This window comes from Dromiciops gliroides, chromosome 1, assembly GCF_019393635.1.
Source record: "Dromiciops gliroides isolate mDroGli1 chromosome 1, mDroGli1.pri, whole genome shotgun sequence".
In the NCBI taxonomy this organism is placed as follows: Eukaryota; Metazoa; Chordata; class Mammalia; order Microbiotheria; family Microbiotheriidae; genus Dromiciops; species Dromiciops gliroides.
Window position 1 is genome coordinate 80,415,760 of NC_057861.1, and position 143,573 is coordinate 80,559,332.

The 143,573-nt window shown below is 42.0% G+C and overlaps 4 protein-coding genes and 1 long non-coding RNA gene across 17 annotated transcripts in view; 4 read left to right on the forward strand and 1 right to left on the reverse strand.

Annotated features, from left to right (window-relative positions):
* Positions 1–737: 737 nt before the first annotated feature.
* Positions 738–68,965, reverse strand: GPIHBP1 (glycosylphosphatidylinositol anchored high density lipoprotein binding protein 1). 3 transcript variants are annotated; one of them, XM_043977868.1, is made up of 8 exons: positions 68,904–68,965; positions 65,062–65,668; positions 30,585–30,644; positions 30,291–30,385; positions 14,988–15,193; positions 14,039–14,164; positions 7,517–7,633; positions 738–2,614 (listed from the first exon to the last, which is right to left on the reverse strand). In XM_043977868.1, exons 5-8 carry the CDS (start codon positions 15,037–15,039, stop codon positions 2,367–2,369), a joined length of 543 nt encoding a protein of 180 aa, XP_043833803.1. In that variant the 5' UTR covers positions 15,040–15,193; positions 30,291–30,385; positions 30,585–30,644; positions 65,062–65,668; positions 68,904–68,965; the 3' UTR covers positions 738–2,366. The 3 variants fall into 3 exon arrangements, with proteins under 3 accessions (XP_043833803.1, XP_043833804.1, XP_043833805.1); XM_043977869.1 differs by lacking the exons at positions 30,291–30,385; positions 30,585–30,644; positions 65,062–65,668; positions 68,904–68,965 and adding an exon at positions 27,948–28,007; XM_043977870.1 differs by lacking the exons at positions 30,291–30,385; positions 30,585–30,644; positions 65,062–65,668; positions 68,904–68,965 and adding an exon at positions 15,759–15,851.
* Positions 68,966–85,821: 16,856 nt separating this feature from the next.
* On the forward strand, positions 85,822–93,105 carry LOC122735958 (lymphocyte antigen 6H-like). 5 transcript variants are annotated; one of them, XM_043977876.1, is made up of 4 exons: positions 85,822–85,846; positions 88,432–88,502; positions 89,279–89,395; positions 92,595–93,105. In XM_043977876.1, the coding sequence occupies exons 2-4, from the start codon at positions 88,451–88,453 to the stop codon at positions 92,810–92,812; spliced, it is 387 nt and encodes a 128-aa protein (XP_043833811.1). In that variant the 5' UTR covers positions 85,822–85,846; positions 88,432–88,450; the 3' UTR covers positions 92,813–93,105. The 5 variants fall into 5 exon arrangements, with proteins under 5 accessions (XP_043833811.1, XP_043833807.1, XP_043833810.1 ...); XM_043977872.1 differs by lacking the exon at positions 85,822–85,846 and adding an exon at positions 87,095–87,126; XM_043977875.1 differs by lacking the exon at positions 85,822–85,846 and adding an exon at positions 88,154–88,191.
* A 633-nt stretch (positions 93,106–93,738) lies between these two features.
* Positions 93,739–97,340, forward strand: LOC122735177. The gene is made up of 2 exons (XR_006354104.1): positions 93,739–93,788; positions 96,739–97,340. It is a non-coding gene; the product is annotated as an uncharacterized LOC122735177 (long non-coding RNA).
* Positions 97,341–106,603: 9,263 nt separating this feature from the next.
* Positions 106,604–114,126, forward strand: LOC122735139 (lymphocyte antigen 6H-like). Of its 7 annotated transcripts, none has more exons than XM_043976476.1 (5): positions 107,958–107,990; positions 109,017–109,057; positions 109,298–109,368; positions 110,145–110,261; positions 113,909–114,126. In XM_043976476.1, exons 3-5 carry the CDS (start codon positions 109,317–109,319, stop codon positions 114,124–114,126), a joined length of 387 nt encoding a protein of 128 aa, XP_043832411.1. In that variant the 5' UTR covers positions 107,958–107,990; positions 109,017–109,057; positions 109,298–109,316. The 7 variants fall into 7 exon arrangements, with proteins under 7 accessions (XP_043832413.1, XP_043832408.1, XP_043832411.1 ...); XM_043976479.1 differs by lacking the exon at positions 107,958–107,990 and adding an exon at positions 108,007–108,208; XM_043976478.1 differs by lacking the exons at positions 107,958–107,990; positions 109,017–109,057 and adding an exon at positions 106,604–106,742.
* Positions 114,127–137,595: 23,469 nt separating this feature from the next.
* The window catches only part of LOC122737092 (lymphocyte antigen 6H-like), a 9,177-nt gene continuing 3,199 nt past the window's right edge, over positions 137,596–143,573 (forward strand). The window contains exons 1-3 of the mRNA XM_043979527.1: positions 137,596–137,732; positions 140,627–140,700; positions 141,098–141,208. Coding sequence (XP_043835462.1) covers positions 140,649–140,700; positions 141,098–141,208 — 163 coding nt within the window. The 5' untranslated portion in view covers positions 137,596–137,732; positions 140,627–140,648. The remainder of the gene's footprint in view (positions 137,733–140,626; positions 140,701–141,097; positions 141,209–143,573) is intronic.

The following is a 143,573-nucleotide window of genomic DNA, read 5'->3' on the forward strand; positions in this document are numbered from 1 at the left end:
AACATATCCATAGCTTCATGGTGGTGTAACGATTGGAATGTTGCCACCTGCTGGAGACTTACTGTAGAAAAGCTCCACCATGAGGAGAAGGCCTCTGAGGGCAAGCCATGTGGTCAAGGTCCTTAGTGTCAGGAAATGATGTTTGTTCGTGGGTACTGTCTATCAAGGCTACCAGCCAATCAACTTGAGGAGCCTCCCATTTCTGGGAGGAAGACATGAAGGAGGAAGGAGACGTTGGTGGGATTATGCTTCCTCTATGGCTAGGAGACATGGGCATGGTGGCAGGGAACTTCAGAAGTGGGAGATTATGAAGGCTAGGATTGCCAGGTTATAAGAAATCTCTTCTCAATCTTTCTCTTTCTTTTACTATCTTTCAATAAACCCTTAAGAATTCTAAACTTGTTTATCAGTGATTTTAGTCAGTTTCCCTCCAAAACTGGGGGGGGGGGAGGACAGATTAGAACCCACATTTAGAATTTTAAATTACACAGTAGCAAGGACCTTGGAAACAAAGTGAGTATCTATTGATAGGGGAATGACAGAATAAAGTGTGGTATATGAATGTAATGGAATATTATTACTCTATAAGAAATGACAAGCATATAGAATTAAGAGAAACAAGGGAAGACATATAAATCAATGTGAAGTGAAAAGAGCAGATGAGCCAATTATATATATATATATATATATATATATATATATATATAATGATCACAATAAACAAGACAACACTAAAAAGCTCCTGAAGTTATAATAATTACACCAACCCGGTCCTAGAGAAACTAGGAGAAAAACATTTTCTTCCTCTGAGCAGAGAGGTGGAGCAGTACAGGGGAGGAGGACTTCAATTTTTCTTTGTTACAAAGGAAAATTCAGTGGGGAGGTGGTATATTGGGAAATAACAATATGTAAATAAAAGTTATTACATGGGGAGAAACAAGTGATAAGCTGTTTTTCAGGGAATACACTTGGGAAGGGGGTTTGTTTGGGTGTTTGCTGGGTAACAGCTGTCATGTTAAAACAAAATAGCTCCTCACATTAGAGGAAAAAAAAGAACGAATAAAACAGGAGTGGGGAAGTTTGGACCTCTCTAAGGTCCCTTCCAGCTCTGAATTCTTTGATTCTTTAGCATCTAATCTGAAGAAACCACAAAGCACTTGTGCACCTCTGACAAATTTGGAAAATTGGGTCCCCATTATGTGCTACTGCCTTTCCAAGTCTTCACTCTAACGTGTAAGTGCTAATTTGTCACAAAATCAATCCCTATAATTTATAGGGAATGAGGTTTGGGGGCATTAAATATATATGCATTTATAAAAAGTGATATGAAAGAAGTGCCCCTTAAGGTGACCCTCCCTCTCTGAGTCTTAGTTCTCATACTTTGCCTATTCCTAGTTCTGGCTGGGCCAACTGGCTGAATAATAGAGCCAGAAGAGACCTTACAAGCCACAGTCCAACTCCCTCACTTTAAAAGTGAGGAAACAGAGGGCCCAGAGAGGAGCAGGGACATGTCAGATGCTGGTGTCATTGAAGAGTTTGAATGCTGCTGCCTATTAAAGAAACCAGAACTTTATTAACAGAAGGCATGATAGGACCACTTGGAGGGACCGCTGGGGATAGAGGAAGTAGGTGGAGGCGTGGTGTGGACAAGAATGTTTTGACTTTCTTGGGATTTCTATCAGAAATGATGGGCCCAGCAGGCTAACATCCCGTGCTCCCATGCCCTTCCAAAACCTCCCTGATTAGACTCTTGTTTCACAATCCTGTTGGGATATATGGCATTAGAAACGAGGAGAGTCCCAGCTCTAGGATACAGGACTTGTCTCCAGATTGTCTCTCGACACCTGCCCTTCTCCTCTTCTGTATAGGAAGACATGATCAGGGAGATGCAATGGAGACTTGAGGATAATCCATATAAGTCTGAACATTTCTGCCCTGTCACCTGGTTTCCCGGGACAGACCGAGCGGGACTGAGGGAAGCCTTTCTCCTTTGTTGGGTCCCCTCCTGTCTGAGAAAGTAATCAAATCAGAATATTAGAGCTAGAAGAGCCTTTGGAACACAAAACATGGAATGTTAGAACTGGGAGGGACCCTGAGAACATACAACATGGACGGTCAGAGTGGGAAAGACCCTTAGAACCTACCATGTCAGAGGCAGACCTCTGACTGTACAACAGAATGTGAGAGCTGAAAACGATTTTGGTAGAACATGGCATTACAGAAACCAAAGGGACCATGGAACACAGGCCTGGGGGAGAAGGGCTAGAGGAGATTGCTTCCTTGGGGTGGGGCAGAATTAGGGTCGGGGCAAAGGAAGTAGGGCCAGGGGGCAGAGGGGAGCCCCTGGGGTGGGGGGATGTTTCTTTTTACAGGTCTCTTCCTAGCCAGCTGCAGAGCAGCATGAACAGGGTGGTCACCCCCACACCTGTAAGGATGCACCCACAATTGGCTACATTTGAATTTGTGTCTGAGGCTCGGCCTTCCACTACCGACAAAGGGTTGCACATGTCATGTTGGCAGCAATTCACGGTCACGTGTGTCCCCTCTATGATCTTGGTGGCTTCTTTGCAGGTATCAGAGCACCATGCTGAGAAGGTGGTGAAGAAGTTGGACTCTGCATAAGAGGGAGAGGGTGGTGAGAAAGTCACAGCCTGAATCTCCTAGGGGAGGCTAACTACTAGCTTTTTTTGGGGGGGGGGTGAGGCAATTGGGGTTAAATGACTTTCCCAGGGTCACACGGCTAGTAAGTGTTAAGTGTCTGAGGCTGGATTTGAACTTGGGTCCTCCTGACTCCAGAGCCCGTGCTCTATCCACTGCGCCACCTAGCTGCCGTCTCATTTTCCCTCTCAATTGGGGATGGGGAGTAGGGCATGGGGCAGTGGGAATCTCAAGGAATTGCTTCTCTGCCTGCCATATTTCTCAGAAAATCAGGTATGATTCTGTTCTGTGGGAAGCAGGGAATCCAGCCCATTTCTGGGCCCCCTAAAATGGGGTGAAATCGAAGTCTTGCTTTTTATGGGACCAAATCCTTGGAAATTTCAGTCCTGGAGAATACGGGTCACACTGGGCTTCCCCCTAACTAGTCTTAATCTCTCCACTCCTCCCATGGAGAAGAGAGCTTGCTGTCCTCAAACAGAAGGGCCCTCCCCCTCCCCATCTCTCATCCCCTCTTCCCAGCCCCCCAACTCATGCTGCTCCAGCTCTCTGTGGCTTTAGAGGAAGGCAGCTATAGAAAGTGTTAGCATGGTGAAAGAAAAAAAACCACCTCCTCCACATGGCAGGTGGGGAAGCCGGTTCTAATTCTGGCTTTGCCTCTAGAACTCATCGTGTGGGTTATTCCCACTCTCCAGGAGGTGTTTCCTTCTCTATAAAAGGAGAAGATTAGATGAAATGTTTACTAGGGCTCCTTCTAGGTCTGACATCCTTTTCTTCCCCTTCAATGGCTGGAGACTGAATGTGACCCCTTTGAGGGGAAAAGTGGTAGGATTTTAAAATAGGATCCTGGGGTGGGTAGTATTGAACCCAAATAAATGAAGCAATAGTGGCAGAATCTCAGGTATCACTGAGGACAAATGGTTTTAGGGTCTGTCTTTAGGCCTTGCTAGTAAAACTATATTGAAAGCAGAAACACTGCTCATCGTATGTAAGGATGTATTCTGGTGAGGAGATCTAGGAACCCCAAAGGGGAAAATATGGTATGGACCTTTCAGGATGAGGATCAATGAGGGGATATTGTTATCAGAATATTGTATAGGCCACCTGGACAGAAAGATGAAATAGAGGAGGACTTTGGTAAATGGATCACAAGGCTGTCAATGATGCATGCTTTTCTATTGAGGGGGACTTCAATTACCCAGATACTTGCTGGAGTCTTCCCCTGGTTGGATGTAGAATAGTCAACAAATTTTTGACCTACCTCAGGGATCATTTCATCTTTCAAAAAGTGGAGGAAGTAAGGAATAGGAACCTCTGTTCTGGACTTGATTCTGACCAAGAAGGAGATATTGGGAGCTGAAGGAGAAATGATGGGTACAATGGTGGAGGGTGGAATGGGAAGAAAAGGCAAGCGACCATTCTGTTATAGAGCTCAGGAGAGAGAAGAAGAAGACTAGCATACTCTGATACACAACCTAGCTTTGGGAAGACCCGACTTCAAAGAGTAGAGATTAGAAGAAAGATTGGATTCACCAACTTCATATTCTGCAGGGGAGGTATCCCAAGAAGGATGGGAAGCTTTTATAAATGAAATCCTGAAGACATAGATGTGATTCTGATAATTCTGGAAGAGGAGCAACTGCCTAGAGGGGCCCCTGGAGTTTTCTGGGCTCATAGTTTTTGAGAGGCCATTGACAAGCTGGAATGTGTCCGGAAGAGGGCGCCCAAGAGATGTGAGAAGCTTAGAAATGCTCTATAAGGCAGGGTTAAAGGAAAAGATGCTTAGCTTGGGGAAAAGGGATTCATCAACCAAGTCAAATTAAAATAAAAAAATAGATGTATAGAAGATGAGCAGGAAATAGGGGGTGAATGGAAAATAGTAGCCTCGTCCTGTAATAACAGAGTGGGGAACACTAAAGGCCAGAAAGAGCCAAGGCTTATAGTCAATGTTATGGCAAGAAGAAGGCTCAGATGTTTCTGGCACCTTATACACCCCCATGTATTCTTTGATTTCCATCTCCCGACTCCAGGCATTTTGAATGACTGTCTTCCATGCATCCTCCTTTCCACCTTCTGGCTTCCTTGTCTTCCTTTAAGTCCCAGTCAAAATCCCACCTTCTACAAGAAGCCTTTCCTGATCCACTTTACTTCTAGTGCTTTCCTTTTATTGATTATTTCCAATGTATCCTGATTATGGGTTGTTTGCGTTGTACATAACTGTTTGCATGTTCTCTCTCCCATTAGACTTTGAGCTCCTCAAGAACAAGGACTGTCTTTGGCTTTTTTTTTTTTTAAATTCCCATCACTTTTTTGTTGTTGTTGTTTGGTAGGGCAATGACGGTTAAGTGACTTGCCCAGGGTCACACAGCTAATGTCAAATGTCTGAGGCTGGATTTGAACTCAGGTCCTCCTGAACCCAAGGCCAGTGCTTTATCCACTGTGCCACCTAGCTGTCCCAACAGTCATATTTTATAAAAAAGAATTGAAAAAAACCTAAAACCTGCCAGCCATCTCCCAAGTCTTGAATGATGTTCCCTCCATCTTCTTCCATGATGGGAAAAGAGGGTTTAAAAAAATTACATCTCCTAGGAGACTGTGTGATTAGTTTCTAGCCCACAGGCTGATAAAAGACAGTCTTTGACTACAAGTCTACATTCTGTTGGAAAAGGGGATGGGAAGGAGCTATAACAGGCACACAGCCAAGTAAGCACAAAACACAAAGTAATTTCAGAGTAGGAAAATACTTAGCCACTGTGGAATCAGGACAGAACTACCAGTCTGTCAATAAATATTTATTAAGCATCTACTGGGTGGTAGCACAGTGTTAAGTGATGAGGATACAGGCCCCCCCCCCCAAAAAAAAAGAACTGGCTGAGAGGGAGCTACATTGGGAAATATAGAAAACAAATATAGAAAACAAAAGATATTCATAAAATATAAGAGGAAGATAAAGAAGGGATAAGACAATTACTTGGGTAGATAGGATGATGATAAAAGATAGAAATGAGAAGGCGAAATTACCCAACTCTCATTTTGCTTCTGCTTTCTTTTTTTCCCAAGACCTTTGGATTGGGAAAGTTAGAACAATGCAGTTTAACTAGGAGCTGAAACGCAAAGATGAGTGAGGAGATGATGGTAAAAGAGCATTGAAATTTCCTTGTGGTGAGTTCAGGTCACTGGACTTAGATGAACTTCATCTTAGGGGAGCTAAGAAAAAGGCATATATGATTGAAAAATTTTTGTTGCCAACCTTTCAAGGATAGAAAGAAGGGAACAAATATTTATTAAGTATCTACCATGTACCAGGTATTGTGCTAAGCGCTTTATAAATATTATCTCATTTGATCCTCACAACAACCCTATTATTATCCTCATTTTACAATTGAAGAAACTGAGCAAAAAGAGATTAAGTAGCTTGCCCTGGGTCACAATAAGTATCTGAGGTAGGATTTGAACCCAAGTCTATATGACTTCAGGGTCCAGTGCTCTATCTACTGGGCTACCCAGCTATCTATAATCTTTGAAAGATGAAGGAGAGGAGTAGAGATACTACTGAAATGTTTTTTTTAAATGGGAGGAGGGGGCAGCTAGGTGGTGCAGTGGATAAAGCACTGGCCCTGGAGTCAGGAGTACCTGAGTTCAAATCTGACCTCAGACACTTAACACTTACTAGCTGTGTGACCCCGGGCAAGTCACTTAACCCCAATTGCCTCACTAAAAAAACAAAAAACAAAACGTAAAAATTAAGCTTTACTAGTTAGTATAGGATGGGGAAGCACGGCTTAGCAATGGATCTTTGTGTGGCAAACGTGGTGGTCTTGGTAAACTTGAAGGTCCATATACGTCCACAGTGTTATATGACAGATAAAAAAGCAAATGGATTTAGGAAACAAGCAACGATCCTCTCTCCTCTGCCCTGTTCAGACCCGTCCTATTCAGTTCTGGGCTCATCATCTTGAGAGAGGCATTGACAGGCTGGAATGTGTCCAGAAGAGGGCGCCCAAGAGATGTTGAGAAGCTTAAGGTGGGGTTAAAGGAAAAGATGCTTAGTTTGGGAAAAAGAGGACGACGAATGGGATCCCCATTGTTGTCTTCAGTAATTTGAAGGATTGTCATAAGAAAGAAAGATGAGATTTGTTCTGCTTGGGACCTGAAGGCAAAACTAGGACCAATGAGTGGGACAAATGAACTAGTATAGGTTTGATGTCAAGACAAATTCCTAAAATTTGGATCATCTGAGAGCAGAATGGGCTGCCTTGGTGTCCCCTCATTGGAACTCTTCAGGTAGAGAGGCTGAGTGACTTCGTATTGTGGATAAAGGGGGGAATTCATGTTAGAATACAGATTGAATTACATGGCTTCCTTACAACTCTGAGATTCTATAAACCCTAAAATGCTAAAGAAATGGGACTTATTATTATAATTATTATCCATTGTGACAATAACCAAGGCAGAACAAGACCTTCCTTGGATTGTTGGGCCATGAGACTATGAAGAAAGAGGTCCTAGAAGACAGATAGAAGGAAAGAAGGAAACATAGAGGAAGAGGGTGTGCTGGTAGTAATTGACCAGGATCATAAAATGACAGGGCTAGAATTGGCCTTAGAACATAGAATGTCAGACCCAGAAGGGCCTCAGGGGTCCTTCTTTTACAGATGGGAAACAAGTTTGGGGAGAGATAATGTGCTCAAGATTATGGACCTAGTCAATGGCAGAGCTGGTACTCAAGCCCAAGTGTCCAAACTTTCAGTCCAGGGCTCTCACCAGGCTGCCTATTTAAGTCCTCCCCCTGAATTCGGACTCTTTTACCTTGGGAACAGTCCCTGTTGTCTAGTGTGGAATCCCCTTCCCCACCACTCACCTGCGTTCCCTCTGGTGATGATGGTTTTGCAGAAGGTCTGAGAGGGTGCGCAGGTTTTGATCTTATTACAGCGATCCTCAATGGACTCCGATTCACAGGTGTAGCATTCCAGAGAGCCTGGAGACATGGGAGAAAGGTGAGAGAAGGGAGGGAGATGCTTTCTCTGAGAATTGGAGGCTAAGATCCAAAGGTGGTCAATAATTTGGCTCCAATCTACCTTTCTAGTAATGTGAAATAATCACACTCTTCCCTTTCACACCCTCTAAATAGTAACCAAAGGGGTCGATTAGTCATTTCCCAATCTCATTTTACATTTTCCTGCCTCTGTTCATTTGCCAAGCCAGTCAGTCCCCTGGGCCTGGCATTCACTCCTTTCCTCATCTTTACCTACTGAAAGTCTTCTTTCTGAACTGATGAATTCTGAGTGAAAAGTGAAGCATACTTTTTTCCACTTTATTTTCCATGGTCTTTTTTGGGCAACATGGCTAATATGGAATTTTGTTTTGCATGACCATACACGAGTAATCGATATCATATCACTTGTCTTCTCAGTGGGTTGGGAGGGAGAGAATTTGGAACTCAAAATTTTAAAAAACAAATCTTAAAAATTAAAAATTTAATTAGGAAATATTTAACAAAATAAATAAAAATGTAATTAAAAAAAAGTCTTCTCTCTCTTCAAAGCTCAGTTCAGTTGCCACTTTTTCTTTGAAGTCTTCCCTGATTCCAACCCCTCACCACTCTTTTATCCCTTTTCTATCTTGTGTTATTGTGTTTATCTGTGTCCATGTCATATCCCTCCTAGGAGAATGTAAGTGCTTTAAGGGACTGTAATTTTTTACTTTTGGATTTCCTATAAACATTTATTGAATTGTTGAAGGAAAACATGAAGTAGGAGGAAGGCTCATTGGTGAGAGGGCAGGGAAATAGGTAAGTTGGACTGGTCTCCTATGTGGTTCGCTCCTCCTTCTACATTTTTGTCCCTGTAGTCAGCTTCTTCTACCCCCATCATCCCATGCTCTTCATCCTCTCCATCTATCCAAACATTAACCATTGTTCAAATGCCATATCCTTCAGGAATCCTTCCTTGATTGCTCCAGCACTCACTGACCTCTCCTTTCTTTGAACTCTGAGGTTCACTGTTTGCACTTGGCATTTGGAATTTAGCATTGTGCTCTGGTCCTGCAACCCTCTGATTGCCAGGGTCCCTTGACTTCTCACACCACAATAATAGTGAAGAGCTCAGAAGGTGTTGTCAAGGTTGTAACTCTGTAACAGTCTTCAGCTCTTCAGTAATTTCTGCCTAAGATCTCAGGCAGCTCATAGCACAGTCCAGGACATAAGAACTCTCTCCCAGGGGTGCAAATGACACAGGACAGACATAGGCTCGAAGGAAGCTACGCTGTTGACAGACTCTCCAGAGTTGCCTGGTTCTATTGCAAAGAAGTCCACTCATATTTCTTTCTTTTTCTGTTGTCAACACATCTAGCTTCAGAGCCACGGTTCAAAGGCTAATTTAGGGAATTCTAGTCCAGAAGCTCGGACTTCACTGGCCCTGGATTCAGGAAGACTTGAGTTCAAATCTGGCCTCAGACACTTGACACTTCCTAGCTGTGTGACCCTGGGTGAGTCACTTGACCCTCATTGCCCCACAAAAAACCCCCCAAAAACCCAGAAAGATAGGGGTGTAAAGATTTAAAAAAATCATAGAGTTATATTAACTAGAGGGCTATCATGTGAGTGAAGAAGGGAATGTGAGAGATTTGACAGAAGCTCAGACTTACTCTGGCTTCATCTGCTACCTGTAGGCAGCCTCTGAGGTGGAAAGGGAGTAGTGACTTTTCTAGGACTACTGGTAGAAAATATTGGTTTCCCACCCACTCAACAGATCAATTCCCCTGCCTTTCTGAAAAGCTAATACATATCCTTCCTGGTTCAATTCCTTGATGAACTTCTATGGAATAGCAATCTTGTTGGTGAGGGGGCTCATTTTACATATGGGAAAACTATCCTAGAGCAGTCAAGTGATTTGCCCAAGGCCACATAGGTAAGTAGGAGTAGCAGGAGGAGGTGCAAACTCAAAACCACATCCTATGAGGATCTCTCTCTTTTTTTTTTTTTGGTAAGGCAATTGGGGTTAAGTGACTTGCCTAGGGTCACACAGCTAGTAAGTGTTAAGTGTCTGAGGCCGGATTTGTACTCAGGTCCTCCTGACTTCAGAGCTGGTGCTCTATCCACTGCGCCACCTAGCTGCCCCTATGAGGATCTCTTGAAGGAAATGTGTAGGCTGGAGGAGAGGAGACTTGGAGGTTGAAAGAGTGATCCTTATGTTTAAAAATAGGAAATGTTATTAATATATAGAAGAGGTATTAGCTTTGTTCCACTTGCCTTGCGGGGGGGTGGGGAAGAACTAGGATGGATAAGTAGAAATTTTTTTTTTTTTTGCGGGGCAATGGGGGTTAAGTGACTTGCCCAAGGTCACACAGCTAGTAAGTGTCAAGTGTCTGAGGCTGGATTTGAACTCAGGTCCTCCTGAGTCCAGGGTCGGTGCTTTACCACTGTGCCACCTAGCTGCCCCCTGGATAAGTAGAATTTGCAGTCAGGCAACTATAGAGCTGGGTCACAAAGGAAATGAGGGGCAAGAATGGGCCGGGCTGGGGAGGAAGAGAGCCTGGGCCCAGGCAGTGTGGTGGTAGTGGGTAGCTTGGGCAACTCCTAAGTATATTCTCTTCTCTCCAGTCCATTCTTCACACAGATGCCTAAGTCATCTCTCTAATGCACCATTCTGAACATGCCCCATTCACTAGGCCTTCGTTGGCTTATCAATACCTGCAGGATCAAGTATTAATCTCTTGTTGTTGACATGAGGTGGTTCCAAGATGCCTGTCCAGCTCTATCTCATGCTATGCCCCTTTTAGGGACAACCTGGACCATTCTCTCTCCCATTCTTATGGGATTTCCCTTTATCCCATCGACCACCATTTTTGTCTCTTTCTTCAAGGTCTAATTCAGATGCCACCTCCTCATGAAGTCTCCCTTGATCCTTCACCACCCCCCCCCACAAACTTTTTAATGCACTTTGCTTGAACCTCTCTTTTACCCTTTCTCTCCTTCCTCTACTGGTATTGTTTATACATCTGTCCTCGCATTAGATTGAAAAAAACAACAACCAAACAACCAGGACCTAAACCATTCCCCAAGCATGTGTACAGAGCACCCCCCACTGCAGGTTCTATGGGGAGCTGCAAAGTTTAGACAAGAAATTGTCCCTCCTTTCACCAGCCTCTCAGTTGAATTGGGGGATAGGATATGCACAAAGATTATGCTAAAACACCTCATTTCTTGATAAATATATTTGAGAAATTCCAAGACTGGCAGAAAGTAAGGTTAGAGGGTAAGATTCAACAGATAATTACAAGGCCTTCCACACAGTATGCACTTACTATGTGTTTCTTTTGTTGAATTCAATTAAACTGAAGAAGGGGCCTGCAGATAACATCAGAACGGAGCCTTGGTGGGCAGAGGGGAAAGGAAGACAATGGGCCCTGGGAATCAGCCAGCTGGGAACTGGCCAAATGCTTAACCCCATTCATCGCCAGAACTTAGGACAGTCCTAGGACAGTGTCCAGTGACTCAGAACCAGGAAGACAGACACTCACTTTTTCTTCCCTCCAGATGAAGTTCAAGTTCCTCTTGCCTTGAAGGATCAAAGGTTTAGAGCTGGGAGGGACCTTAAAGGTCATCCAGGTCAACTTCCCTCATATTACAGTTGAGGAAACTGAGGCCTAGAGAGGCCTGGGGTCACATGGCTAGTGTGATCTGAGGCAGGATTTGAACCCAGATTTTCCTAACTCTACCTATTACACCCTCAGGGCTTTCTCTGCCTGCTCCTCTCCATTTAGGAAAAGATTTCCCTGCCTTTTTTTTTTTGGTGGAGAAGTGGTGTCATTTAGTAGAAAGTACTCTGGAACTGGAGACAGGGGAGTCCCAGCTCTGGCGATTGTGAGCTGTGTGACTCTGGGCAAGTCTTTTAATCTTTCTGAGCCTTAGTTTCCTCCTCCAAAAAATGGGGATCCTAGAGTTTCCCATCGCGGTCTCACATTGCTGTAAGAGAAGGGCTTTGCAAACCTTAAATAGCTCTTGGGGATGTGAGTTCTCTACAGTGGAAAGCTCAGATGGCCCCTCCTGAGGCAAGCCTTCCCCGACCGCTCTGCCCTCTGCTCATTTCTCTCCTGCCTAAGCTCCTCTCGCCCATACGGCGGCTTCCACTCATTTGGACGCTTACTGGACCTTCCTCCTTTCCTCCCTACCCCAGCAGAGTGTACATACCCTGCCTACCTGCTAAAATCCCATGCTCCTTGCAGGCTCAGGCCAAATGCTCTGAGCAGGAAGCCTTCCTGACTCCCCAGCCCACAGTAGGAAGCTGTTTCTCCTTCTTCTGAAGCTCTCCGACTCAGCGTCCAGCTCTCCCTTAGATGCTCCTACCCTCTTCTTGTCTTATAGCTAGCTGTCTTCTCTTCTCGACTGGGTTGTTACCTCCTGAGGGCAGGTGCTGTCTCTTCCTCTTTTCTCCCTCCTCCCAAGGCTCACAGGACTAGGCTCATGTCCCTGCTTTTCTCCACTGACCAAAAAGTTCCCATCCTTTTACCAGGAGTTCTTAATCCTGCTTTTTAATGTCCTGGACCTCTTAGGCAACCTCGTGAAGCCTATGGACCCCTCCTCAGAATAATGTTTTTAAATGCATAAAATAAACATAGAATCACAAAGGCAACCGATGATATTGAAATACAATTATTTAAAACAACAACAACAATACAAATTCATGGACCCCAGGTTAAGAACCTTTGATCTAATCTAACATCCGGAAAGTCTTCTTAAATCTTTCCCTCAGAAAGTGATCTCTTCCTCCTCTAACAGCCCATGTCTAGACCTCCATGTGTGTCCCTTAATAATAATAATGATAGCTGCATTTACATAGAAAGGTAGGTGGCACAGTGGATAGAGCACCCATCCTGGAAGATCTAAATTAAAATCTGGCTTCAGACACTAGATGTATGACCCAGGGCAAGTCACTTAACCCTGTTTTTCTCACTTTCCTCCTCTGTAAAGTGAGCTGGAGAAGGAAATAGCAAACCATTCCAGTATCTGGCCACTAAGAGAACAACAGGACTGAAAACGACTAAGCAATAACAAAAGCATTTACATAATGCTTTAAGGGTTGCAAAGCACTTTATAAATACTATCTCATTTTATCTTCATCACAACCCTGGGAAATAGGTGCTATTATTATCCTCATTTTACAGATGGGGAAACTGAGGTTAAGTGATAGCAGTTTAGTGACTTGCCCAGGATCACACAGCTAGTAAGTGAGGCAGGATTTGAACTCAGATCTTCTTGACTCCAAGTCCAGCTCTGTACCCACCATGCCAACCAGCTGCCTCTCAGTGATCTTTACCACATCCTGCCTTGAGTGTGATATGTATGGGTAGTTAGTTATGCATGTGGTCTCATCTTTCCTACTAGACATGAGGACAAGGAACCTCTCCCAGCATCCTGAACGTGACAGACCCATTAAATGCTTGCTGAATTCCCAGTACGTGCAGTAGCTAGTTCCTTTTCTTCCTTGGCACTCAGCACAGTGCCTGCCACATAGTCAATGCTTAGGAAATGCTAGACCACCCGCTAATTGTATGAAGAGGCCACTGAAACTCCCTAGTCCCCTCTCTTCCTCAGCCAGGAGCCCATGGGACTTTGCACACAGTAGGCACTGATAAACTACCGACTTGGTCCTTAGCATGAACTTTTATGTTCTCTACCATAGGCCCTGTCCTAGCTCTCTAGTCTTGCCTGGATGGGGAGGGAGGCATCTACAGAAGACAGTCCCACCCATCTACCCATCCCATGCAAGGCAGCCCCTGGGTTGGAGTGTCACAGTATTAGGACCCTAGCTTTGCCCTGTGCCTCCGGAGGACTGTGAGTCCAGGTACAGGGACAGTGGCTGCTGTGGCAGGGAAGTATTGATGGGCACCTTTCCAGGGCAGAAGGCCCTCCCCTTCCCCACCTGCTGTCAAAGATGGCATCCTGAGGTAAAACTCCATTCACCTAATGCTTGATTCAGCTCTGCCAATCAGCTCACTGCACTTCACGTACCAGATACTCTTTGCTCCGGACCAATTGAACTAAAAGACACCTGGCACCTTCTTAACTTCATACTTTTGCTAAGTTAGGCTGTTTCCCATATTTAGGAAGTCCCTCCTGGCTTTGCTTGTTGAATTCATACCCATTCCCACTCAAATCCTCGGATAAACAGAGATGGCCTAGGACAAATGGTGAAGGTATTCGATGTCACCTCCTCTGGGAAGCTTTCCCTTCTTCCTCACTTTTCCCCCTCTTCTCTGAGCCCCTCTAATACCTCTCATCATGTCATTTTGCAAGCATCTCATTCCACCTCTAGGCTGTAAGCTCCACCAGGTCCTGGGGGAGTGGGGGACAGGGCAGGGAGGGGTTGGGACGGATCTGTACCTTCATAGGGAATGTGCTTGATTTCAACTTCATCATCATCGTCGTCATCATCGTCGTCATCGTCCTTATAGTCATAATCATCATCTCTGCTTTCATCAACTGACTTCGTCTCCTTCTGTTCACTCCCTGTCCCAAAGTGAGAAATACAAGTCTCAGAGGCCCGGCAGTCCCAGGGAAATGAGGGTCAGGGTCTCTAGGGGGTCCTCCAAAGAGGCTCTACCCACATTGTTCTCTGTCAATTCCCTTTTCCTCTAGTCCATTCAAAGCTCTAGACTGTCTGACTTGCTCCCCATTCCCTGAAGAATCCTCTGCCTGGCATTCAATCAATCTAGCCCTAACACATTAAAGAGGAAAAGGCATTGGATATAGAGTTGTGAAACCAGGATTCAAGGCCTGTCTCTGCTGCTGCTTCACTGCCTTCCTGTAGGCTTTCAAAACTCAGCATCAGACTCATAGGTTTGCAGAGCATCCTGCTATTAAGCTTTCATGACTTAAAACTGCCCTAAGACCTTTGGAACTTCCTGTATTGAGAGACAAAAGGCACCTTAGAGATCATGAAATGCAACCCCCTAATTTTTGCAGAAAAGGAAACTGAGGCCCAGAGAGGTGATCGGTCAAAGGTCAGTGGCAGAACTGGGATTTGAACTCATCTTCTGACTTCCAATCCATCCCTCTTTTTAGCTACACTGTGGTCCCACGGGCTGATCTGCTAGCTCTAAATATGGTTCTCTTATAACCACTTCAGCTCTCTTGCTCCTCCTGAAGTTCTCCAGCTCGAAGCCATAGCCCCTTGTCCCAGGCCACCTTTCCATACCTCTGCCTCCTGACTGGGGTGCCAGGGAGAAGTGGGGTCCCTTTCCCCTCTAATGACTTCCTATTCTTCCCCTCAAATGAGGGTAGGCTTCTTCATCCCCATCCCCCCTCCTCCAGCAGCAGACCCCTCACTCACCTTGATCAAGGCATAGCAGAACAGCCAACAGGATGGTAATGAAGACCCTCATCCCAACAGGACAGCGCTTGCAGCCCAGCTTTATGCTCCTGGTGTCTCGGTGCGGACAGTGGGACAGTGGGACCTGACAACTGTCTCTTAGCCAGGCAGCCTAAGGGATGGGATGGCAGCAGGGTCCCCGAAGGTCTTTGTGGTGCTTGGCTGGGCTAAAGGGTGCCCGAGAAGGATGGGGAGGGCGTGTCAGATAGATAGACAGGCTCAGCTCCCTGCCTGAGACAATTGTTTTCCCCCTCTCTGAACACCAGCTCTGCTCTTGGCATGGTGCCTGTCACGTTTCTCTTCCTTTCCATTCCCCAACTGGACGCTGGGGGATTCGGAAGGTCAGAGGGGAAGCAGGAAGAGGAAGAGGAAATCATTCCAGTCCTAAGAGGTCAGGCAATTCCAGGAGTCTACTTCCCGTCCACCTGTCACCTATTCCCTCAGTCCCTGGAGCGACCCCCAGTTAGCTTGCCCAGGACCCCCCCCCCCAGGGCACCGGCCTTCTGAGACAGAATGTCAGAGGTTGGCTCGACTGGTGATGATCCACTTAAGTTGTGCCAGGTAAAATCTGTAGGTCCAGCTTTTCACGGCTGCTCACACCACTCTGATTTACACTTAATGAATTAATTCCTTTAGTGCTGGGGGCATGAGCAGCCGGGTCACAGAGCTATGTGGGCACAAGTCATCATCCCCCTCCAGGACCAGATGCCCTGCGGAAGCCCCTGCACTCACCTGTTCTTAAGCTTCCCTGCCAGGTTGTTTCTGAGTGTCCTGACCCCGGGATGAATCTCTGCTCTCAGGAGGTTTCCCTTTCCCCAGGAAGGGACACTCCTTTATAAGGCAGCAGCTCCTGTCTGTCCTAGTCACCCTCTCCTCCCACACAGAATCTGTGCTCAGCACAACTAACTCCTTTCCTTCTATGCTCCTACGCCCACAGGGCCCAGGCCAGCCTCCAGCTTCTCTATGCCACGTCCATTAGTGCCCTGGCAACATTCTGACATGCCCTAGAGGTCCCTCACAGAACTTCGGTCACTCACTCTCTCCCCTCTCATTGCTCGACCCTCACAATGGCAGTAACTGCACAGAGACAATTATAGGCCTGGGGAAATGACCTGCTTAAGGCCACGCATATAGTAACCCAGGACCTCTGATTCTAAATGTCACATCTTTTCCATTGCACCATGTGGGGCACGCATGGGGAATTTTCCTCTGCCAGTTGCCGCACCTGCACCTTTCTTCCTCTCTTGGCCTTCAGTATCCCAAGCACCTGACACCATCGACACCTGGGAGCCAGGTCCAGATGGAGAAACGTCAGGGCATAGTTGCAGGAGCCCCAGCTTGGGTCTCAGAAGATGCAGGTCCCAGGCTCAGGCACTTTGGGATCTAGCCTAAAGCCAGCCCCTTTTGTACTCTCCATCTCAGGTTCGCCATCCTAAGCATTTTACAATTATTATCTTATTTGAGACTCACAACAGTCCTGAGAGATAGGTGCTGTCATTATGCTCATTTTACAGAGGAGGAAACTGAGGCAAACAGGAGTTAAGTGACTTGTCTGGGTTTAGTGTCTGGGACTCTCCTGCCAGCCCTTCTCTCTCCATTCAGACCACATCTGGTGCCTGTTCCCTTCTGGAGGCCACATTTTAGGAAGGGGATTGATAAATGGGAAATGGCCACTTGTCAGGTAGGCTGTGGAGGAAGGGTCTGGGGGCTTGGAGAGGCAAAAGGAAGGGGAATTATGGCATCAGGGGTAGGAGGGAAGGCATGTTAGTGATGCAGCTGTGAGAGCCGGTTTCCTCAGCCAGTTTAAAATAGCCATAAGGAAAGTACATCAGGCCTACCTCTATCCCCGCCCCTGACCTTGGACAGATTTTCTCATTGTGTGAGGGGCCTTTCTGGCCCTGATGGCCACTCAAGGGATTTCTTAGCAATTTCTGAGCTTCCTCTGAAGGCCCTGAAGTTCTGGGGGTGGGGTGGAATTGGAGGGGGGCGGGGGTGAGCCACAGAGACAGAGGGATCACAGCACCACAGATTGAGGGCTGGTCAGGACCTCAAGGGTCAACTAGGTCAACCTTCTCATTTTACAGAGGAGGAAACTGAGGTTGAGAGTTTAGGTTCTGGATTCAAAATTCCTGGGTTGTGTCCTTATGGGTAAATCATGTAACCTTTCCAAGCCTTACTTTCCTTATCTATGACATGGGAAAAAGAATCATCTCCCTGTCTTTCTCTCAGGGTCATTTTTTTTTTTGTTGCAGGGGAATGAGGATTAAGTGATTTACCCAGGGTCACACAGCTAGTAAGTGTCAAGGGTCTGAGGCTGAATTTGAACTCAGGTCCTCCTGAATCCAGGGCCAGTGATTTATCCACTGCAATGCCACCTAGCTGCCCTGCTTGGGGTCATTTTGAAGAAAGCACTCTCTTCATAACCTTAGCAAACCCTCAAACTTTAAAACAATAGAGAAGTGTGAATCATAATGAATCATAATAATAATAAGGACAGAGCCTTCATCTGTTTGTAGCCTCTACTCTATGAATCGGCTCCATTTCCCCCTTTTCTATCCCATCCCATCCTTCTGCTTCTTTAGGTTTGGCTGGTATAGTAGAATTCTGGGTTGTTAAAATCCTCAGAGAGCACAACCTGCCAGTGGGGATTCTGGTAAATCAGTAAGTTATGAAAATAATAACAATAGAGAGCATTTACATAGGCCTTTATCTCATTTGATCCTCTCAATAACACTGGGATGTAGGTGCTAGAATTATCCCCATTTTACAGATGAGGACACTGAGGCAGACAGAAGTTAGAGGACTCACCCAGGATCATGCAGTTAGTGTTTGAGGCAGGATTTGAAGTCAGGTCTTCCTGACTCCATGTCCAGCACTCTATCTACTATGAATGGGGGTAAACTGCTCTTCCCCCCAAACTTCCTTAGTTCTTGTTCTTCCCCCTTACCCTGCTTCTTTCTTACCCCTGAATTTACTTGGGATATTTTACCTGGATTTTACGTGACTCAGAAGGACACCAGAGCCACAGAGATGTGTTCAATTCTTTGATGGGGATGCCTGCCTAAGAGTCCCTGATAGATCCATCCACCTATTAAAGAGCTCTTTCCTTCCCCTTCTCTTAAATTTCTGGAATTTCCCTAGTTCTGAGGGTGTCTGGAAATTCCCCATGCTGAAAATCAAGTGCTACTGAGCACACCCCTCATCTGCATTCATGTTTTTTACCCCATTAATAATAATAAGGGGGGGCAGCTAGATGGTGCAGTGGATAGAGTACCAGCCCGGGATTCAGGAGTACCTGAGTTCAAATCTGGCCTCAGACACTTAACACTTACTTAGCTGTGTGACCTTGGGCAAGTTACTTAACCCCAATTGCCTCACACACAAAAAATAATAATAATAATAATAAAAGGGGCAACTAGGTGGTACAGTGGATAAAGCACCAGCCCTGCATTCAGGAGGACCTGAGTTCAAATCCAGACTCAGACATTTGACACTTACTAGCTGTGTGACCCTGGGCAAGTCCCAACCCTCATTGCCCCACCAAAAAAAAATTATTAGCACATCTAACATTTATATAGCACTTACAATGTTCCAGACACTATACAAAGTGCTTTGGATTAGAATGTGAACTCTTTGAGGGTAGGGTATGTGTTTTTGCTTTTTTTCCACCATCACTTAGAATGCCTGACACATAATCACTTAATAAATACTAACTAGTGACCTTGGATCATCGGATCACATCCCTTAGAGGTGAAGGGACTGTAGACTTCATCTTGCCCAACTCATTCATTTTATAGATAAGTATATGGAACCTCTGAGACTTTAAGGGTCCTCTGGGTATTAAAAATGTACAGCCATAAGGAAAATCCTGGTGTGGGAATTCCTTCCACCAACACAGACTGCCTCAGATAAATAGAAGATGAGCTGGAGGTCCCGCTGCTGGTGTAGGTGTCAGAAGTGGGATCTAAACTGAAGCCCAACATGCCAAACTCAGTCCTCTAGCCACAAACTCTACTGAACTGTCTCCTTAGGTTGCAGATCTAGAGGATTATGGGATTATAGCATCCTGGAATAATGGAATCAGAAGGGGCCATGGAACATAGAATGGTAAGAACAGGAAGGGCTCTTAGAGGACATGTGGTCCAATTCCCTCATTGGACAAGGGAGGAAAATGAGACCCTGAGAAAGGGAAGGGACTTGCCCAAGGTTACCCAGGGAGTTAATGGGAGAGTCACAGCTAAAACCCAGGTCCCCCAGCTCCTAAGAAAGTAGGTACCCCACCATGAGAATAAGGGGGAAGGGAAAGGAACAAGCATTTATTAAGTGCCTACTTGGTGTCAGGTGCTTTACAAATATTATCTGATTTGAAGAATAATAATATTATAAAGAATAAGAATGATAATAATTATATATGATATAGAGCACTTCATTGTTTACAAAGTGTTTTATGTTATGTTATCTCATCTAAGCCTTACCACAATGCTTTGAGGTAAATACTATAGGAGTCTAGAATAGGGAAGGGAACAAGCATTTATTAAGTGCCCACTATATGCCAGTCACTGTGCTAAGCACTTTACAAATATTGGCTCCTTTGATCCTCATAGTAACCCTGGAAGGTGGTGTGATTATCTCCATTTTACAGTTGAGGAAACTGAGGCAGACAGAGGTTAAGTGATTTTCCCAGGAGGAGGTTAAGTGCTATTATTATCCCCCATTTTACAGTTGAGGAAACTGAGGCAGAGAGTAGCTAAGTGATTTGCTCATAGCTAGTAAATATTTAGGGAGGATTTGAATTAAGATCTCCCTGATTCTAGGCCTAGCACTCTATCCACTATACTACCTAGTTCCTTGTAATTTCATTGGGGATGACCAATTCAGGTCAGCCCATTTTGTGCAATCTATATACTTAGAGAGTTGCCTAGAGTGCATTGAGGTTAAGTGACTGGTCCAGGGTCACACAGCCAGAATGTGTCAGAATGTCAAGCCTTCCTGGCTCTGACAGGCAAGCTTTCTATCCACTGTGCCATGCTTCTTTTCAAGGGTTTTATGCATCTCATTTTACAGATAAGAAAACCAAGGCTTTGAGAGGTGACTTGTCTTTGGTCACATGGCTAGTTAGCATCTGAAATGGGATTTGCCAATCTCGGAGGAAAGATAATTAATTGTAGGTACCCAATGGGCACAGGCCCAAAGCAAAGACTGGAGGAAAGCCTTAATATCCCAGTAGTCCCTTGTGCATCTCCTCACAACAATGTGGGCCCCAGATTTGGAAGTGCCCAGTCCCCCAATTCCACCTGGAAGAGGTAGATGGATGAGAGGGGTCAGCCCCACCCCCAGACCTAGGAAGGACCTTCTTGTTTGGGGAGAGGGCTGATGGAAGGGAAATCTCCTGTGACTCACCACTGTTCATACGTCACTTGCATCTTGCCTACTCATGTGAGGTTGGGAAAGATCTCCAGCTCTATTCTTGGAGGGGAACCTTCCTCCCCATCTAGCTATTGGGACTTTTGGTTCCTATATTCTCCCAAGGTCCCCATGTAGTAGTACCCAAAACATCCACCATGAGTGACCTGGCAGGGTCAAAGGGCAGACTTCCTCAGTCAGCTAAGGAGGAGGGGGAAAAGGAGGAGAAGGGGGAGCACTTGGATCTCTTTGCTAATCAGCTCACTTATTCTCCAGATATTCAATTTATTTCTTAAAAAAATTTTTTTTTAAATGTTCTTTTTGGGGGGGGGTGCAGGGCAATGAAAATTAAGTGACTTGCCCAGGGTCACACAGCTAGTGTCAAGTGTCTGAGGCCAGATTTGAACTCAAGTCCTCCTGAATCCAGGGCCAGTGCTTTATCTACTGTACCACATAGCTGCCCTAAGATGTTTGATTTCTAACAGCTGTTTCTGCTCCCTTTGGGGTTCAACTGTGGGGGAGGTAGGGAGAGGAAGAAGCATGTAACAAGACCTAAATCTGGGGTTCAGGGGTCCATGAATTTGTATGGAAAAATAATATATTTTTTATTTTCACTAATTTCTAAGTAAAATTTAGAATTTCCTTTACTTATGAATTTTTTCTTTCTTCATTCATTTATTTATTCACTCATCAATCCATTTATTTATCCATCTATTTATTTATTTATTTATTCTCCACTCATTCATTCATTCATTCATTTATACATTAATTAATTTATTTTTTTGTTTATTTAATTTTTATTTATTATTTTTTGTGGGGCAATGAGGGTTAAGCGACTTGCCCAGGGTCACATAGCTAGTAAGTGTCAAGTGTCTAAGGCTGGATTTGAATTCAGGTCCTCCTGAATCCAGGGCTGGTGCTTCATCCACTGTGCCACTTAGCTACCCCGATTTACAGTTTTTAGAAAATATACATTATTCTGAGAAAGGGTTCATAGACTTCAGCAGACAGCTTAAGGCATCCAAGACATAAAAAAACTTAAGCCCTTGAGGATTACTGGGATGCTACAGGCGAGGGACTACAGAGAGCCACAAGGTGGGAGGGGATACATGACTGGGGGGAACAGGTCTTAGTTCAGATTGTTGTCAGTCTCACATGGTTCACATTGGCTCCTGAAAAAAAAAATGAGGATACTGGAACTGAAGAAGGGTCATTTTTATTTCTTCTTGTATTTGTTGGTACCTGAATCAGGGAATGAACTAAGATAAAGAGGCACCAAGGTACAATGGAAATAGGCTCTGGAGTTGGAGGACTGGGTTCAAATCCTGTCTGTCATTAGCTGGGCTAGTCATTTTTTTCTAGACCTCAGTTTCCTTAAGTATAAAATGAGGGGCTTTGTCTAGAGACCTTCTGTGGTCCCTCTCAACTATGAGTCTATAATAACTTTCCCCTGTGAAGCAAGAAGACCTAAAATCAAATCATCAGGCAGATGGGTCCTTTCAGATGTCAATGAACCTGGGTGACAGGGTTGGGATGAAGGATGTATGGGAAAAACAAGACCCAGAGAATACTGGGGAGGGGATGTTGTGGGGAAGGTAGAAGGGTTGGGTGGGATGGACTCCCAGAAAAGAACCTAGAGGGATGAGTCAGGGAAGGAGGCAAAAATTAGGCCATGTGCCACTGAGATCCAGTCCCACTTTCCCTGCTCAGATGAGGAATGTGACATCTAGAAAAGCCAGCCGGGTGACCTGCCCAAGCCAATTCACAGGACAATAACTGCTGACCTTCAGGACTTATCGTGATAGTCCAGCTTTCCCATTGCTGATTTTTGTTCATCCCTGTTAAGAGTTAATTGTTATGGATAAACAAGAATCGGCGGACTAGCTTTTTAGTTATTTAGTTTTTATTTTTAAGGAGAGACATAGAGGCTCCAGGTCTCAGAAAATAATAGAACAAAATAGACCTTGGGCATCCCAGTGGGAGGAAGAGGACCAAAGGTTATTGTCCCTGGAGCTGAGAACAAAGGAAGCAGCAAGGAGAGAGAGAGAAACAGAGAAAGAGAGGGAGAGAGAAAGGGAGAGAGAAAAGAAGGGAGGAAGAGAGGGATAAAGGGAGGGAAAGATAAAAAGTGGAGAAAGAGGGAGAGGGAGGAGAGAAGAGGGGAGAAGAGAGGAGAGAGAAAGGGAGGGAGAGAAAAAGAGGAGAAAGGAGAGAGGAGGGAGAGAGAGGGAGGAAGAGAGAGAGAGGGGAAGAGAGAAGGAGGGAAAGGAGGAGAGAAAGGGAGGGAGAGAATGAGAGAAAGAAAAAGGAGAGAGAAAGGAGAGGGAGGAAAGGAGAGAGAGGGGGAGAGAGATAGGGAGGGAGAGAAGAGAGAGGAAGAGAGAGAGGGCTCCAGCCAATCCATCTGGAGAAGCTGTGGATAGGTTGAAATCTCTCCAGAGGAAGAAGATGGGGAATTGGGAGGAAGGAGCCTTGAATCTTTAAGAAGTTGGCAGTGGGGGTGGCTAGGTGGCTCAGTGGATAAAGCACCAGCCCTGGATTCAGGAATACCTGAGTTCAAATCCGGCCTCAGACACTTAACACTTACTAGCTGTGTGACCCTGGGCAAGTCACTTAATCCCCATTGCCCCGCCAAAAATAAGAATGGTTAAAAAAAAGAAGTTGGCAGTGAAGGCAGAGAGCTAGGAGGAAAGAGTACTGGTCTCTGAATCTGCATGCAAGCTCCAGTTCTTCTCCCTGTGCAGCTGTGGGACCCTGAGTAGGCTACCTGAGCCTCAGTTTCTTCATCTATTAAATAGGGATAAACTTTGTACTGCTTATCTTACTGGATTGTTGTGAGGAAAGTACTTTGGGCGAATTGATTTTGGACTCAGGATAAATGAATTCATAATCCAGCTCTGTCACTTGCCATCTGTGTGACCACAGGCAAGTCAGTTAAATACACCGTGCCTCAGTTTCCTCATCCATAAAATGGGGACAGTCATGCTTGTTCTACACACTTTGCTGAGTTATTCTGAGGAAAGGTGCTGGTGAACCTTAAAAGTGGTATATAACTGTGAGTGATTGATTATGACTATACCTCTGCTAAAGTCCCTCTTTGATAACCCATCCTGGTATGGCGGTGATCCTGGGTTCTTCAAGGCTATGCTATCTAGTAGACCACAAATCCTGGCAGGTCTTTCTGAGCTGGAAAGGCTTCCAGTTTAAGTTTGTACCTTGTCATTCAGGCACCACAGCAGTGGCCTCTGCCCTCCATAATCCCTGGGCCTCTTGCTGACAGGACCTATCAAAGATTAAGACCCTAATACCAGGATGGCTCATACCAGGTATGACCAAGTGCTGAGCGGATACTCTGCTCCAGTTGACCCTGTCATCCCCTCAGAATCTCCCTTTCACAGCTTTCCTGCCTCCATCTTCACTCCCATTAATTTCTTAGCTCCTCACGATCTTCTGACTTCAGACTAGGTTACCCACATCTGATGCACTTTTCTTGCTCCTCATCCTTCTTGACTCCTTGGCAACTTTTCACATTATCAACCGCCCCCTCTTCATGGATGCCCTCTCATTCCTTGGCTTTAGTGATGCCGCTCTCTTCCTGGTTCTTCTCCTAACTATCCCACAGACCCTTTCTGTCTCCTCCTTGTTGAAGCATCATCCATCTCTTGACTTCAAAGCTCTATCGTGGGCAGCTAGGTGGCGCAGTGGATAGAGCACCGGCCCTGGTTTCAGGAGTACCTGAGTTCAAATCCGGCCTTGGACACATGACACTTGCTAGCTGTGTGACCCTGGGCAAGTCACTTGACCCCAATTGCCTCACCAAAAAAAAAAAAAAAATTAAAAAATTAAAAAAAGCTCTATCGTGGTCATCTTATCTTCTCTCTACATTCAGTAATCTCTTCAAACTCCCTCTCCCATAAGTTCAACTATCATCTCCACGTCAATGACTCCAAACTCTACATATTCAACCCTAATCTCTCTCCCAGACTCTAGTTCCACATTGCCAACTGCCTGCCAGAACTTTCCAGCTGCATGCTCCACACACATTTCCAACTGAACATGTCTAGCATGGAAAAGTGGAAAGAGCACTGGTTCTGGAATCTGGGACGTAAGTTCAAATCCCCACTCTGATACTACTTATATGGCCATGGGCAAGTTACTTGGTCTCCCTGGGCCCCAGTTTCCTCATCCATAAAATGAGGTGATTGGACCACATGGACTCTGAGAGCCCTTCTTGCTCTAAGATCTATGATTCTGTGAATTCATTATAGTTCTCACTAAACCCATTCCTCCTTCAAACTTGCTTATTTCTACTTAGCTCATTACCATGTTTCTTTTACCCAGGTTGGAAACTCCAGAGTCATCTCTGACCCTCTCCTCTCCTTCCCCCATCCAACCAGTTCCTCAGGTTTGTAGCTTCTGCCCCGTAGCATCTCTCTCTTCCATCTTCTTTTCTCCATTCACATGGCCTAGTTCAATCCTTTGTTACCTCTCAATGGGATGATTGCAACAGTAATAGTTTCCTAATTGGTTCTTTTGCTTCAAGTCTCACCCTTCTCCAGCTCACCTTCCACTTTTGTTGTCTTTGCATCATTTCAATTGTGTCCAACTCTCCATTTAGGATTTTCTTGACAAAAATACTAATTTGCCAGTTCCTTCTCCAGCTCGTTTTATGGATGAGGAACTGAGGCAACAGGATTAATGATGAAGAACAGTATTAAGTGACTTGCCCAGGGTCACACAGCTAGTAAGTACTGTCTGAGGCCATATTTGAACTCAGGTTCTCCTGACGCCAGGGCTGGTGCTCTATCCACTGTACCAACTAGCTGCTCTTCACCTACCACACAGCTACTAACACAATCTTCCTAAGACACAGGTCAGAACATGGAACTCCTCTGCTCAGAGATTCTCCAGTGGCTCCCTATTGTCTCTAGAATAAACTACAAACTTCTCGGCTTGGCACTTAGCACCTTTCCTCCAGCCTATTTTTCCAGATGTTCCCCCCACCCCCCAAATATTATTCCCCTTCCTATACCCTGCAGTCCAGCTGAAGTGGACTAGTTGTTTCCAGGGTGCAGAAGTCTATCTCCTGTCTTCATGCTTTGTCCTGGCCTGGTGAAGCTGGTCCTCATGCCTGAAATTATTTTCCTCTTCTTAGAAGCCTCGGCTTTCTTTATGACTCAGAGGACCCAGGTTCCACTTCCTAATGGAAGCCTTTCTTCATGCCCTCAGTTCTTTGTACTCTTTTCCTTTTCAAATTACCCAATATTTTCTATCTGTTATAGATAGCCTTGGGAAACAGGAACTATTTTATTTTTGTCTTCTTGTACGTAGTGGGTACCTCATAAGTGTGCTGAGTTGAGCTGAGTAGGTCAGAGGCTCACCACTAGTTGGTGACAGTTTTTTTGACCACAGCAGCTGTGGTAGAAGCATTTAAAATTCTTGAGCAGGTAAGTGACATTGTCAGACATCTCCTGAGGAGATTATTTTGGCAGTTATATAGAGAACGAATTGGTGTTTGGAGAGAGTGGAAACAAGGGGAAATAATTATGAATTAAAAACCTAATTGGAGGCAGGATGGCATAGGGGAATGCATTATGGACTCGGAGCCAGGAAAATCTTGGTTCAGATCTGCTACTTTTCAACTGGGAGACTTTGGGCAAATCACTTCTTTATTTCTTTTTTTTTTAACTTAAAAAAATTTTTTTATTAGGGGCAGCAAGGTGGCGCACTGGATAGAGCACTGGCCCTGGATTCAGGAGGACTTGAGTTCAAATCCAGCCTCAGACACTTAACACTTATTAGCTGTATGACCCTGGGCAAGTCAATTGCCCCAATTGCCTCACCAAAAAAAAATTATTTTTAATTTTTTTCCAATTACATGTAAAGATTTTTTTTTTGAGTTCTAATTTTTTCTCCCATCCTCCCTTCCTTTCCCTCTCTTGAGGACAGCAAGCAATCTGATATAGGTTATACATTACAATCATGTTAGACATATTTCCACATTAATCATGCTAAATCACTTCTTTCTAAGCCTCAGTTTCCTTATCTATAAAATGAGGAGGTAGGACCATATGATTTAAGGTCCTTTCTAGCTCCAAATCTCTGATCTACTGGTTGCAATGAATCGCAATTTATGTCAGTGGCAGAAATGCCCTCATGGATGAAGTCACTTGTTTTAACTTAGAGAAAGGCCTGAGACTTCTGCAGCAGAATGGGGCTGGCGTTGGGTCAGAGGTGACTGGTCAGGGGAAATTCTCGAAGGGGGGAGGAAGCACTAACCCCAGAGCCCTCTGCCCTACAGACTGCTTCCCACGATGAGGAGGAACTCTAGACCTTTGGTGTGAGTCATGCCCAGAAATGGGGTACTCCACCCATGTTACTGGGGACAGAGGGAGAAGGAAGAGGACAGGGTGGGGTGGGGTGATGGGGGGTAAGATAATGACTTCCTAAGGATTAGAGCTACCCAAAAAGTGGAATGGGCTTTGTGTGTGACAAGGGTGGGTATTGGATTCTCCCTCATTAGGGGGTCTCTGAGGCAAGGTTGATCAATTGTTGGAAGTGTTACAGAGGGGATTATTGGCCAAGGATGGGCTGGGCTATATATATGGCCTCTGAGGTCCTTTCTAACTCAGATTCTTTGTGATTTTGGGAGGAGAGGGAGAAAAGGAGGAGAGGAAGGGGGGACAAGGAAAAGGAAGGAGATGAGGGGCACAGTAGGGCCAGGAAAAAGAAAGGTGGAGAATGAGGGGAGTGAGCAAGGAAAAAGGGGGGAGAGGGTGAAAAATCGTTTGGGCAGGAAGGAAGGAGGTGAGCTTGAAGAGAGCCCAGGGAGGCGGGTAGGTTGGCACTTTCCTCAGTCCCATCTATCCCCTGTGGGGGCAGGGCAACCCCCTCGTATCTGTTGGGGGGGGGGTTGTGTCAGGGCAGCCACAATGGCTCAAGAATGTTAGAATGCTAGAGCTAGGAGGGAATTTAGAACATAGAACAGCAGAACTGGGAGGAGCATTAGAACATAGACTGTCAGAGCTTGGCGGGACTTTGGAATATAGAACAGGGAATGTCAGAGCTGGGAATAGGTTTAGAACATAGAACACAGGATGTCAGAGGTGGGACGGGCCTTAGAACATAGGATGTCTGAGCTGAGAGGCGGGGCTTAGAACACGGGTTGTCCTGGCCAGGAGGGGAACTTAGAACACAGGATGTCAAAGTACGGGATGGGGGATGGGGGGAGAGGCAGCACAAGAACATAGACCATCTCATCCAGATGTCTCTTAGAACGAGGACGTCAGAGCTCTGAGGTGTGGCTCTTAGAACGTGGGACGTCGGAGCCAGAGGCCCCTGGGCACACCCCGAAGCCGGGGTTCCCGGAGCCCTGTGCCGACAACCATTTGTCGGTGACAGGGCCGGCCCTGACCCCCAGCTCGGGGCTCCCGGCCGCCGCCCCCACGGGAGCACAAGTTCGGGATTAGAATCCACGCAGGGCTGCCTCCCTCACCCGCCCAGATCTCCCCCGTGAACCTGCAGGTCTCGGCCTCCTCGGCTCTCCCTCCTGTGCGCTGCTTCTGCTGCCCCGCGCTCCCAACAGCGCCACCTGGTGGCTGCAGGGGGACAGGCAGTCCCCTGTCCGTCCTGGGCGAGGCCCAGCCTTCTCCTCTAGAATGGGGGCGGGGGTCTCCAGATGGTCAGGGCCCGCACATAGCTGGGGTGCGGGCGCGCTGGGGCCGTCGGGGCGGGGGAGCCCGTCGGGGTGTGCCAGACCTACCAGCCCCCAGGGAGAAGGACCTGGCTCCTTTGTCAGCCCCTCCGGCTGGTCAGTCAGTCAGTCAGTCAGTCAGTCAGTCAGTGAGTCAGTGTGTCTGTCTGTCTGTCTGTCTGTCTGTCTGTCTGTCTGTCTGTCTGTCTGTCTGTCTGTCTTCCTGTCTACCCCTGCGGCTTGTCTGTCAGTTAGTCAGTCTGTTAGTCAGTCAGTCCGGCCCTCCGACCATCCCTTCCTTCTAACCTCTAGGCCTCACTTGCCTTCTCTCTGTCTCTGTCCCTTAGGGTCTCTGTTTCTGTGCTTCCCTCCCCCTCCCCGCCCCTTGGGTCTCTCATGTCCAATTTTTCCTTGCTCGGCCCCTGAAGTTATTTCTGGGTAACCCTCCTCTCCCCAGAGAGCTTCTATCTCTATTTCTTGCTCAAGGCTTCATGCCTCCTGGCTCCTTGCTATGCCCCTACACCCAGATTCAATTCCATCTGGCCTTGCCTGGGGGCTTCTATCAGGTATTGGGCACCGAGTCTAAAATGAGACTTTAAAGGACCTGACCCCCCTCCAGTTCCCTGAACTTGAACATCATGCCTGCAGGGGTCACCTGATGGCAGTTGGGATCCTGAGACTCCACCAACCTTGGGAAGTAGGACCTCCGACACAGAAAAGGATTCAGGAAATGCTGTTGAGGATGTAGCTAGCGCTTATCAAAGGTCACAGAGTCACTTTCCAACCCTTTAGTGTGCTCTGTGCCCAAGATGGAAGGTGGGGGAGCAGCTCAAAGCATGGCCTGGCACCCAGGATTTCCCTAGGGCATACACACAACACAAGGGGAATGCCATATAGGAATCCCAGACCTCTGAAACCTTAATTTCTGAATAGATTCCTTCCCTCCCCCCAGCTCAGTGAGCTTCACCTTGAAACAAAGATTTACAATGATAAAAATGGAAAAATAGTTCAGCAGTAACAACCAATGCATTTACTACATCTGACAACAGAGGTGGCATTTCCCCACCTCTGTGATTAATGGAGGGCCGACATTTTCATCACAAAGCCAATTGCTTCTGACTTGAACTTTTCAAGTGAATTTTGTTGTAGGACCCTAGAATATCAGAGCTGGAGGGAACTTGAGGAGGCATGTGGTCCAACTAGTACCTGAACAGGAATTCCTTTGTTAATATCCCTGTGGTGCTCCAGTTTCTGCTTAAACACTTCTAGTAATGGGAAGCTCATTACCTTTCTAAGACAGCCCATTTCACCATGAGACAGTTATACTTAAATTCCCCTGTGTAAGATGCATCCCAGGGGCAGCTAGGTGGTGCAGTGGATAGAGCACCAGCCCTGGATTCAGGAGGACCTGAGTTCAAATCCGGCCTCAGACACTTTACACACTTACTAGCAGTGTGACCCTGGGCAAGTCACTTAACCCCAATTGCCTCACCAAAAAAAAGAAAAAAAAAAGATGCATCCCAGACCCATAGATAGTGAACCTTATCTGCACTTGGAGACAACACAGAAGACCCTCACATTTGAGGCCAGTTCTCACTTTCTACTGCTTTCTAAAATTAACTTGAATTTGAATTACCCTCTCTTTTCTGCCATTGTCCTGGTCTTGGCAGTCTTTCTTTCCCAGGATCCACATCCTTTTGTCCCTTTTCTCCTCTGGTTCCACACATGGCAGAGTGTATCTACTCTGATTTATTTACAAGGGAAAAGAAAATGAACAATTTCAGATATATTAGGGGAGGATTACTATAGGTCTAAATGTCTTATCTCAGACTGAGTAGCATCTAAGCTTTCTATTGTAAACCTTGACTAAACCTCTCTGGTGCTAGAGCAGTTTCTCCTGATTCTGTCTAAGAAGTGTAGTCTTGAAGAGTCCAGACCATATTAGCACTAGTGATATGGGCTCGAATTTAGGGTCAAATTGACTACTTGCTCTAATTATAGAAATCTGCTATAAAAGAAAAAGCAGAGACATGATTATAAGGCCAGGACAAAACATCCTTAGCTCTGTTTGATTTCAGGTAAAAGTTACAAGTGACCACCAGTCATACAGTAATAGCCAAATTCAGGGATAGCCAGGTGGGGAACACAATGAGTCAAAAGGAGCCTACCTCGGATTAAGTCCGAAATTGTACTCTTGGCTTTTTCCCAGATACCTCCACCTGTAAACAGCACATTCCCTCTTGTGGCATTGATTTGTGGCATTCTCAAAAAAGAAAAAAGAAAGAAAAGAAAAAAGATTTGTGGCATTCTCTCCAATACTTGCATTACTGGCTTAATCATCCGAATAATTATACCTGAATTCAAAACTCAAAACAATAAAAATTACTGTCCCCAAAATATTTTATCTTAAATAGTAAACCTCTACTCTTATGAAACTGTAATGAGCAAAAAAAAAAAATTACCAGGAAACACATACATGTTGCTTGGTTTTCCCTTCCTTCTTCTTAGGTTTAAACTTTATCCTGGTGTAAAGATCAATCGTTAGAAATTACTTCTATACAATAAGCAACCTTATAAATCCTTAGTAAAACCATTCCTTGTAACAAGCTCTTTTCTGGCAAGTTTACAAATTTAAAAAGTCCAGAAGGGTTTTTTTTCTGTGTAATGATTTACCAGCTTTCCTCTGTCTTAGAGGAAACAACTACTATACCTATTTTTGTTAAAACCATCAATTGTTTTTTCCAATAATTTTAACACAATTACAAATTTAACAAAATTTTAACACATATACATCAATTAAAAAATAACTTTAAAACTTAAACAGTACTCTTTGGTTTCTTCCAGAATTCACAAACCTTGAAATGGCAGGTGAGCACTTAAAGTGGCAGTGCACCTTAAATATACTCCGCCCCCCTTTTTTTCCCTCAAGATTCCAAATTCTTTGAACAGTCAGTACAAAATGGCACAGTTTTCTATTTGCTTCTACCAATAGTTTAAAATACTTTGGACAGTTTCTTAAGATTTTCTAAATATTCTCTCTCTCACTCACTGTTCCCTTGCTGCGCAGCCAGCACCTGGGGCGGGATGGGGGGGGGTGTGCGGTGAGAGAAAGAAAGTAGCAACGCAAGTCATGCTCGACTAGAGATCATTTTTCATTAAAACTCTTACAAATTACAAATAGTTCCTGATTTTTAACCATTCCACTACAAAAGATTTCAAAGTAGCAGCATTTTCAAATCAGCTTTTACAATGTTCATCTAAGGCTATGAATGCCTAGCAAAGAAGTTACATCCCAATTCCAAATTAAAACTCTTAAGTAGACACACACCTGTAAAGATTTTCAGAAGTCAGAGACTTCCCTTCCCCCTACTTTCAGAGCCTGGCCATCACTCTGAAAGGCTACAGGGGTACAACCAAAAATTCCCCACAGATTGTACAACACAATTACAACATTTGACAAACATAAATGCACAAGACAACAAGCAGGCTAGCATCTGCACACAGACAAGCAAACAACCATAAGATATTACTTCTATCAGGAGGTATGTTACCTTAAATCTTTCTTTTGCAAATAAGTCATTTGTTTCTTTTCACCCATGTTCAATTTTTTTTCCTTTTTTCCAAATTTGTAAGGATACACCTGAGGGGGCAGCTAGGTGTCGCAGTAGATAGAGCACTGGCCCTGGAGTCAGGAGGACCTGAGTTCAAATCTGACCTCAGACACTTAACACTTACTAGCTGTGTGACCCTGGGCAAGTCACTTAACCCCAATTGCCTCACTAAAAAAAGAAAAAAAAAAGGATACACCTGAGGGACCGTGCAGAATGTTTTCTCTCCCTGTCCCTTTAAGGTGGGTTGGGCTAGTACTGCACCTGAGAAAAATCCTACCTCAGACCTTGGGGGCCCACCCAATGTGACTGAGGTTTCTGAGGCAACCAAGAAGTATACTCCATCATGGCGAACCCAAGAGCCAAATGAGGGGTTTCTGTAGCCAGACAGTATTGCAATAAAACACCACCTGTTTTCCTTTTCAGGTCAGTGCAATCGGACTTGTCCTAATTTATCATTTGTTTCTTTTTGGCCACATCCAATTTTCTCCTTACTCCCTTCTCCCAATTTGTCAAAATTTCCTGACCCATCTGTAACCTCCTGGAGGTTACCAACACCACACCTGCATCCACGTGGGTGTCCATTAAAACAGCAAAGAACCCAATCCAGGGCACCCCCCCAGACTGCTGGGTCTTGCTACCAGGGCAATTCCTTTCTTCCCTTTTCAGGAAAAAGATGAAATCCCTCAGGGTAAATTGCTTGATCCCAAATCAGCGAGAAATACCCCCACTCACTTTGGTGATCCAGCTCAGACTCCCAAATGAGCCAAAAACCGAGTGCAGAAATCAAAGGCAGATCCCAAACTTACCTTAATGAGATCTCACCCCACTGCTTTCAAAAAAAAAGAAAAGAAAAGAAAAAGAAAAAGAGTTTGAGTCTGGGACTTGAAGTCACACGGGACACCAAATGATGTGGGCCAGAATTTAGGATCAAATTGATTGTCCCAAAAGAATTACAAGACTCAGTGACTCAGTTTCCCAAGTTTTATTGCAATACTGTGAGTGATCACAGGGAGAGACCCAGAATAGTAGAAAGGTATCTCTGCAATAAGGAAAGGAAATACAGTTATATTTATAGTATGGATAAATTGATTATCAGTCTCATTATAATAATCTCCACCTTGGGGAGGTACAGGGGAGGGCCTGTCCTTCTCATTATAATATTCTCCACCATTGGGGTGTTTAAGGGGCAGCTTATCCTACTTTGGAGTTCCTGGGGTCCTAAGTCAACCCCCTGAGGCAGGTACCTTTTTCAGTGGATGTGTGTTTTGGGGGTTTGCACGTCATAAGGTGAATCTGGGGACAAATTTGGTCTTTTCTGTGCATGTCTCTTTCTGTTTCCCATGACTAGTTTCAAAATATCTTCATTTATCATTTATTTCTAGTCTGAATTTCTATAGCCTGTCATTTTATTTAAGGTCTTCATGGCCTCTGTTCCTGTTATGGGTACTGATTTATGTGGGTAAAAGAACTTAGCATCCTGACTTGTAGGTTATCCATTAACTGGCATCTGAATCCCTCTTAGAGCTCATATCTGAATTAGAGCTTGGGTCTTAAGTTTTTCTGTTAACTCCCTTTTTGCCTCCTACATCACTTTGTGTGTGGCCAAAGTGGAATGAAGACATAGATCATGGCAATTAAGGAGATTAGAGCGTTAGAGGGGAAATCAGCCCATATATTGAAATGTTCAAATATGGGGTCAGGGGTTGGTGGAGAAGAAGTCTGTGAACCAGGTACTGAACTTCTTAATATATGAGGAGGGAGACCAAACTAGAGGCTGGTAGAAGATTTTGGCAAGTGCTGAGTGATGATGTCAAAGGAATTGTCTGGAAGTGACCAGAAGAGTAAAGAGTATGTTTTTTTTCTTTCCCTGGTCCAGGGTGTGTGTGTGGGGGGTGGGGTGGGGGGTGGGGTGAGGAGGTGTGCTTCAAGCTGGAAAGACTGGATCCTTTTCCCACAGAGAGAAGAGGAAATATGTAGATTAAGATGCTTGGAATGACTGATGAATTCATGAACACATCTCCAAGTTTATCTTTATTTGACCTAATTGTAAAGTGCTTAGCATTGTGCCTGGCACATAGTAGGCACTATATGAATGTTAGGTTTTAATTATTATCGTTATTAATTAGAATACTCAAAGGTGCATGATAAGGGGCGGCTAGGTGGCGCAGTGGATAGAACACCGGCCCTGGAGTCAGGAGTACCTGAGTTCAAATCCGTCCTCAGATACAACACTTACTAGCTGTGTGACCCTGGGCAAGTCACTTAACCCCAATTGCCTCACTTAAAAAAAAAAAAGGTGCATGATACCTGTTTATCCAAGACTGTAGTATTTTCAATTGGCTCCATATTCATCTACTTTTGTATAAAGTCTCACAAATCCTGACTTCCCTGGAATATTCTGAATCCATCTATATTCTGGATAGAGTCATTTGCCTGGACTGGACTTTTGTTTTTGGTCTCTTCTCTCAAAGCTGTATCTAGCCTGGGACTCAGTGGTGGCAATTAAGGAGAAGCACATATCTTCTTGTATCCTTTTGGTGTGAGTGAGTATTCTACTCATGGTTTGTATTTAGTACTATCAATAAAACTTATAGGTAGCTCAGAGGTGATTTTGATTATATTTCAGAACTAGACTAATGAAGGAAACATAAGAGAAAAAGCATCCCTTTCTGGAGAGGATAGCCAGACATACAGTTTCTTCTAGGAAAATCCAGGTTTCTATGTGCCCCAGAAGATGTAAAGAGTACGGAATGAAGAGCCCTAGAAGATAACCCTGTGTATGGAGTAAGCACTCTGTTAAGAGTCTCTGAGGGGGCAGCTAGGTGTCGCAGCGGATAGAGCACCGGCCCTGGAGTCAGGAGTACCTGAGTTCAAATCCAGCCTCAGACACTTAACACTAGCTGTGTGACCTTGGGCAAGTCACTTAACCCCAATTGCCTCACTAAAAAAAAAAAAAAGAGTCTCTGAGTCCTAAGAAATAACAACTGCCTATTGCTGTTGGTATCTTGGGACTTGAAGATCTACTCAGGATCTTTGATGAAGTGAACCCTGTTTTGTTCCCTGAAATTCAGAGGCAGGTGGTGGCAAATGGTGATATGGAGGGCTCTCAGTCTGCAAGATAGGAAATATTGATAAGCTTGGACTCTGTGCAGTATGGATTATTTTAATTAATTAATAAAATATGTTTTATTATTATTTATTGATAAATGTGTTTAAATATATTTCATTTATATATTTATTTTGCAGGGCAATGAGGGTTAAGTGACTTGCCCAGGGTCATGCAGCTAGTGGCAAATGTCTGAGGCCAGATTTGAACTCAGGTCCTCCTGAATCCAGGGCTGATGCTTTATCCACTGTACCACCTAGCTGCCCCCTAGGTATATTTTAAATAACTTTACCCTTGTATGTACGGTAGAGGAAGATGCCTATCTGTGGTGCTACATGTAGTAGCAATGACAACTTATATTGTTTGGTGACAGGTGGACAATGGAGATTTCCTTCCAGACCCTCCCTTTAAGGAAGGTGCCCAGGGTAGCCATCTCATCATTTCCCATCCTGCTACACTCCTTTGGACTTCACCCTGCTCCTGCACTATATACCCTCCTAACCTCATCCCCATTTTCTTTCTTTTTTTTTTTTTTAGTGAGGCAATTGGGGTTAAGTGACTTGCCCAGAGTCACACAGCTAGTAAGTGTTAAGTGTCTGAGGCCGGATTTGAACTCAGGTACTCCTGACTCCAGGGCTGGTGCTCTATCCACTGCACCACCTAGCCCATTTTCTTTTTGTGTTTTGTCTTCCCGAATTAGATTGTGAGCTCCTAGAGGATGAGAACTGTCTTTTACTTTTCATTGTGTCCTCAGTGCTTAGTATAGTGCCTGGTACATACTATGTGGTAAATACATGCTTACTGATGACTGACTAACTGGTGTTCTGCTTTCTGTAAGCTTACAGCTGTAATCTCCATTTAGTGGTTCACTCTCAGTAATGATCCAAGGAATTTGTGCTAAAAATCCTTTAATAAAACGTTAAGCAGTAAATAATTGCCCAGTGATATTATATATATATATTCCCCCTCTGTGACAGTGAGCTGTCTGTGTCTGAAGCATTAGATGTGTTTCTACAGCAATTCAAAATTGTTATGGACATTTTTAAACAAAAGTTATCATTGTAATTACTGTTTGCACTTAATGAGTTAATCTAAGAGAATATTATGAGTAGTATATAAAATTATCTAGAATGATCACAAGACATTTTATTGTTGTTGAAAGGGATTTGGGGAATTACAGGAAGACACAGGTCCTCTATCACTTTACCATTGACTGGCCCAGAAGTGTAATTTATAATTTTGTCCACCAGGTGGCATACAAGTATAGATGCCAGCCCTGTGTTTTCTTCCATTCTTTTGATGTATGTGTCAATGTTTCCTCTATCATCCTACAGGTTTCAAACATCCCAGCAGGAATGAAACACCCATACACTCATATGGTGTTGGAGCTGTGACATGATCCAACCAACCTGGGAAGCAATTTGGAATTATGAAAATAAAGTGACTAAAATGTCCCCCACCCTTTGGCCCAGAGATCCCACTGCTAGATATATGCCCTAAAGAATTCAATGATAAAAATAAATATGTGAAAATATTTTAGCAGCAATTTCTGTGATAGCAAAGAACTGGAAACAAAGTAGATATCTATCAGTTTGGGAATAGCTAAACAAATGGACATAATGAATATTTTTGTCCTTCAAGAAATAATAAGTATGATGAATACAGAGGAACATGGGAAGACATATGAACTGATGCCAAATGAAGTAAGCAGAAACAGAAAAAACAACATACATGTAAAGGTAGAGGTCTCTTCCCATTGTAGTTAATCACAGAAGTGCTAGACATCTAAATCGAATCAATCAATCATTCAAAAAATAAACTAGGTGTGAGTAAGTCTTGAATCAATTGAAAGGATCATAACAAAATTGAGTCATTGGATGATATCACCTAGGGAATATATTTGAATTGGTTGAAAAAGATCAAGTCCTTACTCCTGGGCTACATATTAAACAGCAAGCTAATTTAGAGCAAGTCAGTCAAGTAGAAGTCTCCAAATTTGGGAGCTGACAATTCCAGGCCCTTGACCATGTTGCTGAAGATACTGAGCAAATAGAAGACCATACAAAAAAGTTGAAAGCAGAGTATTCAGAGAAAGAATGGGTTACGTTATGACTTTGTGAACTTTGAAAGGTTGGAAGGTCTCTGTTCTCAATCATTTGCTGCCAACTTACTTTGAAGTCAGTTGCAGAGCTTAACCCATCAGCAACCAAATATACCCATCCCTCATATGTTAATGGAAAGAAAAGTCTGAAGCTCAGGGACAAATTGGATGGGGCAGAACATTCCAGCCTGAATGTGCTGCTTCATTACTAGTCTATCTTTTCACATGGCCTCATTCCTAGAGAAGAAGTGGTCCCCAGTCTCTTGGTAATGGAGGTAGAGGATGAAGAGGAATGGTTATCCTCAGAAACACTTTACTGTCCATCTTTTGATTAGGCCCCAGGGCAGATAACAGTCCAGAACAGATTAGGGAGTCTGCGTGCGATAGGTGCCAGCTAGAGAGGTGGTGTGGTGTACAGTAAAACACCTTTGCTCTGGAATGAAAAAACCTATATTCAGATCTTTCCTCTGTTACTAGCTGTTTGAATTTGCACAAGTCACAACTTCCCTGCATCTCAGTTTTCTCACTTATAAAATAATGGCCTATAAGGTCCATTTAGGCTCTAAATCTATGGCTTAGGTTTCTCTCTCTCTCTCTCTGCATATCGATGACAAAATGACTCCAGGCTAGTATTTAATATGTATGTATATATAGTGAGCTATATAACTTTAGAAAGCTAGCCCCTAGCCCCTAAAGGCTGACTCAAGAGCTCTGAGGCCATGGGTGCATGTAGTGGTCATAGTATGAGGACCTGGCTTGTTTGGATCTCATGAAGTGGTGTCCTCCAAAATGAGAAGCATGACTCAGAGCTCCATCTACTGTGCTCCAAGTCCAGTGCCTGTGTCCCTCAGCCTGGTGTCTGAGGAAGGATGATCTATGGTGGCCACCCAGCATCTGGAAGATTTTGCATCTGGGCAGCTGCCATCCATGATGTAGGTGATGGTAATCTCTTCTGGGTAGAGAAAGACCCAGGGTGTGTGCCAATCGATAAGGAGTTGCATTATGGGGGTGGTTTGGGAGGGTGCAGGAAGTGGGGGCTCACCAGGGAGTTTGGCAACCTCTTCGTGGAAGTAGGACACTCCTGAGGGGCCTGATTTGACTCAGATGTTACAAATACCATTTCTACTTGGTCAGGGGATCGTCAGAAGCACAGTCAAGTTTCCAGGGGGTATCTTTTCAGAGACAGGACATAATCAGTATTTGGGTCCAGAGAGTGACAGAGTGCTACCAGTAAGGGGTCCTGTGTCAATTACTTCCCAGTACATAACTATCAATTACTTCTCTATGGGGGCATAGCAAGGTCCCCTACTTGAGTATTGTTTGTGCAAGAATCCCATGGGGAGCCTTTGTGTGAGGTCCATGAGGCATGGGAGTTGGTGGAGGAGGCCCCTATCATAAAGACCATGGGGAACCAAGGGTAGGGTGAAAACAACCACCTTTTGGACTGTGACCAGTGCAGTCTCTTTTTAGGGACCCTAATGGAAGGACTTTTAAGGTGACTGCATAAAGCAGACAGGTGAGGAATCTGCTGTTGCCAAAACTCAAGTAATCCCACTAGGCACTGAGCGTTTTAAACATCACTTGAGGCTTTAAGAGCCAAAAGTTTATTTCTAATAGGTCCAGGAACATACCTCCCCCCAGGGGCACCAGTGATAGCTCAAGAGCTTAGCCTGGGCAGGCCCCTATATCTGGTGTGGGACAATGGCCCAGATACTTCTCATGATGTGTGTCACAGTCATGCAGAGGCTGCCACCTTGGATCCATGCCTTCAATAAGGATGGCATCCATGTAGAGCCAACTGTGGAGTCCCTCTGAAACTGGGAAGTCCTCCAGGTCTTGTAAGCAGCATTCTTGGCCAATGAGATGGCCCTATGGGATACTGGTGGGGGCAAATCGGGCACCCTCAAGAGTGAAAGCAAACTGTAGCTGGGCCAGGAGAGATAGAGGTAGAATTAAACGTGTCAGCCAAATGAACAATTCCAGCCCACCAACACCAGCATCCTTATGAAGGGAGGGGTTACTGGGTAGAAAAGAGACAGTAGTTTCAGTGTTCAGGAGGACTGGATACTGTTGGTTTTTTAGGGAACCAGTGGACAGTGAGATCTGTGAAGAGACAGAGTTCTCTGGGCAGCCCTTTGCCTAGAGGTTTGTTACATCCCTAGGCTTTGTTCTTCCTCTGGAGAGATCCTGCCAGTGGTGCAAGTCCAGTGCTTCTCCCCCTTGGATAGGGGCTATATTGTTTCTCTGCCTCCTCTCTCTTTCACAGTGGGTAGGCAGGTCTTGCAGCTCTTTCTTTTTTGTGAGGCAATTGGGGTTAAGTGACTTGCCCAGGGTCACACAGCTAGTAAGTATCAAGTGTCTGAGGCCAGATTTGAACTCAGGCCCTCCTGACTCCAGGGCCAGTAGTCTATCCACTATGCCACCTAGCTGCCTCTTTTGCAGCTCTTTCAATGGGTATACAGATATTAGTCAGTTGGAAGTCCTTAGATGGGTAAGGTGCTGTATAGTTTTACCTGGGGGTCTTGCACTCTCCGTATCTCATGGTGCCCTCTATCCTCATGTCTTCTTTTTCCCCTGCCCTTTCTGACCTTGGACTCTCTCAGTTCCTTCCTCTATCTAAGGGTGTGGGGTGTTGCCTCAATCTGCTCATCTTTCCTCTAGGGAAAAGACTTTAGATTTACCTGTGGGTCCTGCTTGGTCTCTTGCTACTGGACGGTGTTCAGGAGGTCCAGGCTGGCTTGCATCACCTCAACAGTGGCTATCAAAGCATCCAGTTGGAGATCCAAGAGCAAGCAGGATAGTTTGGTAGCTTTTGGGAGTACCTCGTGAGAACAGGGCATGGGCATCATCATCCAAGATGCTCAGAACAACCCTGTGAGGTAGGTGCTATGATTGTCCTCATTTTACAGTTGAGGAAACTGAGGCAGAGAAATGTTAAGTGACTAGCCCAGGGTCACACAGCTAAGTAGATGTCTAAGGCCAAGTCTTCCTGGTCTCCTATCTTGGTTGTATCAGAAGATTTTCTTTCCTTCCCTTCACTTAGTATGGCCAGAAAGAAGGCTGAATGTCTATTGGACTGGCTCTTGCACTGAACACTGACATTTATCCACACACTAAGATTCCTGGGTTCCATAGAATTCAGGAGGAAAACCTCTTTTTGAACCTCCCAAAGCTTTACACAATTTGGTTCCCATATTCTTTTTTTTTTTGTTTTTGTTTTTTTTTTAGTGAGGCAATTGGGGTTAAGTGACTTGCCCAGGGTCACACAGCTAGTAAGTGTTAAGTTTCTGAGGCCGGATTTGAACTCAGGTACTCCTGACTTCAGGGCCGGTGCTCTATCCACTGCACCACCTAGCTTCTCCCCCCATATTCTTTTTTAGCCTTATCTCATACCACACCCCTTCATGACCTCTACATTCTAGCCAAATTAGACTTATAGCTCATTCTCTAAACTCAACATTCCATCTTTGTCTTTGTGCATTGATTCTGCTGAATTGAACTGAATCGAATCCTCATTCAACAAATCAAAGTCTACCTCAGTTGAACTGTACCATGCAAAGTATAGTTTTAACTTTGTCCAATCAGGCCTCTCTCTGAACATGCTATTAATCTCAAGGAAAATGCAGTCCTCTTTCCATCAAGAATGCCTATCCTATATTTTCTTCCCTGGCAGAAATTAAAGTTCCTGCAAACCACACTAGGTGTATATACATATACATATATATACATATATATATATATAATACAAATCCCACTGATTTACATATAATGTAGTCATAGACAATGAGTCCACCTGTATTGGACACATGCATATTTAACCATATACAGTAATATCCAAATTAGAGGGGGGCAGCTAGGTGGCGCAGTGGATAGAGCACTGGCCCTGGAGTCAGGAGTACCTGAGTTCAAATCCGGCCTCAGACACTTAACATTTACTAGCTGTGTGACCCTGGGCAAGTCACTTAACCCCAATTGCCTCACTTAAAAACAAAACAAAACAAAACAAAACAAGCAAACAAAAAAGATCCAAATTAGAGTAGTATACAGTAGATATAGGTCATATGCAGAAACAAGAGAGAGATTTATTGTTATTATCTACAATTAAATTTATTATAATAAGTATCTTTAATATCTATATTATTTATTATTAAATAGGAGAACCTTAGAATAAGATGTCAGTCAATGCTGAAAGCAATAGACCTCTTGACTTAGCACATGACATCATAGATTTCAAGATAGAAGTATCTAAGAGGACATAAAGTTGTTGGTCTCTCTTGCCCCTCCCCTCCCCCCCTTGCCTTATGCAGATGAGGAAACTGAAGCACTGAGAAGTTACTTGACTTACCTAGGGTCACACAACTAGTAAGAGTCTGGGGCTGGATATATACCTAGGTCCTTGTGATAGTCCTCTGAGAAATGAATATTTCTCTCTTATATCTAATAACTAATTATTGTATTAGGATCAAGGATTTTCCCCTTTCCTACTCTTCATCTAGAAACCAACCAGCATGGGAAATTTATTTTAGATTTACCCAGGCCAAGATCTAATCAGACAGTAAGAGAAATTCTAAGTTTGGGCTAATGAATGTATTCCTGCTCATTGTGTTTGCTCAGACAGGTCCTGGAAAAATGTTGATTCTCCCTATTATCAAGACAGGTAATATGGAAATCAATGTCTCTTTGACCAAGGTTTGAGTGACCTAAGTCACTCAAATACCCCAAGATAGTCCATCTCTCATTTGATTAACCAATGAGAGTTGAGTAGGTACCCCTTGGAATACCTCCTCTTCAAAGGGTGTATAAACTATGACCCCACAGCCATTAGGGGTATTTGGTTTAAGAAAGACAGCCAAATGATCATGCTTTTATTAATAACTTGCTGACCCTATTAAAAAAATGATCAAATTATCCAAAAATTTTGTCTCTTGAACTTTTTAATTGCCACAGTCCAGTGTGTCTTCTAATATGCCATGATTCCTCTCAAAATAAACATTTATTGGTTGGGACTTGAACCACATAAGAAATGAGAATACTACCCCTGAACCTCCAGTGTGTTAGAGATATACTACCAATTTGTACTCGTTGATACCACCTCCCTCAGTCTTCTCTCCTGTCTGACTGTAGGGCTAGAGGGCATCATACCAAACTCCCCCCAGCGCCTTCCTTTATAGAGAGCAGAAACTAGACTCAGCTCTCTCCATTTTACACATGCTGCCCTGCCTGGTTTTAAGTATGTGGGACAAGATGCCCCTGTACCAGCTGGTGTCCCATCCTCCCCTCTTTTCCTCCTCCTTTTGTGTGTTGCTTTCCCCTTAGGTTGTAAGTTCCTTGAGGGACAGGGACTGTCTGTATTTTTATTGATTATATCCACAACAATTATCACAGTGCCTAGCATGTAGTAGGCACTAAATAATGTTTATAGGATTGGATCCTGGAAAGAGATCTGTCCTTGGAGTCAGGAAGACATGAGTTCAACTCTCATCTGCTGTCAAATACTGGTTATGTAATCCTGGACAAGTCACTTAACCCTCAGTGTCCCCCAGGCCATTCCTAATATACTATACATTGTAGACTAGTTACAGTTCTGCCTTGGTAGAACTTTGTCACCATTGGCTTCCTCACTGGCAGTTCCTTATGCAGACAAAATCACAGGTTCAGAGGAAGCAATCACAAAAACTCTACAGGGGAATAAGAGCTAGTACAGGACATGAGCCAGCCTGTGAGACAAAGATTAGGCCTAAAGAATCTGCAAAATGGGAATAATACTACTACTTACCTTACAGAATTGTTGTAAGCATCAAATGTGATGATGGATGTATAATCTGACTTTGGGATGGAAAGACTCAGGGGAGAACTGACCTTGACTTTCAAGCTTGTCTCGGTCTCTTTTTGGAAAAGGGAGTAATGGGTGGAAGATGGCAGAACTGGGGATGAAGCAAGAAGGAACTTAAGACTTGAGTATGGAACAGAATAGCTGTGGGTAGAAAAGTAAACCATGAGCACCGATCAGAAGGTTCGGACTGATTCTGTGCTGTGTTTCAGTAGAGTGGCTGTTCCAGAGACTCTGAGATCCAGGGTGGTGAGGGCTGGGTCAGGAGATGGGTTGGATCTGGGGAACCCTCCTACCTCTTACTAAAGATACTTTCCCCCACTTCTTTTTTTTTGGGGGGGGGAGGCAATTGGGGTTAAGTGACTTGCCCAAGGTCACATAGCTAGTAAGTGTCAAGTGTCTGAGGCTGGATTTGAACTCAGGTCCTCCTGACTCCAGGGCCAGTGCTCTATCCACTGCGCCACCTAGCTACCCCTTTCCTTCACTTCTGGTTAACCAGATGGGCAAACTTGTTGGCTCTTTATCTATTATTTTCAATTTAGAATTCCCTTAATGGCAAGTGGTTAGTCTATAGAACACTGGGCCTGGAGTCAGGAAGACCTGAGTTCAATTCTGGCCTCTAGCACTTACTAGCTGTGTGACTCTGGGCAAGTCCCTTAACCCTGTTTGCCTCAGTTTCCTCATCTGTAAAATGAGCTGGAGAAGGAAATGGCAAACCACTCCAGTATCTTTGCCAAGAAAATGCCAAATGGGGTCATGAAGAGTCAGACATGACTGAAACAACTAAACAACAGCAACAGCAACCAGATTAGCACCAATAATAAATTCCATGAAGTGCTCACGTGTATTTAGATCTGCACTAGTAAAAGTTGTAATTTTGCAAAATATGGTAATTAGTTCTAGCTTGATGGAAAAATCCAGTTTGAAATCAAATAATATTACTACTTAATGGGATTCATTATGGGTACTAATCTGTACCTATAATACCCTGTTGGCCAGCAGAAATTCAAAGCTGTGTATAATTTCATTTAAGGCTTACTAGAGTGAAAGGACGTTTTTTTTAATTTCAAAGCAGGGGCTCTTAGCTTTTTTGTGTATATGTCATGAACTTCTTTGGAAATCTCAGTATAGCTTATAAACCCCTTCTCAGAATAATATTTTAAAATATATAAAATACATAAAATTACAAAGGCAACCAATTACATTGAAATAAATTTTTCCCCGGGGCAATGAGGGTTAAGTGACTTGCCCAAAGTCACACTGCTAGTAAGTGTCAAGTGTCTGAGGCTGGATTTGGATTTAGGTCCTCCTGAATCCAAGGTCAGTGCTTTATCCACTGCACCACCTAGCTTAACAGGAAGACCATCATATCTGATCCAGTGGCAAGTCTAATAATGATAATAGTTTTCAAATAGTGATGAGTATAAGTAATATGTTGAGATATCTTCACTAATAGTAATGTGATATGAAAATATCTGTGATTTCTGTTGGTGACAAAGTCATAGGTTTTACTGATTCCACTCTGGTTTGTGGCCCACATTCACAACTGAAGGAAGGAAATGCTAAATTTCAGTTAGAGGTTACTGAAAATAAAGATAGAATTTTTTCCTATCCAAGTTCAGAGACCCCTGGAAATTACCCGTGGGCATGAATTTAAATTAAGAACCCATGTTCTAGGGCAATGGAAGGCTTGATCTGTGAGGGTAGTCCTGGGGTCTTGGAGCTGTTAGGGTAAAGTAGAGAGTGGTATTGACTCATAACAAGCCTGACACATTCAGTATTCAGCTACTCTTGGAAATAAATCAAGAACTGGTGATAGTGCCAGGCTGTGAGGAAGGGAGCTACGTGGGCAGCTACTTTCAGATCACTGCCATTCCTGGCCAGCTGGGTTTGAAAGGAAGCCACTCACAGAAGGCAGTGGAGGTCAAAAGTCTTCTCTGCATACACAAGAGGATTTTTCTTTCAATTCTTTCCTCTTTCCATGTATTATTCCAGTAGTGCCACTTACCCCTTATGTAAAACCATGCTTGAAAACCGGAAAGTGCTAGAAAATTGTCAGCTTATTCCCCTGTGGGTTATTGATTTATTTGTTTGTTTGATTTTATCTTTTTTTTGACCTGCATTTACCCGTGATTTCATTTTGTATAGGGAACTAACAGTGAAAAAACTTCCTTTACCAATGCAGATCGAAAATGTCTGCTGATCTCCCTGGCTTCCTCTAAATGCTAACTAAAACCCCACCTTTTTTTACAAGAAGCTTTCCCAAACCCCTCTTTATTCCAGTGCCTTCCCTCTGTTAATTATTTTCTATTTATGCTGTATATAGGTTGCTTTGCATATATTTGTTTACATGTTCTCTTTCCATTAAATTATAAGCTCCTTGAGGGCAAGGACTGTCATTTGTCTCTTTTTGTATCCCTAGTGCTTAGCACAGTGCCTGGTACACATAGTAGGCATTTAATAAATGTCTGTTGATGTTTCTGGTTGATGGGGGCATTTTTGGAGCTGTTTCTTCAACTCCTTTGCTCTCATCCATGTTTGCCAAGGGGCACATCCCTATGGGCAACCAAGCAAGTGGTGTGCTATTTTTCAGGGTCCTGGCTATTTCCCAGGGCATTTGGTAGGTTTGCAAATTACTTAACCTTTTAATTACTTGGTATGAAGTGGCTCTCCACCAGCATATCATCTTTTACTTTCCTTCGTCTTTTGAGAGAAATGAATGAGTGGACCTTGGTTAGCTCCAACTGATTTCTTATATTTTGTGTAGGGTCAGGTCGAGGGACAGCATGGTATAGTGGATAGAGTGCTATATTTGAGTCAGGAAGACCTAGGTTACAGGCATCACTAGAATTGTGCTCTTTGGGCTACTGTGAGTCTCAATGTGCTCTTCTGTAATATAGAAATACCTACTGATCTCATATGGTTATTGTAGAGATCAAATGAGATGATGTTTGTAAAGTGCATTGTAAACTTAAAAGTGCTATCTCAATATGCTGCCATCAAATGACTTCAACCTTTGCCTCTTTCTTTATTCTAGGGTGTTTGATGGATGGGTGGGGGATAACCTCGCTTGTATCATTTCTTATGGTCCCTCTATTCGGTAGCTGTGCTCCTCACCAATGTCTGTGGACATTCAGGGCAAAGAGGATCGATCCAGTGTGACATTACTTACTGACATCTTTGCACACTCTCTGAAGTCCTAGATTCACAGCCTCAATTTTTTGGTGTGTGTTTTGAGATCCTGCTTTCTGATGTCACCGATTGCCTTCATCACTTCAATGGGGACCACCAAAGATTGCAACACAAGGGATCTAACAAACAGACCATCTGCACCCGCATTGGCCTTCTCTGGACAGTAACAGACAGTGACCTCTGGTTACTGCCAGGACCCATCTCTGAAAGTCAATATAAACTCATTGGTAGGGTCAGAACATAGATCAGCAGGTTGTCTGTCCTTTCTTTGAATTGAATTTCAAATTTGTTATCTCAAACTTACTTAATCAATAAACCATTAATAAGTGCCTACTATGGGCCAGGCACTGTGCTGAGCATTGGGGATGAAAAAAGAGGCAAAGGGTAGTCTTTGCCTTCAAGGAGTTTACAGTCTAATGGAAGAAACAACATGTAAATAAATATATGGAAAACAAGTTATAAACAGGATAAGTAGGAAGTAATTAACAGAGAGAAGGCACTGGAATTAAGAGGGATTTGGGAAGGCTTCCTGTACTTGAAGGAAGCCAGGGAAGTCAGGAGGCCAGTGGCATTGGATCAAAGAGTAGGTGTCTGGGAGTATGTGTCAAGGTGTAAGATTCAGTTTCTTCAATTGCAAAGTGGGGAGAAGGAAGGAAACAAGTATTTATTAAGTGCTCACTGCATGTAAGGCACTGGACTAAGCATTATGCAAACATCCCATTTGATCCTCAAAACAAATCTGGGAGGTATGTGCTATTATAATCATTATTCCCACTTGAGGAGACTAAGTCAGACAGAGGTTGAGTGACTTGCCCTCATGAGTCTCTTCTGCCTATTTGAATCTGACGATGATACATTCTTTTTTTTTGGCGAGGCAATTGGGGTTAAGTGACTTGTCCAGGGTCACACAGCTAGTGTTAAGTGTCTGAGACTGGATTTGAACTGAGGCCCTCCTGACTCCAGGGCCGGTGCTCTATCCACTGCACCACCTAGCTACCCCTGATACATTCTTTAAGGTTTAACTTAAGTACCTCCAAGAAGCCACCTCTCATCACTGAATCCCCACAGAGGACTGGTCTCCTCCTGCACTATATGTATCCTTTCCTGCAGTTCTTTATTAAGTAGAGGAAACACAACTTGAAATCCTAGCATATTGATTTATATAGTGCTTTAAGGCTTATAAAACACTATATAAATATTATCTCATCTGCTCCTCACTACAACCCTCAGAAGTGGGTACTATATAGTATATACTCTTTTTTTTTTTTTTTTTGGCGGGGCAATGAGGGTTAAATGACTTGCCCAGGGTCACACAGCTAGTTAAGTGTCAAGTGTCTAAGGCTGGATTTGAACTCAGTTCCTCCTGAATCCAAGGCCAGTGCTTTATCCACTGTGCCACCTAGCTGCTCCTATTATACTCTTTTTACAGATGAGGAACGTGAGGCAGTAAGATGATTTGCTCAGGTTCACACAGCTAATAAATGTCTGAGGCTGAATTTGATTGAACTCAAGTCTTCCTGATTTTGAGCCTAGCTCTTTACCCATTGTATACCTGGTTATCTCTAAGGGGACAAGATGGTATTTGAGGATCTCTTTTAGCTACAGAAGTATGATCCTGCGAGCCAAGGAACTTATTCAGCAGCCCCAAAGGCCAAGAGCTTCAATTTGGGCAGTATAGCAAATCTTCCTGTTACTAAATCCTGTGCTGGTAAGTGCAATGGACTTCTGGTAGATGTTTCTTCCCTTCAGGTATAAAATTACTTCCTAAATCTCCAAGTATTGGTGTCAACATACAGAAAGGGCTTACTTGAGCTGGCAAAAGTCAACAAGGGTGTATAAATGAAGTAGCTGGTTAGATCCTTAAAGACCAGCTCATATTTCTCACCTAAATTGACCTTCAAGATCTGGAGGGTTCAAGCCAGATTGTTCCTTCCCCTCCCCTCCTCACCCTCTGCTTTTGGATATTCTCAACTACCTACCCATAGAAAAGGTCACTGAAAGGCTCTGTGGCAGCAGAATACATTTTGGATTAGTAGTCACCAAACCTTAGAAGGGTCTTCAGCTCTCCATAATTGTATCTCCAAGTTGGCAGAAACCTCAGATCCTTTCTCGTTCTACCTCCATGGCCCCGTCATCCTCTGCAATCCTTGCCTACAACCTTCAATGAATCCTCCATAGAAGATTTACCCAAGACCTATGCTGGAGGCTCTTAGTATTTTGTGGATCTTAGCAAGTGTACTGAACATTTGTCATCCCTCGCTTTCACTCCACGAATAGTTTCTCCCACCTTCTTCCCACTCCCTTTTCTGGTCATATATTTCTGGCATAATGTCTTCTAAACCACTTATGTTCTTGTTGGTAGAGAAGCATGATCAGTGGGAAGAGATTTGGACTTGAGGTCAAGAGAGACTAGATTTTATTTCCACTTTTCTTGACTGGTAAGTTCTCTAAATCAGTTTCCTTATCTTCATTCATTCATTCACCTCACCTTCCTGGGGGCCTATCCTTTTTTTTTATCCCAGCTTTTCCCCTAAATCATCAGCCAAAGGTTGAAGTGGCTAGATGTTGATAAATCTCCAATCCCCATCTCTGAGCTCATAATGAGGGAATGATTCCTAATGCAAATAACGAACCGAGATTACAAAATACAAGTATTTGCACAGTGTTTATGGAGGACAAATGTGGGTAAAAGGGGAAGCATTCAGAAACTTCCTTTATTGGGCAATTGCTACGAAACTGTCAGCAGAAAGCACAAACTGCCTCAGGAATTTCCCAACTCTTTTTTTCTGCAGTTACATGTAAGGGTAGTTTTCAACATTCATTTTCATAAGTTTTAAAGTTCCAAATTTTTCTCCTTCCCTCCCTTTCCTCCCCCCTCCACAAGACAGCAACCAGTTTATATATGTATAATCCACAAGTGCTCTTTTTATCAGTTCTTTCTATGGGAGTGGTTAGTAATCCCTTGGGATTATCTTGGATCATTGCACTGCTGAGAGTTGTTAAGTCATTCACAATTGCTCATTGAACAATACTGCTGTCACTATGCACAGTGTCCTCCCAGTTCTGCTCACTTCACTATACATCAGTTGATATGAGTCTTTCCAGGTTTTTCTGGATTCAGGAGGACCTGAGTTCAAATCTGGCCTCAGACACTTGACACGTACTAGCTGTATGATCCTAGGCAAGTCACTTAACCCTCATTGCCCCATCGCCCCCCAAAAAAGTGTGTCATAGGTACATATGTTTTCCCTGGAGAGCTAATTGTTAAACATTTACCAACACCCCTGGAGACAGGTCCCAGATTGAGTGATATCCTGTCTTTCCTATGTCTTCCTGCTACTATCACTCTCTGAAACCCCACTCCTATTCCAGGGGTGAACTGGCCAGCCACATTTCAGGCAGAACAGTGACTACTGGGGGCAGCTAGATGGTGCAGTGGATAGAGCACTGGCCCTGGAGTCAGGAGGACCTGAGTTCAAAGCCAGCCTCAGACACTTAACAGTTACTAGCTGTGTGACCTTGGGCAAGTCACTTAACCTCAATTGCCTCACCAAAAAAAAAAAAAAAAAGAACAGTGACTACTGGAGGGTAAGAGACATAAGCTCTGGGGTGACTCCTCCAGCCAAAGTGGCTTCTCCCGTTTACACCTAGAAATAAATTCATATAAGATCATAGAATGAATCCAGGACCCCTACTGGTTGACTGCTTTACACAATTATTTCAATAAGTTTATTATCATCAGAGATCATCCCAGAACCAGCAGAGCTAAGTGGTCTACAAAATGGATAGGTAGTCTATTGGTTCTTATTTGGATTATATCGCCTTATGCTTCTTTCTTTCTTCCTTCTTTTCTTTCTTTCTTTCTTTCTTTCTTTCTTTCTTTCTTTCTTTCTTTCTTTCTTTCTTTCTTTCTTTCTTTCTTTCTTTTTTTCTTTCTTTCTCTCCTTCCTTCCTTCCTTTCTTCTTTCCATGGAAACCCCCAACTGTCCCTTACATAAACAGAGTGAGAAGCTCACAGAAAACCAGAGCAAAGCACATTCTAGGAAACCAGCACCAATTTATTTCTCTAATTAGTAAAACAGGCCCAGCATGTATTTGGAATTTTTCCCAAAAAAGAGGAACTCACTCTTACTTGGGACATGAAGGATATTTAAACATTTGGGCTGCTATATTAATTGTGGGGTTCAGTCCTCCAGCATCCCAATTTTATGTCTTTATTGGTAAATTAATCAGGTCCAGGTTGATTAACTCCCTTCTTCCTTGTTTGTAACAGGATGTTCTTAGTTACATTAACACAGTACAAATCAGTTTTATGGTTTAAACCTTGAAGGCAAACAATATGACAAGGTACTATGAATCAAGAGGGATCATTATAGATAAGGATTTTTCCTGGAAAGTCGATGACACACCAGATGTTTCATGAATGTTGGGAAGGTGAGACAGGATTGCTCTGGCAGACAAAAAGTGCTAGAAGGGCCATAAACCACCAATTAATGGGAGGGAAATATCTGTAGATAAAAGTGTTTATGGCTGTTCCATACAATTCCCAAAGGTTATCAAGAGAAACTTATGTAGAGAGGCAAATGGTCCATAAATCTCAAATGACTCTGGGTCTGCTTGACATCGAGGTTCAATCTCTGCTATCACAAAGGACCTTTGATTTGTTAGTCCAGGTTTTCAAACAGGTAAAGGAATTTTGACAATGCAATCATCCCTCCCTCCCTTCCTTCCTTCCTCCTTCCTTCCAAGGGTTCAGTGATTTGCCCACAGTCACACAGCTGGTAAGTATCTGAAGTAGATTTGAACCCAGATCCTCCTGACTCCAGGGCTGGAACTTATGCTTATTTCTAAAATCAAACTTATTAGGGGCAGCTAGATGGTGCAGTGGTTAAAGCACTGGCCCTGGATTCAGGAGTACCTGAGTTCAAATCTGGCCTCAGACACTTGACACTTACTAGCTGTGTGACCCTGGGCAAGTCACTTAACCCCCATTGCCTGCAAAAAAAAATATCAAACTTATTAACCAGTTGGTATTTTGCCTTATCCCTTTATATGTTTTATTTTTTTTTTGGGGGGGGTGTTTTTTAGTTAGGCAATTGGGGTTAAGTGACTTGCCCAGGGTCACACAGCTAGTTAAGTGTTAAGTGTCTGAGGCCGGATTTGAACTCAGGTACTCCTGACTCCAGGGCTGGTGCTTTATCCACTGCGCCACCTAGCTGCCCCCTATATGTTTTATTAAGCTCATCTTGTTAAGACAACTGATCATTACAAAACACCACCAGAAATCTTAGGAGGAGAAACTTTGGGGTGTAGTGTCTAAATTGTTGGACTTGGAGTCAGGAAGACCTGAGTTCCAATTTTGCCTTAGACACATATTAGCTGTGTGACCCCTGGGCAAGTTGCTTAATCTGTTTCTGCCTTTGTTTCCTCATCTGCAAAATGGGAATAATATTAGCAATTACCTTGCAGGGTTGTTGTGTTCTTAACCTGGGGTCTGTGAACTTGTTTTAAAAAAATATTTTGATAACTATATTTCAATATAATTGGCTTCCATTATAATCCTATGTATTTTATTTTATGCACTTAAAAACCTGACTCTGAAAAGGGTTTTTAGGCTTCAGTAGACTTCCTAAGGGGTTCAGGTCACAAAAAGGTTAAGAATCCCAACTCTAGAGGATGTGTCTTACATTTTAAAGGGACTGTAGGGATATGGCTGAATCTTTGGCCAACCAATGGCAGCCACCTACTCATTTTATCAAGTCTCATTAAAGAATGTCTTCACATCTCATAAAGGGGTAACAAAATGTAAAGACTTCTTTATATCGTTTAAGACCTTAACACTTTCTTGTCTCTGTTCTCTGCCCATTGCATTCTTTACTTTCACGATTGGGTTGGAGTGGGGGAATAGAGGAGAGCAATTGATCAGGGGTCTCTTGATCAATTTCCCTTTCTCCTACATACTCTTTTGTTTTCTGCTGCCATCTCCTTGCCAGCTAGTTCTCACAGCATTCTGCTCTAGCACATCCCCCCCTCCTTATATTCTTCCGCTTTGCAAGTTCTCGTCCCAGTTTGGACTTTTTGATTTATTAGATGTAGCCTACACTACAGGTATGGCGTTGTAATTTCCAGGTAAGCCCAGCTTCCAAATGGGCAAAGGTTGTAGGGGGATGACAGTTAACTCTCGCCTAGAATATTCAAGATATCAGCTGAAACATTTGCATCCTACCAAACATACATCTCTCCATTTCTCAGGGTCTCAGTCTTGTTGGGAGGAAAGGGTTCTAAAAATTAGGATAAGGAAAAATTTCCCACAGGAGGTGCTGCGTGAATGGAACATTGAAGGAAACCAGGGCTTCTATGAGAAGATGAGGAGAGATTCCTTGCCAGGTGGTTGCATTGGAGTGGTGGTGGTGATGATGGTTTTGGTGATAGCCTATGGAGAGGCACAGAGGTGGGAGATGGGAGAAATTCAGAGAATAGCAAATAGTGCCAAAGGGAGTAATTGACAATAATCCCAGCAAAGGAGATTGGAGACAGATTGTGAAAGGCATTGGGGTTTTTCCCTAGTGGCAATAGGGAGCCACTGAAGGTTCTTTTTTGGGGGGGGCAATGGGGGTTAAGTGACTTGCCCAGGGTCACTCAGCTAGTACGTGTCAAGTGTCCGAGGCCAGATTTGAACTCAGGTACTCCTGAATCCAGGGCCAGTGCTCTATCCACTGTGCCACCTAGCTGCCCCGCCACTGAAGGTTCTTAAACAGGGGAGTAATAAGGTAAGAGGGCTTAGGAAGATGATTTTGACAGCTGAGTGGAGGATGGATTGGAGAAGAGAGAGACTGGCATCTGGGAGTTCTATTAAGAGGCCATTGAGGGGCAGCTAGGTGATGCAGTGGATAAAGCACCAGCCCTAGATTCAGGAGGACCTGAGTTCAAATCCAGCCTCAGATACTTGACACTTACTAGTTGTGTGACCCAGGGCAAATCACTTAACCCTCATTGCCCGCCCCCAAAAAGAGGCCACTGAAATAACCCAGGTGAGATATGAAGAGTGCTTTGAAGTGGAAGCCTTTTAAATTTCTCTGTACTCACTTGTTAACCTTTATCATAGATTCAAAACTCTCCATACATTGGGAAATATAAAATAAAACCTGGGTGAAAGTTAACCTTTTTTTGTTGCACCTATAAAGCAATAACATATTTTAAGACTGGGAGACTGCTTTGAGAGTGTTGTTTCCTCATTTTTTTTTGCTCCCCGCCTCTCTTTCTCTCTCTCTCTCTCTCTCTCTCTCTCTCTCTCTCTCTCTCTCTCTCTCTCCCTCTCTCCCTCTCTCTCTCCCTCCCTCTCTCTCTCTCCTACTTCTCCCTTTCCTTTTTCTCTTTCCTGTCTCCTCTTTTTCTTTCTTTCTTTCTTTCTTTCTTTCTTTCTTTCTTTCTTTCTTTCTTTCTTTCTTTCTTTCTTTCTTTCTTTCTTTCTTTCTTTCTTTCTTTCTTTCTTTCTTCTCCCTCCTTCCCTCCCTCTCTCCCTCCCCAATGGTCCTTGCCATCATCTTTTAATTTTCATAGCAGCATGGCATAGTAGATTTGAAATCAGAACATTTGGGTTTGAGCCTTTAATTTGCCATTTACTACATGACCTTGGGTAAGTCCCTTTAACTCTCTGGACCTCATTTTCTTCATCTGTAAAATGTGGTAACTGTACTTGATGACTTCTAAGTTTTCTCCTAGCTCTAAATCTATGATTTTACAAAAGTTTTGTATATGGGTTCTCTGTTTTTCTGTTGTGTTCAATAACTTGCCATAAAAATCAGAAGGTGTTTCTTGTCAAATGGTAGGAGAAATGGACAAGAGACCCTGATGATCTTCCCAGCCCACAGTGAGCCCCAATTTCCTAATTTAGGCCTGAAGTAGGGGGCTGGCCATTAAGATTAAATGAGATGGATGTAAAATGCTTAACCAACAGAAACATTAAGCACTGAATAGGTATGAGTTATTACTACTTTTATTTGACCAAAACAGGTGTGTGTGTGTGTGTGTGTGTGTGTGTGTGTGTGTGAGAGAGAGAGAGAGAGAGAGAGAGAGAGAGAGAGAGAGAGAGAGAGAGAGAGAGAGAGGTCACAGATGGCAGGCTCTGAACCTTGGTGACAGAAATGATAGTCATCTTCTCTACTGGAGGCAGCTGGATGGTGTAGTGGATTGAGAGTTGGGCCTGGAGTCAGGAAGACCTGAGATCAGATCAGTTCTTAGGCACTTAGGAGATTGTAAGACACATTAGGAGGTAGTAAGGCATCAATACATAATGAGAGTATTGTCAAACATAGCTAAATATGTTGGTTCTAGAAAATGCCTCCATTGTACAGAGAATGAAGTCAAGACCCACCCAGGATGGGTGTTATATAAAGATACAGGTGTGTCCACCTAGCTGTGTGACCCTGCACAAGTCACTCAACTTCTGTCTGCCTCAGTTTTCTCATGTGTAGGATGGGGTTAATAACAGTATCTAGCACCTACATTTCAGGGTAGCTGTGAGGATCAAATAGGATCATATTTGCAAAGCGCTTAGCACAGTGCCCAGCATATAGCATGCACTATAGAAATGCTTATTCCTTCCCCCTCAAAAGAGATAGGGAAGTTTAGAGGGTAATGAGTTCCATATTGGATGTGTTGGGTGTGAGATGCTGTGTTTGAGTTGTTCTACTTTGTATGTAAAAGATGAGTTCATGTGCACTTCTTTCTGGGGGTCTTTAGAAATGGAAAGAAGCCCTGCCTCCTCCATCAGACTCCTGGGGGTGGGGATTGTATCTGTCCTTCCTCGAAAACACTCTGATTTACTTGATACACGACTCTGCCACCAGGGGGAGGTCTAGTCCATGGTGCCAACTGATGGTGAAATCTGCAAATTTAGGAATGGTAGGATTCAGAGATGGAAGGATCATTGAAGACCATCCAATGGCCTTGTTTTATGCACAAAGAAACAATTGTGATGGAGTAAGAAGACAAAACACACAACTTCTGAGTGCTACCCACATAGGAATAAGAACTCCTTCCTACTCCCAACATCACCGACTACAATCACGCAGCCTTTGTTTGAAGGAGAAGCCTCCCAAGTTAAGCAGAATACCTCCCAAGGCAATACATTCTGCTTGGGGGGGACTCTAATTGTTAGGAAATTTCTCATTATGTAGGGGCAGTTAGGTGATGCAGTAGATAGGGTGCTGGGTCTGGAGTCTAGAAGACCTGAGTTCAAATCCTGCCTCCTATACTTAGCTGTGTGACCCCTGGGCAAGTCACTTAACCTATGTTTGTCTCTGTTTTCCCATCTATAAAAGGGGGATAATAATGGCACCTACATCCCAGGGTTGTTGTGGGGATCAAATGAGATAGTTATTTTAAAGCACTTAGCACAGTGCCTCCTACATAGTAAACAGTAGATAAATGATAGCTATTTTTATTAGTTTTATTAGATGTGGGGCACTGCCACATTCTTCCAGCCTGTTCACCTGAGTTTGTGCTGGCTTTTCTGGTGGGACCTCTCTTTCAGTGCTACAGATTTGGTCTTTCTGTTCAGTTCTAGACTCCATGAAGATGCATCTATATTCAGATACCATCGGTTATCTCTGTGTAGATGGACTGCATTTTTCATAAGACCTTCAGAGTTGTCTTGGATCATTGCATTGCTGAAAATAATGGAGTCATTCACAGCAAATCATTCCACAATATTGCTGTTGTATTCTTAAATCCTGAAAGATATTATTTCTCTTTTTTTTTTCTGTTTACTGATTGGCTTGGATAAATGGGTTCACTCATTCACTATTTATGATAGTCTTTGTGTAACCAGCATTTGCTAGGAGGGAGCAAAGATGGTGGTTTACGTACAGCCTATCTCATACTCTGCGAGGTTGGGCCAAACCTCAGATCATGTCTAGTCGGGTGGGCCATAAGCTGAATACAAAGAATAGCATAGGGCTGCTCTTCTCTCATCTCACTTGGGCGGGGGTAGGCATTAGAGATATCCATCTAGCTCTGGCGACTTGAGACAATCAATTTCCTCACTCAAGAAATTGTGCTTTTATTAATGTAGGCTAAGATAGCATTATTATCTGAAGCATGTTGATTTCTAACAGCTTAAAACTACACTTGGAACACTGTATAAATCTCTCAAAAATTACTTCCATAAATTGAGAATGCAATTTGAATTACCCTAAAGATACTGACATACATGTTCCTACATAAAGGAGAGAATCTTGTTATCATTCTATATCTCTATCAAGTTCTGTTAGGCTTACCTGACACAGCATTTCCTACTAGCTCCAAGCCTCAAACACAAGAAGGAAAATAAAAGTGTTAAAACAAAAAAGATATAACATCAATTCTTGTGTTCAAAGCATTTTAAGGCTTTAAAAAAAAAGCTATTTCCTCATAACAACCCTGTGAGGTAGGCAATGAAATGCCAAATACAGTCAGTGCTAATTTCAATTTTTGAAATGAAGAAATTGTACAGGGCTAAAATTCTAGCTATGCTGTCTAAAATATCTAATGAGTGGTCGCCAATAAATTATAAGCTTTAGCAAGAGTTAGACTTTTAAGCATTTATTAAGGAGAATAAGAATTTGGTGAAGAGAAAGAGAAAGGCCTAGATTCATCTATCTATTAAAGGGAGAGTGCATTTCTAGCTCCCTTCTCCACCAAAGTCCTCAGGAAAAAGAGAGAATCAGAGCGCCAGCCTCCCCCTTGTTCCTCCCACAAGCAAATATCACTTCCTGACGCCAAAGAAAAGATGCATGGTCTTGCCCTCAGAGACCTTCTCCTCATGGTGGAGCTTTCCTACAGTAAGTCTCCAGCAGGTGGCGTCATTCCAATCGTTACAAAATTCAAACTCCAAAAGGTGAAGTGAGTTGGGATTCAAAATCAAGTCTCTTACCCCTCTTTAAGGGATGCAGTGCTATGTGGTATGGTAGATAAAATGCCAGGCCAGAAGTCAGGAAGACTTGAGTTCAAATCCAGCCTCAGACACTGTGGGGCCCTGGACAAGTCACTATATATTGAGGTTATTGCCTCAGTTTCCTCAAATGTAAAATTATGGTAATAATAGCACCTGCCTCCCAGGGTTGTTATGAGGATAAAATGAGGTAATAATTGTAAAAAGTGCTTAGCACAATGCCTGCCATGTAGTAGTAAAATATAAATGCTAACTATTGAGAGAAATGATTATTTCCTTCATATATTTTTCTTTCATATAACTAATTATTAAATTAGGACTAAGGTTTTCCATCAAAGAGAGAGAGAGAATGCTGTCTTACCACAGGGAGGTCCACTCTCAGCAATCTCTAGAGATACAAGCTTTGGAGGTCAAGGGCCGTGATAAAGGGTCTGATTTCCCTGTTCGTGTCTATGGTCCCAGGGCTCTAGTCTACCATTCAAAAGTTTGCACCAAGCTTCCCATGACCTGTCTTGAGGTCCTCTCTCCCAGGTGTCTCAGTAACCAGTTGAAGTAAGTCTCTTGCAATTGGAGTGCCTAAAGTGACTTAGCACAAGAATCAAGGAAGCTGAAGAAATTTGCTCATCTTCCATGGGTCTTCTAAAAACATTATTCTACTTCAGAACTGAAATTACTCCAGAGATTGGAACAAGAGCCTCATTTCAGTAAAACCCTTGAGGAGGACTCCATGTGGGGGAAGGAGAAAGAGAGGTCTTGGCTTTAGCCTCAGCCCAGGTTTCTTTCTCCTCTGTCTCACTCCCTTCTACCTTTTTAGATGGAGAAGGACCTTGTGAGCCTTGAAAGGTCTGAGGGATTTAGGCCTTCCTTAGATGCATCTGGAAATCAGCCAACAGCAGGACAGTGTCTAAATTGGGAGCCAAAGACAGACTAAATGCATATTCATGGCTCTGCAAGGCTTTTGGCAAAGAAACTACACCATGTCTAAGGTGAACTTCTTGAGGACTCCACAAAGGGGAGAAAAGGACTTCTAGCAACCAGGATCTGTGTTATCCATATGTCAGATGTGCCCTCTAAACTTGAGTCCACTTTTTCCTAGATAGACTCTGTATGTACTAGTGGGGAGGAAAGGTGTCATAAACTTTTGGGGGAGTATTTCATGCCACTTTTTCTTCCTGTACCACCTTAATAAATACCCCCTTCCAAAAGTTGCTTAAGGCTGGTTGGCTGATTCTCGATTGATAATTTTCAGAGAAATCACACTGTTAGCTTTGGTACCAGAAAGACACCCTTCCCCTCCCTCCCATAGCCCCTTAGGTATACACTTAGAACTCTGAAAGGACGAATTGGCTGAGGTCTGGGGAGAAGACTCATCAGGGCAAGCAGGATTTGTGGTAATAGCTACATTGCTACATATGCAACATTTATATAAGGCAGAAATTTAGCTTTTTGTAACATCTATCCAATGTTCCTGTTCTTGTCTAGAAACTTCTAGATTCAAACGTAACATGTTTACTCCATTTCTTCTAAGGGATTCTTGCCCACAGTATTGCATTGCAAAATTCAGACTCTAATTAAAGAAAGTAGGGAAAGCCATCAGACCATAAAAGTGTGACCTAAATGACATCCTTTATTAACATGAAGTAGAAATGATAAATAGACTTAAGGGATAAGATCTGGTATGTAAAGTGCCTGAAGGACCATGGACAGAGGTTCACAATATCATACAGAAGGCAGCAACAAAAAACCTTCCAAAGAAAAAGAAAAGCAAGAAAGCAAAATGGTGTCTGATGAGGCTTTACAAATCACTAAGGAAAGGAGGAAAGGGAAAGGGAAAGGAGAAAGGGAAAGACATACCCGGTAATGTGGAATGCCAGAGATAGCGAGGAAAATTAAGAATGTTTTCTTAAATGAGCAATGCAAAAAAAAAAAAAAAAGAAGAAGAAAACAATAGAATGGGAAAGACATGAGGCATCTTCAAGGAAATTGGAGATATCAAGGGAAAGTTTCATGTAAAAATGGTCATGATAAATTTGGAACTATGCCCAAAGGGCTAGAGAACTGTGTATACCCTTTGATCCAGCAATGCCACTGCTAGGTTTATATCCCCAAACCATCCCCCCATGTGGTAAAAAGTTTTAACAGTCAGTTAGATAATGGAGAGACGCCAGTTTTTGGGTTTTTTAGGATCACTTTTGCTTTTCTTTAAAAACCCGATTTTGTAAACTAAGTGACTTTTCAAAGGCATTTTAAGTATATGATGTGGGTGAGGCCATCGGGCCTCAGAAGCTACCAGAATTCTTTTTTTTAACTCTTTCTTTTTGAGAGAGGGTTATTGAACCCTATTGCTTGATACCTCACTGAAAACATTGAATATTGAATCTTGCTAATTGAAGTCTTATTTCTTTTTGATGAATTAATCACCACTTTAAGTATCTGCTACTGTTATACTAGAGAATTCATGTATAAGATGATGTGGTCTACTTGCTAAAAGATTATGTAATAATGTCTAAAAGAAGATTATGTAACAATGTCTAATATAATCAGCTATTTACATTCGTTTATTATTTATATGTCATTATACTCTGGGTATGGTTTGGAATTATTGTATATATCACTAATATACTCTCAGTTATGCAGCATAGCACGAATTTTTACCATCATACTGTCTTTGGTGAAATTAATGAGATTTCGGAAGTATGGAAACTTATCATTTCAGAGACTAACTTGCTGTGAACTTTGATGCAGGCCCTGGAGAGAATATATGTGCAACAAAAGGAGAGACAGGTATACGTAAGTCCATGGTTTGCTTATGATGGTGATTATGTAGAGCACAATTACTAGGCACAGTCCAGTATTCATCCTCTCTCCCTCCTAATTTAACCTAATTTAACTGAACTTATTTATCCTTTTATCTCACTCAGTTGAACTCACCTGTGGCCTAGCACAATCACTGGCTGTCTCAGAACCATGAGATATGGTATGATAACCTTTCCATAACATTTTCAGGTGTCATGAACACATACTAAATTTGACTTTGATCCAGACACATGGTGGTAAAAAGTGTTACAGACTGCATAACTACCTCAACCCTCTATTAGAAGTCTAAGGATATAAAGGAGGGAATGTAATGGAATTTATTAATTTGATCATTGACAATGCTATGCTAAGGTTTAGTAAAAATACAGCAATTCAAACAGTTAAAGAAGAGAATCCAGCTTTCCAGACCAGAGTCCAGAATCCAGTTTTTCCAGACCAGAATCCAGAGCAGAGTCCAGAATCCAGTTTTCCAGACCAGAATCCAGTTTCCTCCTGATGACATCTTACCACTTCAAGAAGACAAGAGAACTCAGAGACTTTATATGTTTTGTTAGTTTTTTACTATCTCCTTTCTGTTATAATATACACTATCTGTAACATGTACTTTCTGCGGAGGCTCTCCCTTTGCAAGACTAATGTCAAAGCGTCAGTTCATGAGGACAAAAAAAAAAAAATCGCCCCTCTGGACAAAACTTTCCTCTCTTCCTTTTCTACATTGTTGTTCACATATTATTAGTTAGCAATAGTTATTATATTCTTTTTACTGTTCTGTCAAGGAAATATTTTGTTTCTTGAGGAACAAAAGGGGGGAATGTGGTAAAAAGTTTTAACAGTCGGTTAGATAATGGAGAGACGCCAGTTTTTGGGTTTTTTTAGGACCACCCTTTTGGGGAGGAGACCAACAGCATTGCCTGCTGAGCACTCGACTTCTGACTTCCGGGGTGAGAGCTTAAAAGGCAAGGAGAGAATGGAAGTGGGAGCTTTTTCCTGCTCTGCTGGTCTCCTGGCTGCGCTGCACAGATAGACGCGGACTGGAGTTTGACTCGGCCCGGCTCTCGGTTAACAGCATGCGCTTGACTTGGTCTCTCTCCCCAAAAGTGGCCTTGGGTTTTGGTGAGTTTTATACAGAATATAGACTAAGCCTAGACTTAAGACGATGTGTATTGTATTTCTACTTTCCTATCCTTCCAATCAACGTCACCTTGTGACTACCATACAATAAAGGCTCTATCTAGAAAACCAGAAGCTTCTTCCATTTACTAGTCTGGGAGATAAATTAAGGGAAAGGTTAAGTAGGGGAGATTTATGATCTAATATCCAATTTTAATCTCACACCCAAAAGAGAAAAAACAAACCCTATTTGTACAAAAAATATTTCTAGCAGCTCTTTTTGTGGTGGCTAAGAATTAGAAATCAAAGGAATGCCCATCAATTGGGGAATGGCTAAACAAGCTGTGGTATATGATGGTGATGGAATATTATTGTGCTATAAGAAATGACAAGCAGGATGATTTCAGAAAGGCCTGGAAAGACTTGTATGAACTGATGTATAGTAAAGTGAGCAGAACCAGGAGAACATTGTATGCAGTGACAGAAATATTGTTTGTTGAAGAACTGTGGATGACAACTATTCTTAACAATACAATGATGCAACACAGTCCCAAAGGACTATTGATGAAACATATTATCTACCTCCAAAGAAAGAACTGATATTGATGGAACATAGATGGAAGCATGCAATTTTTCACTTTCATTTTTTTTCTTTTATTCAAGTTTTCTTTTTGTACAAAATTACTAATCCTGTAATTTTTACGTAATCATACATGTATAACCCATATCTGATTGCTTACCGCCTCAGGGAGGGGGGAGGGGAAGGGAGAGGAGGAGAGATAAAAATTGAAACTCAAAACTAGAAATAAAAATGTTTATTACTAAAAACATTGGGCTTGATAGAAGACAGAAATGGTAGAGATTTAACAGAAGCAGAAGGGATTAAGAAAAAGTGGCAAGTATACACAAAAGAACTATATGAGAAAGATCTTAACATCATTGATAACCACAACAGTGTGGTTACTGATTTAGAGCCAGAAATCCTGGAGACTGACACCAAGTGGACCTTAGGAAGCATTGCTAACAATGGTTGTTGTCCTTGTTTCTTGAAGAGGACCAACATGATATCATGTTAGAGTCAAGTTATAGTGTGTGTGACTGTGGCTGATCAGACCAATATGAACTCAGAATTCTCTACTACAGGTAAGGCACAAATAGTCCATGTAAACATTTGGGGGTAGATTCTCTAAATTTGTGCGTCTCACATTTCTTTTTGAGTTCTTCAATTCTGTTTTGCTCATAGAGTGTAACACCTTCTTTGATGATGGCATGCCATATTGGGCATACTATGGGCAGTCCTGTGCCAGTGTCTCCCATGTTATGCAATCAATTTCAAAGTTCTTCAGAGAGGGCAGCTAGGTGGTGCAGTGGATAAAGCACTGGCCCTGGATTCAGGAGGACCTGAGTTCAAATCTGGCCTCAGACACTTGACACTTTCTAGCTGTGTGACCCTGGGCAAGCCACTTAACCCTCATTACCCTGCCCCACCCCCCAAAAAAAAGTTCTTCAGAGAGACCTTGAGAATGTCCTTGTATTGCTTCTTCTGATCTCCACGTGCATTTGCCTTGTGTGAGTTCTCCACAAAATAGTCTTTTCGGCAAGTGTACATTTGGTATTCAAAAGGTCAGCCCATCAGAGTTGTGCTCTCTGCAGTAGAGTTTGAATGCTTGGCAGTTTAGTTCCAGAAAGGATCTCAGTGTCCAGTACCTTATTCTGCCAGGTGATCTTCAGAATTTTCCAAAGACAGTTCAAATAGAAACAATTCGGTTTCCTGGCATGGAGCTGGTACATTGTCCAGGTTTCACAGGCATACAACACAATGGCTTTATAGACCTTTATTTTGGTAGGGAGGCTAATACCTCTTTTCTCCCACACTTCCCTTCAGAGTCTCCCAAACACCAAGTTAGCTCTGACAATGCATGCATCAACCTCATTGTTAATATGTACATCTCTGGAAAGTATACTGCCAAAATAAGTGAACTTATCCACAGTATTCAAAACTTCTCCATTTGCTATAACTGATGGTTCCATGTATGGCTAGTGTGGTGATGGCTGGTAGAACACTTGTGTTTTATTGGTGTTAATTGTAAGGTCAAAATTAGCACAAGCAGCAGAGAATTGATCCATACTTTGTTGCATCTCAGCTTTAGAGGCTGCACTGAGTACACAATTATCTGTGAACAAAAAGTCATGCACCAACTCTCCCTCCACTTTAGTCTTGGTAACAACTGCTAACAATAAGGCTAGTGGAAGTGATAGAATTTCTTTTTGTTTTGCAGGGCAATGAGGGTTAAGTGACTTGCCCAGGGTCACACAGCTAGTAAGTGTCAAATGTTTGAGGCTGGATTTGAACTCAGGTCTCCTGAATCCAGGGCAGGTGCTTTATCCACTGAGCCACCTAGCTGCCCCTGAAGTGATGGAATTTCAGATGAGCTATTTAAAATACTAAAAGATGATGGTGTTAACATGCCACACTCAATATGCCAGCAAATTTGGAAAACTCAACAGTGGCCACTGGATTGGAAAAGATCCATTTATATCCCAATCCTAAAGAAGGGCAATGCCAAGGAATGTTCAAATTACTGAACAATTGCATTCATTTCACAGGATAGCAAGGTTATGCTTAACATTCTGCAAACTAGGCTTCAGCAATATGTGAACCAAGAACTACCAGAAAAGCAGGTTGGTTTTCCAAGAGAAAGAGGAACTAGATACCACATTGCCAGCATTCACTGGATTATGAGGAAAGGGAGGTCTAGAAAAAACCTCTACTTCTGTTTCATTGACTACACGGAAGCCTTTAACTGTGTGGATCACAACAAAATGTGGCAAGTCCTCAAAGAGTTGTGAGTACCAGATCATCTTACTTATTTCCTGAAGAGCCAACATGCTGGCCAAGAAGCAATAGTTAAAAACTGAATCTGGGCAACTGATTGGTTTAAGATTGGAAAAGGAATATGACAAGGCTATATATTGTCACTTTATTTAACTTATATGCTGGGCAGCTAGGTGGCTCAGTGGATAGAGCACCAGCCCTGGGGTCAGGAGGACCTGAATTCAAATCTGACCTCAGACACTTAACACTTACTAGCTGTGTGACCCTGGGCAAGTCACTTAAGCCTAATTGCTTCACCAAAAAACAAAACAAAACAAATGAACCCCCCCAAAACCAAAAAAACCTTATATGCTGAGTTTATCATGTGAAATGCTAGGTTGGATGAATCAAAAGCTGGAATTAAGGTTGCTGCAAGAAATATTAACAATCTCAGATATGCAGATGATACCCCTCTGATGGCAGAACAAAGAAGCCTCTTAATGAGGGTGAAAAGAGGAGAGGATAAAAGTTGGCTTGAAGATTAACATCAAGAAAAGAAAAAAATTACATTGAGTTATCATGTCTCCTGTTTTATTTTCCCATTTGGGGTCGCTCAACAAAGCTAAAAGCAATAAGCCTTTATTACAGGTACATTTGTTGTATCTCAGTTTAGAGGCTGCATCAAGTGCAAAATCCTCGGCTAACTTCTTTGAGAAAGATGTATAGTCTAGGTTTCTTCATTTCCTCTTCTCTTCCTCTCTTTTAACCTGTGCAATACAGCTTCCAACCTCATCTTTCAATTTAAACTGTCCTTTCCAATGTTATGAATGCTTTCTTTTTCCCCCCTTTTTTTTTCTGGGGCAATGAGGGTTAAGTGACTTGCCCAGGGTCATACAGCTAGTAAGTGTCAAGTGTGTAAGGCTGGATTTGAACTCAGGTCTTCCTGAATCCACAGTGCTTTATCCCCTGCACCACCTAGTTGTCCCTTGAATTGTCTTCAAGTTACTTATAAAAGCTGTTCCCACCTTGAAGCCAGTGCTGATCTTCAATGATCAACTGTCTACTTGTTGCTATCTTGATATACTTATAATCAACTTCTAATTCTCCTTGTCCTGAGTTTTGCCTCATTAAATCTGGGTGAAAGCCCAAATGAAGAATTTTCTTCTCAACAAAGGAAATGGCAAATTACTCCAGTATTTTTGCCAAGATAATCCCAAATGGGTTCATTGAAAGTTGGACATGACTGAAAATGACCGAAACAAACAACATAAGTATGGTCATCTAATCCCTAATTATAGAAAAAAGGTGGAACCGTTACTCTAATGATTAAATGATCAAGGTGTACTCATGTCAAGTATTCATTCCCTCTATTCCCTTGGTCCTCTGACTCTCCAAGGCTAATGGGATGATGTTCCATCTCTTACCTGATTGTTGCAGGTTCTGTGACCAGAGCTCAGCACTGGCAGTGCTGTTGTCCTGCTTTGCTCTTGTGCCCCACACTTGAGAAGGCCTGGGACCTGCTAAGGCTGAACTCTGAATAATATTAATCCTTGAAGCTCAGGAGACTGTGGCTCACCTCACCCACTGTTGGCGATGGTTTCTGTGTCTGTGTCTCTCAGATGCATGAAGGTAATGTTGGACCAAGCCCTAGAACAGTCTCTGCAGTGTAATTTTCCCAGCATTCTCAACCTTCTCAGCACAGATCTTTATCAGTCTCTGCTCCAACTGGAGGAGGAACACAATAGGCTTTTCTCCTTGGTGTACTTTATTAGAGACAAAATTAGGAAAGGGAAATTTAGATTTAGTCCCCCTCAAACATAACAGCTTAAGTTTGTTTGCATTTCCGTCAGATAACTTCTAGATGTTCCCCCAGGAGGGTATCCGAGGCCTTTGCAGCTACGCCTCTTGGGCTCTTTGATGGTCTCACCACTTTGTCTGTCTCAGGGCGTCTTCCCAAGAACATTCTTGCCTGTCCAACTGTTGAAAGGAAAAATCTTCATTTGGATTTTCGCCCTGATTCATGAAGCAAAACTGGGGACAAAGAGAATTAAAAGGAATTTATTCTAAGCACGTCAAGGTAGCAACACATGGACAGGCGGATCACTGAAGATCAGGGATGGCTTCAGAGTGGGGTCAGCTTTTATAGGTAACTTTAAGACAATTCAGATAGGTCGATTTCAGCAGAAGAGGTTGGGCCTGTGCATCTCAGTTCCTCCCCAGAGTAGCAAGAACACGACAATTTGTAGTAGGGGTACAAAGGTCACAGGTGAGGGATGACTTGGCTTTGTGACCAATATCAGGGGACTGGGTGATGCCTCCTCCAACACTGATTGACAAGCAGGGCTGGGAATAATGAGTAAGTGAGTCAATATAACTTTTTTTTTTTTTTTTGCCAGGCAATGGGGGTTAAATGACTTGCCCAGGGTCACACAGCTAGTAAGTGTTAAGTCTCTGAGGCCGGATTTGAACTCAGGTACTCCTGACTCCAGGGCCGGTGCTCTATCCACTGCGCCACCTAGCTGCCCCCCAATATAACTTTTAATACCTTCTCCAGATTGTTTTATGAATGAGGAAACAGGCAAACAGGGTTAAGTAACTTGCCCAGGGTCACACAGCTAGTAAGTGGGTGAGGCTGGATTTGAACTCAGGAAGATGAGTCTACCTGACTCTAGGCCTGACTCGATATCCACTGTACCACCTAGCTGCCCACCTAGCTGCCCCTATAGTTATGTTATGTATACTGGCAAGAGAATGTAGAATTGGTCATGAATCTTCTAATCAGTCTTTGAGAGACTGGAGTGGGAGTGGAAGGAGGTTGCCTTGGGCCCAACAGACAGTCATATCAACATCCCCCTGCAATTCCTTATGTATTTATTCACCTGGACTCGTAGGACCTCATTTAGAAGTGATGGTAGGGCAGCTAGATGGCGCAGTGGTTAAAGCACCAGCCCTGGATTCAGGAGTACCTGAGTTCAAATCCGGCCTCAGACACTTGACACACTAGCTGTGTGACCCTGGGCAAGTCACTTAACCCCATTGCCTAAAAAAAAAAAAAAAAAAGAAGTGATGATAAAAGTTGAGAAAATGAACTGTAGAAAAGGAGCAGATCAATGAATTGGGATTCTGATAAAAAAAACCCCAAACCTAGAAAAAGAACAAATCCCCAATTAAATACCAAATTGGAAATCCTAAAAATTAACGGTGAGATTAATAAAACTTAGTGTAAGAAAACCAATGAATTAATGAATAAAACTAGGAATTGGTTTTATGAAAAAAATCAACAAAATAAACTATTGGTTAATATGATTAAAAAGAGAGAAGGGGCAGCTAGGTGGCGCAGTGGATAGAGCACTGACCCTGGATTCAGGAGGCCCTGAGTTCAAATCCTACCTCAGACACTTGACACGTACTAGCTGTGTGACCCTGGGCAAGTCACTTAACCCCAATTGCCCCACCAAAAAAAAAAAAAAAGAAAGAAAGAAGAAAACCAAATATTTAGTATTAAAGATGAAAAGGGTGAATATACCACTAAACAAGATGAAATCAAAGGTATTATAAGAAGTGATTTTGCTCAATTCAATAAATTTAACAATTTAACTGAAATGGAAGAATATTTACAAAAATACTGCATAGATTAACAGAAGAGGAAATAGAATATCTAAATAAACTTATTTTAGAAAAAGAAATTGAACCAGCCATAAATGAGCTTCCTAAGAAAAAAACATTAGCACCAGATGGATTTACAAGTGAATTCCATCAAACATGTAAAGATAAACTCATTCCAATATCAGATAAATTATTTGGAATAATAGGCAAAAAAGGAATTCTATCACACTCCTTTTATGAAACAAATATGGTACTGATACCTGAACCAGGAAGAGCAAAAACAGAGAAAGAAAATTATAGACCAATTTCATTAATGAATATGGATGCAAAAATCCTAAATAAAATACTAGCTAGGAGACTACATCAATATATTACAAAGATTATACATTGTTGGGATGGTTAAATACAAAGAAAACTATTAACATAATTGATTATATCAATAACAAAATTAATAAAAATCATGATTATCTCAATAGATGAAGAAAAAGCTTTTCATAAAATATAACACTCATATTAAAAACACTTGAAAGCATAGGTATAAATGGATTTTTCCTTGAAATGATAAGAAGCATCTACCTAAAATCATCAGCAAGTATTATTTGTAATGGGAACAAGTGAAACAAGGATGCCCATTGTCATCAATATTATTCAATATTGTATTAGAAATGTTAGCATCAGGGCAGCTAGGTGTCACAGTGGATAAAGCACTGGCCCTGGATTCAGGAGGAGACCTGGGTTCAAATCTGACCTCAAACACTTGACACTTACTAGCTGTGTGACCCTGGGCAAGTCACTTAACCCTCATTGCCCTGCAAAAAAACCAAAAACCAAAAACCAAAAACCAAAAAAAAACCAACCCCCAAACAAAAAACCAACCAAACAAAAAAGAAATGTTAGCAATAGCACTAATAGAAGAAAAATAAATTGAAGGAATCAGAATGGGCAATGAATAAAGTAATAAAACTCCCTTTTTTGCAGACAATATGGTAATATACTTGGAAAATCCTAGTTGAAACAATAATTTTATTAAATCATCAGCATTTTTATATATCACCAACAAACCTCTTAAGAAAATATAGTAAGAGATACCCTATTTAAAATAACCATAGATAGTATAAAATACCTGGGAGCATACCTACCAAGACAAACCTAGGAACTACTTGAACATAATTATAAAATACTTTTTACACAAATAAAAGTCAGATGTAAATAATTAGAGAAATATTAATTTTGCATGGGTGGGCAGGACCAATATAATAAAAATGACAATTCTACCTAAATTAATCTGCTTATTTAATGCTATCCCAATTAAATTATCAAAAATTATTTTGTTGAGCTAGAAAAATATAACAAAATTCACTTGAAAGAACAAAAAGTCAAGAATATCAAAGGAATTAATGAAAAATGTAAAGGACAGAGGCTTAGAAGTACCAAATCTTAAGCTATATTATAAGGCAGTGTGGGAACCAATTTTTAATTGGGGAGTGTTAGCTAAGTGGCTCGCCACAATATTGGGTCAAGGAAGGAGACCAGCCGCCTCCCTCAAAACAGAGCAGGATTTATTTAACAAGAACGAACTTAAAAACAAAACAAAACCACAAACAGGATCAGTAGGATCAAGGGAAAAGAAATAAAATGGGGAAAAGGGAAATTATACAACCTGAATAACACCACCACCTAGGAATCAGCTGAGTACACACAACAGCATCCTGTCGCCTTCCATCTTCCAACTAGAATGGCGAATCTCCTCCCTTCTTCCCAGCAGACCCCAGACAGCCCCCAGCCAATTGGCTGGCCACTCTGACAGTCACACGACTGTCCTCACTAGGCTTTCAATCATTATAATTTTGCCAGGTCCATGTAGGCGTCGGCAAGTGGTGATGATGTGAGGTGCCAGCACCATGGCAATGGCTACAACTAGTGGGTGGAGCACCGTGCCATTTGTGGAGCCCCAGAGGCTAGTGCATGTGCTGAGGTTTTATTTTTTTTTTAATTCTAGCCAAAAGATGGGGTCATAAAAACCTCAAATAACAACTAATTCTTTACAGCAGTAATTATCAAAACTATCTGGCACTGGCTAAGAAATGGAAAGGTAGATCAGTGGAACAGAGTGGACATATAATACACAATAGTAAATGATTATAGTAACCTTGTGTTTGACAAATGTAAAGATTTAAGTTTTGGGGATAAAAATTCACTATTAGGTAAAAATTGTTGGGAAAACTGGAAAGCAGTTAGGCAGAAATTAGACATAGACCAACATCTTATACAATTTACTAAGATAAGGCCAAAATGGATACATTACTTGGATATAAAGGGAGATATATGAAAATTAGAAGAACATTGAACATATGAGCTATCAGACTTATAGATAGAAGAATGGCTTATAAATAAATAAATAAGATAGAGAGCATTGGGCACTATAAAATGGATAACTTTGATGATATCAAATTAAAAAAAGTTTTTTGTAAAAATAAAACTAAATTGGCTAGCCAAGATTAGAAGGAAAACAGAAAATTGGGAGAAACTTTTTATAGGCAGTTCTTCAGATAAAGGTCTAATTTCTCAAATGTATAAAGATCTTTGTCAAATGTATAAGAATGAGTCATTCCCCAATTGATAAATGGTCAAAGGATATGAAAGGCAGTTTCTGGGTGAAGAAATAAAAACTATATATTGTAGTACAAAAAAATGCTCTAAATCATTATTGATTAGAGAAATGCAAATTAAAACAACTTTGAGATATCTTACATCTCTCAGATTGGGTAAAATAATAGAAGGGGAAAGTGATGAATGTTGGAGGGGATATAGGAAAATTGGGGCACTAATTCACTTTTGTTGGAACTGTGAACTCATACAATCATTTTGGAGAGCAATCTGGAATTATGCCCAAAGAGTTATAAAACAATGTCTACCCTTTGGCCCGGCAACACCAGTATTAGGTCTTTTTCCCAAGGTGATTAAGGAAAAAGGAAAAGAACGTATATGTTCTAAAATATTTATAGCAGCTCTCTTTGTGATGGCAAAGAACTGGAAATAGAGGGGAGACCCATCAATTGGGGAATGGTAAACAAATTGTGGTATATGATTGTGATGGAATACTGCTGTGCTATAAGAATTTTAGGAAAACATTGAAAGATTGCATGAAATAATGAAGAGTGAAATGAGCAAAGCCAAGGGAACATTGTACACAGTAATAGCAATATTGTTCTAAGTACAACTTTGAATGACTAAGTCATTTGCAATGTTATAAATACTCAAATCAACTACAAAGGACCTATGAAGGAAGATAATATCCACATCCAGATAACAAACTGATAAATAGTAGTATGTATAGTATGTTTTACATTTATATACATATTTATGTCTAATGATAACCTTCTCCAGGGTGGGCTAGGGAGGGATAAAAAATAAAGTGTGGCAAAGAACAAAAGAAAATTTAGAAGGAAGCATAGAAAAAGAAGGTAGCTTTGAAAATGATGTGTAGTATTTATTACATAGTTAAAAATAAGCAGTGTGGGGGCAGCTAGATAGCACAGTGGTAAAGCACCGGCCCTGGAGTCAGGAGTACCTGAGTTCAAATCCGGCCTCAGACACTTGACACTTACTAGCTGTGTGACCCTGGGCAAGTCACTTAACCCTCATTGCCCTGCAAAAAAAAAAAAAAAACAAACAAAAACAAAATAAGCAGTGTGAGGTGGGAATCTTTTTATGTTGTAATGTTGTAGTGTTCAAAAAGTTTGAGAGACATAACTTCTGGATAATTTAATCATTTTATTAATAATGGCAGAGTTTTAAATAAAAGACCAGTGGCACTCCCAAATGCCAAAAGACCCTCATGGTGGTGGGCTCATTGATTATATGCCATTGGAAGAGAGATGTTCCTGAGGGTGGAAATCAACTCTGATTGGTTAACAATTAATGAGAGATGGACTTTACAAAGAGAAATGATCTCACTCTAATGAGGGGCTGAAAGTGATGTTATGTCACTATTGACCAGAGAGATGATCCCTATACTCAGAATGCCCCCAGCCTTGGGCAATCTAGACACAGAAGCTATATCTTCCACCCAAGTCTTAGCTAGTTGGGTGGGATAGCAATATCCAGAACGAGGATAATGTTAATCCTATTTTCCATCAGCCCTGTCCTTGAGAGATTGGACAAGGAAATAAGACAGAGAAAAAAAATCTGGAATCTTCCCAATTTTAATAATTGACTATTAATATCACTCTGTACATGGAAATGTTCTTTTTTGGGGGTCTTTTGTATTTAAGTTAAAATGAATAAGATTTAAAAAAGAAACAAAAAAGAAAGTGGATTGTAATGATATCTAGGAGAGTGAATCTTTCTTTTATTTTGATAATAAACATTTTTATTTAAAGTTTTGAATTCTATCCTTTCCTTTTGTATAAGAAAACTCTAAAAGAAAAAAATGAAAGCAATAAAGTGAAAAATAGCATGCTTCAGTCTGTGTTCAATCAATATCAGTTCTTTGAGGGCAGATAGTATGTTTCCTCATTAGTCTTTTGGGATTGTCTGGGATTGTGTGATGGTGAAAATAATTATCGTAGACAGACGTTTTGGGTAAGCTTATTATCAATTTATCAATTTCTACCAGTAAGGGGTTGACCAAGCTTTTTCTTAGCTTCTCATGGTCCCAAGAGACAACATGACTACCTGTCCAGATTTTTTATCCCTTTTTGATAAGAAGCTGGTCTATGGCCATCTCTCTCAGACCAAAGACCCCCTCCTCATGGTTGGGTCTCAGTTCATTTACCTTTCCACTGTACGAGGTCCATCATATAGCAAATAAATCTAATTGGTTAGTATTATTCAAATCTAATTGGAGAGGGGGTGGAGCCAAGATGGAGGAGGAAAGACATTAAACGCACAGAGGTCTTGATACAATTACCCCCAAAACAGCAATAAAAGAACCTCTGGAGCAGAAAACCCCACAAAAATACAGGCTGAGATTATTTTCCAGCCATAGACAGATTAAAGGGGGATGTGCTGGTCTGCAAGTAAAGTCCAACCCAGTGATCACACCCACTGAGACCCCAGGCATGCCGCACCAGAGGAACTTAATCCCCAAGCCTCTGAATCAGCTGCAGCACCAGCATCTTTGGGAACTGAGCTTGCAGTCTGGTAAGAGGGCTGAACGGCTGGCTGGGGGGTAAAGTGCAGGGTGTCAGTGGGACCTAGGGAGGAATTCGGCTGTCTCACCCCAGCACAGAACCAGGAAGAAATCCTGAGCAGCAGGAAGCCCAGGTGGGGGAGGGGTGCAGGCTCATTGAAGCTAAGTACCACAGCACAGAAAGCTTTGCTGGTTGATTATTTACTAAGTTGACTTGAGGTTATCTTCAGACCAGAGAACAGGACAACATAGAAAAAAACCTGTTCTCTCTCAAACCAAAACACCTGGGACCCTCTGAAGCTGGGGACAGTAGTGTAGCCTAGAAACAGCCCCCCTCCCAGTGGGGAATTAAAAGTCAAGTAAAAGACAGCAAGATGAGCAAGCAAAGAAAGTTGAAAATTATAAAAAGTTTCTTCAGCAACAAGGAAGATCAAGGTGCACCTTCAGAAGAGGATAACAACCTCAGGACCCCTACATCCTAAGCTTCCAAGAAAAATAACTGGTCTCAAGTGATAGAAGCTCTCAAAAGGGACTTTGAAGAGAAAGTAGGAGAGATAGAAGGAAGATGTAGAGAGAGGGAGGAAAGAATGGAAGGAGAAATGAGAGTGATACAGGAGAGTCATGAGAAAAAAGTCAACAGCTTGAAAAGTCAAATGGAAAAGGAGATAAAAAAGCTGTCTGAAGAAAATAATTGCCTAAGAATTAGGATTGAACAATTGGAAGCTAATGACTTTATGAGAAATCAAGACATAGGAAAGCAAATCCAATTGAATGAAAAAATAGAGGGCAATGTGAAATATCTCCTTGGAAAAACAGCTGACCTGGAAAATAAATCCAGGAGAGATAATTTGAAAATCATTGGACTACCTGAAAACCAGGACCAAAATAAGAGCTTAGACATCATCTTCCAAGAAATTGTAAGGGAAAACTGCCCTGATATTCTAGAAGCAGAAGCTAAAATAGAAATTGAAAGAATCCACCAATCACTTCCAGAAAGATATCCCAACAGGAAAACTTCCAGGAATATTATAGCCAAATCAGAGCTCCCAGTTGTGGGGACCAATTAAGTATTGAACAGGCCAACAGTTTAAATCAGGACAATATGCTGTCCCAAAATATGCCAATTAGAATATACAAGGGGGGAGCCAAATATTCAATCATGGTGCAGTTCAAAATGAACCGGCTTTTCTCTGACCAGCAAGATAAATGTTAAGGTTTTTTTAAGAGCAAGGGAGATTGCCTAAGGGGGCAGTGGGGGAAGGGCAAGAAGGTCCCCCAGGTTGGTTGGCTCGTGGCCAAATAAGGGGGAGGGGAGGTGGGTTAAAGAAATTCACTAGGTTAATCAACTCCTGGTTGACTCGCCAAAAACCGTGGGGACCAATTTTTAATTGGGGAGTGCTAGCTAAGCGGCTCGCCACAATATTGGGGTAAGGAAGGAGAACAGCACCCTCTCTCAAAACAGAACAAGATTTATTTTAACAAGAACAAACTTAAAAAAAAAACCACAAACAGGATCAGTAGGATCAAGGGAAAGGAAATAAAATGGGGAAAGAGAAATTATAATACCTGAAAAAATACTACATCCCAGGAATCAGCTGAAAAAACGCAGCTGAATGCCTTAGCTTTCCAGCTTCCACCTAGAATGCCCAATTCTCCTCCCCCAAACCTAGAAACACCCCACACAGCCCCAGCCAATGGGATGGCCGCTCTGACAGTCACATGACTGCCCTTACTAGGCTTCTAATCATTATAATTTTGCCAGGCCCATGTAGGCGTCAGCAAGTGGTGATGATGTGAGGTGCCAGAGCCCTGGCAATGGCTACAACCAGTGGGTGGAGCACCGTGAGGTTTGTGGAGCCCCAGGCCAGTGCATGCAGAGGCATAAAAACCTCAAATAACAATTAATTCTTTACACAGGTCAAGGAGAAAATATCGCAAGCAGCTAGAAAAAAAGGAATTCAAATACTGTGGAACTCCAATAAGGATAAAACAAGATCCAGCAGCATCTATATTAAAGGACTGGAGGGCATAGAATATGATATTCCAGTGGGCAAAGGAACTGGGACTACAGCCAAGAATCACATACCCAGCAAAACTGAGTATAATCTTTCAGAAGAAAAAAATGGGATTTCAATAAAAAAGAGGATTTTTCAGCCATTTGTGATGAAAAGGCCTGAACTGAATAGATTTGACTTTCAAATACAAGACCCTGGAGAAGCATAAAAAGGTAAACAGGAAAAAGAAATCATGAGGATCATTAAAAGGTTAAACTGTTTACATTCTTTTTGTTTGTTGGTTTTGGTTTTTTGGCGGGCAGTGGGGGTTAAGTGACTTGCCCTGGGTCACATAGCTAGTAAGTGTCAAGTGTCTGAGGCTGGATTTGAACTCAGGTACTCCTGAATCCAGGGCCAGCGCTTTAACCACTGCGCCATCTAGCTGCCCCCAACTGTTTACATTCTTACATGAGAAGATAATACTTCCAACTCATAAGAATTTTCTCAGTAAGGAATACACAGAGGACACAGGTCTGAACTGAATATGAAGGGCTGATATCTGTAAAGCATTCATTTTTTGTTTATCCTTGTTCTTTGTGGGGCAAATAGGGTGGGGTGTCTTATGTCTGGGGCTGGATTTGGGCTCAGGGCCTCCTGGGTCCAGGGCTGGTGCTTTGTCCACTGTGTCACCTAGCTAACCCATGATGACATCTTTAAAATATGGTTGAGGGGTAGGAGGGATAGACTGGGGAAGGGGGAAGGGTAAAGGTGGAATGGGGAGAGGTAGCTCACATGAAGGAAACAAGAAAAAAACTTATGATGGGGAGGGGAAGAGGGGGAAGGAATAGGGCAGTGAGTGAACCTTACTATCATCAGAATTGGCTCAAAGAGGGAATAACATACATTCTCAAGTGAGTATGGTAATATATTTTTGCCCTGTGGAAAAATGGGTGGGGAAGGAGATAAGGGGAAGGGGTGGGAGAAGAGGGGAAGGAGGAAAGGGAAGTTTGGGGGAGGGAGCTGTAAAAAGCAAAACACTTTTGAGGAAGGTGAAGATGTTCTGCATAACAGCACACATATGATATATATTGAATTGCTTGATTTCATAGGGAGAGTTGAGGAGGGAGGGAGGAAGAAAAATTTAAGGAAACAGACCTTAATCTCATCAGAGGGGGCTCAAGGAGGGAATAACACACACACACACACACACACACACACACACACACACACAATTGGGAGGAATAATCTATTTAACCCTACAGGAAAGTAGGAGGGGAAGAGGATAAGGAGGGAAGGCTAAATGAAGGGAGGGTAGAGCAGGGGAGGAGCAGTAGCAAAACACTTTTGAGGAGGAAGAGGGCAAAATAAGATGGAAAATAGAGTAAATATCATTGGAAGGGAATAGGATGGAGGGAAATAGTTATGATTGGCTATAATGTCAAAACATATGGTACCTACTCTGCTGGGCTATTGTGAAGAAAATTCTTTGTCAACTTTAAGGTACTGTATAAAAGTTATGATGAACAGGATGCTATCAGAAAAACCTGGAAAGACCTACATGAACTGAGGCTGAGAGAAATGTACTGTATACAAAATAACAGCAGTAGTGTAAGATGATCTGCTGGTAAGCACGTGGTTATTTTCAGGAAGGCAATGATCCAATTTAACTCTGAAGGACTTATGAAAATTGCAATACACCTACAGAGAAAGAACTGATGGGATCTGAAAACAGACTGAAACATATTTTTCTTTCTTTCTTTTTTTTTTTTTTGGACAACTGCTTAATCTGAAATCTTGTTTTTTACCTGTTTTCTCTCACAACCTAGCTAATGTAGAGATGTTTTCCATGACCATTCATGTATAACTTACATTGAGTACTTGGAGTGGGGGTGGGAAGGGAGGGAGGAAGAGAAGTTAGAACACAAAGTTTTTAAAAATTGATGTCAAAATTTGCTTTTACATATAATTTGGAAAATAAAATTCTAAACAATGAAAAAAATTAAATTTAATTAAAAAAAATCTAATTGGTTGACATAATTTGAAGGTGGGTTATATTGAAATAAAGTCCAAGGATGACATCAGAGAAAGGAGTGTAAGGCCCCCACTCAAGCTGGTCAAAGCAAAATAGTTTCATCTAGGTGTGGTTTAAAACTCATCAGTAAAGTCCTTGGGCTGTCTAGACAAAAGAATCTGTTTCCACCTAAGACTCCTTTTGTTAGCTTTGGTTTGGTTTGGGTTTGACCTGGATGAGATTTGATGAAGTCTCTCAAGGAGGCCTTGTCTTTGGGTAGAGGGAAGAGAAGACTAAAAAGGAGAGATTTTGGGGTCTCCCAAGGTATTGATTGGGGGGGCGGGGCAATGAGGGTTAAGTGACTTGCCCAGGGTCACACAGCTAGTAAGTGTCAAGTGTCTGAGGCTGGATTAGAACTCAGGTCCTCCTGAATCCAAGGCCAGTGCTTTATCCACTGCGACACCTAGCTGCCCCCAAAGATATTGATTATTAATAATTATTTCTCATAATTGCATTGCTGACATTAGTTAAGTCATTCACAGTTCTTCATTGAACAATATTGCTATCATTTTGCACAACTTTCTCGTGGTTCTCCTCACTTCACTATACATTCAGTTGTTAAAAATCTTTCCAGGCCTTTCCAAAATCATCTGGCTTGTTATCTCTTATAGCACAATAATATTCCATCATCATCATATGCCACCATTTTTTTAGCCATTCTCCAGTTGATGGGCATTCCTTTGATTTCCAATTCTTAGCCACAACAAAAAGAGCTGCTAGAAATATTTTTGTACAAATAGGTCTTTTTCTCTTTTTGGGGATATCTTTGGGATATAAACCTAGCAGTGGTATTGCTAGATCAAAGGGTATACAGAGTTCTATAGCCCTTTGGGCATAGTTCCAAATTGCTCTCCAGAATGGTTAGATCAGTTCAAAATTCTACCAGCAGTGGATTAGTGTGGGACAGTGAATCTTAAATTACCATTATTTTCCAGTGTTTTTTTATGACAGATATTTTGGTAAAATACTTTTAAAACCTATGACAGGGCTTAGATTTTGTAGTTTGAGTGATAAAGACTGCATATCTGGGATACACTCAGGTGAACTTTATATTTCCTAAAGAAGTTGTTGGTACCCACCAAAAAAGTTCTGGTTTTGTATGTCCAGCAAGTCCAGCACTCACTGGAGTGTCATTCTTGATTGGAACTAGTTCTACTCTTTTCAAAATTCTAGGAGAATATTGTAAGTAACAAGCTGGAACCTAATACCTTCTTATTTCTTCTTTAATACTTTCTTCAGTATAGTATACTGCCTCACCTATGACTCCAAGAAGCATGCACAGCAGCCACACTCTGGTAAAATTGTCTTGGGAGACAATCTTAACCAGGTTGAGGGGAACTGAAAGGTCTCAAACCTGTTGGTGAGTCAATGGAATGTCTGCCCTAAGCATGTGAAGATTTCACTCGGTGAAATGGGCAGATGAAAATAATTTATTACAATGACCATAAAGGTGGCTGACGTAGGTGTTGTGGAGTGCTTAGAGCTTGGTCAGAAATGGAAGATGCCAGTCATCCACTGCATCTTGGGCCATCGCCAGCCATCTTGACTTTTTTGCTTTATCTTGGGCCTTCTCTTCCCTCTCAACTCTTTTTTTCAGTGATCTCAGCAGTAACCAAGGGTTTAATTATCACCTCTATGCAGGTGACTCCCAAATTATTCTCCTAAATTCCAATCTAGATCAATAACTGCCTGTAGGCCTAATGGAATATCACATTAGTATCTCAAACTCAACATGTCCAAAACAAAATTCATTGTTTTTCCCTGTGAAGATGACCCCATATGTAGAGAATGACTGTGGCTCAAAGAGAGAAAGAATAGATATCTCTAGCCTTTTTCTTCCCACAACTTTCTCCAAGAGAGACTATCATTCCTGCCAGGAGAAAAAGTGAGAGGTTGAAGCCAGCGGCCAATCTGTTCTCCTCTAAACAAGTGGGTTCCAGGCTAGAATTATATGAATCTGCTTCCTTAAATATTGTTAGTCTGGGGTTATGATCAGATTCAATCCAATGTCTGATTACTGTGTCATTACCGGGGGTGGGGGGGGAAGGGCGAGGAGACTGCCTTCTCACTAAATAACAATTCCACAAGGAACACACATATAGAGATTATCAAAGAAAAAACATTTATTTAAACTGGTAGCAAAACAGAAATCAAAGAAGGTATACATAGGAGAATATACATCTGACAATACAGAGTGAAGCTCTCCCACTGGGAGTGAGATAACTCAGTTCAACTAAGAAAGAGTTCTAGATCTCATGAAAGCAGAGGTTCCTCCAATTCTCCAGACTTGCAGGCTAGGGAAAGAGACATGATGTCGACAGACATGAGGAAACAAAACTATCACTCTTTGCAGATGATATAATGATAAGCTTAGAGAACTCTAAAGAATCAGCTAAAAAACTAGATGAAACAATGAACAACTTTAGCAAAGTTGCAACTATAAAACAAACCCACACAAATCACCAGCATTTCTATAAATTACCCACAAAATCTAGCAGGAAGAGATAGAAAGTCCACTTAAAATAATTGCTCACAATACAAAATACTAGGGAATCTTCCCGCTAAGACAGCCCCAAGGACTATATAAACACACTTATAAAACACTTTTCACAGAAATCAAGGCAGAGCTAAACGACTGGAGAAATATTAATTGCATGTGATTAGGCTGAGCCAATATAATAAGAATGTCAATTCTGATTAAATTAATTTACTTATTCACTGCTGTAACTATCAAACTACCAAATGATTATCTTATAGAGCTAGAAAAAGCAGTGACAAAATTTATCTGGAAGAACAAAAGTTCAAGAATATCAATCAATGAAATCATGTAATCAATGGGGAAAAAATGAAGGAAGGTGGCCTAGCAGCACTAGATTTCAAAGTGCCTATGTTACAAAGCAGTAATCATCAAAATAATCTGCTACTGGTTAAAAAATAGAGTGGAAGATCAGTGAAATAGATTAGGTACACAATACACCATAGTAAATGACCATAGTAATTTAATGTTTCATAAACCCACATATCCAAACATTTGGGTCAAGAACTCACTATTTTACCAAAATTACTGGGAAAACTGGAAAGCATTTTTGCAGAAACTAGGCATAGATGAACATTTCATACCATATACTAAGATAAAGTCAAAATGGGTACATGATTTTGATATAAAGGGTGATACCATAAGTAAATTAGGAGAGCATGGAAAAATTTGCCTGTCAAATCTATGGAGAAGCAGAGAATTTAGGACTAAACAAGAGATAAGATCGTCAAAAGTAAAATGGGTAATTTTGATTACATGAAATTAAAAAGCTTCCACACAAACAAAACCAATACAACTGAAATTAGAATGAAAGCAGGAAACTAGGAAAATATACAGCAAATTTCTCTGATAAAGGCCTCATTTCTCTAATATGTAGGGAGCTAAAAAAATAAAAGTCATTCCCTAATTGATAAAATTTCAAAGGATATGAAAAGGCAGTTTTCAGAAGAATAAATCAAAGCTATCAATAGTCATGTGAAAAAATGTTTTATGTCACTGTTGATTAGAGGAATTAAAATTAGAATAACTATGGGTTACCATTTCATACTTATCATATTGACTGATATGACAGAAAAGGGAATGGACAAAAGCTGGAGGGTATATAGGAAAACAGATACATTAATTCACTATTGGTGGAGTTGTAAACTGGTCCAAACATTCTGGAAAACAATTTAGAACTATGCCCAAAGTACTATAAAACTGTGTATACCCTTTGACCCAGCAATACCACTTCTAGGTCTGTATCCCAAAGACATCAAAGAAAAGCAAAAGACCTATATATATATAAGAATATTTATAGCAGTTCTTTGTGGTGGGAAAGAATTGGAAATTGAGGGGATGCCCATCAGTTGAGGAATGGCTGAACAAATTGTGATATAGGATTGTGTTGGGATACTATTGTGGTATAAGAAATGGCAAGGGGGGTGGTTTCAGAAAAACCTGGAAAGACATATGAATAGATGCAAAGTAAAGTAAGCAGAACCAGGAGCACATTGTACACAGTAACACAATGAACAACTATTTCTAGCTATTCTTTTTAAAAAAATTAAAAATTGTTTTAACCATCCTAATCAATATAATGACCCAAGACAATTCCAAAAAATCCATGATAAAAATGCTAACCATTCCCAGAAAGATAACTAATGAACTCAGTGTAGATTGAAGCTTACTTTTTTCACTTTCTTTTTTTTTTGAGGATGCTTTTGTTTTTTAAATCATAAAAGTATTTTATTATTTTTCAGTTATATATAGTTTTCAACATTTTAAAAATAATAAATGTATTTTATTATTTTCCAGTTACATGTAAATATAGTTTTTGTCATTTGTTTTCATAGGATTTTTAGTTCCAAATTTTTCTCCCACCCTCCCTTCCCTCCCCCCTCCCCAAAACCAAAAGTAATCTGATATAGATTATATATGTATAATCACATTAAATATATTTCTGCATTAGTCATATTGTGAAAGAAGAATCAGAACACAAAGGGAAAACCTCAAAAAAAGAAAAAAAAACGGCCAAAAAGTAGAAATGGTGTGGTTCAATCTGCATTCAGAATCCACAGTTCTTTTTTCTAGATGTGGAGAATATATTCTATCATGAGTTCTTTGAAATTGTTTTGGTTCATTCAACATTTGTTTTTATAAGATTTCGAGTTCCAAATTTTTCTTCCTCCCTCCTTTCCCTTCCCCCTCCCCAATACAGAAAGCAATGATATAGGTTATATATGTACAATCACATTAAACATATTTCTGCATTAGTCATGCTGTGAAAGAAGAACAGAACAAAAGGGAAAAACATCAAAAAAGAAAAAACAACAACCCAGAAGTAGAAACAGTATGGTTCAATCTGCAACCAGATTCCACAGTTCTTTTTTCTGGATGTGGAGAGCATTTTTCATCACGAGTCCTTTGGAATTATCTTAGCTCATTGTATTGCTGAGAAGAGTTAAGTCTATCACAGTTAATCATTCATTGTACAATGTTGCTGTTACTGTGTACAATGTTCTCCTGGTTATGCTCATTTAACTTAGTGTCAGTCCACTTACGTCTTTCCAAGTTTTCCTGAAATCTGCCTGCTTATCATTTCTTATAGCACAATTGCATTCCATTATATTCATATACCATAACTTTTTTCAGCCATTCCCCAATTGATGAGCATCCCCTCGATTTCCAATTCTTTGCCACCATAAAGAGAGCTGCTATAATTATTTTTGTACATGTGGGTCCTTTTCCCTTTTTTATGATCTCTTTGGTATACAGACCTAGTAATAATGGTATTACTGGGTCAAAGGGTATACACAGCCCCATAGCCCTTTGGGCATAGTTCCAAATTGCTCTCCAGAATGGGTGGATTTCACCTTATTTTTCTTGCCTTTTTTTTTGCAACATTTTTGCATCATGGCTAATATGGAAATATGTTTTGCATGACTTTAGTGTATAATTAATATCATATTACTTGCTTTCTTAAAGGGTGTGAGAGAGCCTGGAGGGAGGGGGAGAATTTGAAACTCAACAAGTTAAAAATAAATGTTGATATCAAATAAATAAATTTTTTAAAAGGGAAAATTATAATTCTTAGAAAGGAAGTGTGAGGATTGGCACACTGATTATAATTAGCTGGTAAAGGGGGAAGCTAGGTGGCACAGTGGATAAAGCACTGGCCCTGGATTCAGGAGGATCTGAGTTCAAATCTGGCCTCAGACACTCGACACTTACTAGCTGTGTGACCTTGGGCAAGTCACTTAACCCTCATTGCCCTGCAAAAAAAAAAATTAGCTGGTAGAGCTGGTGAATGGTTCAACCTTTCTGGGAAGCAATTTGGAACACCACCCAAAAAGTCACTAAAGTATACATACTTTTGGAATTGGTGATACTACTACTAGGCTTATATACTACTCGGTCAAAGACAAAGAGAAAGTGGCTATTTGTACAAAAATATTTATAGCAACACTTTTTGTTGTAGCAAAGAACTGGAGTGTAAGAGAGGTGCCCGTCAATTGGGGAATGATTGAATAAAATATCATATATGTATTATTACTGCATTGTAAGAATATTATTGCTTTATAAGAAATGACAAAAGGGACAGTTTCTGGGAAACGGGAAGATTGGTATGAACTATGTAAAGTGAAATAAGGAGAACCTGGAAAATAATTTATACAACAACACTATAAAAACAACTTTGAAAACCATGTCTTATCCATGCAATGAACAACCATGACTCCTTAGGGCTGATGATTAAGCATGCTACCCATTGCCTGGAAGGTGACAGATATGAGATGCAGAGTGAGAAATATCAATGTGTGGATTTGCTTTTCTTGACTATACTTGTCACAAGAGAGGATTAAAAAATTTTTTTGGAGGGGATTTGGGAAGGAGAGGAATGTGAATGATAATAATATCAAAAAAAGAAAAGAAAGAAAAGAAGGTCTTTGAAGCAATTAAAAACACAGAGAAGAGAACAGAAGGCAGAATAGAGGGAGATACTGTCAATCTGGACAGTTTAAAAATATTGAATTTATTATATGCTTTAAAACAAGCAGGCTGTAAAAGAGACTTGAGCTTTCATACATAATCTTCAGTTCTACTTTTCATATGGAAATGTTCATGTTAATTGGTGTTTGCCAAATACAGATTAATAAAAAAAAATTTTTTTCTTTAAAAAAAAAGGATTGGTCAGAGAAGAGAAAATTGATTTTGCACTTAGGGACTCTAGGCAAGAGATAGAATCCTGCTGAAAATCTTGGTGTTCAGGGGAAAAGTTAATAGATCATTGGAGAGTCACCATGTTCTAAGTAGTTGAAAGGATAGACAATCTACAGTCTTCAAATTGAGTGGTCTATAAAAAGTCTCAGAGAATGGTGGGATCCCTACCACAACAATTAATCACAGCCTCCAGTTGTCTACAGGGGAGTGTCCATTTCCTGACCTCTTTGGAAATAGGAAGAAAAGGGAGATGGAAAATCAGCCAAGTAGGATTCCAGAAGGGTGTTATCTACCAACTGTAGCTAAACTGTTATAGCTGGAGGATGGCTCCCACAGAGCAGACTCTAATGAAGAAGAAATTGTGAGTTGGTATGAACTGGCAGTATGGTGTGGGTATGGGTGTGGGTGGTAGAGTTCTAGACTTGGGGTCAGGAAGACCCACATTCACATCCTGCCTCTGGTGGTTAACAGTTATGAGCAAATTATTTGATGCCTAAGATTTATCTAAGAATTAGATAGAATGTAAGCTTCTTGAAGGAGGGGTCTGTTTTACTGTTTTGTCTTTGTATCCCTGGCACTTAGCAGACTTGATCTCCTAGGTTACAGATGGAATGTGATCTTCCTTGTTGGAAGGAGTTCTCATACTTCCAGGGAATGGTTTGAGGGCACCCAGGATCAGCATGATGTTAGGGGGAAAATGCTTCTCTCACTAAGAAGTCACAGTGTCTGAAATACCACTAATTTAATTCAGCAAACACATATTAAGACTGTTTTATATTTAGAAAAGTACCTGGGTATTGAATGGTTGCTGTCTGTAAATTCTAGCTAGTCTGTCTAAAAAATCTAATGAGTGGTCACCAATAAATTAGAAGCTTTAGCAAGAGTTTAGACTTTTAAGCATTTATTAAGGAGCATAAGAATTTGGTAAAGAGAGAGAAAGAGGCCTAGATGCCTACATCTATCTATCTCAGGGAGCCAGCATTTCTAGCTCCACTCCCCATGAGGTCCTGATGAAAGAGAGAGAGAGAGAGAGAGAGAGAGAGAGAGAGAGAGAGAGAGAGAGAGAGAGAGAGAGAGAGAGAGAGAGAGAGAGAGAGAAAGAAAGAAAGAATCGGTCTTGCCCCTTCTTCCTCCCACCAAGCCTCCTGTGTAAACCGGAAACATCCCCCCCACACACACACACACCCTCCAAGCTAATTAGCTGGTAGCTTTAATAGATAGTACCCACAAGCAAACGTCACTTCCTGACATAAAGGAACTGACCTTCCAAGCCACATGGCTTGCCCTCAGACGTCTTCTCATGGCGGAGCTTTCCTACAGTAACTCTCCAGCAGGTGGTGGCACTCCAGTTGTCACAGTATGGAGACTAGGGCTTTGTCCCAGGATACTGTACTATTCTACTGTTATAGAAACAACTGGGCTTAGTGTCTAGTTAGCAAGAATAACTAGATTGCCCACAGTGGAATGCTTGCACAGGATCAGCACTCCTCTGTCTCCAAACTCTGACGATTAGCCAGGCTTGTCAAAGCTCATGCATGTGCAATTGTTGCCCTGACCTCTGAGGTCCCTCTGTCAGGCTAGGCAGGGGCTGCTTTCCCCTTTGCACTGGGCTTTTTGACTCAGTTTATATGAGTCTCTCTCTGTCAAGGGTACAATCAGGACTCATATGTCCTCTGCAAAATTACGAAAACAACAGACATATTCTCATTTTGGTGCCCCTCCCTTCTGTTCTCCTTAAGCAAAATAAATCTCCTTTTGCTTGAAAAGTTCTGGCTTCCTTCCTGTCATTCTTGCTTTGTACAGTCAACAAAATTCTTGCTTTGTACAGTCAATAAAAAAAGATTAAGGTGATAGCCATAAAGATTTTATTTTAATATTTTAAATAGCATAAACATCCAAAGCAAACAATCAGATTAGAACTCACCCCCCACAATGCCCAAAGCTGGTTGCTCAGAGCTGCAATCATTAGAGGGAGTGGGTTTTATCCCTTCTACTCCTTTTTATCATGAATCAAAGGGGAAAGTAAGAAGTGAAGTACTGAATGACAAATAGGAAAATGACATTCCCTCAGGAGAAGTGAGTCCACCTTTGAGCACAGGGATGTACTGGTTAAAGTAGGAGGCCAAGGCAAGCTTCCTTTCTTTCCCCATCCTCCCCTAATCCTCAGGTGAATTCCTACCCAGCTCTATTCCTTCCCCTTGTCACTGGCTTCCCCAGGAGCAGCCACCAGGTGGCCCAAGGTCTCTTCCCCCACAGGACTTTGGAACCTAAAGTCTGAGGTCTTTCCCCAACCCTTTCCCTTCTATCAACTTTATATTTCAACATGGGTTTGAGGGTGCCTTCAATGCTACTGACCATAGGTGTACTTTACACTGCTTGCCCTCCATGCCACCACTGCTAGTTATGACATTAAGGGTATATAAAGGGAAACAAAATGGTTCCTGGACTAGAGAAAGCTTATATTCTACTGGGGAAATACAAACAAGTAAAACACAGGCAAATACAAAATCATTTTATATCTTTCTAAAGGGAAAAAGCATTAATGACCATGAGAGATGCGGAAAGTCAGATGTGACATCTGAAATGAATTGTGAAGAAAGCAGAGGAAGCAAGAAGTGTGTGGGTGACACGGACTGCATTCCAAGCACAGGAAAGAGCCTGTGAAAAGGTAAAGAGATGGGGAGGAGGGAAAGAATAAGCATTCATATGGCTCCTACTGTGTGCTATGCACTTTATAAATGTTATTTCATTTGATTCTCTGTGATTCTGTGTTGTTGCTATTGTTACTGAGTTCTTAAAGCTGAGTCTGACTCTGACCACATTTGGGGTTCTCCTGGCAAAGATAAAGAAGTAGTTTGCCATTTCCTTCTCTAGCTGATTTTACAGATGAGGAAACTGAGGCAAACAAGGTTGTGACTTGTCCAGGGTCACTAGCTAGTTAGGGTCTGAGGCTGGATTTGAACTCCAGTTCTCCTGACTCTATCCACTGGCACCACCAGCTGCCCTTGTGACCCTGTGAGGTAGTTGCTGTTATTATCCCTATTTTACAGTTGAGGAAATTGAGGCAGACAGAGATTAAGTGACTCGCCCAGGGTCACACAGCAATCAAGTGCCTAAGGCCATATCTGATCTCAGGTTTTCTTGACTCCAGGCTCATTGCTCTACCTTCTCTACCACTTAGCTGCTGCTGTGATGGTAGATGGGATGTTCTATCTAGGGGTGAGCAGGTAAGCTAGTTCACCCAGATGGTATGAAGGGAAGTGATGGTTAGGGTGGTAGCTTTAAAGCAGGGAGGCTAGTGGAGTGAAAAGAGAACCCCAGTGAAAATAAAATTAAAAAAAAAACTAATGAAAACAACAATGAAAGAAAGAAAGAAAGAAAGAAAGGAAGGAAGGAAGGAAGGAAGGAAGAAAGAAAGAAAGAAAGAAAGAAAGAAAGAAAGAAAGAAAGAAAGAAAGAAAGAAAGAAAGTAAGAATGAAAGAAAGAAAGAATTCTGGCAATGGAGTCAGGGAACTAAGGGTCAGTGCTGGCTAGGTGATTGATTATGGGTCCATCATCCTAGTCTCTGAGTCTTATCCACCAAAAGGGAGAGGAATCCTTAGATTATTATGATTGTTATTTTTTACCTGCGGTGGGTTGTTAGGAGGAAAGTACTTCATAACATTCAAAAGTTTTCAGAAGCAGAGATTAATTCTTACTCTTGAATTGCTATCACATGGATGATAATGGAGTAATGGGGTGGGAAGATGAGAACTCTGGAAACTGACTTTCTGCCAAGGATAAGGCTTCCTGTGTAGGACAAGTGTGAGCAGCTTTTATTTGAGAAAGTCAGTCCTTCCCTAGGGTGGAGCCAGAGAGGGCAGGCTTAGAGGCTACTAGGATAAATATGCTTTTGGGGCTTTAAGACCTCACAAAACTGAAGAGCTGGACAGGAAGCTGCTTTCCTGGTGAGCTTTGTGAGGGTTGGATGGGGAGGAACCTGACTAAGGACCATTAGAAAGATTTGTACCCACCAGTCATTTGTATCCAAGGGAAGAGAAGGTTCTCACTAGGCTGAGGACTTTCCACTTTCTTCTCATGTGGCAATGGGGAGTCACTGGATATTTCTGGGGGGGCAGGGGGAAGGATTTTAGCTGAACTGGGAAATAGGAAGATAACTCTAGCAGTGAGTACAGCAGGATGGATGGGGGTAGTGTGAGGAGCTAGACTAAAGGCAGAGAGGCCAGTTACAGTAGTCAAGGTGACAAGTAATGAGAACTTGAACTGGGTTAGTGCTGGGAGAGGAGAGAATGGGACTGAATCATGAAAGATGGAGGCTGAATTACTTGGAATAATGGAAATAACCCTGGAATTGTGGCCAGAGGACCTGGGTTTGAATCTCTCCTCTTCTGTTTATTTCTTCTAAACTACTTAACTTCTCTATCCCTCAGTTTCCCTATCTGTGAAGTGAAGGAGTTGAAGTGAATTTATGTTATTTTAAATTTATGGAATAAATTGAAGTAAATTCTTGGGTTTCTTCTGGTTCTAAGTTCTCTATAAAGTCTTGGCAACTGATCCAACAAGGGATAGTGAAAGAAAAGGAGGAAACAAGACTGGCAAAGCTGGTCAGGGCCAGAGTGCAGATGGGCTTGAATGCTCTCTGGTCTTATGGGGCTAATAATCCTTACCTAGGACGGTTGTGAAGAAAGGACTTTGTAAACCTTTAAGCTTTAGAGAAATGTTAGCTATTATTACTTCTCTGTGCCCTCTGTCTTCATCCTGTTCCCTCCTCAGTGTGCTTGGACACCAACCTACCCTGGATAGAAGAGAGGAAGAAACAAGAGAGGAGGCCCTACAGAAATTGAGGGAGAGAAAATAAAGGGATGAGTGGAACTCTAGGTCTCAGGATACCACCAAGAGAGCTTTGTGATTGCAGAGAGGCTAGAGGAGGGCACACCCTATGATGAGGATTTCCTTTTTTTTTTTTTGCAGGGCAGTGAGGGTTAAGTGACTTGCCCAGGGTAACACAGCTAGTAAGTGTCAAGTGTCTGAGGCCTGATTTGAATTCAGGTTCTCCTGAATCCAGGGCTGGTGCTTTATCTACTGTGCCTCCTAGCTGCCCCCATGGATTGAGGTAGCTTTTGTGGGGGGAAGGGAGAATGAAGGGGACCCCACAACAGTGGTGAGTCCTAGGCTGGGCTCCGGGGCTTTTGGAACTGGGAGGGGCATCTACTTGATGTCTTGAACCTCAGCTTTCCCTACTGTATATCCAGGTGGAGACAGCAGAGAACCATGGAGATTCTCCTCTATGTTTTGCTGGGAACCCTGTTGTTTGTGGAGTCTGGTGAGTCCCTGGGACTCGGGATGGGAGACCCCAAGACTCGGAAGGAGGCAGACAGATTGCTAGGTTGTTCTCTCCCTTTCTCTACAGTGAAGGGGAAGGATTCAGCGCTAGGGTCAGGTTGGGCTGGGAGAGGATGAGCTGGAAGTCCTGGAAGCTTCAGGGAAGTTGGAGGTGCAGCTTATAGAGAGAGGAATGTAGCGTGCTGAACAGGGTTGAGCTGGAGGAGGAGCAGCCGCTTCTCCAGCAGCTGGGAAAGGACACAAGGGGAGAAGGGAACGTAGCACTCGCTGTCTGCCATGCTTTTTGTGAGCTCAGTTGGCAAATCCTGTGGTTGTGCGTGTGGTGAGGGGTGGTTTGCTTTTTGGCAGCTGGTGTTATTTGTGAGCTGAGTGAAGTGGTGTCTGTGTGTGTGTGTGTGTGTGTGTGTGTGTGTGTGTGTGTGTGTGCTAGTGAGTGAGTGCATGTGCATGATCAGGTTTGGGCACCCAGTGAATTGTCCACGAACCCAGTGAGTGGTGTGAGTTATGGGTGCTGGTGGAGGTGGGGTGGACAGGATGGGAAATTCTTCCCATCCATAGCCCATTCCTCTAAACCTTAGGAAGCCTGGGAGTCCAAGTTGTGGGGCAGGAGGCAGCTCTCACTCAAGACTCTCCCTTGCTTCTGGGCTGGGGCACTTGGGTTTCGCCTTGCCCAGCATCCTCATGGGGGTGTCCCTGGGATGCTGGGCTCTCTTCCTGGCAAGGTTGCTGCTCTGATTTCTGTCTGCTTCTCTGCAGCTCACTGCTTGCAGTGTTTATCCTGTGCTGGGGTCAATGACTTAAGCTCATGTCGGCCTAAGACTTGTACAGCTGAGGAAACCATCTGTGCCAAGGCCGTGCTGACTTCACAACTTGGTGAGTTCTGCTCGAGTCTGGCCAGGGTTCAGAGCTTGAGGTATGGAAGCTTGGGACCCTGCAGTGTCTAGGAGGGAGGGAAGAAGGAGGAGTGGCAGGGGAGGGGGGGGGGACTGCAGAGAGCATCCAGTCCCACCCACAGCCCATGACCTCTAGATCATCACTGATACATGGTCATCCAGCCTCCTTTGAAGACCTGCAGGAAGAGCACCCTCCCTTCCCTGCAAGGAAGCCCATTCAAGTATTGGATTGCTCTTCTTGGCCACTATCAATCAACCAATGAGCATTTATTCAGCACTTACCATGTATCAGGCACTGTGCTGTAGGTAGTGAAGCTTCAAAGAAAAATGACCAAAATAGGGATTTCCCTCAAGATGTTCCCTTTCTGTTGGAGGAAACTACATTTATAAATGGTGTAGAGAAATAGATGCAAAATAAATGCAAGGTAATTTAGGGTTGTTGGGCATGTAGGTGGCACAGTAGATAGAGTGCTGGGCTTGAAGACATCTTTCTGAGTTCAAATCTGGCTTCAGACACTAGCTGTGTGAGCTTGACTAAGTAGTATACCCTCTCTGAGCTTTATTACCCTACCAACCTCACAGGAGAGGTGTGATACTCCAATGATGGCACTTGCTGGGGGTTAAGGAAGTAGAATGAAGGAGCTAGGACTTGTCTTCCTGAGTTCAAATCTGGCCTCAGACACTTCCTAGCTGTGTGACCCTGAGCAAGTCACTTAACCCTGGTTGTCTCAGTTTCCTCATCTGTAAAATGAGCTGGAGAAGGAAATGGCAAACCACTCCAGGATCTCTGCCCAGAAAACCCCAAAAGAGGCCATGAAGAGTTGGACATGACTGAAACAACTGAACAACAGCAGCAACAATTTAGGGTGTTTGGAACTAGCAACTAGGAAAATAGGGGAAAGCTTCATGGAGAAGAAGGTGTTTGAGGTGGATTTGGAAGGAACTAGGGATGCTAAGAAGTGAAGGAGAGGAGAGAAAGCGTCCCATGGGGGAATAGCCAATTCAAGGATGGGAGATGGAGTATCATGTGTTAGGAAGATCAAGTGAGGAATGTATAATAAGGCTGGCAAATGTAGGTTGGGCCCAGTTAGGAAGAACCTTAAGTGCAAAACAGGAGAATTTATATTTGATTTGGAGGGAATAGGGAGTCTTGGGAGTAGATGAATGATGTGGTCTAACTTGTGCTTTGTTGTTTTTGGTTTTGTTATTTCGTGGAGCAATAAGGGTTAAGTGACTTGTCCCCAGGGTCACACAGCTAGTAAGTATCAAGTGTCTGAGGCTGGATTTGAACTTAGGTCCTCCTGAATCCAGGGCTAGTGCTTTATCCACTGTGCCAACTATCTGGCTCTTGTGCTTTGTTATTGTTATTCAGTCATTTTAGTTGTGTCCAACTCTTTGTGGCCCCATTTGGGTATTTTTTTTTTCGTAAAGATACAAGAGGGTTTTTCTATTTCTCTCTTCCACTCATTTTACAGATAGGAAACTGAGGCAAACAGGGTTAAATGACTTGCCCAGGGTCAGGCAGCTAGTAAATGTCTGAGGCCAGATTTGAACTCAGGAACACATGACATCTGTCCCTGAAGGCCAGTCTCCAGATGGGTCAGCCTAGGGTAGAGTCAGTCTCATCCATTCCTCACCCAAGGCCTAGATAGGGCTTAAGCAGTGCTGTGGAAGCCTACAGATCCTAAAACCTTCCTTCCCCCACCCTATTAAAGAGAACTTCTGCTTACAATTCTGATCTGAGAAAGCAATTTCTTTGTGTCTTGAGGGTTTTTCAGTCCCTGGGAACCCTCCTTTAGAAAATAAACAGCTGGGGGTGAAGGTCTGGCTAAGCTATTTTCTGTTGATGTTTGATAGAACCCTAGTTGCCCAGAGCTGGGACATCTGAGAGTTTAATTGATTCTGATTCTTAATTTATTCAGGATATGCATCTCACCTTTGATCAGGATAGGTTCAGGCTATTGGTTCTCAGCTGCTTTTCATTGGCAGTTAGCACACTGCTGCTAGGCTCCACCACTAATTATAATTATTCTGCTTCTGCTTTTTTTCGTTACTGATCTTAAGATATCTTCCTGCCTTTTCCATTAGGTGCTGCATGTTTCATGTGTATTAGCTATTATGGGAGCTTAATTCCTACTCATAGCCTTGTTTCTATTGGAAAATGTGCTCCAAGTTCCAGACAATTGTCTCCTTTATTTTTTTATTTATTTTTTTGGGGGATGGGGCAATGAGGGTTAAGTTGCCCAGGGTCACACAGGTAGTAAGTGTCAAGTGTGTGAGGCTGGTATTGAACTCAGGTCCTCCTGAATCCAGGGCTGGTGCTTTATCCACTGAGCCACCTAGTGACCCTGACAATTGTCTCCTAAACACACCTTTGGAAAACAAAGCATTTTTGGAGTTGAACTGGACCATTTCTAGGGTCTGTCATAGCTTTGACGCCCTGGTTCTATATTCAAAGCTCTAAAATCCCATATTTAGAGGGGCCTTTCAGCTCTCACATTCTGCATCAGCCTTCTAAGTTCCCTCCCCTTGCTAATATTCAGCATGGTAAGTCCCTTAACATCTTGGATTCATTCTCTGCCATTCTACAGTTTTATCCTGGGAAAATCTCTGAGAGATATGGTCAGTACAATGGGAATAAGAAAAGGGGGGGGGGTCAGTGTGAGTTAAGGATGGTTATGGGATTCTTTAGGGAAAAAGAGAGAACAGAGCTGAGAAATAAGGGGGGGGAAGGTTGTAGGTAGGTGGAGAAGGGCCAAACTAGGAGAGGATGATAGCATGAACAAAGACTCAGGTAATGTATCTGGCATTTTCAGGGGATTGTTGTTCAGTCTTGTCTGACTCTTCATGACCCCATTTGGGGTTTTCTGGAGCAGTTTGCCATTTCTTTCTCCAGCTCATTTGACAAATGAGGAAACTGAGGCAAACCTGGTGAAGTGACTTACCCAGGGTCACAACTGCTAGTAAGTGTCTGAGGCTGGATTTGAACTCAGGTCTTCCTGAGTCCAGGGCCTGGAGCTCTATCCACTGTGCCACCTAGCTGCAGTCTTCAAGGTATAGTCAGGATCTAGTCTTGGCTACTGTGAAGGGTGGGTGTTAAAGAGTAAAGGGAACAAAAAAAAAAAGAAAGAAAGAAAGAAAGGATAACACTGGATGCTCAGTTCTTCTCTATTCCACAGGGCCTCCAGTGAAAACCTATACCATGAACTGTGCTACTTCCTGTGACGAGGTTAAAGAGACAGTTTTGGAGATTATACCTCAAGGATTCAGTGGGGATGTGTCCTGTTGCAACACTGATCTGTGTAATGGTGTGGGTGGGATCAGGGGCAGCCCCTGGGCCCTGGCAGGGGCCCTCATCCTCAGCCTGATACCTGCCCTTCTCTGGGCTGGGCTGTGAGAACATTCCTTCCTCACCAGCCTCTTCTCACTAGACCTTCCTTTTGGTATGGAGCCCAGGAAGCTAGTGCTTCTGTTATGGTCCACCTCAGCCCAGCCTTTGGGTTGAGAGCTTTGGCATTTCTCCTGAGGAGAGCTTGGGGTTGTGAAAGGAATGACAGAAACCTCTAGACTGAAGATCTCTGAGGCAAACATTTCTCAGAGCTGAACATTAGCTGAACTCTGTCCCTTGGTATGTCTTAACCTCCCTAGCAATGGCATCATAACATATAAATAAACTTATGAATAAATGTATGTCCTGAGGGTATGTTTCTATCTAGCATAATTAATACTCTGATTGTGGGTGTTGGTGGCATCATGTGAGATCATAGTCTTGGGAAGGGGCTTGAAATAAAAATGATCTAGGACTGTCAGCTGAGATGCATGACTAGGAGAAGTCCATGGTAAAAATCTGTTTGGGGCTGGCTTTTACAACCTAGGGATACCTAGGTAAAAAGGAAGTCCAGACATTAGGGTGTTTTGGGATGTAAGTACCAACAAATCAACTGTCCTATAATTTAAGAAGCATTGAAACTCACCAGTAAGGCAGTGTTTTGCACAGTGGGAGAAATAAGCCCTGGGGTATATGGAAGGAAATTTCAGATGTGGATTGTTTAATTGAATTTAAAAAACAGAACAATTAAATAGTTACTCTTTTCAATGAGCTTACAATCAATTTGGAGGTAGTGTTAGTGGTGGTGTGTTTGTGTAACATATACAAAAATAAATAAATACAAGCTGGGGCCCATCTCCAGTCATTCTGATCTGTTTCTTGTTCCTGGACCCAGATGGCCCTGAAGGAGAGATTGAAGCTGGTGATTTTGCACAGCCCTCCCTCACTTAAATCCAGTGCATTGCAAGTCATGACATCTCCTTCTAATGTCATGGTGCTCTTCTAGAAAGAAGACCAAACAACAACAAACCAACAAACAACAAATGTAAGCTAATTTGAGGGGGTGGGGAAGACAGAATAATAAGGACCAGGTGCATCATAGAGTCAGAAAATGACAGAAGTTCTGCAATGAAGAAGGCCTCAGGGGCCACAGTGCAATTTGTGCCTGAACAAGAGTCTTCTCCCTGGATCATCTATCTTTTGCTTAAAGGAACCCATGAGCTACCAAAGCGGCCCATTCTATTCCTGCAGAGCTCAAATTGTTAGGGAATTTTTCCTCACCTCTCTCTCTTTGCAATTTCTATCCATTACTTAGTTCTTCCTTCTGAGGCTAATTTCCCTCTCCCATATGACATCTCTTCTAATACCCAAAGACAACATTTATGTCCCTTTAAGTTTTCTCTAGGCCAAATATCCTTGATTCCTTCAATTTATGTTATTTCCTTCTATACCAGCAATTAGGGGACTTTGAGGAGGATTTCATGAGAGAATTAGGCCTGTAGTTTGTAAAGCAACAGGCCTAGGAGCTACCCATTTGTAAGAATGAATTGCCACCAAAGGAAGTACACTCTCCTTCATTGGAAATCTTTAAGCAGAAGCTTGCTGGCCACTAGTCAGGATTGTTGTAGAAGGGATTCTTGTTCAAGTATGGGTCATCCTAGATGGCCAGTTAGGTCCCTTCTGACTAAAATTGAACGATTCCTCGATTCAGAGTCTGCCTTTAATCTAGTGCATTTTAACTCATTCAGAGAGATGAGGCAACAGATAACTAGGGAAGAATACAACCAAGGAAGGAACCTAAATGGCAGGGCAGAGAAAGCTGAGCTTTCCTAACATCCCTCTCCAAATAACTTTATTTTGTAAAATTTTATTTAATTAAATTAAAAATTTTTTCCAATTACATATAAATATATATTTTTGAGTTCCAAACTTTTCTTCCACCCTCCCAAGCAAGCAATCTGATGTAGGTTATACATTACAATCATGTTAAGCTTATTTCCACATTAGTCATGTTGTAAGAGAAGAATCAGAGTAAAAGGAAAAAAATGCAAGAAAGAATAAACAAGAACAATAACCAAAAAAAAAAGGGCAACAACAAGAGTGAAAATAATATGCTTTGATCTGCATTCAGACACCATAGTTCTTTTTCTGAATGTGGAGAGAACATTTTCCACCATGAGTCTTTTGGCATTGTCTTGGATGATTGCATTGCTGTGAAGAGTTAAGCCTGTCACAGCTGATCATCACACAATGTTGTTGATACTGTGTACAATGTTCTCTTGGTTCAGCTCATTTCACTCAGCATCAATTCATGTCAGTCCTTACAGGTTTTTCTGAAATCCATCTGCTTATCATTTCTTATAGCATAATAGTATTCCATTACATTCATATACCATCACATGTTCAGCCATTCCCCAGTCAATGGGCATCCCTTCAATTTCCAGTTTTTTGCCACCACAAAAAGATCAGCTATAAATATTTTTGTAAATGTGGGTCAAATAACTTTAAAATAACCTCAAATTGAATTTCAGAGTGGCAAAGCCAACAGAAGGTCAGAGCAAGATATTCTTCTAGCCCAAGACAATGTAGAAAGTTGGAAAGAGAGATTTATGACACAGGGGAGGAGCTACCCTATTAAAGGGGTGGAGAGCTTAGAATATGATATTCTGGAAGGCAAAAGAGCTGGAATTACAACAAAGAATCATCTACCCAGCAAAACTGAGCAGAAATCTTTAAGGGAAAAATGGATATTTCACGAAATAGAGAATTTTCAAAGCATTCCTGATGAAAAAACCTGACCTGAATAGAAACTTTGACTTTCAAATATAAGACCCAAGAGAAGCATAAAAATGTAAACAGGAAAGAGAAATCATAAGGGAATTAATAAGATTAAACTGCTTACCCTTCTATGTGGGAAGATGATACATGTATCTTCTAAGAACTTTATCATTATTAGGGCAGTTAGAAAGATTCTACATAGAAAGAGCATGTGGGAGTAACTTTATTATGTTGGGAGGATGTCAAAAAATTGGATAGGTGAGAAAGGGATGTTCTGGGAGAGGGGAGAAAAAAATGAAAGAAATTATCTCACATAAAAGAGGTATGCAAGGAAGAACTTTTACAGTGGGGAAGGAAAATGGTAGGGGGCAGACAACACTTGAACCTCATATCTAAATTGGTTTAAAGAGGAAAACTATATCTACATATTCAATTGGTAATAGAAATCTATCTTACCCAATAGGAAAGTAGAAAAAGAAGGGAATAAGAGAAAGTAGGGTGGTGGGGATGACAAAATGGGGGGAAGATAAAAGAAGGCAGTGGTCAGAAGCAAAATAGACTTTAAAAGAGGGGCAGGACAAAGAAGAGAGAAAAGGACAAACAGAAGAAGATTAGAGGGAAATGTACAGTTAGTAATCATAATTGTGAATGTGAATAGGATCCTACTCATAAAACAGAAATGGAAAGCAGAATGGACACACATGAAAGAGAGGGACATATAGACTTAAAATAAGGAGCTGGGGTCAGCTAGGTGGCTCAGTGGATAAAGCACTGGCCCTGGATTCAGGAGTACCTGAGTTAAAATCCAGCCTCAGACACTTGACACTTACTAGCTGTGTGACCCTGGGCAAGTCACTTAACCCCAAAGCCCTGCCAAAAAACAAGGGGCTGGAGCAAAATCTGTTATGCTTTAGTTGAAGTAAAAAAAAAAAAAGCAGGGGTAGCAACCATAATCTCAGAGAAAGCAAACTTGACTAAAAGAAAAAAAAATGAAAGTGAAAAATAGCATGCTTCAGTCTGTTCCATCAATATCAATTCTTTCTTTGGAGGCGGATAGTATGTTTTATCAATAGTCCTTTGGGATTGTCTTGGATCATTGTATTGTTGAGAAAAGTCAAGTCATTCACAGTTCTCCTCAAACAATATTGATGTCTTTGTGTACAATGTTTTCTTGGTTCTGCTCACTTTACAATGTCATTTCATTCATGTCTTTCTAGGCCCTTTGTGAAGTCATCCAGCTTGTCACTTCTTATAGCACAATAATATTCCATCACTACTGAGTGGGTGGACTTGAGTCAGTTGAGACTCTGAGGATGGGGTCTGGAAAGTACCCATCCCCCAGTCCCTGTTATTGCTAGACCATTCTGTCCATATTCCATCCCATTGCTAGAACACACCTCTCCCCAGCTTGTTCTGTGGTCAAGCAGGAGAGCTGTCTCCTGTTAGTGCAGACCCACCTTGATACTACCTCTCCCTTCCTGCATTCCTAAGCCCTAGCTCCTGGTACCATCTCTCCCTTCTTCCCCCTTGCCCCCTCCTTACATGGGTGGAGTGGTTTCACCCTTTCCCCCTCCTCTTCCCCCCCTCCCCCAGCTCTCAGACGTAGCTGAGCATGCATCCATACCATAATCACGTGCTGAACACGCATACTGGGTGAGACAGGATTGGATATTAGATTGTGAGCTCACCCTGTGCATGAGGGGACTGCCCCCTCAAAAATTCCATAAGAACCCAACTCATGAACTCAACAGTGCACTACTCATCTCTTGCATGGGGTCTCCCATACTCATGAGAATGAAATAAATCTGTCTCTGCTTGATTCGGTGGTCTCCTCGAATTATTTGGGTAAACTGAAGCAATTGTCCCATACAACTATCATATACCACAGTTTGTTTAGCTATTCCCCAATTGATGGGCATTCCTTTGATTTCTAATTCTTAGCCCCCACAAAAAGAGCTGCTATAAATATATTTGTACAAATAGATCTTCTTCTCTTTTGGGGGATGTCTTTGGGATATAAACCTAGCAGTGATATTGCTGGATCAAAGGATATGCACAGTTCTATAGCCCAAAATCAAATGTTTTAAATAACCCTATCCTAGAAAAAGAAATTGAAGAAGCCATCAATGAGCTCCCTGGGAAAAAAATCCTTAGGATGAGGAATTCATTTGTGTATTCTAACAAAGACTTAAGAAGTAATTAATCCAATATTAAATAAACTCTTTAAAAAAACAGGCGAAAGGGCAGCTAGGTGGCGCAGTGGATAGAGCACCAACCCTGGAGTCAGGAGGACCTGAGTTCAAATCCGGCCTCAGACACTTAACACTTACTAGCTGTGTGACCCTGGGCAGGTTGCTTAACCCCAATTGCCTCACTAAAACAAACAAACAAACAAACAAAAACAGGCAAAGAAGGAATTCTACCAAATTATTTTTATGACACAAACATAGTTTTGATTACCTAAACCAGGGAGAACAAAAACAGAGAAACTATAGATCAATTACCTTAATGAATATCCATGCAAAAAATTTAAATAAAATACCAAAAAGCAGATTATAGCAACATATCATAAAGCTCATAAATTATGATGAGGTGGGCTTTATACTAGGAATGCAGGGCTGCTTCAATATTAGGAAAACTATCAGCATAAGTGACCACATCAATAATAAAAACAGCAAATACTGTATAATAGTATCAGTACATGCCAAAAAAACCCCTTTGAACAAAATACAACACCTATTCCTATTAAAAACACTAGAAACCATAGAAATAAATGAAGCCTTTCTTACAATAAACAGTAAATATCTAAAACCAAAGCAAAAATTATTTGTAATGGATAAAACTGAAGCCTTCCCAACAAGATCAGGAGTAAAGCAAGGATGTCCATTATCACTACTATTATTCAATTATGTGCCAGAAATGCTAGCTATAGCAATAAGACAAGAAAAAGAAATTGAATCAATAAAAATAGGCAAGGAGGAAAGAAAACTATCACTCTTTGCAAATGATATGAGGATATGCTTAGAAAACCCTAATGAATCATATAATAAACTAGTTGAAACCATTAGCTTCAGCAATGTTACAAGCTATAAAACAAGTCCACATAAATCATCAACATTTCTTTTTCTTATTGTTTAGTTATTTTTAGGGGTGGCTGACTCTTTGTGATTCCATTTGGTGTTTTGTTGGCAAAGATACTGGGGTGGTTTGCTATTTCTTTCTCCAGCTCATTTTACAGATGAAAAACTAAGGCAAAGAAGGTTGAGTGACTTGCCCAGGATCACACAGCTAGTAATTATCTGAAGCCATATTTGACCTCAAGAAAATGAGTCTTCCTGACTTCAGACCCAACACTATAGCTACTGAATCACCTAGCTGCCCCCAGCATTTCTACATATTGCCCCTTCTCTAAAAAAAGCATTAAAAAGAAAAATTCCATTCAAAATAACTGCAAACAATGTAAAATACCTGTGAGTCTACCTGCCAAGACAAACCCAGGGATTATATGAACGCACAAAACAATTTTCACAGAAATAAAGGCAGATCTAAATAATTTGAGAAATAGTAATTGTTCATGCATAGGCTGAGCCAATGTAATAAAAATGACAATTATACCTAAATTAATTCACTTATTCAGTGCCACACCAATCGATCTACCAAAGAATTATTTTATAGAACTAGGAATAATAGCAACAATATTCATTTGGGAGGAGAAAAGGTCAAGAATATCAAGGGAATAAATGAAAAAAAGTGTCAAGGAAGGTGGCCTAGAAGTTCCAGATTTCAAATGATATTTCAAAGCAGTAATCAACCAAACAGTATGGTATTGGTTAAAAAAAAAAAGTGGTAGATGAGTGGAATAGACTTGGTATACAATACACAGCAATAAAAGACCATAGTAATGTAATTGTTTGATAAACCCAAAGATGCAAACTTTTGGGATAAGAACTTGTCATTTGAAAAAATTGCAAGGCAGCTAGGTGGTGCAGTGGATAGAGCACCGGCCCTGGATTCAGGAGGACCTGAGTTCAAATCCGGCCTCAGACACTAACACTTACTAGCTGTGTGACCCTGGGCAAATCACTTAACCCCAATTGCCTCACGAAAAAAAAAAAAAAAAGAAAGAAAAAAAAAAAAAAGAAAAAATTGCTGTGAAAATGAGAAAGCATTAGGGCAGAAACTAGGCATAGACCAACAATTCACAATGTGTACAAAGATAAGGTCAAAATGGATAAATTCTTTGAACATAAAGATTGCTATCATAAATTAAGGGAGGATGGAAAAATGTATCTCTCAGATCTATTGATAAGTGAAGAGTTTGCTACCAAACAAGAGAAAGAGGGGATTACAGGAAATCAATAGATAATTTTGATTACATGTCATTACAAAGAGATTTTTTTAAAAAGAGGAAAAGAACATACTTGTACTAAGATATTTATAGCAGTCCTTTTTTTGTGAAGGCAAAGAATTGGAAATTGAGGGGATGCCTATTCATTGGAAAATGGCTCAAGAAGCTGTGGTATATGATTGTGATGGAATACTATTGTGAAATGACAGTTACTCTCATGAAGACAAATATTCAAGCTAATTTTCCAAAGGACTCATGGTGAATAATGCTCTCCACCTCCAGAGAGGGGACTGATGAACTCTGAATGTAGACTGAAGCATACTTCTTTTCACTATCTTTATTTTTATTGTTTTATTTTGTTTATGTTTTCTTTTGGAACATGGATGGAAATATGGAAATAGGTTTTATATTACCTCACATGTATAATCAAAATCAAATTGCCAGCTTTCTCAAGGAGGAGAGAGGGATAGGAGGGAGGGAGAGAATCTAATGAAATTAATAAAAATAATTAAAAAATAAAACCAAGGAAGTTATTGGAATCTGAATGTGATTGTCTTCAGGTCATGGCAAGCAGGAGGGGGGTGGTAAATAAATGATAGTCCTTTGGAGAAGCTGCCCTTGGACTTTGAAATCCAGTTTTGCCAAGATCCTTCTCATTCTTCTTTATGGGTCAAATGGCTGGGGTCCTCTCATCTCCACATCAGGGTTACTTACTGAGGCAGTTTGTTATGATCATAGATTTTACAGGGAGGAGGTAGAGTCTCATTGAGAGATATCTGCTTGCTTTCCCATCTCTAATATCACAGGCCAGAAAACACTTGGCCTTGGTCAGTGAACCAAATAGGGAAAGCAAACATAGGGCAGGGAAATTTTCAGAGAAGACAGAAAGTAGAATGGGTATAGGACCAAAGAAATCTGCCTCAAATCAGCCTTATATCACTGAGAATCACCACCACTCCTTCCCTCCTCCCTTTCCCCAGTAAAAAAAAAAAAGAGAGACATTTTGGAGATTATCATATATCATTTTTTAATGTATAATTTGGTTTTATTTTTTAAAGCAAGATGCTCACCAATTATTTCCTTATGCACATAAAAAAGATTTAATCCTTTGGCATGAATTATAGTAGTTTGTGCAAATATGTGAAAGACAGCCACCAGACTCATTGCGCTTATAGCTGCATTGTCATCTGAACCATACTATCCTGTGCTGACCAAAGAAATAGATGTCTACTGGACAAATAATTTATTTCTCTTCTATAATTTTTATAGATACTGTCAATTTTCCATCTACAAAATAAAAATATTTTTAATTAATGCAACATTTTGTGCAGTCAATGAGGGCATCCTCTTCATGGTAATCATTAAGTACAGACAAAATGACCAGTTTTCAGGATATATGTCAGTGTGGGTGCCCACGGGGGTTCCTTTTGGATAGGATTTGGACTGGTTAGATGGCTCTTGAGGCCTCTTCCACCACTGAGGTTCTCTGAATCTGCACCTTCCCACATATGGAGCTCCCATTCCTTCTAATGTCAATAAGAATCACTTGCTATTCCAAAGCAATACTAAAAAAATGGCATTTGTTACCCCCTATGAAGGTTATTTCATTAGCTGTTTCCTCTCTTTTAAAAGTGCATCTTTTAGAGCCAACTGTTTTTCTCTGAAGGATGATTCCTTGTGGATCAGATTTTCTGGCTGTACCTCATCATCATCAAATTCTTTTTTCCTCCCTTTTCTTTATTTGTAGAACCAGAAAATGGGTTATGTTTGGTTTTCTTCTTCACAAATCCTTTTCTCTGGGTCTTCCCAGCCATTGCAGTTGCCATTTAGGCCTCAATGTCAGATTTGGGTTTTTTAATGGTCAATGTCTCTTGTGAGGGCCAAAATTTAATATATGGAGTGTATTAGGGTAACTCACCTTAATACTGGGGTCCCGGAAATATGAGGGATTCTTTTAGGTTTAATCTCCCCTTTGAACTTTCCTTTTTATATATACCTCCCAGGCCAATAAGAAAAGGAGCCTCTGAGCTTTAGTTCATAAAGGATCAGGATTTATTACTTGGGAATTAATTAAACCACAAAGGTGAAACCAATTAAGGAAATAAGGAAGTAGAAATACAAATAGATAGTCTTAACTCTAAACTTAGTTCATGCAATCCCAGAGCATTCCCAATTAAGCTAGTTCAAAGGAATTTAGGATTATACTGACCAACCCCAGTCAGTTTACCATTGCTTGTAAGAAAAGCACAGTTGCCCTAAACGGAGCAAAACACTTGCGTTCGCCAGCTCCCCCAATGCCACCAGACTGATTTCCAGGCCGAAAGAGCACTAACTCTTTGAATACACCCTGCCTCCCGGAAGCTTCATGTTCAAGTTACCCCACAAAAGAAATAGTGAGGGCAGCAGTTTTTCCAGACCCACCAAAGAAAATTATCCCATGTTATGTCTGGTTTTCTTCTTCACAAATTCTTTTCTCTGGGTCTTCCCAGCCATTGCAGTTGCCAGTCAGGCCTCATTGTCAGATTTGGGTTTTTTAATGGTCAATGTCCCTCAAGGAAAACAACTTTCTCTTCTCTTCCTCATTGCTGGCCATTTCAAAATTCTTCCTCTTCTGGGATTTCCCCATGGGGTTGGTGTCCATTTCTTTCCTCAGCTGGGCTAAGATCATTTTCTTAAAGTCTTCTTGGGTTAGATTCTGTCTGGTGCTGACTGCAGTCATTTGCTCCACCACCAGCAGGTTCTTTAGCTTCTCAGCTATTTCCTGTTGCTCTTCATCAGAGGAAGGGTGCACCTGGATCCACTCTCCATCTTAGTCATTGTTGTCCTCACTGAGGCTGGTGCTTTCCTAACCACTATCATGATCCTCTTCATCTGCTTCCTTTTTCTCAACATCAAGAACTTCAGCCCTGGGAATGCAATCTTTTTTTTAGTGAGGCAATTGGGGTTAAGTGACTTGCCCAGGGTCACACAGCTAGTAAGTGTTAAGTGTCTGAGGCCAGATTTGAACTCAGGTACTCCTGACTCCAGGGCCGGTGTTCTATCCACTGTGCCACCTAGCTGCCCCTCACATTTATCTCTATTGAATTTCATACTGTTAATTTCAGCTCAATGTTTCATCCTGTCAAAATATTCTTGGATCCTGACTTTTTCATCAAGGGGGTTAGGTATTCCTCATTATGGGAAGTACACTAGTGCAGGCTCCTAGACAACAGTGCTAGAACCTCTAGAGACACTCTTAGGGTTAGTCTTACAATCTCGAGGGGATCAGTTACTGCAGATTGCCTTCTGAGTACTTGCCTGACCAATGTAAGTGGGAGTTGGGGAAATAGCCCTCCAGAAAGTCCTACAAATATACCATTATCTTTCTAGAGCCTTTGAGGTTTACAAAGACTTTTTTCCTAGTAAGCCTACAAGGGAGAGGGAAGGGAGATTCAGAGAACTGGAATGATTTGCCCAGGGCCACATAGCTAGTGCTTATCAAAGTTGGGATTTGGATTTAAGTCTCTTGACTACAGTACAATATATATTTTACCACTGTAATTTCTCCTTTGTGGATGGATGGATTGTAGGTTCCCATCATTGCAGGGTAATGCAAATTACCCTGCAAAGGAAGATGAGGAAGGAGAAAAGGACATTAGTTTTTCAATTAAGTAACAATCAATAACTTTGGAAAGGGCAATTTCAGTTGAATGATGAGGTTGGAAGTCAGATTGCAGAGGGTTTATAAGAGAATGAGAGGAGAGAAAACAAAGGCATCTATTGTAGATGACTTTCTCCAGGAGTTTAGTTGAAAAAGGAAGCAGAAATAAAGGATGATAGTACGGATGGCTTGCTGAAGTTAATTTTTTTTAAAAAATTAAGGATGGAGGGGCAGCTAGGTGGTGCAGTGGATAGAGCACCGACCCTGGATTCAGGAGGACCTGAGTTCAAATCTGACCTCAGACACTTGACACTTACTAGCTGTGTGACCCTGGGCAAGTCACTTAACCCCAATTGCCTCACCAAAAGAAAAAAAAAGTAAAAAAAAATAGTTAAACAAAAATTAAGAATGGAGACCATATGGTTATGTTTGTAGGTAGCTGGGAAGGAGTTAGTAGGTAAGGAGAAACTGAGATGAAGAGAGAGAAGGATGGTGGTTGTGGCAATTTGTGCAGGAGATATGAGGAGATGGGATCAAGAATGCACGTGAGGTGGGGGCAGCTAGATGGAGCAGTGGATAAAGCACTGGCCCTGGATTCAGGAGGACCTGAGTTCAAATCCAGCCTCAAACACTTGACACTTATTAGCTGTGTGACCCTGGGCAAGTCATTTAACCTCCATTGCCCTGCCAAAAAAAAAGAATGCATGTGAGGGGTTTACCTTGACAAGGAGAAGGATCATTTCTTTATAAAAGACTTGAGGAAGGAGAGAGATAGTAGGGAAAGACATTTGGATGATCTGACATGGAACCATAACAACTACTTGTGGAGACTGACCATCCAGCCAATTTGAAATCCATCTGATTACATTATTGTCTAATCTGCATTGCCCCATCTTTTCTGCAAGAATAGCATGTCTGTCTCTTTTGATAAGGAAATGAATTTGTAAATACATTTCAAACTTTAGTACTTGGTTCCTTCTTGCTTTATAAAGCACTCAAATGTATATGAAACTTAAATGGAAGGCTTAAAAGGTAGAGCAGCATCTTGAAAAGAACTTTAAAAAATAAATGTTCTGAACTGAATGGAAAATTTGACTTTCAAGTACAAGACCCTAGAGAACCATAAAAAGTTTTAATTGGGGGACATACCTGGGGTCATGCAGTGGATGAGTGTCTTGTGTCTGAGGCTGGATTTTGGCTGGGGTCCTTCTGGGTCCAGGGTGGATGCTTTGTCCACTGTGTCACCTAGCTGCCCCATGATGACATCTTTATTGTAAAATGGAGAGGTGAGAGGCATGCACTCGGGGAGGAGGAAGCGGGGAGGTAGCATGGGGTGAAATCCCACATGAAAGAAACAGGAAAGGGCTTATGGAGTGGGGGAACAGATGAGGGAGGAGCAGGGCAGTAAATGAACTTTACACTCATCAGAATTGACTCAAGGAGGGAATATCACACACACTCAAACAGATGGAGTAATCTCTCTAACCCTGCAGGAAAAAAGGAAGGGAAGGAGATAAAGAGAGAGGGGCAAAAGAAGGTAGGGTAGATTGGGGGAGGAGACAGTCAGAAGAAAATCCCTTTGGAAGAGGGATAGGGTAAAAGAAGATAGATAATACAGTAAATAACCTGGGGAAGGGAGATGGATGAAGGGAAACAGTTAACAATAGTAATCATGAAAAAAGAAAAGAAGGTAAATTGTTTAAAAAATATTTATAGCAATTTAATTCAGCAAACACATATTAAACATCTTTTATATTTAGAACAGTACCTGGGTCTGGAGACCAGGGCTTTGTCCTAGGATACTGTACTATTCTACAGTTGTAGAAACAACTGGGCTTAGCATCTAGTTAGCAAGAATAACTAGATTCAGGGCAGCTATGTGGCTCAGTGGATAGAGCACTGGCCCTGGATTCAGGAGGACCTGAGTTTAAATCTGGCCTCAGACCCTTGACACTTACTAGCTGTATTACCCTGGGCAAATCACTTAACCCGAATTGCCTCACCCAAAAAAAAAAAAAAAAAAAGAGAATAACTAGATTGCCCCACAGTGGAATGCTTGCATAGGATCAGCAGTCCTCTGTCTCCAAACTCTGACAAGTAGCAAGTCTTGTCAAAGCTCATGCATGTGCAATTGTTGCCCTGACCTCTGAGGTCCCTCTGTCAGGCTAGGCAGGGGCTGCTTTCCCCTTTGCACTGGACTTTTTGACTCAGTTTATATGAGTCTCTCTCTTGGTCAAGGGTACAATCAGGACTCATATGTCCTCTGCAACATTATGAAAACAACACACATATTCTCATTTTGGTGCCCCTCCCTTCTGTTCTCCTTAAGCAAAATAAATCTCCTTTTGCTTGAAAAGTTCTGGCTTCCTTCCTGTCATTCTTGCTTTGTACAGTCAATAAAAATAGATTAAGGTGATAGCCATAAAGATTTTATTTTAATATTTTAAATAGCATAAACACCAAAAGCAAACAATCAGATTAGAACTCACCCCCCACAATGCCCAAAGCTGGTTGCTCAGAGCTGCAATCATTAGAGGGAGTGGGTTTTATCCCTTCTACTCCTTTTTATCATGAATCAAAGGGGAAAGTAAGAAGTGAAGTACTGAATGACAAATAGGAAAATGACATTCCCTCAGGAGAAGTGAGTCCACCTTTGAGCACAGGGATGTACTGGTTAAAGTAGGAGGCCAAGGCAAGCTTCCTTTCTTTCCCCATCCTCCCCTAATCCTCAGGTGAGTTCCTACCCAGCTCTATTCCTTCCCCTTGTCACTGGCTTCCCCAGGAGCAGCCACCAGGTGGCCCAAGGTCTCTTCCCCCACAGGACTTTGGAACCTAAAGTCTGAGGTCTTTCCCCAACCCTTTCCCTTCTATCAACTTTATATTTCAACATGGGTTTGAGGGTGCCTTCAATGCTACTGACCATAGATGTACTTTACACTGCTTGCCCTCCATGCCACCACTGCTAGTTATGACATTAAGGGTATATAAAGGGAAACAAAATGGTTCCTGGACTAGAGAAAGCTTATATTCTACTGGGGAAATACAAACAAGTAAAACACAGGCAAATACAACATCATTTTATATCTTTCTAAAGGGAAAAAGCATTAATGACCATGAGAGATGCGGAAAGTCAGATGTGACATCTGAAATGAATTGTGAAGAAAGCAGAGGAAGCAAGAAGTGTGTGGGTGACACGGACTGCATTCCAAGCACAGGAAAGAGCCTGTGAAAAGGTAAAGAGATGGGGAGGAGGGAAAGAATAAGCATTCATATGGCTCCTACTGTGTGCTATGCACTTTATAAATGTTATTTCATTTGATTCTCTGTGATTCTGTGTTGTTGCTATTGTTACTGAGTTCTTAAAGCTGAGTCTGACTCTGACCACATTTGGGGTTCTCCTGGCAAAGATAAAGGAGTAGTTTGCCATTTCCTTCTCTAGCTGATTTTACAGATGAGGAAACTGAGGCAAACAAGGTTGTGACTTGTCCAGGGTCACTAGCTAGTTAGGGTCTGAGGCTGGATTTGAACTCCAGTTCTCCTGACTCTATCCACTGGCACCACCAGCTGCCCTTGTGACCCTGTGAGGTAGTTGCTGTTATTATCCCTATTTTACAGTTGAGGAAATTGAGGCAGACAGAGATTAAGTGACTCGCCCAGGGTCACACAGCAATCAAGTGCCTGAGGCCATATCTGATCTCAGGTTTTCTTGACTCCAGGCTCATTGCTCTACCTTCTCTACCACTTAGCTGCTGCTGTGATGGTAGATGGGTTGTTCTATCTGGGGGTGAGCAGGTAAGCTAGTTCACCCAGATAGTATAAAGGGAAGTGATGGTTAGGGTGGTAGCTTTAAAGCAGGGAGGCTAGTGGAATGAAAAGAGAGCCCCAGTGAAAATAAAATTAAAAAAAAAACTAATGAAAACAACAATGAAAGAAAGAAAGAAAGAAAGAAAGAAAGAAAGAAAGAAAGAAAGAAAGAAAGAAAGAAAGAAAGAAAGAAAGAAAGAAAGAAAGAAAGAAAGAAAGAATGCTGGCAATGGAGTCAGGGAACTAAGGGTCAGTGCTGGCTAGGTGATTGATTATGGGTCCATCATCCTAGTCTCTGAGTCTTATCCACCAAAAGGGAGAGGAATCCTTAGATTATTATGATTGTTATTTTTTACCTGCGGTGGGTTGTTAGGAGGAAAGTACTTCATAACATTCAAAAGTTTTCAGAAGCAGAGATTAATTCTTACTCTTGAATTGCTATCACATGGATGATAATGGAGTAATGGAGTGGGAAGATGAGAACTCTGGAAACTGACTTTCTGCCAAGGATAAGGCTTCCTGTGTAGGACAAGTGTGTGCAGCTTTTATTTGAGAAAGTCAGTCCTTCCCTAGGGTGGAGCCAGAGAGGGCAGGCTTAGAGGCTACTAGGATAAATATGCTTTTTGGGCTTTAAGATCTCACAAAACTGAAGAGCTGGACAGGAAGCTGCTTTCCTGGTGAGCTTTGTGAGGGTTGGATGGGGAGGAACCTGACTAAGGACCATTAGAAAGATTTGTACCCACCAGTCATTTGTATCAAGGGAAGAGAAGGTTATTACTGGGCTGAGGACTTTCCACTTTCTTCTCATGTGGCAATGGGGAGTCACTGGACATTTTTGGCGGGTTAAGGGGGAAGGATTTCAGCTGAACTGGGAAATAGGAAGATAACTCTAGCAGTGAGTACAGCAGGATGGATGGGGGTAGTGTGAGGAGCTAGACTAAAGGCAGAGAGGCCAGTTACAGTAGTCAAGGTGACAAGTAATGAGAACTTGAACTGGGTTAGTGTGCTGGGAGAGGAGAGAATGGGACTGAATCATGAAAGATGGAGGCTGAATTACTTGGAATAATGGAAATAACCCTGGAATTGTGGCCAGAGGACCTGGGTTTGAATCTCTCCTCTTCTGTTTATTTCTTCTAAACTACTTAACTTCTCTATCCCTCAGTTTCCCTATCTGTGAAGTGAAGGAGTTGAAGTGAATTTATGTTATTTTAAATTTATGGAATAAATTGAAGTAAATTCTTGGGTTTCTTCTGGTTCTGAGTTCTCTATAAAGTCTTGGCAACTGATCCAACAAGGGATAGTGAAAGAAAAGGAGGAAACAAGACTGGCAAAGCTGGTCAGGGCCAGAGTGCAGATGGGCTTGAATGCTCTCTGGTCTTATGGGGCTAATAATCCTTACCTAGAATGGTTGTGAAGAAAGGACTTTGTAAACCTTTAAGCTTTAGAGAAATGTTAGCTATTATTACTTCTCTGTGCCCTCTGTCTTCATCCTGTTCCCTCCTCAGTGTGCTTGGACACCAACCTACCCTGGATAGAAGAGAGGAAGAAACAAGAGAGGAGGCCCTACAGAAATTGAGGGAGAGAAAATAAAGGGATGAGTGGAACTCTAGGTCTCAGGATACCACCAAGAGAGCTTTGTGATTGCAGAGAGGCTAGAGGAGGGCACACCCTATGATGAGGATTTCCTTTTTTTTTTTTTGCAGGGCAGTGAGGGTTAAGTGACTTGCCCAGGGTAACACAGCTAGTAAGTGTCAAGTGTATGAGGCCTGATTTGAATTCAGGTTCTCCTGAATCCAGGGCTGGTGCTTTATCTACTGTGCCTCCTAGCTGCCCCCATGGATTGAGGTAGCTTTTGTGGGGGGAAGGGAGAATGAAGGGGACCCCACAACAGTGGTGAGTCCTAGGCTGGGCTCCGGGGCTTTTGGAACTGGGAGGGGCATCTGCTTGATGTCTTGAACCTCAGCTTTCCCTACTGTATATCCAGGTGGAGACAGCAGAGAACCATGGAGATTCTCCTCTATGTTTTGCTGGGAACCCTGTTGTTTGTGGAGTCTGGTGAGTCCCTGGGACTCGGGATGGGAGACCCCAAGACTCGGAAGGAGGCAGACAGATTGCTAGGTTGTTCTCTCCCTTTCTCTACAGTGAAGGGGAAGGATTCAGCGCTAGGGTCAGGTTGGGCTGGGAGAGGATGAGCTGGAAGTCCTGGAAGCTTCAGGGAAGTTGGAGGTGCAGCTTATAGAGAGAGGAATGTAGCGTGCTGAACAGGGTTGATCTGGAGGAGGAGCAGCCGCTTCTCCAGCAGCTGGGAAAGGACACAAGGGGAGAAGGGAACGTAGCACTCGCTGTCTGCCATGCTTTTTGTGAGCTCAGTTGGCAAATCCTGTGGTTGTGCGTGTGGTGAAGGGTGGTTTGCTTTTTGGCAGCTGGTGTTATTTGTGAGCTGAGTGAAGTGGTGTCTGTGTGTGTGTGTGTGTGTGTGTGTGTGTGTGTGTGTGTGTGTGCTAGTGAGTGAGTGCATGTGCATGATCAGGTTTGGGCACCCAGTGAATTGTCCACGAACCCAGTGAGTGGTGTGAGTTATGGGTGCTGGTGGAGGTGGGGTGGGCAGGATGGGAAATTCTTCCCATCCATAGCCCATTCCTCTAAACCTTAGGAAGCCTGGGAGTCCAAGTTGTGGGGCAGGAGGCAGCTCTCACTCAAGACTCTCCCTTGCTTCTGGGCTGGGGCACTTGGGTTTTGCCTTGCCCAGCATCCTCATGGGGGTGTCCCTGGGATGCTGGGCTCTCTTCCTGGCAAGGTTGCTGCTCTGATTTCTGTCTGCTTCTCTGCAGCTCACTGCTTGCAGTGTTTATCCTGTGCTGGGGTCAATGACTTAAGCTCATGTCGGCCTAAGACTTGTACAGCTGAGGAAACCATCTGTGCCAAGGCCGTGCTGACTTCACAACTTGGTGAGTTCTGCTCGAGTCTGGCCAGGGTTCAGAGCTTGAGGTATGGAAGCTTGGGACCCTGCAGTGTCTAGGAGGGAGGGAAGAAGGAGGAGTGGCAGGGGAGGGGGGGACTGCAGAGAGCATCCAGTCCCACCCACAGCCCATGACCTCTAGATCATCACTGATACATGGTCATCCAGCCTCCTTTGAAGACCTGCAGGAAGAGCACCCTCCCTTCCCTGCAAGGAAGCCCATTCAAGTATTGGATTGCTCTTCTTGGCCACTATCAATCAACCAATGAGCATTTATTCAGCACTTACCATGTATCAGGCACTGTGCTGTAGGTAGTGAAGCTTCAAAGAAAAATGACCAAAATAGGGATTTCCCTCAAGATGTTCCCTTTCTGTTGGAGGAAACTACATTTATAAATGGTGTAGAGAAATAGATGCAAAATAAATGCAAGGTAATTTAGGGTTGTTGGGCATGTAGGTGGCACAGTAGATAGAGTGCTGGGCTTGAAGACATCTTTCTGAGTTCAAATCTGGCTTCAGACACTAGCTGTGTGAGCTTGACTAAGTAGTATACCCTCTCTGAGCTTTATTACCCTACCAACCTCACAGGAGAGGTGTGATACTCCAATGATGGCACTTACTTTGGGTTAAGGAAGTAGAATGAAGAAACTAGGACTTGTCTTCCTGAGTTCAAATCTGACCTCAGACACTTCCTAGCTGTGTGACCCTGAGCAAGTCACTTAACCCTGGTTGTCTCAGTTTCCTCATCTGTAAAATGAGCTGGAGAAGGAAATGGCAAACCACTCCAGGATCTCTGCCCAGAAAACCCCAAAAGAGGCCATGAAGAGTTGGACATGCCTGAAACAACTGAACAACAGCAGCAACAATTTAGGGTGTTTGGAACTAGCAACTAGGGAAATAGGGGAAAGCTTCATGGAGAAGAAGGTGTTTGAGGTGGGTTTGGAAAGAACTAGGGATGCTGAGAAGTGAAGGTGAGGAGAGAAAGCGTCCCATGGGGGAATAGCCAATTCAAGGATGGGAGATGGAGTATCATGTGTTAGGAAGATCAAGTGAGCAGAAGGAAGGAATGTATAATAAGGCTGACTAATGTAGGTTGGGCCCAGTTAGGAGGGACCTTAAGTACCAAACAGAAGAATTTGTATTTAATTTGGGGGGGAATATGGAGTCTTGGGAGTAGATGAATGAAGTGGTCTAATTTGTGCTTTGTTGTTGTGGGTTTTGTTTTTTTGTGGAGCAATAAGGGTTAAGTGACTTGCCCCCAGGGTCACACAGCTAGTAAGTGTTTTGTTTTGTTTTTTTCCCAAAGATACTAGACGGTTTTTCCATTTCTCCCACTCATTTTATAGATAGGAAACTGAGGCAGACGGGGTTAAGGGACTTGCCCAGGGTCAGGCAGCTAGTAAATGTCTGAGGCCAGATTTGAACTCAGGAAGAGAAGTCCTCCTCACTCCAGGCTCTGTACTCCATCCTCTGTGCCACCTAGCTGCCCTCAGTTCTTCAGAGGCAAGTCTTTTTCTTCTCCAGGCTCTAAAAACATTCCCAGTCCTTTTGTCTAATCCTCCTGTCATATAGACACAAAGCCCTTCAGCGTCCTACTTCCCCTCTACTGGATACTCTACAGCTTCTCGATGGCATCTGGAGTTGTCTTCTGGATCATTCTAGAACAGTCTACAATCTAGAATAGTCCTCTATATGAGGTCTGGTGAGGGAAGAGTAGGGTCGGACTATTGCCTCCTTTTTTGTAGAAGCTAGACCTCCACTCTTGCAACTGGAGATTGGCTTTTTTTTTTTTGGCTGCCACACTACACTGCAGAGTCAGAGTTTGGTTTTCCTCATCATATGGCTGTTTTCCAGCTTGTCAATATCACTCAGTCAACTAACAATTAAATACCTACCAAGTTCTAGGCAATCTTACAGGGCTTACAGTAAAGCAGGAAATGGATCTCTATATTCTCAAGGCACTGACTCCTATTGGGGTTTGGGGATCCTGCCTCACATATGACATCTGTCCCTGAAGGCCAGTCTCCAGATGGGTCAGCCTAGGGTAGAGTCAGTCTCATCCATTCCTCACCCAAGGCCTAGATAGGGCTTAAGCAGTGCTGTGGAAGCCTACAGATCCTAAAACCTTCCTTCCCCCACCCTATTAAAGAGAACTTCTGCTTACAATTCTGATCTGAGAAAGCAATTTCTTTGTGTCTTGAGGGTTTTTCAGTCCCTGGGAACCCTCCTTTAGAAAATAAACAGCTGGGGGTGAAGGTCTGGCTAAGCTATTTTCTGTTGATGTTTGATAGAACCCTAGTTGCCCAGAGCTGGGACATCTGAGAGCTTAATTGATTCTGATTCTTAATTTATTCAGGATGTTCATCTCACCTTTGATCAGGATAGGTTCAGGCTATTGGTTCTCAGCTGCTTTTCATTGGCAGTTAGCACACTGCTGCTAGGCTCCACCACTGAAGCAGAAATTATATTAACTAATTAGAATTATTCTGCTTCTGATCTTAAGATATCTTCTTGCATCTTGTTGCCTTTCCATTAGGTGATGCATGTTTCATGTGCATTAGCTATTAGGGGAGCTTAATGCCTACTCAGAGCCTTGTTTCTATTGGAAAATGTGCTCCAAGTTCCAGACAATTGTCTCCTTTATTTATTTATTTATTTTTTTGGGGGGATGGGGCAATGAGGGTTAAGTTGCCCAGGGTCACACAGGTAGTAAGTGTCAAGTGTGTGAGGCTGGTATTGAACTCAGGTCCTCCTGAATCCAGGGCTGGTGCTTTATCCACTGAGCCACCTACTGGCCCTGACAATTGTCTCCTAAACACACCTTTGGAAAACAAAGCATTTTTGGAGTGGAACTGGACCATTTCTAAGGTCTGTCATAGCTCTGCCGTCCTGGTTCTATATTTGAAGGTCCCCTCAAGCTCTAAAATCCCATATTTAGAGGGGCCTTTCAGCTCTCACATTCTGCATCAGCCTTCTAAGTTCCCTCCCCTTGCTAATATTCAGCATGGTAAGTCCCTTAACATCTTGGATTCATTCTCTGCCATTCTACAGTTTTATCCTGGGAAAATCTCTGAGAGATATGGTCAGTATAATGGGAATAACAAAAGGGGGGAAGTTAGTGTTGGTTAAGGATGGTTATGGGATTCTTTAGGGAAAAAGAGAGAACAGAGCTGAGAAATAAGGGGGGGGAAGGTTGTAGGTAGGTGGAGAAGGGCCAAACTAGGAGAGGATGATAGCATGAACAAAGACTCAGGTAATGTATCTGGCATTTTCAGGGGATTGTTGTTCAGTCTTGTCTGACTCTTCATGACCCCATTTGGGGTTTTCTGGAGCAGTTTGCCATTTCTTTCTCCAGCTCATTTGACAAATGAGGAAACTGAGGCAAACCTGGTGAAGTGACTTACCCAGGGTCACAACTGCTAGTAAGTGTCTGAGGCTGGATTTGAACTCAGGTCTTCCTGAGTCCAGGGCCTGGAGCTCTATCCACTGTGCCACCTAGCTGCAGTCTTCAAGGTATAGTCAGGATCTAGTCTTGGCTACTGTGAAGGGTGGGTGTTAAAGAGTAAAGGGAACAAAAAAAAAAAAAGAAAGAAAGAAAGGATAACACTGGATGCTCAGTTCTTCTCTATTCCACAGGGCCTCCAGTGAAATCCTATATCATGGACTGTGCTACTTCCTGTGAAAAGGTTAAAGAGACATTTTTGGAGATTATACCTCAAGGATTCAGTGGGGATGTGTCCTGTTGCAACACTGATCTGTGTAATGGTGTGGGTGGGATCAGGGGCAGCCCCTGGGCCCTGGCAGGGGCCCTCATCCTCAGCCTGATACCTGCCCTTCTCTGGGCTGGGCTGTGAGCACATTCCTTCCTCACCAGTCTCTTCTCACTAGACCTTCCTTTGGGTATGGAGCCCAGGAAGCTAGTGCTTCTGTTATGGTCCACCTCAGCCCAGCCTTTGGGTTGAGAGCTTTGGCATTTCTCCTGAGGAGAGCTTGGGGTTGTGAAAGGAATGACAGAAACCTCTAGACTGAAGATCTCTGAGGCAAACATTTCTCAGAGCTGAACATTAGCTGAACTCTGTCCCTTGGTATGTCTTAACCTCCCTAGCAATGGCATCATAACATATAAATAAACTTATGAATAAATGTATGTCCTGAGGGTATGTTTCTATCTAGCATAATTCATGCTCTGATTGTGGGTGTTGGTGGCATCTTGAAATACTAAGACTGATCTAGGACTGTCAACTGAGATGCATGACTAGGAGAAGTCCATGGTAAAAATTTGTTTGGGGCTGGCTTTTACAACCTAAGGATACCTAGGTAAAAAGGAAGTCCAGACATTAGGGTGTTTTGGGGTGTAACTATCAACAAATCAACTGTCCTATAATTTAAGAAGCATTGAAACTCACCAGTAAGGCAGTGTTTTGCATAGTGGGAGAAATAAGCCCTGGGGTATATGGAAGGAAATTTCAGATGTGGATTGTTTAATTGAATTTAAAAAACAGAACAATTAAATAGTTACTCTTTTCAAGAAGCTTACAATCTACTTGGAAGTGGGGGGGGCGGTATGTATGTTTGTGTAACTCTTACAAAAATAAGTAAATACAACCTGGGGCCCATCTCCAGTCATTCTGATCTATTTCTTGTTCCTGGACCCAGATGGCCCCGGAGGAGAGAATGAGGCTGGTGATTTTGCACAGCCCTCCCTCACTTAAATCCAGTACACTGCCAGTCATGACATCTCCTCCTAATGTCATGGTGCTCTTCTAGAAGGAAGGATGAACAACAACAAACCAACAAATGTAAGCTAATATGAGGGGGTTGGGAAGACAGAATAGTAAGAACCAGGTACATCATAGAGTCAGAAAATGACAGAAGTTCTGCAATGAAGAAGGCCTCAGGGGCCACAGTGCAATTTGTGCCTGAACAAGAGTCTTCTCCCTGGATCATCTATCTTTTGCTTGAAGGAACCCATGAGCTACCAAAGCAGCCCATTTTATTCCTGCAGAGCTCAAATTGTTAGGGAATTTTTCCTCACCTCTCTCTCTTTGCAATTTCTATCTATTACTAAGGTCTTCCTTCTGAGGCTAAGCTGAACTAGTTAATTTCCCTCTCCCATGTGACATCTCTTGAAATACACAAAGTCAGGGGGCAGCTAGGTGGCACAGTGGATAAAGCACTGGCCTTGGATTCAGGAGGACCTGCGTTCAAATCCAGCCTCAGATACTTGACACTAGCTGTGTGACCCACTGGGCAAATCACTTAACCCTCACTGCCCTGCAAAAAAACAAAACAAAACAAAACAAACAAACAAGAAAAAGAGTGAGCAAATTCCCACAGACAACATTTATGTCCCTTTAAGTTTTCTCTAGGCCAAATATCCTTGATTCCTTCAATTTATGTTGTTTCCTTCTGTACCAGCAAATAGGGGACTTTGAGAAGGATTTCATGAGAGAATTAGACAGGCCTGTAGTTTATAAAGCAACAGATCTAGGAGCTACCCATTTGTAAGAATGAATTGCCACCAAAGGAAATACACTCTCCTTCATTGGAAATCTTTAAGCAGAGGCTTGCTGGCCACTTGTCAGGATTGTTGTAGAAGGGATTCTTGTTCAAGTATGGATCGTCCTAGATGGCCAGTTAGGTCCCTTCTGACTAAACTTGAATGATTCAAAGTCTGCCTTTAATCTAGTGCATTTTAACTCATTCAGAGAGATGAGGCAACAGATAACTAGGGAAGAATACAACCAAGGAAGGAACCCAGATGGCAGGGCAGAGAAAGCTGAGCTTTCCCAATATCCCTCTCCAAATAACTTTATTTTGTAAAATTTTATTTAATTAAATTAAATTTTTTTTCCAATTACATATAAAGATATATTTTTGAGTTCCAAACTTTTCTTCCAACCTCCCAAGCAAGCAATCTGATGTAGGTTATACATTACAATCATGTTAAGCTTATTTCCACATTAGTCATGTTGTAAGAGAAGAATCAGAGTAAAAGGAAAAAATGCAAGAAAGAATAAACAAGAACAATAACCAAAAAAAAAAGGGCAACAACAAGAGTGAAAATAATATGCTTTGATCTGCATTCAGACACCATAGTTCTTTTTCTGAATGTGGAGAGAACATTTTCCACCATGAGTCTTTTGGCATTGTCTTGGATGATTGCATTGCTGTGAAGAGTTAAGCCTGTCACAGCTGATCATCACACAATGTTGTTGATACTGTGTACAATGTTCTCTTGGTTCAGCTCATTTCACTCAGCATCAATTCATGTCAGTCCTTACAGGTTTTTCTGAAATCCATCTGCTTATCATTTCTTATAGCATAATAGTATTCCATTACATTCATATACCATCACATGTTCAGCCATTCCCCAGTCAATGGGCATCCCTTCAATTTCCAGTTTTTTGCCACCACAAAAAGATCAGCTATAAATATTTTTGTAAATGTGGGTCAAATAACTTTAAAATAACCTCAAATTGAATTTCAGAGTGGCAAAGCCAACAGAAGGTCAGAGCAAGATATTCTTCTAGCCCAAGACAATGTAGAAAGTTGGAAAGAGAGATTTATGACACAGGGGAGGAGCTACCCTATTAAAGGGGTGGAGAGCTTAGAATATGATATTCTGGAAGGCAAAAGAGCTGGAATTACAACAAAGAATCATCTACCCAGCAAAACTGAGCAGAAATCTTCAAGGGAAAAATGGATATTTCACGAAATAGAGAATTTTCAAAGCATTCCTGATGAAAAAACCTGACCTGAATAGAAACTTTGACTTTCAAATATAAGACCCAAGAGAAGCATAAAAATGTAAACAGGAAAGAGAAATCATAAGGGAATTAATAAGATTAAACTGCTTACCTTTCTATGTGGGAAGATGATACATGTATCTTCTAAGAACTTTATCATTATTAGGGCAGTTAGAAGGATTCTACAAAGAAAGAGTGTGGGGACCAATTTTTAATTGGGGAGTGTTAGCTAAGTGGCTTGCTGCAATATTCGGGCAAGGAAGGAGACCGACAGCCTCCCTCAAAACAGAACAGGATTTATTTTAACAAGAATGAACTTAAAAAAACAAACACAAACAGGATCAGTAGGATCAAGGGAAAGGAAATAAAATGGGGAAAGGGAAATTATACAACCTGAAAAGATACCACCGCCCAGGAATCAGCTGAGAATACGCAGCAGAACTCCTGTCGCCTTCCAGCTTCCAGCTAGAATGCCCAATACTCCTCCCCCAATCCCAGAAAACCCCACACAGCCCCAGCCAATGGGATGCCCACTCTGATAGTCACATGGCTGCCCTCACTAGGCTTCCAATCATTATAATTTTGCCAGGCCCTTGTAGGCGTTTGTGAGTAGTGATGGCGTGAGTTGACAGCGCCATGGCAAAGGCTACAACCAGTGGGTGGAGCACCACGCGGTTTGCAGAGCCCCAGGCCAGTGGGCGCTGAGGCATAAAAACCTCAAATAACAATTAATTCTTTACAAGAGCATGTGGGCAAAGGGGTGGCTAGGTGGCACAGTGGATAAAGCACTGGCCATGGATTCAGGAGTACCTGAGTTCAAATCTGATCTCAGACACTTGACACTTACTAGCTGTGTGACCCTGGGCAAGTCACTTAACCCCCATTTCACCCACCAAAAAATACAAGAGCATGTGGGCGTACACAGTTATTCATTCACAAGGTGGTGCTGATGTGTCAATTATTTATCATCTCCAATTCTCAACCCCCATTTGGCCTGAACCTCGACCCCGACATGTTCTCTTGGTTCTGCTCACTTCACAATATATCATTTCATTCATGTCTTTCCAGGCCTTTCTGAAGTCATCCTGCTTGTTACTTCTTATAACATAATAATATTCCATCACTATCATTTACCACAGTTTGTTTAGCCATTCCCCAATTGATGGGCATTCCTTTGATTTCTAATTCTTAGCCACCACAAAAAGAGCTGTTATAAATGTGTTTGTACAAATAGATCTTTTTCTCTTTTGGGGCATGTCTTTGGGATATAAACCTAGCAGTAATATTGCTGGATCAAAGAGTATGCACAGTTTTATAGCCCCAAATCAAATGTTTTCAATAACCCTATCCTAGAAAAAGAAATTGAACAAGCCATCAATGAGTTCTCTAGGAAAAAAATCCCCAGGACAAGGAATTCATTTGTGAATTCTACCAAAGATTTAAGAAGCAATTAATCCAATATTAAATAAACTCTTTAAAAAAACAGGCAAAGGGGGCAGCTAGATGGTGCAGTGGATAGAGCACCGGCCCTGGAGTCAGGAGTACCTGAGTTCAAATCCGGCCTCAGACACTTAATACTTACTAGCTGTGTGACCCTGGGCAAGTCACTTAACCCCAATTGCCTCACTAAAAAAACCCCAAAAAAACAGGCAAAGAAGGAATCCTACCAAATTATTTTTATGACAAAACATGGTTTTGATTACCTAAACCAGGGAGAACAAAAACAGAGAAACTATAGATCAATTACCTTAATGAATATTCATGCAAAAAATTTAAATAAGATACCAAGGAGATTATAGCAATATGTCACAAAGCTCATAAATTATGACCAGATGGGCTTTATACTAGGAATGCAGGGCTGCTTCAATATTAGGAAAACTATCAGCATAAGTGACCACATCAATAACAAAAACAGCAAATGCTGTATAACTATATCAGTAGATGCAAAAAAGAAAAAGCCTTTGAACAAAATACAACACCTATTTCTATTAAAAACACTAGAAACCATAGAAATAAATGAAGCCTTTCTTACAATAAATAGCAACTATCTAAAACCAAAGCAAACATTATCTGCAATGGATAAAACTGAAGCCTTCCCAATAAGATCAGGAGTAAAGCAAGGATGTCCATTATCACTACTATTATTCAATTATGTGCCAGAAATGCTAGCCATAGCAATAAGACAAGAAAAAGAAATTGGAGGAATAAAAATAAGCAAGGAGGAAACAAAACTATCATTCTTTGCAAATGATATGAGGAAATACTTAGAGAATCCTAAAGAATCATATAAAAAAACTAGTTGAAACCATTAGCTTCAGCAATGTTACAAGCTATAAAACAAGCCCACATAAATCATCAACATTTCTTTTTCTTATTGTTTAGTTATTTTTAGGGGTGTCTGACTTTTTGTGATTCCATTTGGTGTTTTGTTGGCAAAGATACTGGGGTGGTTTGCTATTTCTTTCTCCAGCTCATTTTACAGATGAAAAACTAAGGCAAAGAAGGTTGAGTGACTTGCCCAGGATCACACAGCTAGTAATTATCTGAAGCCATATTTGACCTCAAGAAAATGAGTCTTCCTGACTTCAGACCCAACACTATAGCTACTTGTTAAAGGCTAAAATCTAGCTAAACTGTCTAAAATATCTAATGAGTGGTTGCCAATAAATTATAAGCTTTAGCAAGAGTTAGACTTTTAAGCATTTATTAAGGAGAATAAGAATTTGTAAAGAGAGAGAGAAAGGCCTACATTCATCTATCTATTAAAGGGAGAGCACATTTCTACCTCTGCTCTCTGCCAGAGTCCACAGGAAAAAAGTGAGTCAGAGCGCCCGGCTCCCCCTTCTTCCTCCCTCCAGCAAACATCACTTCCTGACGCCAAAGAAAAGACACATGGTCTTGCCCTCAGAGACGTTCACCTCATGGCTCAGCTTTTCTACAGCAAGTCTCCATTAGGTGGTGTCATTCCAATCGTTACAGTCCCCGCTTTGTTTCTTTAAGAAATGGGACGTTTCCTTGATGAAACAGTGAAAAATAACAGAATATAATAACCTATGCTAACTAACAATATGTCAATAACAATATAGAAAAGGGTGAGATGAAAGTTTTGTCCAGAGGGGCGGTTTTTTGTCCTCATGAACTGGTGCTTTGACTTTGGTCTTGCAAAGGGAGGGCCTCTGCAGAGAGTACATGTTACAGATGGTGTATATTATAACAGAAAGATAAAAAGAAAAAAACCACCAACAACAAAACAAAACTGTTCATTTAAAGTCTCTGAAAGTCTTTTCTCAGATGTCCTCTAGGTGTAGTCGTGGAATGAAAGTGTTTTCAGGGGTTGATGTGTGGATTCTGGTAATCAGACAGGAAAATTTCCTACAAAATTGAGCTTAACACAACTTTAAAATAGCTTTGTCAATAATCAAATCAAATAATGAAAGTTCTCAAAAACATGTCTAAGGGAATTCAGAATCTTAGTTGTTACACATGAAACATATAATGAAACAAAAATTGAAACATTATTTAAAATTAATATTACTATAGTCTCCCCTTATGGAGGGTAAATTGAGAAGACAATTGCTGTGATATTAATTTTTAGAAATAATTTTTATCTTTGTTTCACCACGTTTTGCATCATCTGCCTAATTATCCTCATGCCATTATGAGAAATTTAAAAATCTAATATAATTGGTAACAGATGTCAAGGCCAAATTCAACACTGTATCATGACACCTGAGATAATTATGGGGGTTACCATAAAAGAACAAAGAAATGATGGGATATGAGCATTCCCACACTTGAGCAATATATATTGCCCATGCAGTATGCCAGGCTTAAAATAGGTGGATGGAATATATGTCCATGCCACCAAACATATTGGAGGAAACTGAGTCAGACTTAATCAAATGCATGGGATTGAGATGTCCATGGCATCAGGCATATAGGAGGGGCCATAGAAGCCAGGTGAAGAATGAGATGGGTGGGATCAAAACTTCTAGCCATCTGTGCAATATTGTGGGGGAAAAGAAAATAAACAAGAATTAAACCAAGAGAATCCAACCTCAACATTTGTCAAAAGCGTTCCCTTGGCCATACCTTGACTTCATGCATATCTCCCCTCATGTGACAGTTCAGTGTCTGCTCTTTCATGTATTCCTCCTGGGATTGGATGGCATCTTGGCCAACTGGCATCTGATAACTCAGAATAAAGGCAATTAATGTCTTAAATAAGTTCCCATAATCCAAGTCTCATATGGATTTAAAATTGAGGATAATAAATGATCACAAAAAATGTGAATGTACCTTGACTCAGAATATAATATACAATTATGCAACAATTTCAAATAATACCCCTTTTTTTTTTACTTAAGATACAATTACTTTTGTGAAAAATCGGAACATATTTAAATACAAGTTAAAGCACAACACAATCACAAAGAAAATTTTTTTTTTGAAAAAAGAAAACTTTTACAAATATTCCCCTCTTTTTTGGGGGGGTCAGGGGGGAATATGCTTACCAAAAATAATACTTCTAGAATCAATTTACACTTGCCATGGCAACCAATTTGCCTGGGAAATGCTTTAAAGAATTTGATCAAATAATCAGTTGAGAGAAAAAAAATAACAAAAACAAACAACTCAGAATATGGGAGCACAATACTCCTAGAATTAACATTGTATTGTGAAATCAAAACCATCTTGCAATGTTTCAAAATTAAATAGAAGAAAATACACATGGAACAATAAAAGACAATGAAATTCAAACTAGGGAAATCTAAATGAATATGAACTTAATATTAATAAGAGTATTATAAAATATAAACTTGATCACATGACTATAAAAAGCTTTTACAAATATTCTCTTTTTTAAAAAAAACAACTAAGTATAAAACACAATCTCAAAAGCATGAAAATCTCTATGAAAATAAACCCATACCATTAATTCCAAAATGTAGATGTAATAGCATAGAAATCCTATGTGACCTCTGAACTGATACTATTACTCTGAGTGAATTCAGAACACTTTTGATTCCGGTATCTAAAATCCCCAATACTCATATCAATACCTTGCTGCTTACTTCTACATTTCTTTAAATATGTACCCTTCCATGGCAAAAGAAGTGGAGTCTTGAACTATGAGGATGATTGCCAATTTTATTCAGCTTAAGTTTTTCTTCTTTAACCCCTCTATATTGTCTGTCGGTCCTTTCATAATAGAAATACTTTAGAAGGTTACTAATTAAAGACAAAAGCAGATTAACAAAATTATGAACAAAACGAGCATATCTGGAATTTAAAGGGCTTTTTAAGGTTGAGTCAGAAGCACAGCCAGGCTTAGGAAGGGCTGAGCCTGAAGCTGCAAATGCAGGTAGAGAAAGCTGCGCATGCACATTAGATCTCTGAACTTCCCTGGCAGGGGAATCAATGGGCTTGGCCATGGGAGGAGTAGAAGGTGGGGGTCTGGAGAGGAAGGGAGGGACCAGGGCAATTTGAATCAGACTTGATTTTGAACTCAGGCCTGGTTTCCCCTTCCCCTACTTTCTCCATGGCTAGGGGATTAAAGGCTTCTAGAGGTTAGGTCCTAGCCTCCAGGCATGCAAAATTAGAGAATCTCAGCATTAGAATTTGAAAAAAAATGCAGGAGCCCCATGTTTCTCTGAAAAAGCATGGCTGGGAGAGGGGAGGATATTTATATTCCCTTGTGTGAGCACCTTGCTGGCTCCTCCAACAAAAATAAAAGGAAAAATAGAAAATCCACAAAAACAAAGCATTAACATGATCTTATCTCCCATTTGTCTGGTTAAACAGACTAAAATCAAAAACAGGGTAATTAGGGAGTTTAAAAGGTCCATTTGAAAAAATTTAAAGGAAAAACACCCAGCAATTCAGCAGTACCACGGATTTAAAGGGACAGGGCAGGGGAAATTTCTTACCCTACGAGAAGATCAAAAGAGTGAGGTTCAGCTTTCCTCTTCATGGTCAGCCATCTGTTAAAGGCTAAAATTCTAGCTAAACTGTCTAAAATATCTAATGGGTGGTTGCCAATAAATTATAAGCTTTAGCAAGAGTTAGACTTTTAAGCATTTATTAAGGAGAATAAGAATTTGGTAAAGAGAGAAAGGCCTACATTCATCTATCTATTAAAGGGAGAGCGCATTTCTAGCTCCGTTCTCTGCCAGAGTCCACAGGAAAAAAGTGAGTCAGAGCGCCCGGCTCCCCCTTCTTCCTCCCACCAGCAAATGTCACTTCCTGATGCCAAAGAAAAGACGCATGGTCTTGCCCTCAGAGATGTTCACCTCATGGCGCAGCTTTTCTACAGTAAGTCTCCAGCAGGTGGCGTCATTCCAATCGTTATATACTGAATCACCTAGCTGCCCCCAGCATTTCTACATATTGCCCCTTCTCTAAAAAAAGCATTAAAAAGAAAAAGTCCATTTAAAATAACTGCAAACAATATAAAATACCTGAGTCTACCTGCCAAGACAAACCCAGGGATTATATGAATGCACAAAACAATTTTCACAGAAATAAAGGCAGATCTAAATAATTTGAGATATATTAATTGTTTATGCATAGGCTGAGCCAATGTAATAAACATGAGAATTCTACCTAAATTAATTCACTTATTCAGTGCACACCAATCAAGCTATCAAAGAATTATTTTATAGAACTAGGAAAAATAGCAACAACATTCATTTGGGAGAAGAAAAGGTCAAGAATATCAAGGGAATAAATGAAAAAAGTGTGAAGAAAGGTAGCCTAGTAGTTCCAGATTTCTAATGATATTTCAAAGCAGTAATCATCCAAACAGTATGGTATTGGTTAAAAAAGGGTGGTAGATGAGTGGAATAGATTTGGTATATAATACACAGCAATAAAACACCATAGTAATGTAATTGTTTGATTAACCCAAAGATACAAACTTTTGGGATAAGAACTTGTCATTTAAAAAAATTGCTGTGCACTTACTAGCTGTGTGACCCTGAGCAAGTCACTTAACCCCAATTGCCTCACCAAAAAAAAAAAATTTGCTGTGAAAATGAGAAAGCATTAGGGCAGAAACTAGGCATAGACCAACAATTCACAATGTGTACAAAGATAAGGTCAAAATGGATAAATTCTTTGAACATAAGGATTGCTATCATAAATAAAGAGAGGATGGAAAAATGTATCTCTCAGATCTATTGATAAGTGAAGAGTTTGCTACCAAACAAGAGAAAGAGGGGATTACAGGAAATCAATAGATAATTTTGATTACATGTCATTACAAAGAGATTTTTTTAAAAAGAGGAAAAGAACATACTTGTACTAAGATATTTATAGCAGTCCTTTTTTTGTGAAGGCAAAGAATTGGAAATTGAGGGGATGCCTATTCATTGGAGAATGGCTCAAGAAGCTGTGGTATATGATTGTGATGGAATACTATTGTGAAATGACAGTTACTCTCATGAAGACAAATATTCAAGCTAATTTTCCAAAGGACTCATGGTGAATAATGCTCTCCACCTCCAGAGAGGGGACTGATGAACTCTGAATGTAGACTGAAGCATACTTCTTTTCACTATCTTTATTTTTATTGTTTTATTTTGTTTATGTTTTCTTTTGGAACATGGATGGAAATATGGAAATAGGTTTTATATGACCTCACATGTATAATCAAAATCAAATTGCCAGCTTTCTCAAGGAGGAGAGAGAGATAGGAGGGAGGGAGAGAATTTAGAGCTCAAAATTGAAAACTGTGATTGTTAATTTTTTTAAACATATAATTAGGAAATATCTAATGAAATTAATAAAAATAATTAAAAAATAAAACCAAGGAAGTTACTGGAATCTGAATGTGATTGTCTTCAGGTCATGGCAAGCAGGAGGGGGGTGGTAAATAAATGATAGTCCTTTGGAGAAGCTGCCCTTGGACTTTGAAATCCAGTTTTGCCAAGATCCTTCTCATTCTTCTTTATGGGTCAAATGGCTGGGGTCCTCTCATCTCCACATCAGGGTTACTTACTGAGGCAGTTTGTTATGATCATAGATTTTACAGGGAGGAGGTAGAGTCTCATTGAGAGATATCTGCTTGCTTTCCCATCTCTAATATCACAGGCCAGAAAACACTTGGCCTTGGTCAGTGAACCAAATAGGGAAAGCAAACATAGGGCAGGGAAATTTTCAGAGAAGACAGAAAGTAGAATGGGTATAGGACCAAAGAAATCTGCCTCAAATCAGCCTTATATCACTGAGAATCACCACCACTCCTTCCCTCCTCCCTTTCCCCAGTAAAAAAACCAGAGATATGGGGTGACTAGGTGATGAAGTGGATAAAGCACCGGCCCTGGATTCAGGAGGACCTGAGTTCAAATCTGGATTCAGACACTTGACACTTACTAGCTGTGTGACCCTGGGCAAGTCACTTAACCCCCATTGCCCAGCCAAAAAAACAAACAAAAAATCCAGAGACATTTTGGAGATTATCATATATCATTTTTTAATGTATAATTTGGTTTTATTTTTTAAAGCAAGATGCTCACCAATTATTTCCTTATGCACATTAAAAAATATTTAATCCTTTGGCATGAATTATAGTAGTTTGTGCAAATATGTGTAAGACAGTCACCAGACTCATTGGGCTTATAGCTGCATTGTCATCTGTGCCATACTATCCTGTGCTGACCAAAGAAATAGATGTCTACTGGACAAATAATTTATTTCTCTTCTATAATTTTTTTTTTTGTGGGGCAAGGGGGGTTAAGTGACTTGCCCAGGGTCACACAGCTAGTAAGTGTCAAGTGTCTGAGGCCAGATTTGAACTCAGGTACTCCTGAATCCGGGGCCGGTTCTTTATCCACTGCGCCACCTAGCTGCCCCCTCTTCTATAATTTTTTAATAGATATTGTCAATTTTCCATCTACAAAATAAAAATACTTTTAATTAATGCAACATTTTGTGCAGTCAATGAGGGCAACCTCTTCATGGTGATCATTAAGCACAGACAAAATGACCAGTTTTCAGGATAGATGTCAGTGTGGGTGCTCATGGGGGTTCCTTTTGGATGGGATTTGGACTGGATAGATGGCTCTTGAGGTCTCTTCCACCACTGAGGTTCTCTGAATCTGCACCTTCCCACTGTAACGATTGGAATGATGCCACCTGCTGGAGACTTACTGTAGAAAAGCTGCGCCATGAGGTGAACATCTCCGAGGGCAAGACCATGCGTCTTTCTTTGGCGTCAGGAAGTGACGTTTGCTGGTGGGAGGAAGAAGGGGGGAGCCTGGTGCTCTGACTCGGGCTTTTTTCCTGGGGACTCTGGTGGAGAGCGGAGCTAGGAATGCTCTCTCCCTTTAATAGATAGATGAATGTAGGCCTTTCTCTCTCTCTTTACCAAATTCTTATTCTCCTTAATAAATGCTTAAAAGTCTAACTCTTGCTAAAGCTTATAATTTATTGGTGACTACTCATTAGATATTTTAGATAGACTAGCTAGAATTTTAGCCTTAACACCACATATGGAGCTCCCATTCCTTCTAATGATAATAAGAATCACTTGCTATTCCAAAGCAATACTGAAAAAATGTCATTTGTTACCCCCCCTATTAAGGTTATTTCATTATCTTTTTCCTCTCTTTTAAAAGTGCATCCTTTAGGGCAGCTAGGTGGCGCAGTGGATAAAGCACCAGCTCTGGATTCAAGAAGACCTGAGTTCAAATCTGGCCTCAGACACTTAATGCTTACTAGCTGTGTGACCCTGGGCAAGTCATTTAACCCCAATTGCCTCCCAAAAAACCAAAACAAAACAAAACAAATCAAAACAACAACAACAACAAGAAAAAAGTGCATCCTTTAGAGCCAACTGTTTTTCTCTGAAGGATGATTCCTTGTGGATCAGATTTTCTGGCTGTACCTCATCATCATCAAATTCTTTCTTCCTGTCCCCCTTTTCTTTATTTGTAGAACTGGTGTGGGATGGAATTTAGGGTCAAATTAATAGTGAGTCGTCCCAAAAGAATTACCAGACTCAGTGACTCAGTTTCCCAAGTTTTATTGCAATACTGTGGGTGACCACAGGGAGAGAACCAGAATATTGGAAAGGTATCTCTCAAATAGTGAAAGGAAAGACACTTATATTTATAGTATGGATAAATTGATTATCAGTCTCATTATAATAATCTCCACCTTGGGGAGGTACAGTGGAGGGCTTGTTCTACTCATTATAATATTCTCCACCTAGGGGTGTTACAGGGGAGGGCTTATCCTATATTTTTCTATTAACCCTTTTTTGCTTCCTACATCACCATCTTTTCTGCAAGAATAGCATGAAGGGAAGTGATGGTTAGGGTGGTATCTTTAAAGTAAGTATCTTTGTGGTTGCAGAGATGCTTGAGGGCACACCCTGTGATGAGTGTAATGGGGGGAAATGGGGTACGGGTTGGGTTAGGGATTGGGGTTATTAGGAATTCCTCTTTAAAGAATTACACCCTCTTGCACACAAAAGTAGTTAGAATAAGGTGGTAGTTTATTTAGGGGCAAGAGAAGGGAAGATTGAGCTTTTTTGGAGATTGGCTTTTTTTTTTGGCTGCCACACTACACTGCAGAGTCAGAGTTTGGTTTTCCTCATCATATGGCTGTTTTCCAGCTTGTCAATATCACTCAGTCAACTAACAATTAAATACCTACCAAGTTCTAGGCAATCTTACAGGGCTTACAGTAAAGCAGGAAATGGATCTCTATATTCTCAAGGCACTGACTCCTATTGGGGTTTGGGGATCTTGCCTCACATATGACATCTGTCCCTGAAGGCCAGTCTCCAGATGGGTCAGCCTAGGGTAGAGTCAGTCTCATCCATTCCTCACCCAAGGCCTAGATAGGGCTTAAGCAGTGCTGTGGAAGCCTACAGATCCTAAAACCTTCCTTCCCCCACCCTATTAAAGAGAACTTCTGCTTACAATTCTGATCTGAGAAAGCAATTTCTTTGTGTCTTGAGGGTTTTTCAGTCCCTGGGAACCTTCCTTTAGAAAATAAACAGCTGGGGGTGAAGGTCTGGCTAAGCTATTTTCTGTTGATGTTTGATAGAACTCTAGTTGCCCAGAGCTGGGACATCTGAGAGCTTAATTGATTCTGATTCTTAATTTATTCAGGATATGCTTCTCACCTTTGATCAGGATAGGTTCAGGCTATTGTTTCTCAGCTGCTTTTCATTGGCAGTTAGCACACTGCTGCTAGGCTCCACCACTGAAGCAGAAATTATATTAACTAATTAGAATTGTTCTGCTTCTGCTTTTTTTGCTACTGATCTTAAGATATCTTCCTGCATCTTGTTGCCTTTCCATTAGGTGATGCATGTTTCATGTGCATTAGCTGTTAGGGGAGCTTAATGCCTACTCAGAGCCTTGTTTCTATTGGAAAATGTGCTCCAAGTTCCAGACAATTGTCTCCTTTATTTTTTTATTTATTTTTTTTGGGGGGGTGGGGCAATGAGGGTTAAGTTGCCCAGGGTCACACAGGTAGTAAGTGTCAAGTGTGTGAGGCTGGTATTGAACTCAGGTTCTCCTGAATCCAGGGCTGGTGCTTTATCCACTGAGCCACCTAGTGGCCCTGACAATTGTCTCCTAAACACACCTTTGGAAAACAAAGCATTTTTGGAGTTGAACTGGACCATTTCTAAGGTCTGTCATAGCTCTGCCGTCCTGGTTCTATATTTGAAGGTCCCCTCAAGCTCTAAAATCCCATATTTAGAGGGGCCTTTCAGCTCTCACATTCTGCTTCAGCCTTCTAATTTCCCTCCCCTTGCTAATATTCAGCATGGTAAGTCCCTTAACATCTTGGATTCATTCTCTGCCATTCTACAGTTTTATCCTGGGAAAATCTCTGAGAGATATGGTCAGTACAATGGGAATAAGAAAAGGGGGGGGGTCAGTGTGGGTTAAGGATGGTTATGAGATTCTTTAGGGAAAAAAGAGAGAACAGAGCTGAGAAATAAGGGGGGGGGGAAGGTTGTAGGTAGGTGGAGAAGGGCCAAACTAGGAGAGGATGATAACATGAAGAAAGATTCAGGTAATGTATCTGGCATTTTCAGGGGATTGTTGTTCAGTCTTGTCTGACTCTTCATGACTCCATTTGGGGTTTTCTGGAGCAGTTTGCCATTTCCTTCTCCAACTCATTTGACAAATGAGGAAACTGAGGCAAACCTGGTGAAGTGACTTACCCAGGGTCACAACTGCTAGTAAGTGTCTGAGGCTGGATTTGAACTCAGGTCTTCCTGAGTCTAGGGCCTGGAGCTCTATCCACTGTGCCACCTAGCTGCAGTCTTCAAGGTATAGTCAGGATCTAGTCTTGGCTACTGTGAAGGGTGGGTGTTAAAGTGTAAAGGGAACAAACCAAGAGGGACATTAAATGGTTAAACTGTTTACATTCATACATGTGAAAGTAACACTTCCAACTCATAAGAACTTTTTCAGTAAGAATACATAGAGGACATAGGTCTGAACTGAATATGAAGGGATGGTAATTGTAAAGCTTTTTTTTTTTTTTTGGTGTCCTTGTTCTTTGTGGAGCGAAAAGGGTGGGTTGTCTTATGTCTGAGGCCAGATTTGGGCTCTTGGCCTCCTGGGTTCACGGCTGGTGCTTTGTCCACTTGTGCCACCTAGCTAACCCATGATGACATCTTTAAAGTAGGGTTGAGGGGTAGGAGCAATAGACTGGGGAACTGGGAAGGGGAGAGGTAGTTTACATGAAAGAAACAAGAAAAAAGCTTATGGAGGGGAGGGGAAGAGGGGGAAGTAGAGGGGGAGTGAGTGAATCTCACTATCATCAGAATTGGCTCAAAGAGGGAATAACCTAGGTACTAAAGTGGGTATAGTAATATATTTTTGCCCTGAGGAAGGGTGGGAGGGGAAAGAGATGGGGTTGTGGGGAGAAGAGGGGAGGGAACTGCAAAAAGCAAAACACTTTCAAGGAAGGTGAAGATGTTCTGCATAACATATATTGAATTGCTTGATTTAATAGGGAGAGTTAAGGAGGAGGGAGGAAGAATAATTTAGAAAACAGAATTAGCTCAAAGACCTTAACCTCTTCAGGGTGGGCTCAAGGAGGGAATAACACACACCCAATTGGGAGGAGTAATCTATTTAGCCCTACAGGAAAGTAGGAGGGGAAGAGGATAAAAGAGAGAAGGGTAAATGGAGAGAGAGTAGAGCAGGGGAAGAGAGGGGGCAGTCAGTAGCAAAACACTTTTGAGGAGGAATCAGGCAAAATAAGACAGAAAATAGAGTAAATATCATTGGAAGGGAATAGGATGGAGGGAAATAGTTATGATGATTGACTACAATGTCAATGTATGTTACCTACTCTGCTGGGATATTGTGAAGAAAATTCTTTGTCAAGTTTAAGGTACTGTATAAAAGTTATGATGAACAGGATGCTATCAGAAAAACCTGGAAAGCCCCACATGAACTGATGCTGAGAGAAATGTGTTGTATACAAAATAACAGCAATAGTGTAAGATGATCTCCTGGGGAGTGTGTGGTTATTTTCTGCAAGGCATACACCTACAGAGAAAGAACTGGGTATCTGAAAACAGAGTGAAACACATTTCTTTTTTTGACAATTCCTTAATCTGAAGTTTTGTTTTTATCTGTATTCTCTCACAACCTAGCTAATGTAGAGTTGTTTTCCATGACTACTTATGTATAATTTATATTGAATTGCTTGAGTTCTTGGGGTGGGGGTGGGAAGGGAGGGAGGAAGAGAAGTTGGAACACAAAGTTAAAAAAAAATGGATGTCAAAAGTTGCTTTTACCTGTAATTTGGAAAATAAAATTCTAAAATGAAAAGTATCACACTGGATGCTCAGTTCTTCTCTATTCCACAGGGACTCCAGTGAAATCCTACATCATGGACTGTGCTACTTCCTGTGAAAAGGTTAAAGAGACATTTTTGGAGATTATACCTCAAGGATTCAGTGGGGATGTGTCCTGTTGCAACGCTGACCTGTGTAATAGGGTGGGTGGGATCAGGGGCAGCCCCTGGGCCCTGGCAGGGGCCCTCATTCTCAGCCTGATACCTGCCCTTCTCTGGGCTGGGCTGTGAGAACATTCCTTCCTCACCAGCCTCTTCTCATTAGACCTTCCTTTTGGTATGGAGCCCAGGAAGCTAGTGCTTCTGTTATGGTCCACCTCAGCCCAGCCTTTGGCATTTCTCCTGAGGAGAGCTTGGGGTTGTGAAAGGAATGACAGAAACCTCTAGACTGAAGATCTCTGAGGCAAACATTTCTCAGAGCTGAACATTAGCTGAACTCTGTCCCTTGGTATGTCTTAACCTCTCTAGCAATGGCATCATAACATATAAATAAACTTATGAATAAATGTATATCCTGAGGGTATGTTTCTATCTAGCATAATTCATGCTCTGATTGTGGGTGATGGTGGCATCATGTGAGATCATAGTCTTGGGAAGGGGCTTGAAATATTAAGACTGATCTAGGACTGTTAGCTGAGATGCATGACTAGGAGGAGCCCATGGTAAAAACCTCTTTGGGGCTGGCTTTTGCAACCTAGGGATACCTAGGTAAAAAGGAAGTCCAGACATTAGGGTGTTTTGGGATGTAAGTACCAACAAATCAACTGTCCTATAATTTAAGAAGCATTGAAACTCACCAGTAAGGCAGTGTTTTGCATAGTGGGAGAAATAAGCCTTGGGGTGTATGGAAGGAAATTTCAGATGTGGATTGTTTAATTGAATTTAAAAAACAGAGGGGCAGCTAGGCAGTGGATAGAGCACGGGTTCTGGAGTCAGGAGGACCTGAGTTAAAATCATTTTTTTCCCCCTTTGAGGAGTAAGCATAGTCATACAAAATAAATCCATACTTTGCATCTGAAAATTAACATATTAATCTGTACCTTTAGTTCACCATCTCTCTCACAAGATGTAGAAAGCACGATTCATCACCAGTCTTCTGGCATAATATTCAGTCATTGAATTGATTGGAGTTTTAAAAGTCTCCGCTGGTTGGTTGGTTATTTATTTATTTATTTATTTATTCATTCATTCATTCATTTATTTATTTTTGGTGAGGCAGTTGGGGTTAAGTGACTTGCTCAAGGTCACCCAGCTAGTAAGTGTTAAGTGTCTGAGGCCAGATTTGAACTCAGGTATTCCTGACTCCAGGGCTGGTGCTCTATCCACTGAGTCACCTAGCTGCTCCTCTGTTGTTTTTATTTACAATGTTGTGATCATTGTGTAAATTGTTCTAACAATTTTTCTCACTTTATTCTCCACCAATTTGTACGAATCCTCCTAGGTTTTCCTGAATCTCTTCCTCTTGTCATTTCTTTGGGTGAGATGGTATTCTATTACATAGTTTTAAAAACTCTGAATCAGGGGCAGCTAGGTGGTGCAGTGGATAGAGCTCTGGCCCTGGAGTCAGGAGTACCTGAGTTCAAATCTGACCTCAGACACTTAACACTTACTAGCTTTGTTACCTTAGGCAAGTCACTTAACCCCAATTGCCTCACTAAAAACAAACAAACAAACAAAAATTCTGAATCAAATGAATTAAGCTTCTCCAAGGAAGTTGCCCTGGAAATGGGCACAGAAAGGATAGATAGGGTTAGATGAGTCACTGTTCATTTGTATGATCATTCAAACCTTACCAAACCTACCCTAACATTTTTTTGACCTGATGTGAATTAGTGCAGAGAAGACCTATCTCTGTAAGATGAAACCACCACTTTTATTTGCACTGAGTCATCAGCACTGGGGTGATGATATCACTGAAAGTGTGCTATAAATTTTTTTTTTAAAGTAACAAATTTGGTTTTTTTTTTAAACCATTAAAAAACTGTGTGCATGCCATGCATGCATGTACATATGGATGTGAGTGCATAAAAGCCTATATGTGAGTGAGGATATGTGTCTAGGTGTGTGAGGGTGCATAAGCAGTTGATCTTACCAGAATCATTAGAACTATCTGCAATGTGCCTTTTGAGTGCTAAATGCAATGTAGGAATGCTAGCATCTCACTGGAAGCTTGTGGGTTTTTTTTTTCTTTTCCAGAAAACATAATGAATAATTGACTAATCTCATTAAATATGTAGTTGATCATTTTTACTATCTTGCCTTGAATTGTAAAAGAGAAAATATTTAACTACTCCATTCCTCAGAATAACTAGTAATTCAGCAGTGATGGCACAATTTCTCTGGATGGTTTTAAAATTTCTATGTATTTATCTAATAATAATAGATAAAATGTATATAGTGCTTACTGTGTGCCAGACAATGTGCTAAATGCTTTATAATTATTGTCTCATTTGATCCTCACAACAACCCTGTGAGGTAGGTACTCCTCCTCTATTTTACAGATGAGGAAACTGAGGTAAAGGAAGTGACTTTCCCAAGGTCACACAGCTAGTTAGTGTCTATGGTCAGATTTGTACTTGAGTTTTCCAGTGTTCTACCTACTGTGCTGCCTAGTTTGCACCCCTTTTAATTCCAAAGTATTGTCTTGTGTTCCAGAATTTATAGCATCTTGTTATGTCACTAATCAACTGTTAATATGCACTACCCCTCAATTCCCTCTTCTATTGCCCACCCCCACTACTATGAACATATTCATCTACTTTGTCTCCTTTCTTTACTCTTTCCACTATTCACTCACTTTCTCTTATACATTATGTACTGGCCCATTCAGTTTCCTAACAATGTACCTTCTCCCACTTTGCTGCTACCCTCCTACTCAACTCCCATTTTCAGTCTCATTAAGACTTACACTTATTTCTGCTCATTTCCATATTCTTTCCTTCCCATCCATGATCTCTTAACATCCTTCTTATCTGAAGGAAACATCCCTTTTGCCTCATCTCCCTAGGGATGGCAATACATAACATGGCAGAAATGAAGCCTCAAAACCAAAAGGTGTGGAACAGAAGGAATGACAAGAAGGCAGACGTGGGAAGGTTCACTAGTGCTGATCACAGAGAGGGAGGTAGCTAATAGCATCACAGTGGGAATGAGAAAAGCAGAAACGATGGCCAGCCAGGTCTGAGTGTTCTGGCAGCATAAGTATTTCTCTCTCTCCCTTCTTTCTCTGTTTTTTCTCTCTGTCTCTGTCTATCATCTCTCTATCTCTCTATCATCTATCTATCAATCGTTAGCTACATAGAATTTTGTTTTGGCATTTTGCTGATATAGTTACAATTAAAAATTTGAGAGATGTAGTTTCTGGATGATCATTTTATTAATAAAGCCATCAGGTTATTAATAAAAGAATGGTCATTTAGATCTCTCAGACCAGACAATCATGATGTAGGTGGAGTGGGTCTCACAGTTTATATACCCTTGAAAGAGTAGGTGGTTCATCAAACAGCAATCACATCTAATTAGTTAATGTAATTGGAGGTAGACGATATTAAAATGAAGGTCTATACCAGACCACCTCCAGCCTTGGGCTATCAATTTAAAGAATATATACCCTTTTCAATGACTGGGCAGAGTGACCCCTTCCTGGAGGAAAGACCTTCCTATTTAGACAAAAGGATCTGTCTCTATCCAAGCTTGAGTATAACATAATGAGCTTCCTAGATTAAATTTCTTGCATGTTTGGGTAGGGCCAAGATGAAGAGAATTAATGCAAACTTATTATCAAGGAGAAACTAAACCTTGAAAAATCAGGGCTTTGGAAGAAAGGGGGGACGCTCTGAATCTCCCTAAGATATAGGTTAATAATCATTTCTCACAATACTCACTATAAACACACACTGAGAGGACTTCCCTGTACTGATAAAATAACTCAGATAATCTAAGGTGGGGAAGCTCATTGTGTTCTATTCAAGTTTGGTTGGAGACAGATGCTTTTTTCTGGATTAGGAAAGGGGATGGTGGTCTGAGTAGAGATAATTTCTCTGTCCAGGGGTCACTCCCATTGAAAAGGGTCTATACATTCTTTGAATTGAAAGCCTAAAATTATGGGCCGTCTGGTATAGAGATATTTTCCCTATCCAAGAGATACTCGGCCATTCATTTCAGTATAACCCACCTCCAATCATTATTAACCAATTAGATTTGATTGCTGTTTGATGACCCACCTGTTGTTTTGAAGGGTGTATAAACTGTGAGTCTGCCCACCATGATCATCTTTAGTCTGAGACTGGCTAAAGGACCATTCTTTTATTACTAACCTTCTGGCCTTATTAATAAAACTGATGGAGGCAAAAAGGGGTTAACAGATAAACTGAAGCTTGAGTCCTTATCAATAGTACCTAAAAGGGTTAACAGAGAAACTAAGGTTTGTGTTCTTACTGTAACCAAGAGGGTTTGTCCCTATCAACCCTTGCCATCAACAAAGACAGTAATTAGGGACCATTAACCATGATAGAAACTAGATTTTACGTAAAGAGATATCATAAACACAGAGATCCTCTGGGTCTGACAATTTTAAGCATGTCTTTAGGAACATGTGCAGAAAGGGCCAAATGTGTCCTTAGGTTCACCTTATGACGAGTAACCCCCCAAAACACACCTCCAGGGAAAAAGGTACCCACCTTGTGGGTTGTTTTAGGACCCCAGGAAATCCAAATTAGGATTAGACTTCCCAAGAACCTCCTACAAGGAGATTAAGATAACGAGGAGATAATCTTTTCCTCACTATAAATATAAAGATAAATATTCTTCCCCCTATTCAAGACACCTCCATGATGGTCACTCACAGTATTTCAATAAAACTTGGGAAACTGAGTCACTGAGTCTTGTAATTCTTTTGGATACCTCATGATCAGTCTGATCAATTAAATTTGATCAATTAGACCCATCTCCACATCAAAATGATCCAATTATCCAGAAACTATCTCTTGAAATTTTAAATCTGTCACCATATCCTCCATCCCTTAAAAAATTGCATACTTGTGTGAACTGAAAAAAAACACCAACCCCATAAACCAAATAACCTTTCAGTTTCTTCCTATTGACTATATATGATAACATACAAACTCCTTAGTTTTGTTAACATTTACAGCCCCTGCAGTTTGTCCTCCCCTACCTTTCCAGCTTTATTTCATTCTGTTCCCCATCACAAATTTGAGATGGTCAAATTGGGCTACATTCTCCAAATTTTATGTATAAACATACATACACACATATACATATGTGTATGTATATATATACATTCCCCCCCCCCCCCTTCCTCATCACCACCAAAAGAATGTAAGCTACCTGTGGACAGCTGCCATAGTGCCTTTCACTGGGTAGGTGTTTAATAAATATTGAATTGCCTGGAATTTCAAGAAGCAGCTGGCTGATGGGCTAGCAGGGTGGTAGACAGCCTGAGAGTCCCTGCAAATAGCTTTTCCTCAGTCCTCAGCCCACAATTACTTAGGTAGGCCCTTCCTAGTGCTGATCCAGGATCTGAGGATCATTAGATTTAAAGAGGGAAGAGGGGTTGGTTTTAATAAGAAACTGAGACCTGGAAAAATAAGGATTTGACTTAAGCATGGTCTCCCATAAGGGTAAATGTTCAGATGGACCCTGACCATACCACATTTCTTCCTTCCCTTGTTTCCACACTCTCCAGGGTTCAGTAGTGGGGTTTTTCGTTTGCTACCCACCCCTCAGCAAGGAAAAGAATATACCAGCTCAGAAAAAACACGAAGAAATCATTGGCCATGAATCTAGAATTCTCCAGTCCCAGAACAAACAGCTCCCAAACAGTAGAATCGAATTCCCTCCAGTACCGGAGTCCCCAGCCAGGGCCACTCCCTGTATCTCTCTCAGCCTAGAGTGTTTCCTCTTAACAGCAACCTTCCCTCCTTCCCCCACCAGCTTCCCAGCGCTCATTAATATCAAGCTGACTCACTGCATCTCATGGCCAAAGTGGACCGACTGTCCTGCCCTAGGCAGGCTTTGGAAATTGGGCTAATTCAACGCTTATCCGGGTGCTCCACGCACCCACAAGCCCACACCAACTCTGGCTCCCCCCAAAACTCACACACAGCATAAAGTTTAAAAGCACTATGTTCCTCAAGTCTTCCCCCGCCCCCCATTTTCCCATTGTTTCTTCCTTTCTCTCTGGCTGAGGCCAAACTGGGCTGGGCTAGATTGGGGATGGAGCAGAACCGGGGCAGGGAGCTGAGTTAGTGACTGAGGGAGGTCTGAGGCTACATTTGAGCATGGGGTCTGTTCCTCTAGCCTGGGATAGAAACAGGAGTTGGGGAATCTGTTCCTCTAGCCTGGAACCGGGACAGGGAAAGGGCCTTTGTTCTGAGCCTGAACTGGGACTGGGGCCAAGGCTGGGACCAGGGCTAGTCCGGGACTGGCTGAGTGCTGGACTTAGTCTGGTTCTGGAGCCGAGGCTGGCGCGGCTGCCCTCAGCGGAACTTGTCCAGCGGAGGCTGCAGGTACACTAAACGGGCCAAGATGGCCCCACTAGAACCTGGGGAACCCAGGGAGCCCCAGGGTCACGAGGAGCTGGGAGGAAGCACCCGATTTGGGGGCCGCCTTGGACTGGCCCGGGATGGAGGTGCTGGGGGAGGGGAAGAACGGAAAGGATTGGAGGGAGGTGTCTTGTGCCCGGGCACGGAGGGGCGGAGTTGGGCTCTTGTTCCAGTACCACTCCCAGACTTAGCAGAAACCAGTTGTCAATAGCCAGGGTGGCACCAGAGGAGGAAGGCAGATTCCGAACTGCGCTGGGGCTAAGTCGTGTGCAAAGACCGACTTGGTCAGACCAAGCTGTCCCGCAGGTGAGGGGGGCCCAGACCTGGGGATGGGGGTGGGGAGGAGTACTTCCAAGTGGGCAAGCTCGCCTCCATCCTCCCACACCGCCCTCAGTGGAAAGAGCATTGCCATATTTGGAAATCAGGGTACCTGGCTTCGAATTCTGTCCCTTCCAATCTGTGAAAACTCTGGCAAAGTCACTTTCCCTTTGGCTGGAGTTGCTTAATCTGTAAAGTAAGGGGGTGGGACTGTGTAGCTTCTGGATTTTATAATCTCTCTTAGTGTTTTGTGTCTTGAAGGGGAATTGTTTCAGAAATTCATTTTTCCTCCCAGATCCACACCCTAGATAGTGGTGATGGTGATGGTGGGGGGGGGGGGAGGGGAGAGTGTGAGACTTTAAAACCAGGAGTCTAGAGAAGTGTTTAGTGGAAAGGGCACTGGTTTTGGATAAAAAGGCCTCTGGCCCTGGGTTGGGATCTGGCTTCTACTATTTACTATTTATTAGTTGAATTTGGGCCAGGTAACTTCTCTCAGGCCCTCAGGGACTTTGTAAAATGAGTGGACAAGACTGGGCGATTTCTAAAGCAGCTCTCAATTTAGAGTCCTTAGTAACTATCAAAATCTCCTCTCCCCCACCCCCACCCCCACCCCCACCCCCTCCAGCCTTCCAACCAGGCCCTTCCCACCCCCTCCATCACCACCCATTCACACAGTGTATAGTGCTCATGGTAGGCATCTGGAGAGATATTTGGTCATAGAGAGGGAGTTTGACTTTCTCATGTATCATTCTGCAGGGCCACCAGCTTCAAGAGGAAAGTGGGGTCTAAAGTATTTGGATAAAGGAGGGTGGAAATGTGAGTGCTGTGCTAGAAATGGGAGGAGGAGGAAAGGTAATTAGGGATCACGCTCCCTCCTCATTTCTATCTTAGAATAGCAAATTCCAGTTCTAGTGCTTCATCCATGAATGAATGAGTGAATGAAAACTTTTTTTTTGCGGGGCAATGGGGGTTAAGTGACTTGCCCGGGGTCACACAGCTAGAGTCAAGTGTCTGAGGCCAGATTTGAATTCAGGTACTCCTGACTCCAGGGCTGGTGCTCTATCCACTGTGCCACCTAGCTGCCCCGAATGAAAACTTTTACCAAGTGTTTGGCTTTTAAAATTCTCCATAACCTCCCCCTCCCACCTTTATAGCTTTTCTTACACTTTGCATTCCTCACCTATTCAGTTATCAGTCAATAAATATTTATAAGTGCCCACTATGCCCAGGAACTTTGCTGATTGCCAGGCACAGTGCTAAAAGATGGGAAGACAGATACGTTTCTGCCCATAAGAAGCCTACATTCCCATAGGAGGAGACCACACGTCTGGACTGGAATGGTGGCCAGAGAATGGGTGGTTGGGGACAGGGATGTCACAGGAAGGTGTGTGGTGTCAGGGCAATTAATTGACCCACTCTTCTTAGGAATGTCATTGTTTGATTACTGACACCAGAGACACTGTTACCTGAGGAAAGAGGGGGATGGAGAAGTGACAGGTAGAGAAGGTGTGTGTCAGCTTGTCTGGGAGATGGTCCAAGGGCAGTGTGATGGGTCTGGGGCTACTTAGATGTCATGAGCCAGGATGGGAGCTGGAGTGCCAGTCTGCTCCTGGAAGGGGGAGGAAGAAGCTGGAGTAAAGCAGCCTTCATCTCTGTGGTGGTAGTGCCTTTTCTCCCCATGTCAGTAGCACTCCTCCAAATTACTTTAAATATATTTCGTATTTGCTTGGATCTCCTTATCAACTTCTTTAGCTCAACATGCTCTAAACTAGACACCTATATCTCCTTCCCCCCCAAACACCCCTTTTTTTCCTCTTCTGAACTGCCTTATTTATTTCTGCTGAGTTCTGCTGAGGTCACTATTCGCTATGCAGGTTCACAAGCTCATTGTTTTATCCTCCACCTCGCTCTCACTCATCTCTGCCTGGATCAGGGAAGTAGCCATTGGTCTCCCTGTCTTGTCTTTCCCCTCAATAATCTAATTGCCTAAGTGCAATGTAAAAATACATTGCCCCCCAAATCCTGAAATATAATACAAAATCCTTTCAACAATCCAAATGCCAAATAACACCATTGCCAAACAGTTTCTGAAAGTGTCAATCTGACCATCTCATGCTCCTCAACCAGCTCCAGTGACTCTCCTTTGCCTCCATGATAAAATATAAATGCCTCTGTTTGGCATTTAAAGGCCTTTTCAATTTTGCCCTAATCTACCTTTCCAGCCTTATTGTGCTACCTTCCAGGCAAACTGACCTCCTTGCTTACAGATCATCCCGTCTATATCATTGCCATGCCTTTGAGCTGGCTGTTCCCCCTGCTAGGAATACATCTCCTCTTCACCTTTCCCTCTCATGATTCCTGGTTTTCTCAAGGCTAAGCTCAGGTACGATTGGAGGGCTTTTCTATGTCCCCTGGCCCCTCATGTTTTTCCTGACAAATTGCCTCTTACTTCTCTTATACAGGCTTATATGTGTGTATGTTGTTTCTCCTGCTTAGGTTCTCAGATCCTTGAGAGCAGACACTGTTTTCAGTTTCACCTTCAGTTTCCCCCCAGATCCTAGCACTGTGCCTGGGATGCAGCAGATGCTTAATTGATTGATTGTTAATTGATTGATTGATTGATTGAAGGGACTCTTCATGTATGGAAGGATGGAAAGGAGTCTCAGGATGGGACTGGAATGACAGGTGCCAGGAGGGATGCAGGCATCATAAGGAATGTGGTGATGGTGAAGGATGCAATCACAGAGATTCAAAGATCAGTTAGAGGAATGGAAAGGGTTAGGGTTAGGGGAGTCCAGAGGATGAGAGAGCCCTAGGTGTTAGGTAGATATTTAAGGAGATTGTTGAACACTCCATCTTGTTCTCTCCACCCCCATCTCCAGGCCGAGACAGCCAAGAACAACCATGAAGGTCCTTTTCCCTGTCCTGCTGAGCATCCTACTCTGTGTGGAGCCAGGTCAGACCTTGGGACATTTGGTAGTGGTGAGGGAGGGGACTCTGGGACTGGGAAGAGGGAGAGCCTTCAGACTGGGGTGGGGTTTCTATGTTTTGGGGCTCAGGGGGTTGTGGTTGTGAGTTTGTGGGCTTGGTGAATCGTATCTGTCTGGTAAATGGTGTCTCTATGGGAGATGGGTAGGAAGTGGGAGGGGGAGAATTCCAGGACTACTGTGGGAAGATCTCACCCTCCCCAGATCTCCGGCTCTTGAGGTCTAAGCTGTGGGGAAAGGAGTCTGATTTCTCCACTGCTTTGCCTCAGCCATGGGTGGCATAGGGGTGGGGCACCTAGGTCTTTATGTTGTAGCCCTGGGTGACCTTCCTCAGCCCATCTAACCAAAGGGATTTCCTCTCTGCAGTCCATAGTATCAAGTGCTACAACTGTACAAATCAATCCAGTCAATGTAGTCCTGTGCAGTGCTCCACGACAGCAACTCATTGTGGGAGTTTGGAAGCTTCAAATAAAAATGGTGAGTCCTGTCAGAGCTCAGCTAGTGTTCAAGACTCCACGCTCAGTGGGCAACTTAGCCAGATGGGACTATAGTGAATGGGATTCCAAAGGGTCTAGTGCTAGCCTGGAATCTCCTCCTTTCCCCACAGAATGAGAATTGTTCGACTAGTAAAAGGTCAGCTCCTGCCTCTAGCCAGGCGAGTAGATACCTGAAATCCACAGAGCTACACAGTGTTAGAATTGAAGGGGCTTTAGTAATATTCTAGTTCAATGTCTTCATTTTTAAGAGGAGGGGAGTGAACATAGAATATTGAATTTCAGAGATGGAAGGGACCCAATTGGGTTAGATCACCCAATCCAGCCTTTTCATATTACGCATGAGGAAATCGAAGCTCAGAGATGAGAGGTGACTGACATGAGAGCCAGAACCCAACCCTAGGTGTCTTGAATTCATCTAAACCCAGTGATCCTTCCTACTATGCCTGCTTTGTTTTTCTTCCATACTTAGAGAGATAACCTCCATAGATTGATGGAACTGTATGGGTACAGGCTGATATTTTGAAAGATGGTTGGAATAAAGAGTAAGAAGGGCCCCAGCTGGGAAGTCCCTGCTAATGGAGGGTCCAGAAATACCAGGTTAGTCATGCAAATCCAGGAATCAGTTACCAGAGATATGGGTACTGAGGTGAGGAGTTAGGAGTTAGGGTTCAGGTCTGAGAGGAATGAAAAGCCTGAGAGACAGAGCTTCTGAGTAATTAATAATCAATTTATTAACTAGGCTAGCTGATAATCAACAAATTGATGGTCGGTGGTTTCAGCAACCAAAGACAAAACCATGGAGATCTCCTAATTTTTAAATACCTCTGGAAAAGGAAGTGTCCCTGACAGATGAAAATTAACCCTGATGGGTGAATGGTTAATGAGGGAGTGGAAGTATTAATAGGTAGGTAGACTAAAAGTCTTCAGCTCCTCCTGCTGAGAATATGATTTGATCATGCCACTCAGCTGTCTCCAGCATTCTGGACAAAGGAATCCATCTCTACCCAGACCACTCTGGTTGGTTTTATTTTTCATAACTTGGGTTACCCTAGACCACAAAAGAGGGGCTGCAAGGGCATAACACTTCCTAAGGGCAAGAATCCACCTAGATTAGAGTCTGTTTGAAAGGCCTTCTAGTTGAGTAAGGTCTCACCCAAGATTGCAGAACATGTACCCAGAAGATTTGGGCAATCTTATCTATCAACAATGTTCCTCAGAGACTGACTGAATGACCTGCAAGGGCTGGTCCCTGAATGAGGAAATAGAAAGGAAAAAACTCAATCCTAATTTAATAATTGGTTATTAATATAATAGAAAATAATAATTTCTCTCAGGTCAGAGGCATGAATTGATACAGTGGATCCTAGATTTCAGTGGACAGATGAAGAGAACTAGTCTATGTTCATGTAGATCATTTATCTACTAGAAGGTTTTGGGGAGAGTTTGCTTTTTTTTTTTTTGTGAGACAATTGGGGTTAAGTGATTTGCCCACGGCCACACAGCTAGTAAGTGTTTAGTGTCTGAGGCTGGATTTGAACTCAGGTCCTCCTGACTCCAGGGCCGGTGCTCTATCCACTGTGCCACCTAGCTGCCCCTGAGAGTTTGCATTTTATCAAGAGTCAAAGGCAATTTGTAGGGCTTGACTCCTGGTGGACATGTGTATAACTTTATGTGTGAGCATGTGATGCCATCCTTGTTTTCCCGCTTCTCTTAAATGAGCCTCAATTGGACAGCTCCCCAATGCAGAAGAAACAGCTGTTTATCTACTAGAGGGCTGGGGAGGGGCTTACATTAGGCTATTATCTTTAATACTTCTGCAGAAATTCATTGGTGGACACTTGGGAGTAAGACTCTGAATTACCATTTATATAGGAGGCAGCTAGGTGGCTCAGTGGATAGAGTGCTGGGCTTGGAACCAGGAAGATTTGAATTCAAATGCAGCCTCAGACACTTTAGTAGCTTTGTGACCCTGGGCAAATTGTTTAATCTCTGTTTGCCTTAATCTACTGGAGAAGGAAATGGTAGAATCACTCCAGTATTTTTTCCCTCCAGAAAACCCCATGGACAGCATCAGTGTGCCATGGGGTCACAAAGAATTGGACACGACCCAACAACAAATAAATAATAGCATTTATAAGGCACTTTAAGGTTTGCAAAGCTCTTTACGAATACTATTTGATCCTCACCACAACACCAAAAGGTTGTTTAGTCATTTTTTAGTCCTATCTGAGTCTTTATGACCCCATTGGAGGTTTTCTTGGCAAAGATCCTGGAGTGGTTTTGCCATTTCTCTGGCTCATTTTACAGATGGGGATACTGAGAAGTAGGCACTATTATTAGTTTCA

Coding starts and splice junctions, on each gene's coding strand:
- LOC122735958 (XM_043977871.1), top strand. CDS start 88,318: ATGAAGGGGACCCCACAACAGTG. Junction 88,503..89,278: donor CCTGTTGTTTGTGGAGTCTG/GTGAGTCCCTGG, acceptor GCTTCTCTGCAG/CTCACTGCTTGCAGTGTTTA. Junction 89,396..92,594: donor CGTGCTGACTTCACAACTTG/GTGAGTTCTGCT, acceptor TCTATTCCACAG/GGCCTCCAGTGAAAACCTAT.
- GPIHBP1 (XM_043977868.1), bottom strand. CDS start 15,039: ATGAGGGTCTTCATTACCATCCTGTTGGCTGTTCTGCTATGCCTTGAT. Junction 14,165..14,987: donor TCTGCTATGCCTTGATCAAG/GTGAGTGAGGGG, acceptor ACTTTGGGACAG/GGAGTGAACAGAAGGAGACG. Junction 2,615..7,516: donor CATCACCAGAGGGAACGCAG/GTGAGTGGTGGG, acceptor CCTCTTATGCAG/AGTCCAACTTCTTCACCACC.
- LOC122735139 (XM_043976472.1), top strand. CDS start 109,184: ATGAAGGGGACCCCACAACAGTG. Junction 109,369..110,144: donor CCTGTTGTTTGTGGAGTCTG/GTGAGTCCCTGG, acceptor GCTTCTCTGCAG/CTCACTGCTTGCAGTGTTTA. Junction 110,262..113,908: donor CGTGCTGACTTCACAACTTG/GTGAGTTCTGCT, acceptor TCTATTCCACAG/GGCCTCCAGTGAAATCCTAT.